Here is a 114,479-nt window from a genome sequence, read left to right on the forward strand (position 1 = left end):
CAAATATCAGCCTGTTCATTTCCAATGTTTTTCACAGCCTTGATATAATATGTGATCAATGTTTATTCTTCATTCTTTTCCTTTTTCTCTTCATTTCTTTCTTTCATGTTCTCTCTCTGAACCTCCCCCTCCCCATCCTACTTCCTTATTACCTTTGACCCCACAGCTGCCGTGACACTTGGGCTGCATGTTCTTGGGTTGTAATTAGGTTGGCCAATGGACCCAACGATGACCTAGGTCCCTCGATGGCCTGGCCCCAATAGGCTGTCATGGGTGCTTGGTGTTTTCTGGTGTTTGATTATCCCTGGTTCCTTCATTAATTGGCCTCCACAGAGGGAGGAAAATAGGGGTCAACGGAAAAGGCACCATGCATAAAGAGTGGTCTGTTTTATTTGTTAAAGGCATGCCTTGCCCCCCCCCCCCTTGTTTCCTTGTTCTTTGTGACTTATATGATCTAACATCCTCTATGAATCCTGTTTATAATAACATAGTCACACATAAATGTATTAAACTCTACTGAAATATACTGCCATCCATACTAAATGGTTCACAGCTTCTCAGTCATAATAACATGTGGTACTGTCTTCTGTGAGATACTTCGAATATATTGTTAGGTTAGCTGAGAGATATCCGGCACATATCCCCCAAAAAAAGCTGTTTCACTAGTTCTATGACAGAAAGAATCACTTCAGCTCAACCCACTGAAGACGATAGCTCCATCCCCCTTCTCTCTCATTCCTAACCCTAACCCTGAACCCCAGAGGGGGAGGATGTGGTCCTTTCTGCTGTATCTGTGGTGTCTTACACCTGATGCTGGAGATGATGATAGCTCTGTGATCTACAGGGGTGAGTTTCACCACAGAGAGGCAACAGTGGCTCTCTCTCTCTGTCTGTGCGCCTGGCTTTGAGAGGTTGGTCCAGGGGAGAGGGGGGCCGGGGTGATGGGGGTGGGGTGCGGTGGAGAGCATGGAGCAGGAGAGGTTGTTCATCATGAACTGAGAGGTCATCCTCCGAGTATTTATCTTGTAAGCAGCTAAGCCCTACTGGAAAACCAGGCTTGTCTTCAGTTTGTCTTCATTCGCACTCCAGTCATTCTTAATGACTGTCAACAGGACCCCACTACTTGTCGAAAATACCCGGAACATAGTCAAAGTAGAAAACAGTGGAATGAATAAGTATTTTCATATTTGATACAGTCCCAATTGTTAAGATAGGAATGATTTTCTTAAGGGTATATTCAGAGGGAAGCAGGTGTTTTTTTAATTCTCCACTAACTGAGTATGACCTGCACGTGATGCTAGGGACCACTTGCTGTCTCATGGAAAATATGTTGGAAATATCCACTATATCAACAAGAATAAAGGCCGATGCGTAAAGAAATATTTTAGTATTTATTCACCCAGTATTTTCCTATACTCTCTTACTCTACTTCAAATCTTCAGCAGTAACAATGACAAATTCCAAGCAGTATGTGAAATTAACAGATTTTCATTTCACATTCTATTTGGAATTTGTCATCAGTTACAGCTGAAGATTTTTTTCAGTGTTTTATTTTGCTGCCATATTTTCATATGACATTGCACACAGTGAAGTTAAAGGTCTGCAATCTTCAATTTTGAGCTTGGTTTTGTAATTTTGTCTCTTTTCCTCAGTTATCGATTGGAATGCTGGGCTTTTGACTTATGGAGTGGATGTGGATGTGTTGTTGGCATAATTCATATTTAATTTGGGTAACAGGCCAAAGCCAGATCATGATCACTGTCGTAGAACATGTACGATCATTGTTAACCACAGCCTATCCTCTGTCTCCTGCCGTTACGCCAAAGGCCGAAGAATGAACCGGAATCAGTGGGAAACCCATAGGTGTAATAATCTTTCTTTACTTGAAAGGTAGAAAGTTACTGCATCAATAATGTTTCATTATTTTATTTTGACATTACTTGAAAAATGTCATTGGTTTTGTATTTTATTGTAGTGGGCCATTTAAGGAGAAATGTGAAGTCTACCTCATAGAAACAAAAACACAACCATTGTGTGTACGTTCACAGTGCTTTTATGAATAAATGATTCCTCTTTTTAAAAGTAAAAACACCTTCGTCAGTTAACACTTTTTTGGCTTGAGGCAGAGTATATTCAATTGTATTTAAACCAGTAATATCAATTTCATTTTAACATTTTTCAATGCTTTGAGTTCTGTAGGTCCAGAGTTGCGACGGTACGTACTATAATTGGTGCTTAAGGTCTGAAGTGAACTCAAGTGTGCAGCTCCTCTACGACACTTCAAAAGACTCCACAGTTTTTCTTCTTCATTAGATGGCTGGAAAGAGTGTTAAATAATATTAATGGCCAGTATAGTCATTACTTACCTCCATTTGCCTGGGCACAAGTGATTTTATCGATCAGTGGAGGGGGGCTGGGATGCAGCTAGGAGCAGAAGATTATTCTGGGTCTGATATTATCGCCAGCTTAAATAAGTTGATTAGCACACACACTATCTTTAAATAGATCTAGATGATGATGTTGATTGGGTGGAGCAGTGAACCATCCATCTTTTTGATCTGCTAATAACTGAAATCCATCATTGCTTCCACCACTGCCTGTGCCTCTCTCCGACTCTCCCCTCTCTTGCTCTCTCTGCCTCTCTCTCTCTCTCTCTCTCTCTCTCTCTCTCTCTCTCTCTCTCCCTCTCTCTCTCTCTCTCTCTCTCTCTCTGGAGTCCACAGGTTTTAAGGGAGCATGCTGGTGAATGTAGGACAGCGCAGCAAGTTCTGTTATCTATCAGCAGCCTCTGGATCTGGATGAAGCGCTATGATTCTAAGGAACAGAAGCAACCAGTCTGGTTCATTTGATCCGTTTTCTAAAGCACAGTTTACATGATATTTATTTGTACCAGTGGAGTCTGGGGGTGACAATATCAGTGACATAATTTACTTTTTCACACCAAGAACCGTTGGATAATACATGGGTGAGATGTTGTCTGTGTTATTACTCCGGTGCTTTATATGACACTGCATGTCTGTCACCAAACAACTAGACATGCATCAAACAAGCCAGCGAACAACACCAGGCACCAAACAAGTATGCTGTTTTGACACTAGTAGTAATACACTTGCTTCCCTGTAATACACAGAAAAGCCTGCTGAGCAAGCAGCTACGTAACTCCCGTGGAAGTGTTAATACAGTATGACACATCGCTAGTGGCATTACTTCGGTTGGGTTTTGTGAACATCACCAGCACTTATAAAATAACATTACTCAAACCATCCAACCAGCATCAACACTATGCACCGTTGTATAACATTGGGAAAGTTTGTATCTCATTATTTAGTCACCATGTGCATGTCAACCTCATCTTGAGGAGTGAGGTCTACCTTCCCATACCCACCGTCATGTTTACATATCTGTGCAGGAACAATTAGTGTAATATGTTGTCTACTAGAAATTCTGCAGTAGCGTTTTGTGTTTATTCTAGTGCTGTCAAACGATTAAAATATTTAATCGCGATTAATCGCATTTATGTCATAGTTAACTCAAAATTAATCGCGATTAATCGCCAATTTTTATCTATTCTAAATGTCCCTTCGTTTATTTATTTTTTCCCATCATTTCATTTTTATTTTAATGCCCTTATCAACATGGAAAAGTGGATTGGCTTGCTTTATGCAAATGTTTTATTTTATTGAAAACCAACATTACCAAACAGGGCGGTACAAAATAAAATTATAAAGTGCACATTTCAGGTAAACAAGGCCTATAGTGCAGTCAAACCATGGCTTAATATTTTCTTTTTTCCAAGTTTGCTGGGAACATAGCAGTCAGGCCTCTTATTTCAGAAACAATGAACTGTAACAGTTAGGTTACCAATAAAAGGTAAGCCTACTACTTCTTTGCTTTCAGCCAGCTGCCTGTTGACATTTTCAGACAACAGTGAAGCTCGCTTCTTTTGCACAACACAACTTTTAAAAGTAAACTTTCCATTCAGAAGCTTTTTATCATCCATTTCGCCGTATCGCGCTCACCATTCACTCAAACCGTAACGTTAGCCTACTACACAGTTTGCGAGGCCAAAAAGAATGTGAATCTTAAAAAAAAAAAAAAACATTGCGTTAATCTCGCGATAAAGAAATGAACGGCGTTAAAATGGGTTTGCGTTAACGCCGTTAATAACGCGTTAAACTGACAGCACTAGTTTATTCGCATTACTCTAGTAAGACATGTCCTTACAGTCATGATACAGGTCTAAGACATGTCCTTACAGTCATCATACAGGTCTAAGACATGTCCTTACAGTCATCATACAGGTCTAAGACATGTCCTTACAGTCATCATACAGGTCTAAGACATGTCCTTACAGTCATCATACAGGTCTAAGACATGTCCTTACAGTCATCATACAGGTCTAAGACATGTCCTTACAGTCATCATACAGGTCTAAGACATGTCCTTACAGTCATCATACAGGTCTAAGACATGTCCTTACAGTCATGATACAGGTCTAAGACATGTCCTTACAGTCATGATACAGGTCTCCTCTAGTGACAAAGAAACGTACCTGCCAGAAATCTTTGGGACGGCTGTCCAAGTGGTTGCATCGGACTTTATTGATGTAATAGATTTGGTAATAGGTTGTAAGTGATTGTGTGTGTGTGTGTGTGTGTGTGTATGCATGTGCAAACATTTTTAGGGGCTGTTGCTCCAACCACAAATCAATTTGTAAATTGTTTTAAATTTCAAAGATGAAAGACACAAACAAACTGCACACTGTTAGTGTAAGTTAACACATTGCAACCACAATGGTCCTTCATTTGATTACTTGTTAGAGACAGCAGAAGCTATGTAAAGCATTCAAGCTTTGAGGAAATGTTTTTTAAACCAAAAACCGTAATATTTAAACTTCAAACATAACTCTTTGAACTCAGATGATTATGAGTTGTATATATCATGAGATGATGCATGTCTGGGAAGTTAAAACATAAAAGTAGATTTGAGTCTTTGGAAATTTCATACACGTCACGATATTATCCAAAACTAAGTATTTGACTGTACTTATATCTAATATCTCCATGAATGAATGCCAAAGCATGTCTGGATTACAATAATAAACATTTCTGTCTATGAAATATACAGAGACAATAATATAAATATCCAATTCCATTTTATTTCTAGTGCTTTAATAAAGACATTCAGATGTTGACAATTTAGAGAAAAAGAACTTAGGGTATCTGTTGAAGTTGGGGGTTATCAACACATTAGCCCCAACATAACAAGAATATAACAATAAGGCATATTCGTATATGACTTGTGAATGACAAATTATGAGGAGTTTTTGTGTGTGCTTCCCTACCATCTGCAAGTATTCCAGCCTGCAAACGCTATTTGTGCCGTACAAAAACCTACCCCCAACTCACACCACTATGACCCATTTCATATTTCAAATTACTGCGCATCGTCCTCAAAGTTCCACAACTGAAATCTGCCTTATAAAAACCTTTTGGTTCTTTTAGGCCTGTATTAACAACAGCATAACTTAGCATGTTGCAAGAATAACTATAATTGTAGATGATGGCAGCCAAGAAGTTATCTTTCAGGAACATATTGCTCTTTCAACAAAACATTATTTCTTTTAGAAAGAACCTGGCTGCCTATATGTTCGCTAGCTAAGAATGGTTCATGTGATGGCATAATATCAAACACTATTGCGCGACGTGATGCAAACGAGCATTGTTCGGAACCATATGTGGAGATTTTTATTCAAAGGGAATTCCATTGGTGATACTATTCGTCGTTAATCATTTCTACAACACAAAAAGGCTCACCTGGAGCCATCAAACTACGTCATGCCAAGTTTGGATGCCACAGTATGAAACGACCAAGTGCATAGCGCATCACTTTGCGTCAGGTTTTTTTTTTTACGGCTGTGAGTCACCCATCTCCACGGAGGTATGCCTATGAAAAAGTACTAAAACGTGTGGGTGACATGGCAATTTAATTTGAGCAGTTATAGACTACTCGTGTTTATGCAGCCACAACAGCAAAAATAAAACATTTTCCCCCATAGGGCCAGCTCAGCCACACAGGGCTGTTGTTCGGTCAACTTTAGCCCGGCCTTGTGCACGTCCTTGTGTGTGTGTGTGTGTGTGTGTGTGTGAGTGTTCTGGTTGGGTGGTATTGAGAGGAGGAGGTTACAAAGACTCTTCTAAGAGCAAGAGAAAAGGTGTTTTGCTGCTTACCCAGCTGTGAAAATTGCATCCCAGTCTAATTTGATTAAGCACCCTTGTAGGCAGGTAATTCTTTGTAATTAATGTATTTTCGCTCCTTTTGCTGTTTTACTCTGAATTGCTTGTGAATTAAGGTAATGTCCTGAATCTACTGGGCATGCATAATAAGTTCTATCTATTTACCTGTATTTATGCCTGTTTTTTTCTGCACCCTTGTCGTCCTCTTTTCTTTCTTTCTTTCTTTCTTTCTTTCTTTCCTTTTTTCTTTCTCATCTTTCCCCCACCTAGCTCTCTCTCTGTCCCTGGAGCAAGGAGCAATGGGCGACGGCTCCACGGGGGCTGGATGTGTGGAAGGTGTAGGAAGCGTGGAACCACCTCTCCCCGCGCTGAGCCTAATTACTCCGACGCTCGCCACATGTCCTGGACCTCAGTGACGGCCCAGCAGCCTCCGCCGCACACACAAACCAATAGGAAAAGATTAATTGTTTGCTGTGTTTTCACTCCCGCGGGAGCCTGGTCACTTAATAAAGAAAAATAATTCCTTCTTTCTCTTGATTCGGTTTATTTCCTGAGATGTGTCAGGACACGCGCAAAGGAGAGGGAGGGAGGCATTGAGGAAGGAAGAGAGAAAGTTTCATTCTCGTTAACAGTTCAGGGTCATTACCTTCACCCTAAGCGTGAATTCGGCACGTAGCCTACAAGCACTCGCCTATAAAAGGAAATTGATGAGGCCGAGGTGTATTGTTCGGCCGTGGGTTGCATCATCATTTGTGGCGCCCGACGCTTTTAAATCCTCATTACGCTGTCTAAATTAAAGCGCACATCCAATTGTTCTTCATTTGTGAAGCAAGCATAGGCCAGCGAGTTGAACGGGGAGGTGAGGGGTGGAGGGGTGGGCAGGGGGAGGGGGGGAGGGCTGCAATTAGCGAGCCCTTGTTAATTGAGCATCACAGCTAGTGCTGAGTGAACACATCACGGGCAGCAGCGCATTATAACGGCAGACAGTCAGCAGGCTGCAGGACGAGTGGGTCAATATCAGGCACGCCTAAATGCAAATGGCACGATAAGCTGTCACATCAGCGACCTTTGGAGGTGGAGATAGACCTCCAGCATATAGACCTTTGTCAAATACGCGACCTAGAATAACATAACAATAACAAGTAATGATTCATTAAATAATTAGTTTTGCCTTACTGCTATTAATACATTAAGACGTTACCATCTTTGAGACATATGGACACAATAAGGCAGGAAATGCAAGGTAGCCTCTCATTATTTCAGAGATCATGGTTCATTTCATTCTATTGTAAAGTAACTTACATCAATTAGGTAATAACCTACCTCGGTCTCTCAATCCAAACTATATAAAAAATGTAAATTTGTGCTTTCAAGAAAAATCCTGTCAGGTTGTTTGTACTGTAGACTTTGCGTTTCCTCAGCGTTTTGAGAAGATAGATCTGCGCGTGTGTGGTCACTGACAGCATCCTGTTCCACACCTTAGGTGTTTCAGTTTATCACCGGGAAGTTGTTATTTTTCTGTGGCTGTACAGGGACTTCATTGAACGGGCACTGATAAATGCTGTCTCACCCTGTTGATGTAATTCATTTGTCAAGCTCATGAAAAAGGTTAATCAGTGTAGGCTACTATGGTCCTGTTCTAGTGCTTCCTCTAACCCTCTCCATTTTCTCTTTCACATTCTCCTCGGCTTCTCTTTTTCTTATTCTCCCCATTTTCCACCTTCCCATTCTTCATCTCTCCTTCCCCCTCTTTCTCCATTTCCCCCTCTGTTTTAACTCCCTCTCTTTCTCTCTCTCTTTCTCTTTCTCTCTCTCTCGTGCCTTCTCTCTCTCTTTCTCCCTCCTCAGTAATTGTGAGTCCCATGGCTCTTTCATCAGAGGGGTGTTCAGCTGCTGGTTCAGGTCACAGTGGGCCCAACTACAGCTTTGCTACGATGAATGGCCTCTGACTGTGCCAAGATAATACATCTTTCTCCCCACTAAAGGAAAGAAAAACACAAAATCAAAAGGCGTAAAAAACAACGAAAAACAAAACAAAAGAGCAAAAACACAAATGATCAAAGCTTCTGTTCATAATTTATACAGAGCCTTTCATGTGTGGAGGTGAGTGACCATGAGAGAGGAAGAGAGAGAAAAAAAGAAATCAATGGAAATTCATATTTCATCAGCCCATAATTGCTTTTGAAAGTGTGTGCTAGTCATTTGTTTTAGGCCTGCTCTCAGTGGTGGGCCATTGACAGTGCCATACATTTGAAAGCGAGGTCTTATTTATTTTTCGAGGCCTCTCTATCTCTCCCTCTCTCTATCTCTCCTTCCCTCTCTCTCTCTCCCTCTCTCTCCTATTGCTGTATTTCTCGTCTTTCATCTTCCCTTTACTGCTACAGCTGTTGGAAATAAGGGGTTTGTTGTCAAGAAAATTGCGTTCCTTTTTTTTCTGACAACATTCTATCATCTGTGAAGTTATCGATTTGCCAGTGTTTTAACCATCAAACTGGATCTATTTGAGTGACTCTGGTTTTTAAACAATTTCTTTTGACAAGCGAGGTGTCACAGCAATTGCCTGCTTTTAAAGACAGTATTTCAATTTGTTAGACAGTGCTTCAAACCGTGGCTGAACCCCCACCCCCCCTCCTCTGTCTTTGAAGAGGGTTCGGATGGTCTGTGGACCCCCCCAGTGGAGAGAGTTGTCATCTCAGAGCGGGGGAAAGACAGAACAGCGTTGTTTTTATAGATTGCTGTTAGGTCAACAAAACTTTGGCAGCATTGATTAACTTGACAGTGAATGCACTAGTACATTTATCACTAATGGCTGTGCTGTAGGAGCATCTAATAAGAGGGAAGCAATCCCCGCCGGAGCTGTAACAGGTTCAGCATGACCAGCGGAGCGTGGGGCTGGAGATGGCACCGTCTCCCCTGATGACCGAGCCACGTGGGTCAAACAGCCGCCATCACTGCCGTGATGCCCCCCAAACGCAAGACATCATGGCATCGCACTCGTTTCTTTCATTCTCCCCCCCCCACCCCCCCTCTCCCATGCAGACCCTCTCTCTTTCAAGCCCTGCTACTTTCCTTTTCTTTCTTTTTCAGATTTTTCCTCTTTCTCTTAACTACTTTTGTCTCTCTCCTTCTCCTTTTCTTCCTCCGCCCCCTAGGCTGGTCTGGAGGGAATATGGAGCCTTTGATAGATGACAGAAAAGCTGATGCTGCGAGGTCACATCCTGCCGAGCGCCAACCACAAAAGTCATCCCCCCAAACAGTAGGCTCACTTAGTTTGGGCGTGTTTTGTTATTTTGTTCTTCCGCAGACCTGTCTTCTTCATTTACTTCCTAACCAGACAAATTAGAACTTTTAGTGAGCTGTGAGTGTGTGTGTGTGTGTGTGTGTGTGTGTCTGTCTGTGTGTATGAGAGAGGGAGAGAGAGAGAGAGAGAGAGAGAGAGAGATTTTTTCTTCACAGCAGAGTAGAGTGTAATTTGCATCAGGAGCCATAAAGCATGCAGCACATACGTCAGACTTAAGCGGCCAGGGGCCATCGATTAACCGCCACCTGGGCATCAGGTTCACTCTTAGGATTCAATTTTTTTTCGTTTTGCATATTGTATCGATCGGTTGGTGGTAAACGAGCAAAAAGCACGCGGCAGAGAGGATGAATTGTTTACTCGCATAAAAATAACCTTTCAATAGGGGAAGATGCATGGACCCGACTTCAGGTGGCGATCTGCTGGCCCAAGCAGATGGCATTCAGCTGCTATTGATCTGGCCCGGCAGGCCATCGCTGAGGCCAGGCATGGCCAAGCCTCTCCTTTTCTCCTCCTTGCCTCATCACTCGCTTCTCTCCTCCTCTCTCCATCTCCTCCTCTCTCCACACTGAGAACAAAGGAAACGAAGGTGATGGAGCAGAATTGATTTTTTTTTCAACCCATCCAATTTAACCAGCAGCCCCCTTAACTTCTCCAAAACAGAAAGCTTGAGAAACATGGAGGGGGGAAGGGTGTGTAGTCATTATGTCATGATATGAAAATAAAACTTGGAAAAGCAGGTGGGTTGAATCACAGCTGATTTGTAAAGCACCCAACCTCAACCCCCCCATAAACCACCCCTCCCTTACCTCAGCGTTCCCAAGTCTAGCCTCACACCAGACCACCAAACAGAATTGTATCTTCCATACGTTTATATCTTCTATACGTTCCATTCCATAACATGGACCACCTTTTCCAAACTGCTTATTTTTCTGAAAATTGGAAAAATCTCTCACGATACAGAAGATGATCACTCATGGCAGACAAATACAATATTTCCAAAAGATCCAGGTAAATGACGGTGTTCACACTGAAAGAAGAGAATGAAACTGGTGGCCACGAAGGGACCATGGTCTATGAAGCTCCAGGAGCGGCACATTGCTGGGGCTATTGTTTTAGGGTGAGTAATTGTCTATGAAAGAGACTAAACAAGAGGGATGGGATATAGAGAGAAACCGAAAGGATAGAATGAAAGAAGAAAAGCTAGAGTTTTCCTAAGAGGAGAAGGGGGACATAGAAATAGAAAAAAGGAAAGAGAGAGGAAGGAAAAGAAGAGAAAGACAGAAGGAGAGAACCCCCTCCTCCTCCTTGACCCTCCATGTCTCTGTGTCTCCACAGCAGACTTCAGTGCTAATTAGTTTCAGCGGGAATGCAGGGCCAGTGCCTAGTCCACTCCACACAGAGAAGCACACAGCAGAAACATTACTCAGACGTGTACAAGATAGGCCTTCTCCAGTCCGGCTGTAAAACTGCACCTCGGCGCAGAGAACCCCAAGCCAGAGAGTCTACGGAGGACACCAGCCAATTTGAGGAGCAAAGGTCTAGAAACAGCGTCCCCTGAGGAAAGCCATTTTTCTTTAATATTCCACAGCTTAAACATTCTCTTTCCAGTAGCTCTGAGAGGAGGTGAGATCTAGTTTGATGATGAGAGTGCTGTTGTACACTGTTAAATATTTCCTGTAAAAACTACAGTACGTTAATGGCAGCTATTGGACAGTAATTGAGTGTAGTTATTTTCTAATATTTTTTTGGCGTACTATACACAGTAACAAGAATCCTGCTGTGAAAGCAAAAAAAGGCTTTACATTATCTCCAGTAAATGACCATAAGAAAGTCAGCCGTAAGTTAATGTAATACTTTTTCCTGTACTATTTTAGGAAAAGATGTTAAATTCCTTGTGCTATTGGTTGGGGACTTCCCAGTTCTCTCACTGTTACTCCCACCCAGCAACCTAACCAAACCAATATAACAACTGCCAAACCATAGATCCTGAACAGCAGGATACAACAACAATACACAACTAACTGTTGAGACAACCATTGGATCGCTTTTTCAGCAGCCTCAGACAACTTCTTTAAACTCCTTTAAAAATGACCATCCTTGAAAACCAAAATCCAACGGAAGTGTTGTGGTTGATTTAGCTACAAAGCCTCTAACACCTATCTCCACTGGTCTGGCAGGTGCCTCTAAACACCTATCCACTGGTCTGGCATGTGCTTGCCAACCTCGTTGCCTTGCTTCCACTTACCAGTTCCACATACTTACGCTTCTTCCATTCTCAATCGCATCTTTGACTCAATACTCAATAAAGTAAACAATGCGCTTACACGCACACTGAATCTACACTAGGAATGTAAAAACAAACAGCAGTATCTTGCTGTTGGCCAGCAAATTATGGTAATGTTGTTTTAGAGTGATCTATTAAATAAATAAATAAAGTACTATATTAAAGTACCAATACGACAAATACAGAAAGGCTGAAATGGATGGACAGCTCACACATGATTTCACATTTTCTGGTAAACTTTAAAAATAACCACACCCATCAAACTTTAATTCTTCAATTAAATGCTTTGGTACATCATAGCACATCTCATGTTGTGGCCACAGCCATTCTGTCCAATGCTTTTGTGAATGGTATTGAAGCGCATCAGGTAACTTTTTACAGTAACACCGTCCTGTTAAGTAAAAAATATTTCCTGTCTCATCATTTGTCAAAATCGGTTTTATGATCTGTGATAGTACTGTAGTACTGTTATGCAGGGAAAATGTAATTTATTCAGAGGGAATGTTACGAATTGCACTAATGTGGAAATCAATGTGAAATGTTCCATTTGGAGAGTCAGGCCTTTTTTGTAGCTCATGAGTTATAATGATATTGTGGAAAATTACAAGTTGTGGAAAGGTGTACAAAGTAATACATCAGAAGTAATATGATGACACAAACCTCTAGCAGAAGCTTTATCCACCAACATATATTTTTATCAGCCATCATAATATATGCATCTAAGGTACTGAACCCATGGTCAGTTGTCCCCCTGTTCTACCAACTGAGCTACAGAAATTAACAAAGGTGCCATACAAATTATTATCTTAAAATGTATTCTATTACATCAGTTAAATAAAGTTTCACTTTGGAAATGTGGGATTCCCGAGACATGCATAATGATAATGCCTGTATGCTACTTGTGCTTTAAAGCCCCATTAAGCAACAATTGGTATTTGTATGTATTGAGATGAACACTCATATAACCAAAAGAATAACAAAAAAAAAGAATGTTTCGAAATTTTTGAAACCACTGATAAGGTTACAGCCTACGTCACATTCTTTCATAAATAACATTGGCAGGCATGTTAATGACGAAAAAAATACACAGCCAAAAATCAAGCAACACAAGACATAGCAAGACAGCTAATAAGTTGTTACTGATTAGTCCAACAGAAAGAAGGCCAGCTTGGCATCTGACTTGCATCCTTTTGCCTCTTTTAGCTCTCGACAACAAGTAAAAGCCAGTCCAAGACTGACTCTTGTTCAGTTTCTTGCTCTGTTTCTTTTTCTGTTCCGCGCTTCCTCCGACAACGTCTTCCTCGGTTTCTTGGTTGCCTCAGCCATACAGAGAACACGGCACTAGCTACTTCTTATAGCTAGCAGAAGGGTCAGAGAACACTGCACTAGCTACTTCTTATAGCTAGCAGAAGGGTCAGAGAACACTGCACTAGCTACTTCTTATAGCTAGCAGAAGGGTCAGAGAACACTGCACTAGCTACTTCTTATAGCTAGCAGAAGGGTCGAGTGGTTGGTGGTGTGAGGTGGTGCCATAAGGCATTACGTAGTTCTCGCGAGAGGTGTCAAACCCTGTCCACCAAAGTTACATCGTCCAATACCAAGCGTACCAGATGTGCTGTGGCAGTGGCACAGGCGCCATTCTCCGTATTACGTCAGTGTACCACCAAAAGCATTTTGAAGCTGTTATTTTTTTAAGGTAAAATTGTTACATAATGTTGCTTAAATTCTGTTAAATAAAATAGACTGTTAAGTTCATAAACCGAAAAGTAAGCACTGTAGCTTCTTTAGGATGGAAATTCTACATATTCTACACTTGTAGACACATCTGACACCTGACAGGTTTGTATCTTCATGTACCGTGCCTATATATATATATATAAGCTCATTTAAAGACATCTGTACTGCCTGATAATCAGACATACAGCTGCTATCCTACTAACATCTTTGTACATGGGTCATGGGCCAAAGCAGAGGAATGAAAAAGTTCTGATTTATGACCCGATTTATGAACTTATGAATAGCTTAATTTTCCTTTTTGCTCTTTATTTCCATTTCCATTGCAATTCAAATCAATTGCATTTGTTTATATACCACCATTAAGAAAAATGACATTGTCCCAAAGCGCTTTATCTTTGTCTAAACGCCTAGAGTAAAAGGTTGTTTTCTTCTACAATCCAATTGTGGGATACACAGTACTATGCAGGACATCAGTTGTACATTAAGATACTGTTCCATTTACGTACAATTTCCCACAATGCAATTGTAATGTAGAGTAATGCACTACAAAGCAGTTCTACAATACTATACTAGACAAATCACCAAAAAAAGTACAGATTTCACACAAATGACTAACAGTACAGTATAACCACAGTGTACTGTATGTATGTCCATAGAAGGTCGATTAAAGTATTCGTCTGATAGGATGATCATGGCCTGATGGGAGTTTACACTTGAGATGGGTGAACATTGGTCACTCTATAACCAAACTGATACCTTCAACCTTTGAACACATCAATGGCTCTCTGCTTTCATCTTGTAGGTTTGGATTGAGATGGCATAAGCACCAAAACCAAGTTGTGGATCAAAAGAAGCAATTGATTCAATAATCTGATCTAACACGTATACACACAAACACATTCAATATTTGCAATCAAGTGTGAGCATTTTTCATGAGCAGGTAAAAACTCATCCCATAGGCTGGGAGTGACTGTGTGACAACGATGTGGTCATAGTTCATGTCATTACTCAAGCTGAATGTGCACTCTACTATCTGATATATCAAACATATTACTCATACTACTAATTCTGTTCTCATCAAGCCCTGATTAATGTTCTGTTCTGGTCGAGCCCTGATCAATGTTCTGTTCTGGTCAAGCCCTGGTCAATGTCCTGTTCTGTATAAAACTGACCTTTACCTTAAACATTCCCCATTTATTCAATACATATTGAAGTATTCAATTTCTACTGAACGACATCTGTCTGTTAACATCAATAATACTGTGTTGAGAACTAGGCAGTCCTGCTGTGTGTTTCTCCAGCCATGCCATGATCCAGCTGATCTAACTACCCAGACTCTTCCTCATTAGTTCCAGCTCATGCTTGTGTTCATTAACATGGGCGGCCCCAAACACTGAGGGGTGTGGTGGACATTTACTTTCAGAACCGTGACTCTCTGCCTGTTTTACAAATGCACTTCTTTCCCTCGGAAAAACTTGCCTGTATCTATTTTGGATGGCAGTTGGTGAAAAAGTCCCTGCACTAGGCAAACTTTGATCGGTAGCTTCTGCAGAGAATCTGGAATTCGTTTATAAATAGCTCCGCTGGGTTCTGACGCCCCGAGGGCCGTGCAGTTTGGGCCGGTTCTGGCAGAGTACACACTCATCATCTCAGAAGGTTAGCCGGCTCTGTCCTCCAGCGTGCCGACCGGCCTGCCCGGCTACCGCGGTAATTGGCTGATGAGGAAGCCCGGGCCTAAAAAGAATGTCAGCGTTCGATTTCCCAAGCATCCTAAGTGAGGATATGTCACCATTTCTGCCGCTCTGTGTGACATGGCTCTGTGGCAGAGGCTCTGGGGAAATCATTAGACTGTTTATACCTCTCCCCTGTCTGCCGCCGCCTCTTCCCTTTGATATTTTCACAACGTTTTCCTCTGAGTGATGGTGACTCGCCAGGACCAGGATCAAGGGAGAACAAGAACAAGTCCCCCTTGTAAATTTGTGACCATATTTTAGCTGGCTGCTGCTGGAGGAAAAAATCCAGACAATTGGTGATGCACTGTGGGAGGCTGAACTGCAAAAGGGGGATAGAGAGAAACAGAGAAACAGAGAGAGGGAGACAGAGAGACAGAGAGACAGAAGGAAAGAAAGAAAGAAAGAAAGAAAGAGCACAATCAATGCTGTCCACCTAGTGTCTTGTTCTCAACGTAAGGGGATGGAACATTAAAGATTTTTGAAGTGGTTGTAGTGGTGAGACTTTAGTCATTAGACATTTTTAAGAAGTATTCAGTCGAAAGGTGAAAAAGTGGCAGATCCAATCACATAAAGACCAGAACAACTACAAAGCCCCCCGATGTTCAGCCGCAAGTTAAAAGAAAAAGACATTTAAATGTATTACCTGAAACTATTAACTATTTGGGCCTGCCAAATCCATACGTTTCCCCACATAGGTGTCTATAAATGTAACACTTGTCCAGTAGCCCAAGGCACGTACAGCAGACGAGGGAGGAGGCAGTTTTCCAGAGTAGTGTCCAGCCTTCATAACCATAAGAGCTCTCACTGTCTGATCAGCGCTCTGTCCATTGGGTGGCAGAAATGTCAATATGATAATACCCAGCCTAATTGTGTGAACCTGAAGGCCTGCGGGTGGCGCTGATAATTGTCAAAGTATAACAGGGTTAGACACTTAGACACTGTCATTACAAGGAAGTCAATAGAGCAGAAACTGAGAGGAGATCTGTGAAAGATTCTGCTGACAGCAAGAGAGTGTGTGTGTGTGTGTGTGTGTGTGTGTGTGTGACAGAGAATGAGAACTAGAGAGAAAGAGAAAGCAGTGAAAGAGAGAGACAGACAGTAGTAATCAACACACGAAAGAGATCACTCTACAGAGAGCATTCGTATACTGTATGTATCGTTAACTCACACGCAACAGTACTGTGAGAGCCGGTTCAGAAATAAACATTCCTGTTTAGTTGAAGGAGCATGGCATTTTTGGTTTGTTTCTCCAATGTTGTTTAGAAAAACAAAAATGTCCTTAACACCTGACGTATCACATTGGTGTGAGGAGCATATCCATCTCTCGGGAAAGCATTTCATATCAAAATGAAACAAGCGAGACAAATTTTACACAAATATAAATGTACATTTACGAGAGAGAGAGAAAGAGAGAGGGAGAGAGATTGACCATATACACAGATACAGAACACATGCACACACAGTGAAAGAGAGAGAGAGAGAGGACTAGAAAGAGAGGGAGGAGAGAAACAGAGAGAACGGCTAAACAAAGAGTGCATACTGTTCACACACACACTCCACACGAGACACACAAACAGATAGACACACACTGTAGCTAAAGTGTAGCCGGCAGGAGTGCATACTGCTCACACACACACACTCCACACGAGACACACAAACAGATAGACACACACTGTAGCTAAAGTGTAGCCGGCAGGAGTGCATTGACACGCGCTTCTATCAGTGGCAGTTTAAGAGCGTTTCCGCCAGGCTGATTTGTCTGCTCTTGACCTTTTCCAGCGCGGCGTCCCATCAGCCAGCAGCAGGCAGCAGCAGGCAGGCCCACAGGGAGCCTCCTCACAGGGCCAGAGGCGCTCTAATGAAGCCTGTCATCTCCCACACATCCACCAGCAGCTCCAGCATCACCGCCTGGGCCTCCCCATTGATCCTCTCTCAGCTTGACTGTGTGTGTGTGTGTGTGTGTGTGTGTGTGTGTGTGTGTGTGTGTGTGTGTGTGTGTGTGTGTGTGTGTGTGTGTGTGTGTGTGTGTGTGTGTCTCTCTGTGTGTGTGTGTGTGTGTGTGTGTGTGTCTCTCTGTGTGTGTGTGTGTGTGTGTGTGTGTGTGTGTGTGTGTGTGTGTGTGTGTGTGTGTGTGTGCGCGCTTGCACGTGTGTGTTAGTATGTGTGCTTCTCTCCAGGTGAATGTGTGTGTTTGAATGTGTGTGTATGTCAGCAGGGGCTTCTGTAGTTGAGTGCAAAACTTTACATTTTTGCCACAGTTGCTGGGTCTAATACCATAAACACTTCAGAGAGAGACACATCCACACACACACACACACACACACACACACACACACACACACGCATACAAACACACGCATACACACACACACACACACACACACACACACATACACACACACACACACACACACACACACACACACACACACACACACACGCATACACACACACACACACACACACACACACACACACACACACGCATACACACACACACACACACACACACACACACACACACACACGCATACACACGCATACACACACAAACACACACACACACACACACAGACATACACATAGAGGAGGGAAAGAGACATAGAGAGGGAGAAAGAACCATTCTGCTTTACAAATGCACATCGCCTGGCACAGGTCAGCGACATCAATAAAATCAAACATAATTACAGACTTGAACACTTTCTAATGAATAATGGTCACGGTTGAAATAGCAAAGTGACTGAATTTGAGAAATAATCATTTTCACTCACATTTACATTTACGCTTCTACAGTATATGGCTGTAATGGTATACAGTATAATACGTGACTACAGTTACCATAATGCTTTGCAAACTGTTTCATGCTAGTGCTGTCCTTTCCGCCTGAGAGAGAATCCCAACAGCCATATTCCTCATACTATATAAATTCACCAAGCTATGGAGGAAGCCTGTGCTCTTGGGGTCACTGAGCTGAAAATTCATTTTCAGATGTGAAGAAACAGGGAGGTATGAAACCAAAATACACAGCCTTGTGTATTTACTTCAATAAAAATATGCCAGGCCTTTATTATTTTCACCTTTCAACCAAACTCTTGAATTAACCAGAATCTCATTTCTCAAAAACTATTTGGAACAAAGTCTCCTTTTTTCTCAAGAACTGTGCCCCATTCATTATACAGTAAGACTTAACGTCAACCTCGCTGATACAAGCTAATGTCATACCCTGCGATATGAAAACGATCTACCGGTATGTTATTAACAACGTTCGACCATTATAGCTTCAGTACATCGACTAAATCAGAGCTATAAAAGCACAACAGAGACACAGTGATCTTGTGATGAAATTAAAATTCTTTAATAGAAAATATACATGCATAGCATTTGTCCACTGTGAATGTGCCATTGAAGATTAGAAGGTTCATTCTTGGTGACATGAAAAAATAAACAGGACACAGTGGAAATGGCAGTTCATACAATACATTGACCAAACACTTATTATTGCTTAAATGCCAAACATAAACAAACAATAATCATTTATAACCAGAATTGATTGATTGTTTTAAGTGTATGTGTCTGCACGCATTTCTGCATATCAACACATCTGACATATTGCTGGTCTACGCTGGTGATGTGATTATAATAAACTCCTCCTGGACATGCTTTCAGTTCTAAACCTAAAATATAGATGGAACACAGGGTGAGCAATACACTCAATACACTCAGTGTAACTCAAACTAAATGTGGGAAACAAGTGACCCTAATCTAATCTGACCCATGCTCATCCAGATGACTAAAGACTGTGTGGTTTGTAGACATATATGCGCCCAGCCCAGGAGACAAAAACACAAAACGAACCAATATCCTCTGATAGTAAGTTTTAAAGAGAATGGCAGCTAGGTAAACAACATCTAAGGATGGACATGGACATCAGAAAGCATACAGTACATGAATTTCAAGTAAAAATGATACTTAATAACTACAATGTAAAGTGACGTACAAAATGTCAAGCACACATATACAAATTGGAATGAATTGCATGAGTCTTACCCTCACATGCTTATTAGACAGCACTGTGTTTGGGTGCCAAGATCAAGTCCAATATGTGTTTGACCAGCCAAGACCTCAACCTTTGCATAGGCAGTAATCGTGCACACTAATGCATTATACGCTAACATTGGTGCCCCCCCCCCCTTCCTAAGCAACTGTCTATGTTAAGAATCTATACATACTCTATACCTATACCCATATATATACATACACAAAAACTGCAACAGTGCATAGGTTTTTAGTTGCTGTCTGATATAATGAAATCATCAGTGCTGTGGACATACTTTAAATCTATATCATTTTAAGCTATAATGTAGGGCATAAAAACCCAGCGGAAATCTAAGAACAACTCTTATGGCATTACGTTTAATATCTCACTGAAAGCCATCAGTTAGCAGCAGCTGTGCTGTTGTAGGTGTTTGCGAGGCAAGGCTCTAGGCTGTTAGCTGGTTAGCTCTCAAGATGATAAATAACATTTAGCGTAACATAGAGTCCAACTGAGATAGCATCTGAGATAACTGAGATCACATAAAGGATCCAGCTACAGTCATGGGACTGGCTCAGGACTTGCTACACGCTACCCATAGTCTTGGAGGTCATGCTACATTTTGCTACATTTTGCTTCATTGAGCTACTCTGTCCCTCTCCAGGACTTTGCGATCTTGTGATTTCACAAATTCAAGGATTTCCTGCAACTGTGGGTACCGTTCTGCAATAATTCTGCAGCAAAACGCAGTCATAGAATGTTTGCATTATTCGCGATTGATTTCATTTAAATCAAATTCACCAAAATTTTAACTGCAATTTAGGAGAATCTTGGCAGCAAATTCAGTCACTTTTTGTCGCAATAATCCCCAAAATAACCTCGAAAGATTCTGGAGCGACTGGCAACTGGTAGCCTGTGTGCAAAAGTTGATCATATCTAGAGAATAATAAAGTGCTGAAGAACTGGTGCAGCTGCACAATCGCATTTGGCACTGATTTACGTTTGGCACTGATTTACATTTGGCACTGACTGAAGAGGAAAACCACGTATGCCCATTACTGGACCATCATGTGGTTGCTACATGTTCAGATACTAATGTTTTTAAAACCATGTCACAAAACATATTTGTGTCAGACTTTCTCACATGTTCTCTGTTTTCATAGGCTCCTGTTTCACCATTGAATTGAAAGGGGTCCATACGGTAAAAGTGTCTATATATCAAAGGCCTAAATATACCTGAAGAGAATTTATATGATATGAATTGACATTAACTGGGGTTTTCAGCATTGCTAATAGTATTGCGTTGTTGCTAATAGTATTACTAATAATGTGTTTCTGCTTCTACAGTATATGGTTGTTATAGTAAAACATTAAGTACAACAAAAACAAAGACACCAATAGCAATAGTAGACTATTGCTTGCATCTCACAACATGATTTAGTAAATTAGACTGAAGTTAGACCAGTCCATTTCATAGCTGATATTTGTAAATGAAAAATAAACAATAAAGGATGTGTTCATCAGGGAAGCTCAGTTACCAGCCTTCCACCTCAACCACAAAAGGCTCTTTGACTTCAATTTTCCCACTGTTGACAATCACGCACTCAGTGTAGGGAAGGTTCCGGTCGTTTGTGTCCTGGAGTTCAATGGTGCGTACCACAGGCTAAAAACAGACGAGAAAGATTTTTATCACTCATGTATAGTATGGCATTGAAATAATGTTTGAATGATTAATTATCATGAATTTATTTAGTATATTAGTATATGAGTGCATCATATAGAACAATGTTATTTTATCATGCCAAAATAAGGCTATAATTAATGCTAATAATTTTTTTGGTATCAAAATAATGTGCACTTAAGCATATTTTACCCATAGTTTAGTGTGTGCCCCCAATTGGGATCCCATGACAGTTGCCTTTCTCATAGCATGCTCCGAATTCTGGTAAATGTGGTACTCACCATGCCCTCCAGCACCTTCCCAAAGACCACGTGCTTCCCGTCCAGCCACGGGGCGCGGGCCGAGGTGATGAAGAACTGGGAGCCATTGGTGTCGGGCCCGGCGTTGGCCATGCTGACCCAGCCAGAACCCAGGTGCTTCAGGGTGAAGTTCTCATCAGAAAATGAGCTGCCATAGATGCTCCTGCCTGCAGGTACGGTTGAGTAGATGATGTCATATAGGACAAACAAGTGGATGAGAACACAACAAACACACAACCAAATGATGAAAAAATGACTTGGCAAAGACAACACTTAAAGAGCAGTATTCAATCCTGGTGAAAGATTGTTCATTTTTGCTAATCAAATACACCCCTCCCTTTTTTTAAAAAGTTTTAATTCTCGGCCTGAGCCACTTTGTTTGTTTCCCATGTACAGAGCCAGGACTGTGTACGATCACTGGACAGCACACAGAGCAGACGGCTGGAGGACCAGGGGGAGCAATCAGCTGAATTTGCCAAAAACTGTATTTGGATAATAATCGAGGACTGCTCCTTTAAAGCAAACAACTTCAGAATCAGAATCGTGTTTATTGGCCAAGTAAGTTTACACGGACAAGGAATTTGACTCAATTTAACAAGAAAGGAACTTGCAGCTGCTGTTGCAGTCAATGTTCAGGGATTCAATTAACATGCCAATAATCTGAACCTGATCCTCTCTATTGGATGCATGGAGGGGTTCAGTGTGGAGAGCATGGGTATAGCCACACACACTGTGCAGAGGGCCCAAGGTTTGAAGGTACGTGGTGACCATAGGCCTGTTAAGGCCCCAAATCACTGGCCATACTCCCCTTGGCTATATTCATAAGAATCTGTTGGCTACCCTCCAGAGGATGTGTTAGCATTGTCGAACTGCCTAGCACTACCAGAGCAGGGGCGTCCCTCTCTACCTTCAAGAAGCTCTTGAAGACCCAACTCTTCAGAGAGCACCTCCTTTCCTAACTTGCACTTCGACTAGTACTTAACTTGCACTTACAGCAGTTACACTCCTGCACTTCTTTTTTCTATTTCTTTTTTCTATTTCTTATGTAAAGTAGTATTTATTGTTACACTTGGTCTCTATTGCTCGTAGCTTGACTGTTCTCTCCCTTGTAAGTCGCTTTGGACAAAAGCGTCTGCTAAATGTAAATGTAATTGTATTGAGTACAAGTCCACTCATACAATGCTAACATAGATCTAATCAGATACTAGTTATGAGAAGTAGTTCAAGATTAGAAGAAAGTAGTTCAAATGTGACCTGTGCATTTACAGCAGATTTGGCGATATGTATAGAATCTCCAGATTGCTACCTGCTTATCAGCTGAGCTACTGTTACACGCAAATAAAGATGGGTTTGTGACGATCTAGAATACAAATGAGTTCAAATGTGAGTTGCAGTCTCGTAACTCATTCAAAGTAGACCCAGTGGCTATGATGTTGACTCTTCATACTTACCGCCTGTTCCATCTCCATTAGTGAAGTCACCTCCTTGAATCAGGAAGTCTTTTATGACTCTGTGAAACCTGCTCCCCTTGTAGCCATAGCCTTTCTACAGAGTGAAAAAGAGCTGTAAGTATCACAAAATATGGAGATCAACACAAGGACACTTTCTGAAGAATTCTAAGAATTTTGTGTGTGAGTGTGTGTTTGTATGAATGCGTGAGAGAGACAGTGTGTATGTAGGGTACATGTGCATCGCTGGGATGTGTTGACGTGTACGTGGGTATCCATGCTTGTAGGCCGGGGGCGGAAGACTTGCATCGTCATACCTCTCCTGTGGCTAGAGCCACGAAATTATCCACAGTCTGTGGCACCACCTTGCCAAATAAACCGATCACAATCCTGCCCACCTCATGTCCTCCTACTGTGATATCAAAAAAGACCTATGACAGTGAACAACACCAGTAGTGTTAGAATGATACTAGCCTACTTTAGAATGTATATGTTATGTTATGTACACTGGCATACATAATCTTAGTAAAGTAAGTGCATTATGAGAAATATTCCATCTTGGGTATTCCATCTTGGGATATAAAAATGTGTCAATGCATGTCATTCCCAAAAAGACAAACTGTTTCCCACATAGACTGAATCAAAACCGGAAGTAACTCTTATTTTGTTTACTTTGAACATCCATGTATAGCCCCCCTCCCCCACGCACGTCCCTGCATTAAATTATCACGAATAACGGCAGAACAAGCATCGCTGCCACACGTGTCTGGCCGGCTCATAGCGTCCAGAGGCCCTGAGGATGGTACTGTGTTGTGCATCCACGTACTAGACCATGAAGTCTATACGCACTGTGCATGCATGCGTGTTTGATTGTGTGTGTGCTCGCGCGTGTGTAGAGCGAGCGAGAGAGAGAGAGACATGGATGGATAGCAACCTTCCTTCTTAGATCGGCGCTTAAGTCTACCTTTAAGATCGTTTCAGACGATGAAATGCATACCTTGTCCGTTACTTTCGGTCCAGCCCTCACTTTCGAACCAATGCCATGTCCCACCAATGCCGTTATGAATAAAATCATAAATGGTAATATCCGGCGGTCCATTTCACACATTGCGTCTGCAGCGGATCTTCTTCAGCGGCTGCGCAGTAAGTGAAATCTGAAAATGATTTGACCGGTCTTCCTCTGTCGCAGACCCCTCCTCCAAGACTAACAGTGCTTTCACTGAGAAAACACTTAGCTTGGAGATTTCCAGCGTCATATGCGCATCATCTATTACAGAAATCGTTGTTTCATAAACAACAACACATGTCTCCTGGCCATATCTTTATCGAATATAGCGTGGATAGAAAATCTTTAATTTCAGTCTTTACAGTTAATGAAACAGCTCAACATAGGCTACACATACACAGCTGAATGTTCTATTTGAATGACGTGGACAGCAGTCGAAAATGCTCTGGTCCGCTGTCTGAAAACAAATAGTGTTATTACTATCAACAACCAGCCTCGTCTTATTTCAGAACAAAGGTCAGCTCCCTCTCCCGTTTACGGAGCTGTCCAATGTTCTGAAACACACGAACCCCTCGAGGAGTAGCTAGAGCAAGCTGAAATATCACTGAGATTTGAACTTTAAACCACTGGCAAAGAATTATTATTTTTTAATATCAGGAATTCCTATTTCTACGATACTAAGTAAGTATTTGGCACCCCTGAAGCCTATAAGGGCATATCAAGCGTATTTAAGTACCTAGAAAAGTGCTATATAAAATTCAAGTATTATTATTATTATTATTATTATATCCTGTTAGAGTAGAGTCAAATAATCAATGTGTCAATTTAGACGTGATTTTGTATTGCAGATCGGCCTCTGACTGAAATAAATATATGAAATTATACGTATATATGTATGTACATATCTATGTATGCATCTAACTATCTAACTATCACGGTAAAAGTATCATAGATGCATTTGACTTGGACAGTATCATATTATCTGGACTTGGACCTTATTCATAGTATGTATTAATTAAATTGTGTTCTCAAAACTGAAATTCATAGCTTTCAGAAATACTTTGACATGACTTCCAAATTACATACTTTAACTTACAGGACTCGTCCATGGTGTACTGAGCTATATCTTCCTCTGGGAAGCTCTCTCTCTCTTCCCCTGTTGCTGAAGACCTCACTACAATATCAGACATCATGTTGTGTAATAAAGACTTGCCCTGCTGCAGCAGACTAAAAGTATGATAAAACATTAATAACTACTGAGATTACTGAGCCAATTATTCCGCATGGCAAAAACAGAGCCATTGGGACCTACGCTTTTAACTTACATTCATACTTGATGGTAACTTTCATATCATGAGTGTAAAAATCATACACATTATCTTGTCTATTAATAACACATATTTGTTAAAAACTATTTTCAACAATGTCTCAGTTCTATAGGCCTACATGTTAAACAATGTGGCATATTGCTTTCCCTAGCGACCCAATATAATGATATAATAGAATAGTTAATATAATGATAGAATCTATCATTATATTAACTATTCTATTATATCATTATACCTTATTTCCATTGAAGATCCAGTTTCAGATACCTCGCCATGATGCAATGTTAGTTCTAAAATGCCCTGTTTGTTGGGGATTATGAAAACTAATTTGTAGTTGATGCTGAATGTAACTGTCAAATGTATTAGCAAGCTGACTCTCCTACTGAGCTCAGGGGTCAAGGTTCACTTGACAGGCTTTTAATCTTTTTGGTCTTGGCTGGACATTATATTGACCCTTCATACCTGGGTAGTGGAATTTTTGAAAAACTCACTATCTCGGGGTCAAAGGTCATAGAAGAGAAGGCAAGCAAACTGTGTGTACCGGTGTACATGGGGTTGAGTATCTTTTCCCTGTCTAAGGCTACAAAGTACAATAAAGCAAATCTCACAGATTTCAGTGTAGTTTTTAGAAACACACTACAGGGGGGAGAGGACAGAGAACAGCCTAGTGACTGAGTCGCCACCAGAGCAGCCTGTATGCTCTCTGACTCTCAGATCATATGATTGCACCTTTATCAATCACAGGGGCTTTATACCTGAAGCAATGTTCACCCTTCCGAAATTGTATGACTGTGTGGAATATTATTCCCAGTAATAATATAGCAATTACTGATTCAACTAGAGGCAATCAGTTATTTTGTGATTATAACTAATCTCAAATTGAATTACATTTCTGATATCTGAGTTAGCTTGCTTATCCCAGTAACATCTGTTTTAATTAAACTCACTCAGGTCAGCTAAGCTGTCTCCTAAACTGACTTGAAAACTATGGTTGACAATATACAGTATAACATGAAGCTATGTCTTTGCTGTTTATCCTCTTGGTCTTTCACTCAAAATATTCACAAAAATCTTACCTTTTCATTAAAGTAAAATGATTGAAAGAAAGAAAAAACTGTTGACATTAAATAAATATTTCCCCCAAAACCTGTGTGCCACAATTATTGGCACCCCTAGAAAAATCTTATAATTAAAATCTAACTGAAGTATTTTTCCAGTCATGTTTTACATTTTTAAGTTCACCTGTTTGATAAGGAACTCTTAAGAGGTCAACCATGACTTCCTGTTCCACTGGCGTACAAATATGAGGTGACACAGGCCAAATTCCATTGGTCATTCATCACTAAAGGAAAGACCCAAGAACACAGTGACGATGTGTGACGAAAAGTTGTTGAGCTGCACAAATCAAGAAATGGACACAAGAAAATCTCTAAACAGTTGAAAATACCCATTTCCACTATCATGGCAATAATTAAGAAGTTTAAAGCGACAGGAGATGTTAAGAATCAGCCTGAAAGAGGACCTATCTGTAAATTGACCCCACGCACCGTGAGGAGGATGGCTTGACTGGCAAAAGAATCTCCAAGGATCACATCTGGAGAATTGCAGAGGTTAGTTGAGTCTTGGGGTCAGAAAGTCTCCAAAACTACCATCAGACACCACCTACATCACCACAAGTTGTTTTGGAGGGTTGCCAGAAAAAAGCCTCTGCTGTCAATCAACAACAAACTAAAGCGCCTACAGTTCGCCAAATGTAAGTCAGACTTTCAATGGGACCGAGTTATATGGTCAGATGAGACCAAAATAAAGCTTTTTGGCAACAAACATCAAAGGTGGGTTTGGCGTAGACAGAAAGATAGCTATACAGAAAAGCACCTCATACCCAATGTGAAGTATGGTGGCGGATCTTTGATGTTGTGGGGCTGTTTTTCTTCCAAAGGCCCTGGACATCTTGTTAGGATACATGGTATCATGGACTCCATCAAATACCAGCAGATATTAAATGAAAACCTAACAGCCCCCCCCAGTAAGCTTGAAATGGGCCGTGGTTGGACCTTCCAGCAGGACAATGATCCGAAGCACACCTCAAAATCAACACAAAAATGGTTCACCGACCGCAGAATAAAGGTTTTGCCATGGCCATCACAGTCCCCCGACCTAAACCCCATAGAAAATCTGTGAGATGAGCTGAAGCCGAGTCTACAAACGTTGACCTCAGAATCTGAAGGATCTGGAGAGATACTGCATGTAGGAATGGTCTCAGATGCCGTGCCATGTGTTCACCAACCTCATCACGCATTATAGGAGAAGACTCAGAGCTGTTATCTTGGCAAAGGGAGGCTGCACAAAACATTAAATTAAGGGGTAACAATAATTGTGGCACACATGTTTTGGGGAAAAATATTTATTTAATGTCAACTGTTTTTTTTTCCAATAATTTTACTTCAATGAAAAGGTAAGATTTTTGTGAATATTCTGAGTGAAAGACCAAGAGGATAAACAGCAAAGACATATTTTTTCATAGCCTGTTTTGCTCACATTCACTAGGGGTGCCAATAATTGTGGAGGGCACTGTATAAGAGTCTGCGGTTATGGTCTAGAGGCTCTCAGTTGAGAAGTATTTGATCTGCCTGATTTCTGCTTGACCAATCAGCACACTATGAAACCACTCCAGGCCCTTTGTCCATGGGGGCAACATTATGTTCAAAGCCTAACTCATTTAAACTTAAACAAGAGACAACATTATGTTCAAAGCCTAACTCATTTAAACAAGAGACAACATTAGGGTCAAAGCCTAACTCATTTAAACTTAAACAAGAGACAACATTATGTTCAAAGCCTAACTCATTTAAACAAGAGACAACATTAGGGTCAAAGCCTAACTCATTTAAACTTAAACAAGAGACAACATTATGTTCAAAGCCTAACTCATTTAAACAAGAGACAACATTATGGCCAAAGCCTAACTAATTTAAACAAGAGACAACATTATGGTCAAAGCCTAACTCATTTAAACAAGAGACAACATTATGGCCAAAGCCTAACTCATTTAAACAAGAGACAACAGGTATGTGTAATGAAACAATTTGTAATAGATTTTCAGGCCCATCAGTGTCGCTCGAAAGATATTCAGTTTGTCATCATAGCTAAGTATACAGTAGAGTCCTACAGCAGGAACACTCCTCACTCACTTTGCCAAAGTCTATGCAAAGAGTAAGCAGCAATCATATTTGTATTGTAAAAGGAGTATGATAAAAGAATATGCAGATCTGTAGATTATTATAACCTTTATTTAACCAGGAGAGACCCATTGAGATTAAGAATTTCTTTTTCAAGGGAGATCTGGCCAAGACAGGCAGCAGCATAAATACAAACATAGTTACAGACAGAAACACAAAAGGAGACAACATTTTGCAGAACTATAGGAGTTATTGTCGTAGCCAGGTAAATTAAAAACATTTACATCTTAAGGAATCTGTCTCTAGTTCTTTCATTTTGGATTTAAAAGCATTTAGCGAAATGAATTCATTGAGTTTCAAGTCATTTTGCAACATATTCCATGCTGAGGGTGCAGAATACACAAAAGCCCTTTTTCCAGTTTCCGTACGGGCATTTGGGACAGATAGCATAAAGAAGTCCTGAGAACGCAAAGAGTATTTCCCGGCACTTTTCTGCTTGATAAGGACACAAAGGTAGTATGGGAGCAGTTCAAGAATTGCCTTATACATAAAGGCGTACCAAATGACAGAGCCTACGGGTGGCCAGAGCAGGCCATCCTACCCGAGAGTATAACTCATAGTGGTGAGTCAGAGCTTTACAATTTGTAATGAACCTCAAGGAAGCATGGTATGCTGTGTCAACCTTATGAAGACACTGTGCAGAGGTGTGCATATCCAATAGTTCACCATAGTCCAGCACAGATAAAAAAGGGCGGCAACAAGTTGCTTTTTTACATTAAACACATAAACACACACACACTCTCTCTCTTTCTACTCTCTCTCTCTCTCTCTGCGCGCGCGTGTGTGTAAACAATGCCCTATGATTTTGGGGCAGAAAATGGCAGGTGAAAAATGACTACCCATTCTGGCTCCACGAAGCGGATCTTGCAGTCAGCAGGCAAAAAAGCAAATGTCATCCACATGAGCAGGTGTTACTCTGGAACAAACAACCAAATACAAAAAAACATCATGTGTTGTTCCAGTGGAAGTACCATCTGGCAGGCTCCAGAGAAAGGCTGGAGGAAAGCCTGCTGTGGATGACCAGCGGATGACCAGTGGATGACCAGTGGGCCTGGTGGTGAATGGTGCTGGTAACTGCACATTTGTCTTAGCCATGTCCAGGCGTGCATTCTTGAAGCGGAAAACAAAAATGCAGTTGTGTAATGCATGTAAGTCACTATATAACCAAAACGGTGAGTTTAGAATCAAACACCTTATTACCATACTCTTGTCCATCACTGGCTTGGAAGAGAGAATTCTAATGAGGCGCAACACAAAAACTTTTTAGTTTTCACAATTAGCACATTTTTCTGACAGTCAAGTGAACAGAACGACTCATTTTGAGGGTTTAAGATTTATATTATGCTTTTGTATAGCTTAATAGAAATGATCTCCATGGTTGTCTATGATGAATTATCTATATATTTGCTCTTTAGTGTGTGTATTTTATACTCTGAATTATACTTATGTGTGGACAATTAGCAGTTCAAATAAATTCACTCTTCTTGCTTTGTCTTTTTTCTCCACAATGTGCAGTGTGCCTACTTGTTCTTTTTAACCCTGGGTGCCTCGAAACAGCCACTATGATATGCCTGGGGCCATTCCAAGAAATCAAATATCATCTCTTGCTATTGAGGTTGTGTTACAGAATTTGAGCATAAGGTATATCATTTTGTTTTGATATAATTGCATATAATCAGTACTCATCATCTATTAGATATCAATGCTCTACTAATCCATCTTGTTTCATGGCAGGTATGAATAGGCTATGGGCACTCGGCTTTGTCTTGCCAGGTGTAAATATTACCTGAGACATCATCTCAGCCTTCCTCTCATGGGATTACAAGGCATATGGAATTACTGACATACATGAGAGGAAAACATTCCTGCTCATGCGCTCTCTCTCTCTCTCTCTCTCTCTCTCTCTCGCTCTCTCTCTCTCTCACACACACACACACATACACACACACACACACACACACACACACACACACGCATACATACACACCAGAATCAAGAACCCCTTAACTGAGGGGTTTGAGAGAAACGGACTCTTTTCAAATACAGGGATCAAATTTAAATGTATTGATAGACCGACAGTCTATTCACAACAAACGTTGCTGACAGAACATGACTGGTGAGTTTGTCGCTGCGTTTCATTAAGGTCAACCTCCATCACCGACCCTCATCAGCGACACAGGCTCTCTGCCAGACGTTGGGTTTGCTGCGCCCTCTTCGGTTGTCAAGGAGCGGTGATCTTAATTACGTCGGCTAGACGCGTTCCCACACACAAACTCCCCGCAGTCTGCACGAGCATATCAAAGTTGCCTAACAGTTGAAGGAAAGCAAAATCCCGCGATTTCGAGGTGGGTGTTAAAACAGCAATCTAACAGAAATTGTATTTGCCTGTCCTTTGATCGAAATCAGTAGATGATTAAAGGCAATGGGTCTATGGTGAATAGGGTACATATTTGGGATATTCTACCTTATAAGAGCTATTGAGAATTAGGCCACTATTTTACACCAGGGAAGCATACCGAAATTATGGATGAGAAAAATTCAGATCCAATACAATTAATTTATTAATTCGATATGAGGACTGGGGCTATTTTGATGATGGCTCCTCTTAAACTTATAAAAGTGTAAATAATTCTACCTCCCATGCTTCGATTGGCACAGGGAGGAAAAATATATTGGCAGGTTCAGGTGTGAGTGTGGCGGTCATTAACGGCAACAAATCATTAGAGCAGCTCATTCAACTGTGACAAATATACTTTTTAAAGACGAATATCTGTCGGAAGTAAACGTTAATGCAAAATAATGTTACATTAGGCAACTGTGTTGTTCTGGATATTAATAAACCATTAAGCACTCTTTTCCCTAAGTTGTCTGTAAAAATGTGTTACGACAAGAGGGGGATCAGCCGAGTTAGCCAAGTCCCATCTGAATAAACGTCTATATTAATGAATTATACACCCACCAACCCGTGACCTTAAAACCATAATAGGACACACTTGGGGGAGAGGTTGTTGAATTCTTTATCGGACTTCTGTCAGAGGGGGCATTCATTCGTCTTTCGGACATCAGTCGAATTAATTAACAAGAAATGTAAACGTTTTAATTGAATGTCAAGCGGGGTGCATTATGTAAATGAAAGTGACTAAATCTAGAAGCTTCGAAACCGGTAGAATACGCATTTCTTAATATTTTTTATTCAAAGTCAATAATGAGCCCTTTTTATGGCCATAGAAAATGATAAATTTCAGCAGTTAATTTATTGATCGAGAGTCCACCTCCTATGTGCTTTACTTGACCAGTCATTTATCAATGGATAAAAAACACCAATACACCCCGTGATTACGGCGTTGTGATTCAGTCAGGTTATTGTAAATATAAACCACAGAGGCTGATCTGAAAATGTGTACCTTGCCACATCTCCACGTGCATTGATTTTGATCTCAAAATAAGGATTAAATTCAGCCTAAGTACAATGTGCAATTTTCCTAGGCCTACAGCGCACTTTATCTGACCTCTATAAAACAGGATTTTGCGCACAGACTACACCACAGTAATGGTTATTCAGAATTGTCTGAAAATCCTTTCCCCATTTACACAGCGATAGTAGCCTACAATATTTTCTTGTGTCTCAGTGTCGTGAATTTACATTGAGTAGCCTATATCTGAAATATCCTTTCTCACCGCTTTCGAGGGCATACGCTTTAGGCTTCGTTTTTAAAAAGAGAAACAGAAGAGTAACTAGACTAAAGTTGGTCAAGTGCACATGAGCCTGTCCAAACACGCTTTTCAGCTTTAAAGAGGCCTGATATTCCCTGAAGAAAAATCACATTAAAACATATCAGAAGCGTCTAGTATGCTCTGTTATTATTCACATTCCTTCGCAGTGAAATGTAGTTGCAGACACGAATTCATTTTCAGACCATTATGTTTGTGTTTTGGTTCGTTATCAATCTGCAGAGAGCTCGAGATGACAAATGGCCTTGTCAAAAGAACGCCAGTCAAAACACTTGGCCACCCCTCTGGACAGATCCGTGTAAAATGCCCTACATTGAGATATACAGACACTATCCAAACAGCAGTAACTTACTCAAGCGTCTGAGTACGGGGGTGGGAAACGCAGGATAACAAGTTGCAGCAACAATAGTAAGAGAAGGGTTATCTAAAAAGAGACCCAATTTAGAGCAGAAATCCCCAGGAGACGAGACGAGAACAAACACTACGTAATAATGAAGTACTTTCGCTTTTTCTAAGGGCTCTAACACCGTTAGTGTTTAAAATCGGTTTTAAATAAAAGAGGATAAGGAACAGCATAAACTGAATCCAAACTTGCCAGTCACAGACCACGAGTCAAGCGTAACACCAGGTTGCCACGAAACATTTATTGTATCCTTGAAATGTAAATAGTCTGCATCAGGCACCTCAATAAAGATGGACTTCATAACAAAGTCTTAATAAAAAAAATGGGTAAACGAGTAGTAAGTCAAGTCGGTATTTCTTTCAAGAGGCCTATTTTACATTACAGTAAAACTTCCTCTGCATTATATTGACCGAATTCAACTGCTCTTCATGGTCCAGTTAGTAAAATTCAGGCTACCTTTAAAGTTATATTGTGTACCCACGAGTTTAGGGATACTGCTGGCAAAGACAGATGGTCAAATACATTTTTGGGGCGAAATGAACTCCTCTGTCCCTTGTGCTTTAGACCGGCGTAAAACCCACGTGCCCCCCCCCCCTTCCCGCCTTCCGAGCGCGCAGAGGAGGAGAGGGGCAGGAGAGAGGACGTGACCGAGAGCTCTAGCCACAGCGTTTGAAGTAACGGGCGCAGAGTGCACGCGGTCAACTCGGCTATGGTGTAGCGTACATGGAAGAGTAGCTGTGTGAAGTCACCGTCTTGGACAAAACCACGTTTTGGATTAACTGGGTAAGTTTCTTCTTTGAGCTTGATTTAGAGTCAAGCACTATTCAAACTGAACTCTCCCCATGAACTCACTGTCCACTACCCTTCCCCAAACGATGTAGTCTACTCGTGACTCATCAGCGAAACCAATAGTTTGAAAGTAAGAGGGTGCCTGAAAACAGTTAGCTGCACGCAGGGTTATGTTTGCCGTTTTTTTCGCTGTTTCGGCGAATTAGTCTTGTTTAGCCTAGTTACTGATGTCTTTCATTAGTTCAGAATAATCAATTCTAGGAAACGTAGTGGACACCCCGCAGCGTGGTTAGGCTATATGCTGTACATTTCTACCAACTCTCCAGTTGTGTGGGGAGTACTTTTGATATCTGTTTAAATCAGTCATATGGTATTGTCAGTTGGCGTTTGTCGGTTGAAAGTACCTCTCTCAGAAGGCTTCTTGCTGTGTTGTTTTGTGTAGTTGCTCTTGGAAATGCTGAAGCCCGGAGACCCGAGCGGCTCTGCCTTTTTGAAAGTGGACCCAACCTATATTCAGCACTGGCAGCAGCTCTTTCCTCAAGCACAGCTGAAGAACGGCGCCCTCGCGCAGCTCCAGCCACCGGAGCGACTCACGATCCCGTTGGAGAGCTTGCGACAGCGACCGAATCTCATCTCTGCATCGTCCTCCTCGGGTCTCACTCCGTCCTCCGCATCAACACCCTCCTCCTGTATGACCTCAGCGGTGTCTTCGTTGACAGGTTTAACGCAACTCTCTGTACCACAAATTGCACTTTTTGGACAAACTTTGTGTACTGACCTGGTAACGCCAGACAGCAACTCACAATCCAAGGAACTCTGCTTGTCGTCGAACTTCAAGAATGACAAAGGCTCCAAGTTCAAACTGACTTCTGAGGAGTTAGACTACTACCTCTACGGACAACAGAGAATGGAAATAATTCCATTGAACAATCACACCAGCGACCAGACTAACCGTATGTATAACTTCATTTAGGTCCATGGCTATCACGCGTAGTTGGGGGAAAGAACACTATTTTCATTGACAAACCTGACCACTGCACATAACAGACACAAAAAGCAGGCTATGTAATCCTGCTGTTGAAGTGAAGTTGACGTGAACAACTGTCATAAATATAGGCAAATGCAACCAGTATTTCAATTGAGACTTATATTTTATTCCTCCTTTTTTATTCTTATTTTTTCAAGATGACTCGCAGCAGCCAGACAAACTTAATTCAGTGTTCAAAGGGTCTGCACACATTTGAAGCGATCAAACCAAAACATTGTCGTGGACCTTGGTCATTCTTATCTGCCCGTCAGCCGGTGTGTGCGCATCAATTGCCGCACTTTAAAGATTAACGGTTCTGCCCGACTAGACTATTGACGGGGTTATTCTGTTAACCTTAATTAAAGAGGGTATTTCCTTTTACATGGGTGATAAATTGGCCAAACGAATACAATTATACTTAATTGCTGTAAATATTTTTGGTTCTAACAAACTAAATTGTGAAAGTGTCATTTATAATTACAAAATGAATATAAATAATTTGTTATGCAAATTATATCTGCTTGTGGTTTTGGTCTTCATCTTCGTTTCACGCCTGGGAATTTTCACTCAAATCCCCATTTACAACACGATGCAGAAATTAATCGAATCCTAAATGGAGGTATGTTAATTATAAATAATTAACACAAAGAATTTTCCTAATTTGTCATAGTTACTCATACCTAAAGCTATGCTATGGCATAGGCCTGGCTTTACCACCGTTTATGCGAAGGAACACACAGATTTATTATCGCCCTGTCTATTTGGTAAAATAGTCTACTTTGGATATTTTTAATGGAAGCAATTTTGTTCAGACGGGTTGGCCTATTAGAAATAAACTACCCTTCTTTATTATGAAGGCTCAGTAGGCCAAGAGTGGCTGTAGTTGTTCTTGTGTTTACAGCTTCTTAGTTTTACATTTAGTCGTTGAGGAAACATTTACATACATTTCTAACAAGCGCGAGCCAGAACACAATATATTAAAGCGAAGTTTGAGAAGGTGGTGAGTGTTTATTTAAGGTGATAAAACGGCCCATCAGCAGTAATCTCCGTCGATACATGTCACAAGCAGATGAGGGATGGGGGGACAAGCCAGAATTAATTGCTGTATAGTTTTGTAGAAGAGAGTGGAGTGAGTGTGGATCAGAGATCGATCTCTCCCATCGGCCACTATTCATCATCCCTACATGGTATATGGAAGTCTCCGGGGGACAGTAAGACTGCTTTATCTACATTCGGCATTCTCTCCCCCATATTTCAAACCGGTGGCGCTCATTTATAAAGCGGCCTGTAAGTGCGAATACAACACGGGGAAACATCTCATTCCTGCGGCTTCCTCATTTGGGACATCAGGCATTTTTATTTTAAAACACATAGACTCAAAGCACCATCTTGGGATAAAGTTGAATTAGTTGTGAGATAAAGTAGCTATTTTATTCTCTCTCAAAATGCCTTTTTAAAATTCCAGAAGGCATAGAAAATGAATCATGAACAGCATTCTTTTCCGTTTGAAATACGAGCGAGTCAAACACCCAAATGTTTCGCAAAGGCGTAATAGGAACTCCATATTCCGATTTTTTTTTACATTAAAATCAATGTAGCGCTTAATATAATACTCAAATCAGGAAAAGTCACAATATCTTATAATATGTTCTAATGCGGACGAAATCCACTAGCGCACAGGGACGGGGAAAGGCGTGTTGTCTGTCTACAGTAAATAAGAAGTCATCATAAATGTGTCAAATAATAATGCAACAACACACTGTACGTTTCCTTGAAGGTATTACAACGTTGCTGATTTTCTTTATGTCACAGAACTTAAATAACTTAGAATTTTGCATAAAGGAGAGGGTAGTCTAAAAAAAGTGCCTCTGTAATGTGTGTGTGTGTGGGCGTGTGTGTGAGTGTGTGTGTGTGTGTGTGTGTGTGTGTGTTTGTGTGTATGCATCTGTGTGTCTGTATTTTTTCCATTCACAACTTTGTTATGACAGTCAGGACATAAAGCCCTCATCAACCACCCTATCATTCTTTATCTACGAACGAAGGAAAATACAGTTAAGAAAATACAGTTTGTCAGCAGAACACTTTTCAGAGAAAAAGGATGTCAAACTCTATTTAAATTTGAAAACCTGAAATATCATTGAAAATCTTGAAACTATAGTTTGTTAGATTATTTGCATGTGTTGAGTTGACAGGCCTTGCCTTACTTTCCTATAGTGAGCACTGTTTTAAGCCCTTTGCACGGTGTGTGTGTGTGTGTGTGTGTGTGTGTGTGTGTGTGTGTGTGTGTGTCCATATGTATTGTCTTTAGTTCATGTGTTTTTGTACGTGTTCATATATCCGTGTGTCCGTATGAGTCTGTATTTTCTTATATGATGTGTTTCTGTGCATATACGGTGATTAGGTCATTGTGTGTGTCATGTTTGTGTCACTCTATACATGTTCCTTCTATGTTTGTTGTGTGTGTCTGTTCTTACCTATGGTCTGTATGTGTGTGTGTCCATACAGTGTCTGTGTGTGTCCCCTCCGTAGGCTGTGATATGTGTGCGGATAACCGTAACGGCGAGTGCCCCATGCACGGCCCCCTGCACTCCCTGCGGCGTCTGGTGGGCACCAGCAGCGCCACCTCCGCGGCGCCCCCTCCAGACGTGCCCGAGTGGCTGCGGGACCTACCGCGGGAAGTCTGCCTCTGCACCAGCACGGTGCCCGGCCTCGGCTACGGCATCTGTGCGGCCCAGCGCATCCCGCAAGGCACCTGGATCGGACCCTTTCAAGGGGTACCCCTCCTGCTGGAGAAGGTGCAGTCGGGCGCAGTGAGGAACACACGGCATCTGTGGGAGGTGAGAGAGAAGCAGGTTGTTAAAGTGAATCAGTTCAGTTGATTTAGTTATTTAGTTTATATTAGTATTGTTTGTCATATGAATATGAGACAGTGTTGTTTCCGAAGCATTTCACATCTCTGAGCTGCATTGTAAATATGACGTAAATATGTCTGGGACTGCTGGGACTTGAATAACAATGGTTTGCACGTTAATGTATAGAATGAGGAAGACTTATCCTGCTGGATCCTGTAAATGCTGTAATATTTCATACACTGTTTCATGCTTAGCCAGCGTTACGACTGCTCCGTGGTCTTCTCATCATGGTCTTCTCATCATGGCTCGGCCTCACTGTTCATTTAGTTAGGCTTTTAAATGGCTCATGTTTGATATGTGGTATTGTGTTTGACATTTAATGGCTTTAAGTAGTGATTCTGGCATGATCATTCATGAACCAAGTGGTCATTTAGGGATGCCGGCTCCCTTGGTTTGCATCAAATAGTTGTTTGGAGTTGCGAGAGCATGTGTGTGGATTGTGTTTGGTGTGTGTGTGAGCGTATGAGCCGGGGGAAGTATGTTTGGTGTGTGTGTGTGAGCGTATGAGCCGGGGGATTGTGTTGGGTGTGTGTGAGGAGTGTGTTTGGTGTGTGTGAGCGTATGAGTGTTTGGTGTGTGTGAGCATATGAGCGTTTGGTGTGTGTGAGTGTATGAGCGAGTGTGAGTTTTACAGACTCCAAGCTGAAAATGCAGCGCTGGATGTGACCACTGCTGTAGGGGCAGAGAGGGCTGTGTGAGGGGCAGAGAGGGCTGTGTGAGGAGCAGAGAGGGCTGTGTGAGGGGATCACTGCTGTAGGAGCAGAGAGGGCTGTGTGAGGAGCAGAGAGGGCTGTGTGAGGAGCAGAGAGGGCTGTGTGAGGTGCAGAGAGGGCTGTGTGAGGATCACTGCTGTAGGGGCAGAGAGGGCTGTGTGAGGATCACTGCTGTGTGAGGTGCAGAGAGGGCTGTGTGAGGAGCAGAGAGGGCTGTGTGAGGTGCAGAGAGGGCTGTGTGAGGATCACTGCTGTAGGGGCAGAGAGGGCTGTGTGAGGATCACTGCTGTGTGAGGTGCAGAGAGGGCTGTGTGAGGAGCAGAGAGGGCTGTGTGAGGAGCAGAGAGGGCTGTGTGAGGAGCAGAGAGGGCTGTGTGAGGATCACTGCTGTAGGGGCAGAGAGGGCTGTGTGAGGGGATCACTGCTGTAGGGGCAGAGAGGGCTGTGTGAGGGGATCTTTGAGCAATGATTTATCCCCTTCCTTATTGGCCACCTCTCTCTCGTCACAAAACATCAGTGGTCGTGGCAGGAAGCTGTTCGTACTCAGTGACCATTAACCCTTAAATGAAGGGTCCATACCCAACAATATTTAATTACAATTTAAGTTAATATTAGTAAAACATTATCTACAATAGTCAAATACATATATGTTTATATTGTTAATAGCGATGAAATATTAAAGTTAAAAAGGTCCTAGATGTAAAGTGTAATTTATTAGTCAATACAAACTTCTGGATTTGACATTGATTATTTATTAATACAAAGGTCTATCATTAAATTACTTAATTAGCTGCTGTAAGTTAACTATTAATTATGAAGGATTAGAGAAATAATTTAATCATATTTTTTTATAAACCAACCTAACAAACATGACACAATGTGCAGGGCATGAAAGACCATAGTGACACACAAACACTGTGCACCTATTCTTATGTGGGCACACACACACACACACACACACACACACACACACACACACACACACACACACACACACACACACACACACACACACACACACACGTCGCGTCTGCCATATTTGTATAGACACACTTTCATAGTTATATAGCAGTATATATCAGTGGCCTCACATTTTTTTCACAGGTCAAATGCAGTACACAGTTTTTGCACAGGGGATTTACTGGCCGTGTATGAAAGGATGGGTCTTCCGCCCGCCGCTAGCCTGAGCGTGCATGGAGGCGTGTGTGTGTGTGTGTGTGTGTGTGTGTGTGTGTGTGTGTGAGGAGGACACTGAAGGGAATCCAATAGTCTGATCCCATCCCCACTCCCAGGAGGATCTTTAACCTCCCCTCACTCACTCCGGGTTAAACTAACCCATCAGCAGTCATATGCTAAAGGGGAAAAATACTCACAAACGTGTTGACCACAGACAGTGTGAAGAGTACAGCCTTAAGTCTGCTGGCTAGGATCCGTCTGGGCACTCATCGCGCAGGCCAAAAGGGGATTGTGTGTAATTGTCCAAATATTTTCTGGACAGCATCAGGAATCACTTTTTAAAATAAGACGATTAATCACGATCTAAACTTGGCGAGGATAGTTCTAGAGGATTTGGTCATACCCTTTAGCAACACTGTATCAACAACAGTGGCGTCTTACGCTGTGGTAGGATTCTTTTGTGTCTCACTTTCACAAGAATGCAGGTACACGACATGTGAGTGTATTTGTGTTGTTGATTTCAGAAACGAAAGATTAGATGCATGGCTTTAACAATTACAGCTGAATAAACAAAAATGTGTTTGTGTTTATTCAACCAAATGGATATCTTTTTGAGCTGCCAGGAAATCCCATAAGCCTTTGCTTTGTTTGGTTTGAGCTCAGCACTATATCAGGCTTTGCACTTTTCTTCTCTTGTATACTGCTGAACCTAATGATATAATGACAAATGACATGTGCACTTTACTTGCCAAATAGTTTACTGTCTAAGAAGAACCCTTTCCCCAGAACTGGAGCTGATAACTTGTTAAGTGAGTGAAGAGTATACTCTCATGTGAGTAGACTCATCCGTCATCGCTATGGCAGTGTGGTCATAGAGCATGTGATATTTTCATCTACAGGCCATCTGCTTGTGGGGTTTTGTATTAAGCAGTTAAATGTTGCTTTATTATCCATGTTTGCTTTAAAGCCTGTTAATTAGACTTTAGTTACACAACCAGTGTGTCATACAGTACCAGTGAATGGAGAATCAGTTGTTTGTTTTTGGTCTAGTAGTGTATGTTTACAGAAAACATTGCTTGTGTTTTATGTTGACTTTGGCACAGTCGTGGTGCTATGGTAACTTTCCTGTGTAATTCTGCTGTAATTTATCTACGATGTAAAACTGATATTTTCCCACTTAGAGGTTAAATGGTCAATAGATTAAAAGCTCTACGACTAAACAGTGCTGAACTTGAAGTTCTCCCTAAGGCCTTATTTGACTACTTGACCTCATATCCAATGTAGGTTCTGATGCTATTCAGCTGGGGGGCTTTCCCAGTTATGGTGTTTAGTGCTCTTAGTGTTTTACAAAGACTCAAAAGGCATAACTAAGTTGTTTGTTTATTATTCTACAAGTGTTTCCCAAAACATCTAATAACAGTTCCCTTAAGAGAAACCTTCCTACATATTCCATACAAGGCTAAATCCATATTTCTGGAGTCGAATAGTGTCAGTGATGTTGTTTTTCAGAACGGTATGATGAGTATGTTGATTTGGTGTGTATGATGAGCAGGACTCAGATTGGAGTGCAGGTGATCTTTATTAGAAATCAACAAGAAATGCCATGAAAGTTCCCAAAGTTATAGTCCAGACATTACTCGTAGATTTGTATTCACAAGTGAATCAAAATGAACGGCTAATTCATTTTATACAGATTTCTTATTTTTTATCTAATAAGAGACTCAATTTCTTATATCTTGCAATGCATATCTTGGTCTTACATTGCAGTTAATGCATACATCTAGACACTGGCACAATATTTGTAGGCTCTAAAATGTAAGAGAGAAGGTATACCTTAGCTAAGGACAGTCTGTGAAACACCTCAAAAAGTGAAGGTACATCTTAAGGTATATCTTAGGAATGACATAAGAAGGCTCTTGGAAAGGACCTGGGAAATGCTCTCCTGGTCTAGAATATACAAACACAGACATTTTGTATGAATATACATAGACTTATTAATCATTATTCCAACAGTGTTTAGATAGCAAAGTCAGCATTGGTCAGGTAGCCATGCTGTTTCTGTTACACCATCAGTCACATATTTTGTCACATTAGTTCCTGTTTGTTCCTGTGTTTAATACTGTGTCTTAAACACAACCTTAAGATCAGGGATGATCTGTCTGTGGAGTTGAAGGAACAGGGCCAGGTACAATAATCGTGGTTTTCACAGATTATAAGAAATGTTTTTCTGTTATTTTACTGCTTTAGTGAAATGTCTACATGCTACATTTTGGCAGGAATAGAAAGACATAGACTTGAGACTGTGGCTTGTATTTGTTATGGTGATCGTATTCCTGGTAACATCTTTCATAAGAAGAATCTGGATTGGGAAATGAAAGCGATACTGCAAAGTAATGATTGGGATACTGTAAAGAAATCAGTTCAGGTTTTTTGACATATTATATCGCTACACATCCAACCACCGTGGCATAAAAATCAGTGCTGGAAGTAGATAGGCTTTACAAAAATAGTTATAAATCATCTTTTTGTGTTATGTTTCCAAACATAAGTTTTTACGCTTTGGATTTTGGAGTCTCTCTTTTAACACTCCAGGTCTGTGAGAAAGCTAGGCTCCGAAAGATGTAGCTGATCTTTCCCATATCCTGTGTCTAGTATTCTCTGTCTTTTTCTGTCTTCTCCCTCCCTCCTCACTCTCTAGCCGTGCCCCTGTACTCTGGCCGAGAGGGTGTCCAGCCTCACAGTGGAATGTTGGGTTGGAATGTTCTAGAATGTCCCATTTTGCTCCACCCTGGCCTTTGCTTTGATAACCTCCTCTCAATGTGTCAGGGACGTCTATAGAAGTCTGATAGATGTTTGTACGTTCACCACCCCATGCATCAGGTCAAGTTTCAATCTTGTTGGATAGTAGTAGGACTTACATCAAACTTTGATATTCCTTTTGCTCAGTTGAGAAATGGTTCAGGAGGAGTCGATCAAGAAAAAAAACAACAGTATCCCAGAGACAAAATGCTGTCTGAAGGCAATTGGGCTGTTTAGTGGTATTGCAAGGCTTAGGGGGGAGCGGGAGTAATCTATTTCAGGGGCTCATTGATTTTCTTACCTAAGAACACTTACTCCACTAAAGAGCTCTTGAATTGAAAGGAATGTGGGCAGGACTGCCTCCTGGACCCTCCAGTTGGTGTTCTTATCAGACACACGGGACTGAAAAACTACAAACCACACTGGGCTCAGAAATCAGTCACGATATGCTTCAAAAATAAGCAGCCAATCAAATAGAGGACCTCATTTTGAGGGACGATTGTGAGAAGCTGAACTCTACAAATATTTAAATGAAGATGATTTAATCAGGTGCTGAAAATACAACAACAATTTATCGAAATAATATTTTTTGGGGAGCGCCCAGAGGTTCACTGAAACCGTCTTTGTACTCAGCGTGTCTCTGAGCCAAAATGGTGGCCTCCTACGAAGGCTTTCCTTAGGGCAGCAGTGGTGGGTGTTCCCAAGAAATAATAAAGAGCTTAGGCAGGGTGCCAGGGTAATTATTTGTATTTTCTATGCTCCAGTATAGAGGTGACTCTTTTAACAGCGGTTCACTGACACAGAAAGCTGCATAATTTGTCATTTAGGTTATTTTATGGTCTGTTTCCTGCCTGATCTAAGGCTATGTTGTGTGAGAAAGCATTGCTCTAATGCAGAACAATTTTATTTGAAAGGTATCAGGGGCTCAATAATGTAAACACTGGCCTATAATAGGGGGGGCTTTCTTCTGTGAACATTTAGTTTCATAACGTGAGGACCAGAGCGCTGAAAATAGTCGAGGGGTTGAAAATAAGGCATTTCTCTTCTGGCCTGCATGTGGAGCGTGGAGTGTGGAGGCTCTTGGTTTGTGCCGCTTTGACCTCCATGTGTTAAACGATCAAGAGGGAATAACAAGTAGTTAAGATTACAACGGCTGATAATGGGAAAATTACTGAACTTGAATTGACCTGCTGTAGAGTTACCTGTTACTGATTGTGTCCCCCATCACTATTCAGTTGGGGAAATACCAGTACATATACAAATGCAAGTACATCGCAAGGGGAAATGCAATGGGAAGTGCAAGCTAATATTATAGGTAATAAATCAAGTTATTTAGTTTATTCAGGTAATTTGATTTCACATGTGCTTGTGTGTGTGTGTGTGTGTATGTGTGTGTGTGTGTGTGTGGATGGTGCAGTTTAGCAGGTGCATGCCCACTGGATTTCCCCCACATAACAATACACTTATTGCAATTATTAAATGCCATAAATGAGTAGTGAAGTAGCATTTGCAAAAACAGAGAAGACGTCCTCCACACTTCCATTCGTTCTGCTTTGTGAACTGTGGCCCATGGAAAATAATGGTGATTCGTGAAGCCGGTGACCAGTTTTACATCCTGTAGGCCGTGGTGTTTTACACATCCCTTTAAGGCCAGATTAAAGTTTTACATCCTGTAGGCCGTGGTGTTTTTACACATCTCTTTAAGGCCAGATTAAAGTTTTACATCCTGTAGGCCGTGGTGTTTTACACATTGTGGTATCATGAGAGGTTTTACCACTGAGCGAGGTGTAGGGCAGTGCGTAAACAACACGACAGAGCAGGCAAAAGTGCTTTCAAACGAGGATCAGGTTTATTCACCAAACACAAAGTCTTTCAGGAAGCAAACATAAAAGTTCTTCAAAGGCAAAAACATAGGCTTCATAAAGTTGCTCCTCACTTACATCCTGCCCACTGTAGTTGCAGCTTAAAGTTCCTCAGTCCAGGTCCTTCCCGGCTTGGGGCTAGCCTTCCCCCTTCCGGATGCGGCTTAGCAAGCGCTTCAGCAAGCGTTTCCACAACGGCTTCACCCGCACGTCAAGTGCTCTCTGTTCTCCCTTCTGGCTCTTCCTACTCTCATGGCTCGCCCCTTCACAACAGGCACCACCTGTCTTAAATGCCCCTTCCATCAGGTGCCTTAAGCACCTACACCTGGTTGGGTGCTGCTGCATTCTGGGAGATGTAGTGCCACTGGCAGCCATCTTGTGGTGTGGCAGCCAGACCTCCACACGAAACACCACACCCCTCTGCCAGCCGGCCCATCGTGATGCCACAACATCCCTTTAAGGCCAGATTAAAGTTTTACATCCTGTAGGCCGTGGTGTTTTTACACATCTCTTTAAGGCCAGATTAAAGTAAAGCTTTCAAATTCCCACGGACCTCAGTGACACTTGATTGAGCGATTCAACAAAAATTTGTGAAATTCCAGTCTCTTAGCCATCATTGTGGGTTCCAGTAGTCGTCCCAAAGCTTTATTTGGTTGTGGACGCGAGGTGACAGCTGTCATAACTGTTTAGGGAAGGTCAGTGTCAGTTTGTGACAGGACTTCACTTCATTCTGTCGCAGCTCAGCAGCTGTTTTGGATGGGTGCCTGAGAAGTGGGCCATTCCTCAGTAAGCTTGCTTTGATAGCGGTAATGACTAGGGATTTGCCCATTAAGCAGTGAATCTGACAGCGCTCCGAGCTGCCTCTCCTGAAGAGCATTGTTAAATCTGGCACTTCCAGGGGAGGCTGGGAGCAGTAGGTGGGAGTCTTGTAGGTATTCTAAAAATTGACACACATTTTTGCAGAGGTGTAAACTAGTTTTCACCTTTATTCCTTTCTGATCTTTAAGTTGCATTCTGTTTTAGGCCTGTATTCATTTAAGGGGGGGGGGGGGGGCAGAAATGTCAGCAGGGGCTGAGGCTTCTGGCCCTGAAGGGCCCATTCATTATATTAAGGGTCCCATACTAGTCATACTGACTGTGACTATCCCATACTAGTCATCATTCCAGCCCCCCCCCCCCCCCCCCCCCCAACCCCCATCATCCACATATCCTCACATACTCATACCTTTACACTCCTCACTCAACCTCTTGTGTCTCACACACACACATGGACACACACACACATACAGACACACACACACACACACACACACACACACACACACACACACACACACACACACACACAGACAGACACACACACACACACAAACACACACACACACACACATACAGACACACACACACACACACACACACACACACACACACACACACGTGCACACACACAAACATTAGCAGCTCAAATAATCAAAGAACCATGCAGAAAGCTCCCTAAAACATGCGTTCATGGCACTCTGGTTTGAATCCTCCTGAGGAGATAACACACTGCATTATTATCTGGTGAGATGTATGCATTTACACCACCCTCCCACCCCAACACCGCCAATCAATGCATCCCATTTACATGCCATTGGACTGGGGAGATGGTGGCTAAGTGTTTCCCAAGATAAGGAGCCCAAATTCCATTATCCAAAGTGTTCCATGTGTGTGCCTCTGCTTGACCTCTGTCTGTGCCTGTGCTGGCTCCGGCGGGGATGGAGGCATTGTGAGGGCTGTTTGAGAGCCCACTGCCCACTCTAATGGCCTCAGAGGCCTGATTTACTTGCTATAATAAGGTCACGAGGTCAAGCGACTCACAGATCAGGCTCTCTGTGGCTGTTTCTGCCCCCCCCCCGCCCCCCCGCCCCACACACACACACACACGTTTCTCTATATCACTCTACCTTCTCTCTTTCCCTTCCCCTTGACTTTCTCTCACACTCCCCTATCGTTCTGTTTCTTTCTCAATCTCCCTCTTTCACTCCGCTGCCTCCCTGCTTTCTTCTCTGCCTCTGTTTTTCCATCCTGTGGCATTGATACTCAGCTGTTGGGGGAGGATTTACAGGCGTCGGGGTGACAGGACCCAATCAGTGAGCCGTAACCGTGGGGATGGAGAGATGGAGAGATGGAGCAGTAAGTGAAGCACTGGTGGAGACACTGCTGGCCAGCGTCTGATCAATGACTCAAGAGCAGGGAAGCAGAGAATTGCAATCGCTCTCTGATCACTCTCCATTGTTTTGTCTTTCTCCATTTTGCCCCCATCCCCCTTTCCTTTTTTCTTGAAAACTCTGAAGAGGAAAGAGAGATTGTTTAGTTGTTTTGTCTTCCCCAGTGTGTATTCTTTTTTAATCTGGTAATATGCTTTCCCCTCGTCTGACTTACTGGGCATCACTGAAGTTTGCAACAATGTGTTCATAATATTTTGGAATTAAAGCACCATTGACTCCCAGCCATGGATGTGGAGACTGTTTGATCCTGGATGTGGAGACTGTTTGATCCTGGATGTGGAGACCGTCTGATCAGGAGTAGGGAGTCATTGATCAGGACAGTTGAGGTGTTAATCCTCTGGCACCAGTGACATCACATTTGGAGGTCCTCTTTGCTTAAATAGACAACAGAGAGACAGTCTGAGTATAAGTCATCTCTCCATATGGCATCATGTCTAAACAACAGATCCACAGGGATTTCAGTGTCTTCAGCACTAACTGTACTGTACAGAGGTCATTAAAATGCTGCACCCACAGATTTATAAATTAGGCAATTTCCTTGATTATTGCAATCATTTACAAAAATTGATTGGCGGAGTGAGCTATAGACAGATTTCAGCAATGCTATTGACAGGGTTGGCCTCACTAATAAACAGGGCCTCCTCGTCCATAAAGTGAGATGTCACTATTTGTCTGTGTGTGGGGGATTGTTTAGCATGGTGAGCTGGCTCAAGGTCACGTATGCCTGGACATGAATAAGCAGGAGTGGCTCTGCTGAATCAGAGGGCGGGAAAGGGCACATCCATCATGTCAGTCATCTAGCGCGATGGATTTACACTCATGGGCAAAAACAATACTGTCCAGAGCTGTTGAGGATTCCTTAATGGAAAGTGAAGATTATAATATGGACATACCCATGTATGTGTCTGGTTGAAGTTACTTGTGAGCGTTGTGCTAGTTCCTGGATCCTTTCCTTGGTCTAGTAGTCTAACCACTTTCATTGGTCAGAATCCCTGATGGGTTGTTTGTCCAGTCATACCAAGGTGACTTTGATTAGATTGTCCCTTTTCAGTTGGAGCCAAACCATAGCAGTACATAACCGCCTCCACTCCTGCACCGCACCCACTGTCAATACCACCATAATGGCTCTGCTTAGAGTCATCGAGATATTTTTTAACGAATCGCTCATCAATTGTCACTGTTAGTCAAATAAAACCTCCAGCTGTGGCCCTTTGTTTAACCAATAAGCGACCCTTCACTGAGCTTTTCTTGTTTTCACCTATGTCACAGATAGTCACAAAGCCAATTCAATTTACTCTATCTTCAGTCAGATGAGAGATGAGAGAAAAATCTGTCACTATTTGATATCCATGCGACTGCAATGCACATTTTGAACTTAAGAGGATAAAAGTAATTGATGTATAGAAGACTCTTTTTGTGTGGTTAGAAGCCCCCCCCAACCTCGCTCCAGCACATCCTTGAGCTGGACAGCTGTCGGGGGCCGGGGGGGGAGGCCCATGCGGACGTACGTAAATCACTTTTAGTGGGTGTTTACTGTAATTCTTTCTTAGGGCTGCAACTAACCTGCCCTACTCAGTGCATTAAGCCATAACGATAGCCATCAATCAAAGGGTGTTTTCCACTGGGGTATACTGTATATTACCTCTCCTGTGCCTACTCTCTCTAAACATTTGTTTTTCCATATGCTTGTCAATTTTCGATTAAAATGTCCAATCATAGTTGGTTGTAGTTCCTTTTCTTGTTGACCTGTATGTATTTATTTATTTTAAAGCCTAAACTTAACAACAAATACTCCAACAGTTGTTAGAGAATACAACAGGTTTGATTCTGATATGCTTTAAGAGTCTATGGTTAAAGATAGTAACCCCTCTCAAAGCAGTGCATTCCCATGCAGAGAGGTCCTGGGGCTGTGCTGGGCTGGTAGTGTCTGCCCTAAAGCAGCAGCCTGGCACCAGCCCCAGTATGATGTTGATGCAAATGAAACCCAGATGAATGTGATTTATTCACAAGTGAATTATGTTGCCTCTCAGAGAAATATTTGAATGGAATAGAGCAGTGTGCAGACAGGGGGATGAGAATATATACGGATGTAAACAGTGAGGTCATTTTAGCATAGGGTTGTTTTCAACAGCAAAGAACACACACAGACTTCCATAGTCTATTGGTCACACTCTGGGCTAATGTAGGGTCACATGAAGACCTATGTCATGTCTTTGGCTCAGTGAGAAGAGCACCGCGAACGAGCTCTGTCTCTTGAGTCTGTCTCTGCCACAGCAGAAGATGGATATGGGTGCAACTGGATCCCTGATTGAGGGCTGGAAGGAGGATACACTGGGAGACCTGGGCATGGTTTTGGCGTGAGGGAAGGTGAGAGATTGATGGAGCTGTCTTTGGCATATAGGGAGAGGAGGTTTAGTGGATTTGCTCCTGGGCAAGAGGGAGGGGGGAGGGGGTCTTACTGGGGTGTTTTGTTAAATGAGAGGCTGGGAGCTGGTGGAAACTGGAGGAGAAGAAAGCAAAGATTCGTCCCTGGTCTGATGAGTGAGGGTAGGGCAGCTGCTGGACCGGGGGAGAAAATAAGAGAATCGATGATGCATCTGTCCCTGATGTTGGAAGATAAGGCTGGAGGTCTGAGGATCTGAGGATCTGTCTGTGGACGTGGGGAAGAGGAGATGCCAGAGGCCTTTGACAGGATAGGCATGAGTGGGATGAGGTGGGGGTGGGGGCTGGGGGATGAATGGTCTGTCAGGAGTTTTTCTAGTGCGGCCATTTCTCCCTCTGGGAGAGTCAGGAGGTGGAAGGTTCAGTGGCTCTGCCTCTGATCACAATAGATCACAATAGATCACAGCAGAGCAGAGCAGAGCAGAGGAGAGCAGAGGAGAGCAGAGGAGAGCAGAGTAGAACAGAGAAGAGAAGAGAAGAGTAGAGTAGAACAGAGCAAAGCAGATCACAATAGATCACAGCAGAGCAGAGCAGATCACAATAGATCACAGCAGAGCAGGGCAGAGCAGAGCAGAGAAGAGAAGAGAAGAGAAAAGAAGAGCAGAGAAGAAAAGAGCAGAGAAGAAAAGAGAAGAGCAGAGCAGAACAGAGCAGAGAAGAGCAGAGCAGAGAAGAGAAGAGAAGAGAAGAGCAGAGCAGAACAGAACACAGCAGATCACAGCAGAGCGGAGCAGAGCAGCGAAGAGCAGAGCAGAGCCGCATACATGTCCACTATAACCTTCTACATGTGAGCTTGTGTGGGCAATCTTAGTTTGGGCCACGACATAGCTACGATATGTCAGTACTCAAGTGGGGTTCCTCAGTTATAACATAATATAAATAAATAGTGGTATAATTATATAACTGAAGAAGGGGACATATCACAGAATAACACAATGACTTTAGTTTGAAACAATTGAAAAGAATACAGATTACACAGATTGTACACATATTTATTTTTGTTCTGTGCAGACTTTGCCCTGCACTGCTCATAGCTACTCTGATCAGCCAGCTGCTGAAAGTAGTATGTTGTGTGTGTGTGTGTGTGTGTGTGTGTGTGTGTGTGTGTGTGTGTGTGTGTGTGCTCGCATACAAGTGTGATGTATGTGTTTGTGATTGTGTGTGTGTGTGTGTGTGTGTGTGTGTGTGTGTGTGTGTGTGTACGAGCTCATGTATGGTGTGTATCTGTACATCTGTATTTGTCTGCTCTTGTGTGTCCCAGTGTGTGTGTGTGTGTCTGTGTGAGCTGGTGCGCTTGTGTGTGTACTGAGCATCTGAGTGCTCTATCATGCTGTCAGAGCTGGTGGAGGTTGAGTGTGGAGCGGGGAGGATCCAGGAGGGGACTCAGTGCAGACAAACTGGATGTCAGAGATTCTGTGGGGTCACCGGGGTCACTCGAGGTCCTGGAACGCCATCCATTGTACCCGGGCTTCCACTGACAGCTCTCGTGATTCATACACACAGACTACAAACAGAGCCATCTGTACTACTGATAAATACACACACACATGAACACATAAACACACACATGCGCTTATCCACACACTTACACAGACACAACAGATGTACAGAAGCACACAACTTACAGTACCGCTCTACTACGGTCAGAATCACCCATATGTGCACAAAATGTATACAAGCAGAACACATAACCATCAGCTCACGGAAATGGACGTACACATAGTACCTCACTCTCTCTCTGCTAGACAATAAGCAAAACTGAATTGAAACCTTGAAAGCTTAATTGAAAAACGGAATCAGAAAAGAGACAGAATCGAATGTACTGTGGCTCAGATTCTGCTGGATCAGCATAAGTAGCACTGTCGGTAGCATCTGTTAGCGAAGCCTTACACAGCTCGCTGCCAAACATGAACAGGATGGAAATCCTCACAGACGGAAATAAACTAGAACAAGAGGTGAAATTAAATGAAGTGTTCAAGCTGCCAGTACAAAGAGGAACCGGTGACTTGCTCACTCTCCCAGTTACAGGACAGTGTGTGTGTTGTACACATTCACATAAGGGGTCAATCATTTATTGTGCATCAGATCAAAGGTTCATATACGTACACTCAAATTCAAAAGTTTGGGGCCACTAAGAGACATTTCCTTGTTTTTCATGAAAACATACATGGAGTATGTTTGAATAGGAAATATAGCAAAATGAATAGCAAATTCATTGTCTTGTCAGTCATTGACAAGGTTGGAAATAATGATTTTAATTGAAATAATAATTGTGACCTTAATACTTCGCTTTTGTCAAAGAATACGATTTTTATGTTTACAAAGAAATACATGGACATTTCTAAATGAGCCCAAACTTCAGCGTGTCATATAGAGAAGGAAACAACAAACCTTCTCATGCCCTCTTGGAGGAGGGTCGACTGAATGTGCCAAGGCCACATTAGATATTTTCTGTTGGCTGGCAGTCAGCTCCACATGGGTTTTCAACACGGTGTGGTATTTACCCTTTTTCATGTGTTTGTGTGTGTTTGTGTGTGTGTGTGTTTGTGTGTGTGTGTGTGTGTGTGTGTGTGTGTGTGTGTTTACATAGATATATGACCAGGAGGGGACACTTCAGCACTTTATTGATGGCAATGAGCCAAGCAAGTCCAGTTGGATGCGATATATCCGCTGTGCCAGACACTGTGGCGAGCAGAACATGATGGTGGTTCAGTACAGGTAATGTGTGCACATGTCTCTCTCCTGTGCATCTAAATATATATATGTATCTATATAAACACAGAACATGATGGTGGTTCAGTACAGGTAATGTGTGCACATGTCTCTCTCCTGTGCATCTAAATATATATATGTATCTATATAAACACAGAACATGATGGTGGTTCAGTACAGGTAATGTGTGCACACGTCTCTCTCCTGTGCATCTAAATATATATGTATATATGTATCTATATAAATACAGAACATGATGGTTGTTCAGTACAGGTAATGTGTGCACACGTCTCTCTCCTGTGCATCTGAGAGGATTCTAATTGAATGGTAGTGTGATATACATTATTCTCATGGAGACACATATGTCCCTTACCAGTCACACACATTTACATGGACGTACTCTCTCTCTCTCTCTCTCTCTCTCTCTCTCTCTCTCTCTCTCTCTCTCTCTCTCTCTCACGCCCACAGGCATGCATTTATCATTGTCTAAAATCACCCAAACCTATACCAACTGCATTAGACACCTGCACAGAGAGAAACACTCAACACCTGGTTAAATACATTTTCATATTAAAATGATTTGTAAAGTTGATGTTAGTATATATTTTTGTTTCCTGAATGTGTGCATGTTTGAAGTCACCCAATGCAGCTATGTAACGATGTTCCCCACCAAATTAAACAAACTAAACAAGCACATCGACAAATCCAGGAGTCCCATCTATAGGGTGATAAGGTTCTTTTCTCTCGCTCTTTCTCTCTGTATTCCCTCTGTCCTCTCCTTCTTTCTCTCTTTTCTTCCTCTCTGTCTGTCTGTTTTTCCCTCCCACTCAGCTGTTTTGAGTTCCATATGTTATTATTTGAAATATCTCGAGTGGAGTTCTTCTTCAAAGCAGCCCCCGTGATTGATGGACCCTCGCGTAGCTGTTTTGTTTTGCTCCGACTGTACGAAGCACTGGCATGTGCTGTGCTCTGTGCTCTCTGGGACGCCCCGCCGTTTGGCTTTATGACTCATCCAACCACAATACTAAATACATGTCAACATGGGAAATCGTATCCAACAAGCAGAGGACTAGGAGGAAGAAGAAGAAAAAAGGGGAAGAGAAAAAAAAAAAGATCTGCCCTGGCCACGGCTTTGAAGTGCCTGGCCTGAGAGGAGATTTGTGCGAGTTTTGAAAGTGACGGCAGGCTTGTAAGGCGGCGTGTACATTTACAGTCTCTCACCCCTCTGACGAAAGTGTGTGGGACCACCCATCGCTCAGAAAACAGCCCTTCTTTCAGCAGCCAACGGAGTCATTTAGTGCAAGTCCATTTATTTGTGTGCTGCAGTGTTTATGTTAAGTGAGGCCAAACTGAGAGACATGCGCTTGCAGGGGGACGAAGCCCAGCTCGGCTCGTGTTTTTCTCAGGTTATGAGATGGCTGTGATTTATGGGCTCGTCCTTGTTTTATTTTTGTGTCGTGGTGGAAAGAATTAATAAAATTCACAGACCTCAGCAGCTCTGTTGACTCAGAAGGAGCCCTTTTCTGAAACGTTTATGGACATTTTTTCCTTTTAACTTGTAATGCAGACATGCTCCTAAATACATGACTATGTATATTTATGCCACAAATCTGGCAACCACAGGATGACAAGAAAAGAAAAGAAGGTCCAGCGAAGAATTTACTTATCGTCACCACAGAGTAAAATATTGAGATTCCACAGACTCCTATTGATTTCTGCGTTATCACTGCCAGAGGTCACTTTGTGGTGACAAAACAACCCTCCCACCGTGGCAGAGACATGGGAGAAGTCATTTATTCTGTGAGTGCTTCAGTAAATAAGTGTTGCATCAATGTGACATGTTTTACCCTCGGCGAGCGTCTCGTCATCGCTCATGGCTTTTTAGCAGCATGCCTCCACTAAAAGGAAAAACATCACCCTTCTTCCAAATGAATCAGTGGCTAGAGGCATTTTGAACAAGTGACATAATCTTAGTGATGTGTAGCATTCTTCTTCTTATTAATGTTGAAAAGAAGTATTGACTGTTAACAAGCCTTTGGATTGTATGTCAGGCATGGCATAGAGAGGCTATTTCTCATTGCATGTCCTGTCAGGTCATGGAAACATGGAAGAAAAGAAATTAAATCTTTCTTCCCCTTCTCGCAGGTCATGTATTTTCTATCAAGCCTGCATGGACATCCCTCGAGGGACAGAGCTGCTGGTCTGGTACAACGACAGCTATACCTCCTTCTTTGGCATCCCTCTCCAGTGCATCGCACAGGACGAAAACCGTAAGCCGCTCTCGCTCTCGCTCTTCCTGTCCTCTTCCCCCTCTTTTCTTTTTGACTTTTTTCTTTCTTTCATCTTTCTTTTTCTTCTTTCTTCTGTTGTCTCTGCTTTTTCATTCGGTCATCTTCTCTTCTCTGGCTTCCTCTGGCGTTAACCTCTGCCTGATGATCTTCCTTAGTGATGATGATGATGATGATGATGGAAACTTTCTTGTAGATCAGTGCTGGATTGTGTGATTTTTGGCTGAGAAATATATTTAAAATAATGCATTATAGTGTCAGTGTATCTAAAAAGGTTTAGGTTCACTTAAAGTCTAAATGTGGGACACTAAACATCAGAAATGAAATGCTCTCCATCTAACCGACAGGTGCCATGAAAGAAGCAAGGCCAACAGATTTAGTAAAACGGTTGGTTTAGTACTCAGTCATCATGCCAAGAATGCCCTAGTTGGCCACAAATCTTGAGAAGGGGTTATCAGTGAGTTATCAGTCATCCTGAAAACTTGGATCTTTCTCTTTGGCAAGGGTCTTTAATATCAGTTTTTGAAGACATCTTCTGTTATCTGATCTAACATCTGTGGAGATATGCTGCCAGATAATGCTAATATCCTCTTAACCTTTCATCTCTTGGTCACTGCTTACGTTATCCACCTGCCACAGTTGTTTATCTGTGTTCTACTCCAGCCAGCAGTTGAGTTGGGTGGCACTGAGCAGGTAGACATCCAACCAAAGTTCACTCTATTGAACTGAAATAGATTTAAGTTACATTTCAAATGATGCCGACTTTTAAAAGATGATCATTATTTATCATCTATTTAAACTAATCCAGAGCAGTTACAAACAGTCTTGTTGAGTCTTGAGTCTTGTTCTTTGGATGGACTTCATAACAACATCAGCCATTATTCAGTGGCATATGGTTTAAAGTGTCATTGCTCCCTCTGAAAATCATACAGCTTTTAAATAAGCAGAATGGTATACGCTGGATAAAAATGAGAACAAATTTTCTCAAAGGACATGCGGTTCAGGGGCATAAATCTACTGTTGTTATTTAAACCGGAACACAGAAGATCACAGAGATGCTTCACCGCTGATCCCTGCATTCTTTGTAGAATAAATACTGTCACGCTTTCTTAATGTGGGACCCTAACACACAACAAATACACAATATTAAACTGTCAGAAGAGTCTTTACTTACAAGTACAATTTAGGCAAGGATCAGCGAAACAGTGTGTTACACAAACAATTTTAGTATGAAGGGAGTAGTGAGTAGTCGATAAATAGCATGATTATGACAATATTTTGGTCATAATTTATGTAGTTCACTATAGACTATTTACAGATGCTCAGATTATAAACAAACTATCTGTTGAAACTCTGTTAACTACAATTGATGGTTGAGGTTAAGGTTGGGTTTGGTTATGGTGAACTTTCAATAAACTATCTGTAGTCTCTGTAGACGAACGATTCAAAAAGTGTTACCGATATCTCTACTTACTGTCAACTCCAGCAAAATATAAGACTGAAAATTAAATAAAAATCATATTTTATATTTTAACGTTTTAGTATACTTTTAATCATTATTGAAAGTGAATTTCATGAATGATGAAATTACACCAAAAAGCAAATTAAAATGTTGTCATTTGGAATCCATTGTAGGGCATTGGCACTTCACTGTTTTTGTATGGATTCGTCAGGTTTTATCATTGTGTCATTAAATGACTTATTCTTCATTAAATGACTTATTTGGTTAGCATAGACCTAGCAAAAAATAGACCAAATAACCCACATCTAAGCTAATGATGAGATGGTGTTTTGAAATGGACCTAACAATCCAAATCACCATGGATACTAAAAGAAAGTAAAGGTAGGAATCATGGGTAAATCATAGTAATTGTTTAAAAAATATAATAGCATGCTTGATATACACAGTGATCTAATGTAAACAAAGCACTGCTGTGGGTGCTTAACACAGACCACTTTTGGGCATTCAACATACAGTATTTCCCATATAGCACTGAACTATTGGTAAAACATAGACTGACTAGTCTCCCTGTTTTGGAGACATTTGATCAGCTTGCATGACTAATAATAATAATAATAATAATAATTTATTTTATTTGTAATGCACTCTTCATTCAAAATAATCTCAGAGTGCCAACATATTAAAAACTAACTATAATAATACAATAAAATAAAAATGAATTAACATAAGCATAATAGAAAACTTTTGAACTAATTGACTAGTTCATGTCCTGGCCTGAAGTCATTCTTCCTGTCTTCTCATGGCTCTCCCACTGGGTTACTTGGTTCGTCCGCACCGCGAGGAGGTCCTGGACAACTGACAGAGCTTGACAACTCTCTGTTTACATGTTGGACATTTTATGACTTTAGTCTGGTTGCAGTTTTGTTTAGACGACTGGCGCTCCATGTAAACTGTTTTTCCTGTGCGTACAGTATCATCCTGGGGACATAATGCCGTGGATGAAACATGTGGCAAACAATGAAGACAGAAGAAGAAATCCATAAAACCTAAGCTAGAGTGTATGGCGACAGCGCTTCTAAACATAATCACAAACACAAATGGCTTCATTTCAGGAGAGCACCAGCTAGAAAATACAGAGTAAACAGGCTCTTTTACCTGAACTGGGCCCTACCTAAGCAACATTTAAACATGGTATGGCACTCTTAACTAGAACTCACTGTAACAAATGCTATTATGGTACATTGAGCTCAACGAAGCCTGATTTGAAAGTGCAAGGCGTGTGGCGCATGGTGCTTGGCTCAGCTGATGCACAACAGCAGTGATCTGCAAAGGGAAGGATTGAGCAGAATTGCTATTTGCATTTATGCACTTATAGGATGGTAGCTAGCACCGAGTGTTTTGGAGAATTGCAAAAAGCTATATTTGAAGGTGTGTTGTTTAACTCGTGTCTTCTAAACCAATCATACCAATTGAAATTCTGACTGCGCTGACAAGTATACTTGAGATATGTTTTGGTTTGGTTTGGGTGTGATTGACACAGATAGAATTATTAAATTGTAAAATTCTTTTTATTAAAATAACATAAATACATGACATAACTTGACATAAATACATGAAGTTCCCTATGGCCTGTTTCTATAATGATATCAACTTTCCATGGTAACTATTCCCTGCTGGCCTGCTTGGCCCCCTCATCGCTGCCTGCAACAACAACCCAGCAGTTCCAACCGTCACAACGGCAAAAACTAGACCAAAAAAAGAGCAAATGCTGCCATGGCAACAGAATAGCAATGTTAAAGAACGTGGACAAACTCTGTTCTGTGTGTCCACTTGTTAGTGTCCACTACAATCATTTATATATTTAATGTGTTGTCAAAATTAAATGTGTATTTGTCAGCACTGATCCTAGTTGCAGACAGATGAATTACCACTTCATTATCTGCAATATTACCATTACATACAGTAATGTTTTTGAAAACAAGAAAATGGTGAAACGACGCATTCAGAAGGTCCAAACTGAGTGTGAGCTATGCAGTGAAATATAATCACTATTGATTTGATGTGGGAACGGTGACCGTATGTGGGAACGCTGATTTGATGTGGGAAAATTTGACTTAGTTGTTCTTAACTGCAATGGCAAGCCTAAACGTAGCCCTTTAGTAAAATATTCTGTTGAGTGAAATAAGCTATCAATTCAATAATTGAGTGGTCATTATTATGCTGCCATGATTTTTTTTACTTTAATTCATATTTGTGACTGCCTATTTCCAGGTTGCAGTAACATCTAAATTCATTAATTCAATCGTATTCAAGACTTGCCGAAATTAGACACGGCTGTACACTAAAAATATGCAAAATGATCTGCCAACAGAACAGGAACATTTTACTTACCAAGAAAAAAAAAAAAAGAACCCAAATATATCTTAAAACTAGTGTGGCCAGACTAAAAACAAGAACATTTGTCTTGATTCTGACTTTGACAAAGCAGTTTTGTACTTGTCAGTGGTGATCAAACTAGTTTCAAGCATCAACTTACTCAGAACCAGTAATACAATCTCAGTAACAAGTTATAATACCTTATTAAGATAATTAAGGACTGACACACTTGAAGCAATGAAATGCTCTAACATAATATATGCCTGGTAAGAAGAAATATCTTGTCAGACAAAAAACAAGCATATATGGCCTTGATTTAAGATATTTCATCTTACTAAGATTTCAATTTTTGCAGTGTATGAGCTTTGAAACAAAAATGACATATCTAAACAAGTTGTCAGTCCATGACAACCATTGTGCATGGTATGAAAGTGCCAAAATGTCTTTGCTTAGTAATGAAATTAGTGCTTGGCCCTTGGCCCTAAGTTTTATTTTATATAAGCCATCCTACTTACTTTATGAAACATTAGATAAACAGTGTAACCATCTGAAACATTTTTACAAATAGAGAATATTATTTGAGTTTTTAACAGATCATAGGTCATCGGTGGGTTTAAAAGTATCTTAACTCTGATGGCTCTATAGGTAGCTTTATAATAGTGGGACATTTGAGCTTGTCTTATAGCAGAGCAACACATGATGAAGAACCACTGGATGTTTACTCTGCATTCATCTATGCTCTATGTGTAAGGTGTACATGGTGCTGTGACATTAGTGTGGATAGTATTAAGTTTACAACAACAGGAGACCTGAGGGCAGAAGTAGTTCATATTCAGCTGATTGTTGAAAAAGTCATTTCCATCCAAGTTCTGTTTAGCCAAACAACTCAGTGGTGGGAGCCTTTTGTTTTTACCAGAAGATGGTTCAGACTTTTTTAAACTATCAACATACATTCGAAGTGACATTAAATAAATCTTCATATGTTGGGACCGTTTGAATGGGAGCCGAAAACACCCCGCTCCCATGAAAAGTTCCAAGTCCTGTCTGTGCGCATTTTCAAAAGTTAGCTTTAATCACACATATCCCAGTTGAAATTTACCAGTGATCAAAGATCTTACATAGAAAACTAAGTCCTGAAAAAGCCTGATTTCAGTTTTATTGCATTAGATGAACAGGCTTTATTGAATAAGGATGCCCCAGTCTTCGTCCCACATGTATCACATTACAGTGGTGCGGTGCTGTTTGTGTACACAGCATGTTGCGCTAGCTGGAATGTGCAGTGTGGTTTTCTTAAGGATGACTTGTCATGGCGGGGACTTCATTCCACGTTGAGTTTTCATTAGAAACTACTGGTAACGACGCACATGTTTTTGCTCATGGCAGCTTAAGAGACGTGTCTTGTGCGCCGGTTTGCAAAGCAGTGATGATTGCGTTTACCGTCAGTGATGTCACTGCAAAAGACATTTGGCTCAGACGTGCTCACAAGAAAGGGGAATCAGAGAAGATAGATATGAAGCTGTTGAGGTGACGGGAGGCTACAGAAACAGAAACAGAAACAGAAACAGAAACGGCTCAAGTTAGGAGGAAAGGTCTCAGAGGGAAATGATTCCAATGCTATGGCAACAAATAATTATCTGTCTATGAAATGCAATGGACAAATCAAAAACAAAAGTTAATATCTGTATCTGTCTTGATTGTTTCACCCTCTATCTGCATATCTTCCAGTTCGCCTGTCTGTGGTATATAACTCCCTTATGGTCTGGCTGTGGTATATACTGTAACTCCCTTATGGTCTGTCTGTGGGATATAACTCCCTTATAGTCTGGCTGTGGTATATAACTCCCTTATAGTCTGGCTGTGGTATATACAGTAACTCTCTTATGGTCTGTCTGTGGTATATAACTCCCTTATGGTCTGTCTGTGGTATATAACTCATATATCTCCCTAATGGCCTGTATGTTCCTCTTGTCCTTGACTACAGTGAACGTCCCCGCCACTGTCATCGAGGCGATGTCCCGGCAGGAGAGCCTCCAGTCCTTCAGTAAGGGTGGGAAGGGGGGATCCTCCGGAGTGCTGCTGCGTTCCATGGTCTTCCCCCACGCTCCCTGCCCGCGGGGCTTCTCTCTGCTGGAGAAGGGTGGCCCAGCTGACTCCCCCTACAATCAGATGAGCTCCAAGAACCAGCGTGTGCTGGCCAGCCCCACCTCCACCAGCCAGCTGAGCTCAGAGTTCAGCGACTGGCACCTATGGAAGTGTGGCCAGTGCTTCAAGACCTTCACCCAGCGCATCCTGCTCCAGATGCACGTGTGCCCACAGAACCCAGACAGGTGAGGCCCTGGCATCAGCATGCCCACACCTGCATGTGCAAGAACATATACTGTACCACGAGCGCCCACAAATACATTGGGACTGACTTCATTTGCAAAAGAGGTTTCATTTGCAAAGAAAACCTGCTAAATAATTCACTGCATAAACGCAGCTATATTGACAAATGTGTCTGTAGTTATTGCCGCTCTCAACAACTCTGCCCCTTAGTGTGAGTGCTGAGAATCAAGGTGTGTGACTACACACCTGTGTAGTCTCAAGGTGTGTAGTCTCAAGGTGTGTAGTCTCAAGGTGTCTGGCAGGAAGGTGTGGCCACTGGCAAAGGTAATGGAACTTTCCTGCCAGGCTTCCGCCGGCTCCACAGGCCGTGCTTGAGGAGATCAAAAGCAATAACAGTGCTAAAGAAGGTTCCTAATGAGTTTGTTTCCACGCAGAGGGGCACTAAAGTATACGCCTCGGGGAACTCTCTTGGCAAATTGTTGAAATATATATTTGGTTTTACACTGTGCCCTTGAGAAAAGTAAGTCCTGCTACTATAGTACTATAAAGTATACTATACGCCATACTGCAGTAAATCTTTATGTTATGAGATCACAGAAAAACAGGTGTGTCTCTACCACAACAATGGAATAAAACCAACCAAAATAAATTAATTATTTCCCTAAAGCATTAATAAACACGGTCATTTCTTTTTGATTCTGTACCAGCTGTACAGTTCTATAAATATGAATCCTGTTTTTTTTTTTTCTTCATTCAGACCAGGGACATGTCATTGTATTTGGCTGGAGTGTTTGAGACCTGTGGCACATTTAGTGGATTTAAGTATTTATGCCTTTAGTCTGATTAACAAGATGTCAACAGTTTATAGAGGTATAAACACCGGGCTATTTTCTGAAACATGAAGCTCGTTATGTCACAAGTGCTGACACTTTCAACTGAACAAAAAAATCTTTTTTACATTTCAGAACAGTGGAGGTTGTGTTAGTGTTTGGTGTAGTGGTTTGAGTGAGTCATTTTAAGGAGGACAAGTCCACATACAGTGCAGTGCATTCACAAAGGATTCATGCAGCTTTATGCTCAAATGATTTTTCCCCTCATAAACTAGAAACTTGTGCAAAGTTATCATAAAATGGATCAGTCTTGTATTAGTGTACTCGTATTAGTTACACGCAGTGTCATTCTTTAGGTAAGCCTATGTGAGCACAGTACTCTCAGAGGTGTACACCATTTTACTTTGGAGTTGTTGGAGCTCTGATTTGATAGATTAAAGCCTTTTAAAGCATCAACCTAGCAACAAACAAAGTTGTTACATGCTTAATCACATAGTTATCACCATCATCTTTGTTGTGTACTATGTAATTATGAGAGACAACCAGTAGTAAACACACAAAGAACATAAAATTATTACCATTTGTAAAAATCGATCTGTTTATGCAGACCTTTTTAACAATTTTCAAATGCATCCTTCCCACCACAACGCATTGCCCCTTTATAATAATAATAATAATAATAATAATAATAGTGGAATATCCTTTTATTTTTGACACAAGGAAATAAAAAATGACGTAAAGAAAACACTGGTGAGGATAATATGATTCATTTATTAATTATAAGAGTAATGATGTTTTCTAAACACAGTTTGGGAGGAGCCCATAGGGATGATTGACAGTTGTCACTCATCCCCACTCCCTCGTTCTAGGAGATGTAAACCTGCCTTACCTGTGCACCACGTCACGTCACGTCCTCCAGTAGAGCACAGCATCCCACCTCCTCCCCATTCTCCTCCTCCACTCCCCTTTGAGTTCTAAGCTCACATTAGCCCTCACACACAGGGGCTGTCAGCGGACATCGCAGACACAATCTCTGCTGTAGGCATCCCAGGACCACAGCCAGCTACCAAGCCAGACATGCTCATTATTAGCGTTCTAAATCAAGCATTCCAATGGGGCAAACTAGTGAGAGGACTGTACGGAACCGTCGCTGGCTCATGTTTGTTAAAGTTATTTCCTGACGGGCAGGATTTGACAACTTGGCTGAGCCCCAGTGTTGAGCCCTCACTAGACGTTCTTGCAAGCGAGTGGAATTCCTGCATTCCATCCCCAGCATTGTGTGGGATTCTGTCAAGAGACTTGATATCTAAATCCCCTAGAAGAGCGGACAGGCCAGCGCTCTGCACAGCGGCCCTGCACATCCTGCTGACATCGCTGCACCACTGGGATGTCAGGGTTGTAGGCCATCTAATAAAAACCCTTGGTGCAATTCGGACACAGGCCTTGAGCAGCGGTTTGTATTTCATAAAAGGGTTCTTCTTTGAACTTTTTTCCTTACCAACCAGATATGCTGTCGGGGCCTGTTGCAACATTCTCTAGACATTGAAAGGTTAGTTGATATATATATATATATTTATAACGGAGATGTCGTCACTTAGGTTGCCCAAGACTTCCACAACCTCAAATCTGTGTCCTGTGTTTATTCTTTTTACAATGACTCTGAACAAGTGCATTCCATGGCCTCTTTCAGGTACAGCATTTGTGAGCAGGGGAGTTAGAGTAATCACGTATGATATGAGGTCCCCAGTGAGTGGTGCTGTGGCTGACCCAGATGGCGTCGCAGTCACTTCCAAACACCAGGCCAGCCATTCTTCTCCCTCCCCAGGGCTTCCAACACAAGCCTCTCTGCCTCTCTGCCTCTCTGCCTCTCTGCCTCCCGGTCAGCAGGCTGCATGGCTGGTCGCCATGGAGATAATGTGAACTAAGCATGTGCATCAGGCACGCTGAGCTGTGTGTGGTTTTTACACGAAGACAACACTTCAAACTCATTCTGCTGTATTAAGGAAATCTGCTTGACCAGTTGCCACCATTTTAGGGCTCAACCACAGTGTGTAACATATCTAAACCTAATTAAATATGGTGTGGGATGTATTGGAAATTTTCTGCTTAGCTCTATTTTTCTTGGGAGCATATAGACCTATAAATCAGCAGGCGCTGTCACGGAGAAATACCTTCTCTAACTGTGATGCAGAGGAAAACAGATGCCACTTATTCAATAAACTAATATTCATACTGAAGAAAAATGTGCCACAGATAGCCTAGAGTTGGAGTCAATTTGAGTGTTTGTCAATAGTTCACTTTATGACCCTGGGGTGGAGATCAAATTCAGCTGAACAAGGGAATCTGGATGTGTTTGGATTTGGAGGCTGAGCCCGTGCTCACAGCCAATGACCCGGCGCATCACTTCAAAATGGCCTCTTTCGTGCTTTATGGGCTTTGGCTTATACATATTTATTGATGTTTAGTTTATATGTACATTTGGGCGAAGATAAATGACGCTGGTATATCATCACAAGGGGAAAATCGTTTTGCTTATCTGTTTTGCTGACCTCTTATTTTTCTGGGCAAGAGGGTTTTTCTTCCATTTTAACTCAGGCCTATCAATCAATGTAGAATATATACTCACATCTGACTAAAGGACATAAACCCAAGTAGATATACTCACATCTGACTAAAGGAGAAGCAGGATAGGAGAGAATAGAACATCTGTGCGCAAGAGATGCCTGGAACCACTTCATGTTTTCACATCAAAAGTCATATCTCTAAAATAGTCATGCAGTACTTACATCTACAGTGTAATAGGAAAGTCATGTTTCATGATACCGACACAGGCGCCTTACCCACTTAACAGATTTGGGAGCACACATCTCTGAGATTACGTTTCTGTCATAAAATATGCAAAAGAGAGAGAGAGTGTCAGTCCTATACTACAACGTTACTCTCCAGTCAGTATGATTTCAAGGGGCCATGATTATGACAGCCATTCATACAAAGTATAGTGTAAGTATATCTTCATCAACCATAAGTGTATTTTATTAAGACATTAAACACATTATCACACACAATCGAACACATTCTTGCCTACTACAGTAACAAAGCTGCACTGTGAATGTAAATATTCTACAAAGACAAGAGAATGTCTGTGGGCTAATGATCGCAGTTCATACTCATCTTTCATTGGTGCGATTAATTATCAGGAAGAGCAACACAATTTTCCATTGACTGACTTTTATTTGGTCTTTTGTCTATCTCCAATCACTTAATTACCTCCGTTTGAATATCAAGTGCATTATCAGCCCACTGAGCTTTAATAGTTTCATCGATGCTGAGGAGCTCTTCAGTGGATCTGGATTAAACGTTTTCTCAGGAGTCATTTTGTTGATCATTGATTCAGTATTGACGCAAAGTGTGGGGTGATTTATGAGGGTTCAACTGAAACAGCTTTATTTGAACGCAAAAGGACAAGCTGGACTTACTTCAATGTGTGAATTACTGTAGATAATGAGTTTGGAATAGATCAGCTGGTCACAGTGTAGTGCACTCAGCTTCGGGCTAAACGTCAGAACGTTTGCTCATCTAGATCTAAGTCAGTTGTAGGCCGAAACTGAACTCAGCACAAAATTGCCTAACTTTCCCATCCAACGACATCTTTCTTCACACTTAGGGAGCTAATTCCCAACAGTGAGTTCTTTGCTTTCATTGGTCAGTACAGATAATCATATAACATTTTTATCTCCATGGCAAATGACGTGAATGAAGTTTATAGAGCTTCAGCACCCCAGTCGTGGAAGATGTTTGGACTGTTTGGGGGATGGCTAAAGAGTGCATGAGAGCAGGGACTGGTTGTGTACGTGTATATGGGGGGACGCTGGGTTCAATATTAAACTGCGGCGTGTTTCTGAGTGTTTGCCACTGGAGGTTTAGCACAGTGTGTGGATTGAGTATCAGAGGCACAGTAGTGTGGCTGAAGCCGTTCCCAGAGATGATAGGCTATTTGGGCACAGGAAGTATTTATCTGTTGTATTGCGTTCCTGTAAACCCAGAGCTGCAATAAACAATACACACACATTAATCATAAGTGCCGCCATAGTAAATACTTTGCACACATTAATCACGTTAAAATATTCACAATCGATGCATCTTCTCCCAGAAAAACCCTCCAGTAAATCGTGCTCTATGTCACCCACCAAGCCCCCGCGATGCAGGCGGCACCTACTGCAGACTGAACAGAGGGAGAACAGGATTTAGGTCATGACACGAGTGGGATCCAAACACCTAGTTTTCAGGTCATTGTTTTTATTGCATTCTAACAGATTCCGCGTTCTTCACCCATGCAAAGATACAATGAAAGCAGATTTGAAAATGCAAAAAAAAAATGTCTGGTGATTCATGAACAGCATTGCATGATCTTTTATTTGGTTCATTTGACCAGAAAAGATTTCTTCAGATACTTTCTTTCAGATACACGAGACCGCATCAGGTTGCTTCTCAGTCCTCCGTATATTTGCCTGTATTTCTCCGGCAGATGTGAGTAAATAAGTAGAGAGCGCTGTCCTCTTGTGCAGAGGGAGAACCAACCCAAACCCCTCTCCTCTCCTCTCACTGCCTCAGCCCTGTGCTGGTGAACTGTGCTCACAGTGATGGATGGTTCAACGCAACACCACATCTCATTGTTGATGAAGGGTCATGGTGCTATGGTAACAGCCATGGGGGTTAACCCCCTTTTTCTCTCTCTCTCTCTCTGTGTGTGTGTGTGTGTGTGTGTGTGTGTGTGTGTGTGTGTGTGTGTGTGTGTCTGTAGACCATACCAATGTGGCCATTGCTCGCAGTCCTTCTCCCAACCGTCGGAGCTGCGGAACCACGTGGTCACACACTCAAGCGACCGGCCCTTCAAGTGCGGCTACTGCGGCCGAGCCTTTGCTGGAGCCACTACACTCAACAACCACATCCGCACACACACTGGGGAGAAGCCATTCAAGTAAGTACCAGTGAGTACTCGTTATCCCTCTCACCCCCCACCACATGTGACCAATACACACACACACACACACACACACCATATGCAACATTCTCTTTTGTGTTCGCTGTTTTCCTAAATAATACATTTTCCAAACATCACAGGCCAAGACAGAGCATGAAGCAGTTTCTCAAAGCACAGGTGGGCAAAGGGACAGACTATGCTCACACAGTGACTGAACACACCCCCACATACACACCAGCTAGCGCTAGAGAGTCTGTCCATCAGTTTTTAATTGACTGACTCGGTTGAAAGGTTGGAATGAAAAATAGATTTCTTTTAATGTGACAGATGTTACTTACATTTGATCTGGTTGACTTCCCTCTTCTATATCTCCCTATCTTTTCAATATCAACCCAGGTGTATTTGCAGTTGGAGCCATCAAAAAAGATTTAGACATTTAGATGAAGTGATTCTTTTTTGTTACAGTAATTATAGCTAATAGGGTTATTTAAGTGCAGATGGGTTAAGTGTGATTTGTAATGACCTAATCAATGAATTACTAGTGAGGTGTAACTATTGTATTATGACAGCACATAGGAGGACTACAGCAGAGTGCTCGAGCCGGAGTCTCTTTGTCTCTCTCTTCTGTGTTTAGTTGTGCTGGATAAGCAAAGACCACCTGAAGACGTGCAGTTGGCTTCTTAAACTCTAGTTATTTTGGATGTTTTGAAACAAAAGAAGAAGACATAAATCTTGGGATGTATTTTGAAGGATGAGATGTGCTTGACACAGGAATCTACTTAGAGGAGTAAGCACAGGGTTATCAGACTCCATCTTCTTACATGTATTTTGAACCATTCTGTCAGTAAATTATAAATATGCCAGATTTCCCTCTTTGATGTATGCCATTGCATACTGGGGTATTAGGTCTGTGCATACCTGTAGCAAGACTCAATAAATAATTCACTCTAAATTCCCTTTGCCCGATTTCAAAATGGTCAACTGGTAAATATTAAGTACATCTTTGCCACGTTTCTGTGTTAAAACAAATAACATTTTAGGGAGTACATCTGTTAATGTAGACGTAGAACTTGGTGTTTCAAGTTATGAGATTTGAGTGAGTCGTGACTATTTTGAACATGTGACTGCCTCGCAGGAAGTCCTGTTGTGTGTGTGCTGTCTGCCTCTGGGTGTTTTTGTTAAGAGAGGAGAGCTGTCTGCTATTGTGTGGATCTGTTCCTATGTTTATGCTCACTGTGCAGACCAGTTACAAATCAGCTTTCTAATGAGCAATCAGTGACACACAAATGTGTCATCAGCACTTCAGGCTCTCCGGAGGGGATGAGGGCCACAAAGACATTAATGAATACACTGCACCAATCTTTAGCCAATCAATAGGGCTGACTTATTTCCATCGAGCTGATATGCTTGATAGAATAAAGATGGCATTTTCTGTTTGTCAGGGAGACTAGACGCCTTCTCTGCTGTAACCCTGGCCCTGCAAAGCATCACTGAAACTATTCTGCACAGCTCAACAGAACTTGGCAGTTTGGTCTTTCTACTGGATGAAGTTAGATCGCTTTGGCTTAGTCTTCTTATGTCTCGTTTGCTTATTTTCTTTCAAAAGATACGTTGCCATTTATTTAGCGATAGTCCTGCGTTTCACAGTGTTGTGTCATCTAATGAACACACATTGATATTTGATCGTTGTCATTAGTACATTCAAAGTTCTTACACACTATTGCAAATTTCATCCACCTTAATCTGTTAACTTTACTAGTGTATACCAAAGGTTTTCTTTCCCTGTGCTATTGAACACCGCCTTACATGAAGGAGATTCTCTCCTTTGATAGTAACCCCCCTCCCAAACTGAAATCTCTTTTTGTTCTTTATCTATTGTAAGTGACAATGATGCGTGGCCCTTATCTGGACAGGCCCTCTCCTGAGGGACCCTTCCTCTCCCATTTATTGACAGGACCCCTGTGTCACGCATCACTGGGACCCTCTCCCGTCATCGCCCCCCCCCCCTGGTCCCCTTCAGACAGGGCTCCTGCAATTATACCCTTCTGGCCTACAGGATCCTAGCCACTTTCAAGTGTCAGCTGTCATTAGCAGCAAGGTGGAGATGAGGCACTGAGCAGTCTGTCTGTCTGTCTGTGTGTGTGTGTGTGTGTGTGTGTATGTGTGTGTGTGTGTGTGTGTGTGTGTGTGTGTGTACAGGTGCGAGCGCTGCGACCGGAGCTTCACACAGGCCACGCAGCTGAGCAGACACCAGCGGATGCCAAACGAGTGCAAGCCCATCAGTGAGAGCAGCGAATCAATCGAGGTGGATTAGCTGATTGACTGGCCGGAATTAAACTGCAAGGAAAATCATGATTAAATGTCACGGACACTTAAGCAAAACCAAAGATTTCCTCTGAGAAACTCTCAATCAACCCCACGGAAAACCAAAAGCAGTAATAAAATAAGTAAGATGTTAAGAGATATTGATCCTGGCAGAAGATAAGGAGACTGGACATGGATGGGGAGGGAGGGAGGGGGTGGGGGGGTGGAGGGGAACAGGAGGGGGGTTGGGAGGGGATACTGGCAGACAAAAATGAAGAAGAACAGAATATTTATTTATGACGGAGCTCTGTGAAGAAGAAGCTGGACAGTCGAAATGCAGAAAAGAAGAGAAACAAAGCAAGAGGAGGTTTCTTTTGCTCTTGATCTTGGTGTCTTACACAGTGTGACAAAACCAAAGAGACTATGGGACACTGGATGCTTAAAAGCCCTACACTGACAATACACAACCTTTGCCCAACTGCACCAAGTAAGGAGCATGAAATAAAAGGACACAGTTTAGTTCCACCAATACATGAAGGAGAAATACATACAGTAAATAAGAGAAGAAACAAGACACAGATCACCTTAAATGTATATTCTGAATTATAGTAGATTTCTCCCATATCATGCTTTTGGCACTTTTAAAACTGTTATTTATGTTTTCTGATCCGGCCTACTCTTAAATGTAAAGCTGAAGACTATTTATGCATAAGCAGACATGGTTGCTTAAATAGACGATTCTGCTAGTCCTTGCTACAAAATAAAACGAGAAGGGCTGGTTTCTCTTTCAAGGTACAGCATGTCAAATTTGTTGTTGAAAAAGAAGGGTTTCTAGACTTAAAACAGCACAGGCCTTATTCAAGGGCATGTAAAAAGACAGTGTCGATCAACATTCTATTCTGTGATTCCATCAATATACTGCATTTGTGGCCAAAAGAGTAAAAAACGAAACAAATGGTATGTACCCAGAAGAAAGGTGGACAATGCATGGGATATTGATAAACACTAACCATATGTTGTGGTTGATAAATTATTGTTGTTTGTAGGTATGGAAGCATTCTTTTTCTACAACAAAACTACATCATGCATTCGACCTCTTCAGGGTAAATATCAGACTCCGATTGGACCTCAGCATCACCATATCATAGTTCATTCTCTGAAGCGGTGAGGATGGTTCATCTGCAGACGGCTCAGTATTGCAGTGCTGGTGAACAGCTTGCCCCCTTTCTAATTTGGGGACAAACCAAACACACTTTTTCCAATGCTGTTGTGATTGTTTGTAATGTCACATGGTCAGATGTAACATTTTTTTATTGACACAACTGTACAAAGTATCATTGTGAAATGTCAGAAGCCAACATAAAAGCACAACCCAAAGTAGTGATGACTGATGCCAAAGATTATTTTTTAAATATGTTTTGGCCAACTGTAAAACATGTTGATAAATACACAATAATCAGGTTCACCTGTGAACCTGTATTCTGATCGTTGATTGTGCTACCTTTGTAGTGTCCAGCACAAGGGGACTTTATTTTCCAAGGACTAAAACTTAGTAAACATAAGCAAAGCTTGGACCCAGATGCATTTAATACAGTACCATATGTATGATAATCATGTGTTATGCTGTATTGGGGGGAAAGCTTCTGGAAAATGTTGAACTTGGATTCCCAGCCTCTTGTTTGCATGATTTCAAAATGTATCTTTTTTCAATAAAACTGCTAAAATCAGCTGAAAACACAAAGACCAGAGTAAGCCAATTGCCTCAACAATGCTGTGAGGACTCTTGAGTCAAAGATCTCGAAGCACAGGTTTTGTTTGATCTTGTATCCACGGATTCCCCCTTTTGAAGGCACCGAGTGCACTCAACACCGAACTGTGTCTTCTTTGAGTGCGTGGGAGGCGGTGAGGCGCGTGGGGTTGCAGGAAGCTGGAGCCGTCTCTCTAGAGGCCGGGGAAGCGGCAGCAGTGCGCTTCTGTCCGTTGTGTTGAGTGAGGGAGAGCGAGCGGGAGGTCAGTTCCCCCGGGTCAGCTGTCGCGGGGTTATGGATCTGACCCGACGAACGTGAAGCGACCACGCTGCGGCTGCTGGCCAGCTGATTTATTGGTCTGCCCGCGTAGCGTAGCCTACCTCCAGCTTTGCACCCCACCTCGAAAACCAAGAAATCACCAAAAGCTGCACCTTTATCTCTGATGGAGTGGATCCACACCCCTCCGTTACAAGAACAGTGACCGGATCCCACCCTTTTGAATAAAATACTTATTTGTGTCTTCTTCCACTCTCAATAAGACAATGTAGATGATCGTGAAACGATAAAAAAAAACTGCCATAAGGATAACCTTGCCTCTAGTATTGTTTGGCCTAGCGTGCGGCATCAGCCTATGTAACAACATATTTTGTTGTTTTTATTTTTAAGTTTTGCATGCAAGAGCTGCATTTGTCTTAAATGTGAGAACGGTAAGAAAGAACAACGGGTAAGCGTTCAGTTCTCGAGCCTCTCCCAAAAGCGGCAACAGATTAAGTTAACTCATGTTAACTTTAACTTAATGCATGTTCATTATTAATCAGTCATACGTCTGACATTTGGTCTGCAGCCTGAAGTCTGTTGTTACAGACGTTGTTGTAAGCCACACATACTATTAATGTAGTTACAATACACAACTAACTTAAGATGTTATTTCACCCTTGATTTAAGAACTTCCCTTGAGATATTAATTTAACTTTAAAAGCATATACCGATTTTGAGTGCTTGGGTGTGTGTTGTTTTTTGTTTTTTTTACGGTGAAATCATTTATCATCAATTCTTGACATTAGGCCTGCCTTTTGTCAGCAGTGTAGCTGATTAAAATGTATATTATAATCCATCCACATCTAAAGTCTCAACGTGGACAGCAGGCACCTGTCATCTGTTAGGCTACCTGAGTATTCTCTTACCATCAGAGAGAACAGTTAGGCCTTCCTCTTTCTGAAGGATTTAACACCACTCTCTGGGGAGTATTACAAATTTGTTAAACAAATAGTTAACATTTCAGGAATCAATCAAGATATTTTTGCCATGGGAACAAGGAACTGTGAAATGCTGCTTGGCCCAGAGGCTAAACAAACGATCACATGAAAACTGTTATTTTGAAAACATAGGCTACATGTGAGAATGGCCCCTGGGTTTTTTAAGACTGACGGCTTTGGTTTTTGTGGAATTTCCTGCTCATGAAAACACTAACCAGACAAAGGTCACACTTTCACAAGCAATTACAGATAAATCTGCAATTTTTCTAACTTCTCCAGGAAAAAGAGGCTAATTGAAAACACACTACCCTACACAACATTATATGAGGAGAGAGAAAAAGTCCGTGAGAAATACACATTTCATTCTGAGCGTATTCCATTACACTCAGTTTATCCACTTGAGAAATGCGTCCCACGGCCCTTACGGTAAGTGGATATTTCACATTTTCCTTTGCAAACTCTTGATGAGAAATGACTAGCGTTTTACAGCAAGCTCACATTTTATACATTCTGGAATCAAACTACAAAAACAGTCTGAACGAGGTGGAGAGGCTGCGATTGAGACGGACAAGCATGGGAACCACAGGCCCTACTATATTCATGACGCTAGTTATTATGGGTTTGATTGCTTGATTACTTTGACCATATAATGCAAGGTCAAAGTTCAAGAGTTCAGATTTCCATAACATGAGGGCATCTTTGGCAGAGGCCCGTCAGCAGCTCGTTAGGCTTCTTTTGATCCATCTGCTGCTGCCTAGTTTAGGCTTCATAGGCTGGCAGGCTGCTTCCAACAGCAAGAATATATTTCAGACAATCAAAGGATGTTCAACACCAAATTAGGCTACTTCAAATGAACAGGAGATAGCCATAAGCCTTCGTCGCCAGGCCTGTTATCACAGTGATAGCCTTTTGTGTGGCCAATTTACCACAAATAGATCAAACGGTTCTGAATGGACACTTAAGTGAAGATTGAGGGGAGCCCCTTTGGGTCCTGCTGTAAAGGTGTTACGATGATCTCCATCAGTCCACATGCCTTTTTATCTTCCTAGGCAGCCACTCAGCCTCAAGGGGCCCCACGGCCCTGTCACACTGGCTGCCTCTCAGCTTTATCGTCGCCCGGTGAGACCTGACATGCGTAACGCTAAAAGGTAGCGTATAAAGCTAAAGGAGAGCGGAGAAAGAAAAAAAAAAGAAACTGCCTGTTGGCCTGTAGCTGTCTAGACAGACACAGATCACATGGCCATTTTCTGGGGTAAGTGCGTGTGTAAACAGGTCTGATGGAGGGTCTTTGTATCCGTCGTGTAAGCTGTTACTGACAGCCTGTCCTCGTGAGTGCCGGAGGCTGGCTGGTGAAAAGAGGCCCCCGTGGTCAAAACAAGCTGTATCCTAATCTGAGTAACAGGCCCATACAGGAGGTGCGCCCACACCCACATCTCAGGGCATATAGACAGGCAGGCCTACGGAGTTTAGGCGAAGGTTGAAGGTTGCTGAAGAATGAGCTGTGAGACAAAAGACCTGCATCAGCTGCTTGAGACGCGGGGAACAGGCTATCTCTTCACCAATGAACCTATTATATGTGTGCGTGAGCGGTACACGTTGACTATTATATGTGCGTGTGAGCGGTACTCGTTCACTATTATATGTGTGTGTGTGAGCGGTACTCGTTGACTATTATATGTGTGTGTGTGTGCGTGAGCGGTACACGTTGACTATTATATATGCGTGTGAGCGGTACTCGTTCACTATTATATGTGTGTGTGTGAGCGGTACTCGTTGACTATTATATGTGTGTGTGTGAGCGGTACTCGTTGACTATTGTATGTGCGTGCGTTAGCGGTACTCGTTGACTATTATATGTGTGTGTGTGTGAGCGGTACTCGTTGACTATTATATGTGTGTGTGTGTGTGAGCGGTACTTGTTGACTATTATATGTGAGTGTGTGAGCGGTACTCGTTGACTATTATATGTGAGTGTGTGAGCGGTACTCGTTGACTATTATATGTGAGTGTGTGAGCGGTACTCCTTGACTATTATTAGTGAGTCTGTGAGTGGTACTCGTTCACTATTATATGTGTGTGTGAGCGGTACTCGTTGACTATTATATGTGTGTGTGTGTGAGCGGTACTCGTTGACTATTATATGTGAGTGTGTGAGCGGTACTCGTTGACTATTATATGTGAGTGTGTGAGCGGTACTCGTTCACTATTATATGTGTGTGTGTGAGCGGTACACGTTGACTATTATATGTGTGTGTGTGAGCGGTACTCGTTGACTATTATATGTGTGTGTGTGAGCGGTACTCGTTGACTATTATATGTGTGTGTGAGCGGTACTCGTTGACTATTATATGTGTGTGTGTGAGTGGTACTCGTTGACTATTATATGTGTGTGTGAGCGGTACTCGTTGACTATTATATGTGTGTGTGTGTGAGTGGTACTCGTTGACTATTATATGTGTGTGTGTGAGCGGTACTCGTTGACTATTATATGTGTGTGTGAGTGGTACTCGTTGACTATTATATGTGTGTGTGTGAGCGGTACTCGTTGACTATTATATGTGTGTGTGAGCGGTACTCGTTGACTATTATATGTGTGTGTGTGTGTGAGAGTGGTACTCGTTGACTATTATATGTGTGTGTGTGTGAGCGGTACTCGTTGACTATTATATGTGTGTGTGTGTGAGCGGTACTCGTTGACTATTATATGTGTGTGTGTGAGCGGTACTCATTGACTATTATATGTGTGTGAGCGGTACTCGTTGACTATTATATGTGCGAGTGTGAGCGGTACTCGTTGACTGCCGGACTTATCCACTTGGGCTCACACAGACAACAGACATCTGTTTCTGGGCACCTCATTGAGACATCCACTGAAAGGGGCTGTAGGGGACCCCGCCCCAAAACAAAAGAGACTAAGTATAAGAGGTTGATCTCCACCAAAGCCAGAAGAATGAAGTGTGGAGAGACAAGTAGACAGAGACATGGCTGTGAGAGAGAGAGACAGGTAGACAGAGAGATGGCTGTGAGAGAGAGATGGCTGTGAGAGAGAGACAGCGTGGATGGATGGGGTGTGTTCCCAAACGATGCAGTCATGTGGACCCAAAAGTAAGCCTAACCAGAGAAGAGTCGCCTCTGATAAAGACGAGTCAGCTCATGTACTCAAAATGTCAGAGCAGGCGACATTATTCTGTTCCCCAAAATAAGGGACAGCACAATTACTGAGGCACAGCAGGTTATGTATATCATAGCCTTACAAGGACGAGGGGGAGACATCTTACAAATTACAGATGTTACAAGGATGGACTACATTTCTGCTGTAAATTAAATGCAATGCTGTGAGTGATTGATTGATGACCACATGATTAGAAGTTGCCTTTAGAATAACGACGAACCTCTTAAATTGACATATGCTGTTAAAATTCTTATCATGAAAACATCACAGCTCTGCAAGAGACAGATTATTTTGAGCAGCAACAGTGAAATACGGCCTAGAATTATAGTCCTGTCCGTTTGTGTTCCTATGGCGCACTCAGTATAACAGAATATATAAAACAAAATTGGATTAAATCACCTTTCTAAAACAGGAATCTACCTGTGTAGAAATGGCTGTAAATAATTTCTTAAAAGCTGCTATGTAAATAAATATTGCTCTGGCGTAATAGTCCATCACACATGACCCTTTCCTGAGATGCTACCCCCCCCTGGTGGTGCTAAACAACACCACAGTCTGAACAAACCTGCTCCTGACCTGACCATACAGATGATGCCTGGCTGATGGAAGAAAGTCAAGAGAATGCAGCACACTTTCCTGTTTTAAATAAATCTGGAATTTTTATGATCCATTCCATAAGTAAAAGCTGGTCTAAAACTGATAAAAGACACAAACACACACACACACACACACACACACACACACACACACACACACACACACACACAAATATACAAACGACAAAACATTTCTATGCACATACACACCTCTCTCACGGACAATGATTCTTGTGTCCTGAGAATCACAGATATCAATTCAATCAAAGTGTCCCATGTGAGATGCCGTAGCCTGGCTCTCCGGTGGAGTGGCGGTCGCTAGCAGTCAGTTGGCTAGCAGTCAGTTGGTTCATGGTGGCCTCTACCCGGCCCTCGCATGTGAGGGAGGTGTCCAACTGGTCACCATCAAGGGCTCTCATTAGAGAGTGTAGGTACTGAGGGGGGTGGGGGGGGAGGGGGGTGTTCTATCTGGCCATCAGTGCGTGCCTCTGTGAGTTCGGTCTGTGGATGGAGGCCTTTGGGTCATGGCCTCCTGGATCTGCCGGTTGAGCTCGCTGATGATGCGGTCCTCGTGCGTGTAGACGCCGGTGCGCAGCAGCGTGTCTCTCTCCTCCAGCAGCCGACTCAGGTGATCGTCCACGCTCTCGCCCCCGCCCGACACACACGCAGGCTCACGCCACGGCTGCTGCTTCAGCTCCTGTTGTTTCAGCCTGCTCGGGAATACACACACATTAGCAAACACACACTCCCATGGCACCAATTAGATGACACAAAGGGGGGGGGGGGGGGGTGTAATTACATGTATTTGATAGGCACATGTGATCCCTTGGGATATATTTCATGACCCTTGGTGTTTGGTGTATGATTGATGTCTTATTATTACACTCCCAGTGTCCTTGGCAATACAGCAGCCATCAAGATACCTGATGATGATGATGATGATGATGATGATGATGGTATCGTTGCTGTATGATCCATTTCACTCAGCAGTAAATATGTAGATAAAAACTGCTATATAACCAAGTTGTATAGCATGGTGATCTGTATAGCATGGTGATCTGTATAGCATGTATAGCATGGTGATCTGTATAGCATGTATAGCATGGTGAGCTGTATAGCATGGTGATCTGTATAGCATGGTGATCTGTATAGCATGGTGATCTGTATAGCATGGTGAGCTGTATAGCATGTATAGCATGTATAGCTGTATAGCATGGTGATCTGTATAGGATGGTGATCTGTATAGCATGGTGATCTGTATAGCATGGTGAGCTGTATAGCTGTATAGCATGGGGATCTGTATAGCATGGGGAGCTGTATAGCATGTTGGAAGACAACTGGATTACTGGAAAGCTTGATTTTGATTTACTTTATTTTGGAATTGTAATAAACCCTGTTTGGTTGGTCCTGATTTAATTTGTTACATTACCAAGAAATGTTGAGTTGAAATAGCACAAGGAAATACCACTACAGTTGCATTAAATGGACTGCCACACAATATGCTGTCGGTGTTTCCCTTGTGTCAGAGCACACCTATAAAATGAACACTATTAGTGCACCTATATGAAGCACACACCAACACACACCAACACACACCGACACACACCAACACACACCAACACACACACCAACACACACCTCATACAGCAGCGTGAGCACCAACACATACCAACACACACCGACACACACCGACACACACCTCATACACAGCAACACACACCAACACACACCGACACACACCTCATACACAGCAACACACACCAACACACACCAACACACACAGCAACACACACCAACACACACCGACACACAGCGACACACACCAACACACACCAACACACACCTCATACACCAACACACACCAACACACACCTCACACACCAACACACACCAACACACACCTCACACACCAACACACACCCCTCATACACCCCTCATACACCAACACACACCAACACACACACCTCATACACCAACACACACCAACACACACCTCATACAGCAACACACACCAACACACACCTGATACAGCAACACACACCAACACACACCTCACACACACCAACACACACCTCATACACACCAACACACACCTCATACAGCAACACACACCTCATACACCAACACACACCAACACACACCTCATACAGCAACACACACCTCATACACCAACACACACCAACACACACCTCATACAGCAACACACACCAACACACACCTCATACAGCAACACACACCAACACACACCTCACACAGCAGCATGATCGTTAGTGAGTACCAACACACCAACACACACCTCATACACCAACACACACCAACACACACCTCATACAGCAGCGTGAGCGTCAGTGAGCACCAACACAAACCAACACACACCAACACACACCTCATACAGCAGCGTGAGCGTCAGTGAGCACCAACACACACCAACACACACCTCATACAGCAGCGTGATCATCAGTGAGCACCAACACACACCAACACACACCATACAGCAGCGTGAGTGAGCACCAACAGCCCAACAAAGAGAGACATCCCGTGCTATAAACGCAGGAAACCACCAGTGATATACTCCCAAACACTTCCAAACGGAAAGAACGCACACACACACAAAAAAAGCTCAGTTTTACTGCCTAATGACAAATGACTCCACAGATCTGTCTGTGTTCCGAGGGTCAGCTAGAATGTGCACAGCTGTTTCTGTTGTAAGCCTTCAGGCAACCCAATGAATCATGGAAATCTCCTGAGATGCTGAGAGCCCGTCAAACATGCACGGAGGAGAGGAACTCATTCCTCTCGATACAACACCATGCTCAGGACATGCGTTTGAGCCTCACAGATGCACGATCACACAGACATGATACTATCAGCTGGCATGTACCACAGCCCTCATGAAATCATAACTAATACCCAATTCTCACAACTCAATGGGGAGCTAGATATTGGTGTCAGTTGTAATGAGGTTAAAACACTGAAACTGTTTGGGAGAAGTCAATTAGGTATTTGTAGTGTGTCTTCACATTTCACATTCCCTAAGTTAGTTGGCTGTGTACTTGAGGTCAATACGTGTACTTGAAGTCATTACCTGCCTCAGTCATTTCAAAGGGTAGTAAAGGGTGTACTCGGAGTCAATAAAGTAAGTACTACTGGTGTGTGAAAGTGTGAATGTAAGTATCCAGGAGCTGATTACCTGTTGAGCTCGTTCTTCTGTTGTGAAAGTGTGAATGTAAGTAGCCAGGAGCTGATTACCTGTTGAGCTCGTTCTACTGTTGTGTGAAAGTGTGAATGTATCCAGGAGCTGATTACCTGTTGAGCTCGTTCCTGATGTCCTCCAGCTCGTTCTTCTCGGTCTTGACCACCTCCTTCTCCTCTGCTGCCAGGTAGCGCAGACGCATGTGCTCCAGCTCCTGCTGCTGCTTCTTCAGCCGACACATGGCATTCTCCTGCTCCCGCTACACACACACACACACACACACACACACAGGACACACACAGGACACACACAGGACACACACAGGACGCACACACACAGAGGTTATGTTGAGTTTTAAGGTGGGTTCACTGTTGTTTGTTGTGATGAATAGGATGGCAGTACAGTCCAGCCCCTGTGTCTGCTGATTCGGTAACCACGGTTTCACTTCCCCCCAGTTTACAGAGGCCCGAGCACAGGAAGAGGAAGACTTCAAGGGTAAACGGTAAAGTAAAGGAAACGCTAAATATGTTATGTGCAACTTACTTTCATTGCTCCATTGTCAAAAAGTCAGAATCCCATTCATTCAAGAGAGAGACCACATTCACACGACTTTTATAACAGTATATTGTTATAATTGTTTTATTTTATTGTTAGTTATTGTTGTTGATGTCGATTGTGTGTAATGTATAAATGAACTATGGTCATAGGTATGTACAGTATGTACATGAAAAACAGGTTCCATGGTGTTGCTACTATCCTCAGTGTGGGCTCTCCATGGTAGGTGTTCGGCGTATATATTAAACTTTATTACAGGCTCAAGGCCCACATGGAAGATGCACAATACATATAATCAATAAATTACATATAAATACATAAATGCATACAATCATAAATACATATAAATATACAAGGAAAGAAGGGCTAAAAAAGGCACTCATGGCAGTGTTCCCAGATCTTAGATGTGTACTTGACAGAGCTGCGGCCAGGGTCTGTCATCAGATCAATTATAAAATTTGTAGAGCAGTCCAGCCGACTCATAAACTAAAAAGTAAGGTTCCTCAGCAAGGCCATGAAGGTGGTTAGACCCATATTACAGAACAGCTGACTGGCTCTAGTACTCCTGGGTTTCTTCAGGAGTATCCTAAGACAGTCATTATAGCTCTCCTTCTTGTAATTCACCCAGAGTGATACGGGGACACTGGTGTTAGGCTTCAGACCTGTTGATCACGAGGACAGTTTGCAGGAGATGGAAGTACTTGAACCATTTAAGTCCCTAAAAAGCAACTCTTAGGCCGATGAGGAACAGCTACAGGCCAAAAACAAAATCTCCTCTGTACTAGATCTATACTAAAGGCAGAGAGAGCGAGATCTGGATGACGGCGTGAGAGTCCTTGACTGGAGGAGAACTGTGGCAGTGAGCATGTGTGAGAACTACATGGCCCTCCCTGCAGCCCGGCAGCTGAGAGTTGACTGAACACAGCCAGAGAGGGTTGGGAGGGTGGAGAGGTTGCTGTGTAATTGAGTGTAATTGTGTTTTTGGTGAACATGAGAGGCCAATAAGGGCTTTTCACTACAACCTAATTGCAAGAAAAACAGGCTTTCCCTCAAAACATTTCTCTAGTGCACAAAGCCAAATATACGCCAGAGCAAAAAACCCAGCGTCCTAATCAGCAGGGCCTCCTGGGTGAAAGAGGGGGGGGGGGGGGGGGGGGTTCCCCCGCGCTACCTGTGGTCGACGGCTTCAGCGCTAAGCGCTTCCAGAGACACAACCCAGAGTCTCAACCCCAGGCAAGGTGTGTGGTAACTCCACCGCAAACTCCTCGGCTATTTCAGTAATGGCAGCCAGTCAGTCAGCATATGTTTTTGTGTGTGTGTGTGTGTGTGTGTGTGTGTGTGTGTGTGTGTGTGTGTGTGTGGTTTGTGTGTGTGTGTGTGTTTTGAAGGGGGGATTCAGCTGAGATGCAGTGCCCAGTGGCTGACCTCTGTTCTCAAGGCCCGCGCCCAGGGAGGGGTCAGGAGGAGAGGGGAGGAGAGGGGAGGAGAGAAGGGGCTGCCAGGCACAGCTCAAGTGCAGTTTTCTGGAGAGGAAAGGAGAGGAGCTGACAGCCAGGACAGGCACCTGGGGGACGTCAGCACTCTTACATTCTCAGGCCGCAAAGGCTGGCACACAAGGACAACACATCAAGTGTGTGTGTGTGTGTGTGTGTGTGTGTGTGTGTGTGTGTGTGTGTGTGTGTGTGTGTGTGTGTGTGTGTGTGTGTGTGTGTGTGTGTGTGAGAGAGAGTTGAGGGGCAGATATAATAAAATCATCATTTATCAAATCCTTTAACTTTTTAAAAAGAAAAAAAAAAAGGTCACAGATGGCCAAAAATACCCAGTGATAAGGTTCAGTAAGGATTCAAGTGTGTGTGTGTGTGTGTGTGTGTGTGTGTGTGTGTGTGAATCTGTGCATGTGATTGCTTCATAAAAAGAGTGAAACAGTGCTTCGCAAGTAAATGTAAGAAATAAAAAAAATTAAAGAATTTGTCTTGTAAACGGTGCTTAGCAGTGGTCATACAAACAACATTTAAAAATGTGATTAAAGTGTTGGGAACAGTGTCCTTGATGCTTTTGCTACATTTGGAAGTTAGCTGATCTGACAACCATGATCTCCTTTCCTTTAATAGTTGAAAATCCTTTGCATCCTTTGCAAGCCATTGCATGGTTGTGGATCATGGATATGGTCCTTTGACGTGATCGCCCAGCCCCGAGGTCAAGTTTACTGGAGGGCCACATCAGCAATGGAGTGTGATCACGAGAACCCCAGCAGAGAGTTTTCACAGTTATTTCAGCCTAACCCACTCACTGGTTCAAACGTCCAGGCGGGTAGGAATTATGGAGGCGAGTATGTGAACAATATTGCTTGTGTTGCAGCAGAGATTGCAAACAGACATGAAGCAAAAATGAAGTATATTCATTCTGGGCCTTCAGTCTGCTTGCCAAATCACTGATCCCCCCACCCCCCTCCCCCCACCTCATCTCCACCCCAGTGAAGGAAAGCGAGATGGAGATGGTTAAAGCCTGGCTAATGCTTACTATAATACAAACATGATTTATGATCCCATTTCATATTACACCGTGAAGCCCCTTAGTGCAACATAAATCAACTTGTGTTTTCTTAACACATATCTGGCACTTAAGAAAGAAAGGGAAGAAGAAGAGGGAGGAGGAGTGAAAAGGGGGAAAAAAGAGAGAGGGGCTCAGATTTTCCAGCTGGTTCTTGTCTGTAACAGTTATTAGTGAGGCCTGATAAGCTGTTAGTGTGAGCTGTGTTTACACTGCTGGGAGCTCCCCGCTGAGTTCACTGGGGCAGCAGCACAGTGCAGCGCCTCACCGCGCATACCAGCCAACCTGGGGCTCACCGTACCATACCAGTCAACCTGGAGCTCACCGCGCATACCAGCCAACCTGGAGCTCACCGTACATACCAGCCAACCTGGGGCACACCGTACTATACCATACCAGTCAACCTGGAGCTCACCGTACATACCAGCCAACCTGGGGCACACCGTACTATACCATACCAGTCAACCTGGAGCTCACCGTACATACCAGCCAACCTGGAGCTCACCGTACCATACCAGCCAACCTGGGGCTCACCGTACCATACCAGCCAACCTGGAGCTCACCGTACATACCAGCCAACCTGGGGCACACCGTACATACCAGCCAACCTGGAGCTCACCGCGCATACCAGCCAACCTGGGGCTCACCGTACATACCAGTCAACCTGGAGCTCACCGTACATACCAGCCAAACTGGAGCTCACCGCGCATACCAGCCAACCTGGAGCTCACCGTACATACCAGCCAACCTGGGGCTCACCGTACCATACCAGTCAACCTGGGGCTCACCGTACTATACCATACCAGTCAACCTGGAGCTCACCGTACATACCAGCCAACCTGGGGCTCACCGTACTATACCATACCAGTCAACCTGGAGCTCACCGTACATACCAGCCAACCTGGGGCTCACCGTACCATACCAGTCAACCTGGAGCTCACCGCGCATACCAGCCAACCTGGGGCTCACCGTACATACCAGCCAACCTGGGGCACACCGTACTATACCATACCAGTCAACCTGGAGCTCACCGTACATACCAGCCAACCTGGAGCTCACCGTACCATACCAGCCAACCTGGGGCTCACCGTACCATACCAGCCAACCTGGAGCTCACCGTACATACCAGCCAACCTGGGGCTCACCGTACATACCAGCCAACCTGGAGCTCACCGTACATACCAGTCAACCTGGAGCTCACCGTACCATACCAGCCAACCTGGGGCTCACCGTACCATACCAGCCAACCTGGAGCTCACCGCGCATACCAGCCAACCTGGGGCTCACCGTACATACCAGTCAACCTGGAGCTCACCGTACATACCAGCCAAACTGGAGCTCACCGCGCATACCAGCCAACCTGGAGCTCACCGCGCATACCAGCCAACCTGGAGCTCACCGTACATACCAGCCAACCTGGGGCTCACCGTACATACCAGCCAACCTGGAGCTCACCGTACATACCAGCCAAACTGGAGCTCACCGTACATACCAGTCAACCTGGAGCTCACCGTACATACCAGCGTGACCCTCACCGTACATACCAGCCAACCTGGAGCTCACCGTACATACCAGCCAACCTGGAGCTCACCGTACATACCAGTCAACCTGGAGCTCACCGTACATACCAGCGTGACCCTCACCGTACATACCAGCCAACCTGGGGCTCACCGTACATACCAGCCAACCTGGAGCTGAGTGACCCTCACCGCGATACCATACCAGCCAACCTGGAGCTCATCGTACCATACCAGCGTGACCCTCACCGTACATACCAGCCAACCTGGAGCTGAGTGATCCTCACCGTACATACCAGCCAACCTGGGGCTCACCGTACATACCAGCCAACCTGGAGCTCATCGTACCATACCAGCGTGACCCTCACCGTACATACCAGCCAACCTGGAGCTGAGTGACCCTCACCATACATACCAGCCAACCTGGGGCTCACCGTACTATACCAGCCAACCTGGGGCTGAGTGACCCTCACCGCGATACCATACCAGCCAACCTGGAGCTCATCGTACCGTACCAGCCAACCTGGGGCTGAGTGACCCTCACCGTACATACCAGCCAACCAACCTGGGGCTGAGTGACCCTCTACCTCCACCTAGCACAGACGCCAACAGATGCACGGCTGGCACAAGATGCAACAGCGTAGCCCCTGTCTGCTACAGATCAGTTTTTTGTGTGTTGGTTTAGAATACTGTGTCACACACACACACACTGAATAGAATAACAAGAAGTCAGGAGGGCTCACACACACACACACACACACACACACACACGCTGCTTTTGATCTGTAACTGATACAGAGCGGTGTGTTTGGCTCTGTTTATATCTCAGTCGTCCATCCCTGTCTCCGTATGAGAGGACTACAGGGGGAGGGAGGCACTGAACCTCTTCAAGGGAACGAGGGGAGGCGATGGCTAGACGCTAGCCCTTTTTGAGTACACAATCCTTAAAGGAAGGATGCGGTCTAAAGCTGAAGTTGGTCTACTGTAATCTGGCAGATATTGGGCCAACTTGAATGGGTCTCTCACATCTTCCACTCGTCTGTCCAGTGTCTTATCTTACATCACTTACAGGTGAGGAAGCCAGGTGAAGAAACGAGTGTCAGTAGCCACGCAATGGGCAGGCCTGGGGTCAGGTGAGGAGCTTATCCTACCTGCTTAAACCTGGCCAGCTCCTTCAGGGCGCGGCCCCACTGCTGCTTGTAGTGCAGTTTGGACTTAGTAGTGGTCTCCAGCTTCCGCTCCAGTTCACCCTACAAGGGACAGAACACACATGAGCACATAGGCTAGATACTGCACACCGTTTTAATGCGGCTTTTTCAGCTCCCAAAATGTTATTAAAAATAAATAAATAAATAAATACATAAATAAAGCATGCACCTCTGCATAGCCATTCGCAAAGTGATTTGTTTAACTTGAAGGTATGACATTTTTATATAGATCATTCAATGTTGAAAGTCTTTATTAATTTCCTTGAAAATCAAATGTGTGGGTAATGATGCTAAAATATGAAATCAAATATCTGAAAAGTCCTGTATCTTTAGCCCCCTATTATTTAATCACACCAATCTTCTTACATTTAACATCACAGAAACCTGCAAGAACAGACAATACATGAATGCGGTGACATTTGAATTTTGTAAAGACCCATCCCATCCTCCATTAGAACCTATATGAGTGCAGACTAGCGGTCGTGTAAAGAACCATGAACCATCCCATCCTCCATTAGAACATATATGAGTGCAGACTAGCGGCCGTGTAAAGAACCATCCCATCCTCCATTAGAACATATATGAGTGCAGACTAGCGGTCGTGTAAAGAACCTATATGAGTGCAGACTAGCGGTCGTGTAAAGAACCATCCCATCCCCCATTAAATCGGGCCGATATCTGGCATTTTGAGTTAATGGGCATCTGCATGTGCAGCCACATTCTCACCTTCTCCAACCTCAGCAGGTTCACCTCCGACGTGAGGCGGACCTCGGGCCGAGTGTTCTGCTGCTCCCGGAACAGCTGGAATTCTTTCTCCAGGAGTTTGTGTTTGCTGTCGGCGTCCAGAAGCTGAAAGGCATCAGGAGGGAGAGCAGTGAGACGTGGGAGAACCGCTTCTCTTCACAGCCAACATCTCCCACCTGTCAGACTGGCAAGCTACACAACAGCCCTTCTGTCTGTACAGAACAGACAACACAAGAATAAAACACATCCTAAAATGCTTACGACTATTACCAAATTCGGCACCACTTTAGCTACGGAGGTGTTATTTCAAAAGCATTGTTAATCGATAAGAACGAGATTATGCAGAAAAAAATAAATGTACCGGGTCAATCCACATACACACACACACACACACGCACACACAGACACACACAGAGTGAAGTTTCAGACTCTGTGGTAATTGTGTAAGGAATGGAGGAGAAAAAAAAAAAACAACATTCACCTTCTGTTTCTCCTGTCTTTTTCTCTTGACAGGAAACAGACTCCATAGAAAAACCTTCACACACAAAATGCCTGCTATTCTGCAAGAGGAGCCAGCGAAGGGGAGTGTGTGTGTAAGTGTGTGTGTGTGTGTGTGTGTGTGTGTATGTTAGTGTCAGGCGGGGGGAGGATTTCTGGCTTGATAAACTGGTTCTGGTGTTTGCCGCCACTGAACAAATGTGTGTTTACACTTTCCTGACATGGGTGAGAAGAGATACAGAAGCCTGTGTAGCCGAATTTGTGTTATGTGAGCTTGTGTGTCTGCGTGTGTGTGTGTGTGTGTGTGTGTGTGTGGTGTATTAGGAGTTGTGGCTCAGCTTGCATTTAGTGGTGGTCAGAAACTGACTTTGCTTGATTTGTTAGTAGCAGCTCAAGCACAGAACCAGATGCATGCTGGGAGAATGAGATGGCAAACAGAAGTATTTCAGCACGCGGGCAATCTGGACAGGAGACACATGCTGCCTGAACCCAGACACAACGCGTACATTTCTACTCTCACCCCCTCCCTCTCCCAACAGAAAAAAAAAAAAAACACTCTTTGAAAAGAAACAGATGAAAAGAAGACACAGAAACAGACAGAGAGGGAGAGAAAACTATAAACTATTAGAATGAAGGGAGCAGTACAACATTTACAGAGAGTGTGGCCAAACAAACGCTACAGAAGTGTGTGTTTCTGGGACTGCTTTATGGGCTTACATTTTCAACAAAATCGTGTGTTTAGTCTCACATATGAAATCTGGAACAATGTCAGATTAAATACAATCTATTATCGATAACAAATGTGCTTTTCCCACATAACCACGGAATACTGAGCGTGAACCTCCACGAGATTAGAGATAGTCAGCACTGCCAGCAAAGACTTCCAGCATAGTGACTAAACTAGCGCAAACATTGATGGCACAGTCATAGTTAGGGTCTCATGCTAGTTAGCCTAGCTTTCCTAACCATCAAACCACAGTCATAGTTAGGGTCTCATGCTAGTTAGCCTAGCTATCATAACCATCAAACCACAGTCATAGTTAGGGTATCATGCTAGTTAGCATAGCCATCCTAACCATTAAACCACAGTCATAGTTAGGGTCTCATGCTAGTTAGCCTAGCTATCATAACCATCAAACCCAAGCTTAGGGATTCATTAAGTAGTTGCTAGGGTGTGGTATTATGAACTAATTAGTTAAACTTCTGTATTTGGGGTGTTTTTGGGCTGAATGTTTTCCTATGATAATTCTAAAAGTTACATTGAGTAGACTGTAACATCTGCTAGATAACTAGATATCTTTTCATGCAAATGGTGCTCTGACATTTCAACAATTTAAGGTTATTTAAAAGTTTCCATAGCTAGCTAGCTAGTTATCTAGCATCTCAACTAGGCAACCAGGCTGCATAGGTTGATACAAAGTTTAATTTCTCAAAATCAGTACACCAATAAAGGACAGTCTTTGGTTAACTGTAATCACAACTACTTGCGGAAGATATTACATGACTTCACATAGAAAGGAAACAACCCCCCCCCCCCCCCCACCCACCCCTCCCCTCCTTGCCCTTCTCCAAACCAGGAATCTCACATTCCCATTTGAGCCATGGCTTTGTTGTTAATTGGTTGCCCGGAGATAGATTAACGGTCTGACTTTGCCGTATCAATGACATTGGCTCCCATTCCCACAACGCCAAAACGATTCATGAGAATCAAATAAATAGCTTTTAATTTGAGTGGGAATTGGGTTTTTCCATACATATCTGGTGTGTGGTGTATGTGGTGTGTGGTGTATGGGGTGTGTGTGGTGTATCTGGTGGGCTGCCTTTCATGCTGTGTTTGTGTTAAAGAGTTAGAGGCACTTAGGAGCAGACTTCACAGAGGTCACAGAGGTCACAGCACGAGGGATGTCAGGGACTCAGAGAAGGAGCACAGCCAGATGGGAGGCCTCCACTATGGCCCCGTATCACACCCCACCTCCTCCTCCTCCTCCTCCTCCTCCTCCTCCTGCACAGACGCTCCCAGCTGGACAGCCATCCAGGCCTACAAGTGTTAGAACTAGGAGAACACCTCGCTAGTGTGCAGAGGTACAAAACTGAACATTTGTGAAGTGAACTCTTCTGAAATTCTGAATTCTGAAATTCCTCATTCTGACTGCATTTACACAGTGGAGTCAGGGGGGAGGTTGTGCCTGCCGTGACCTGCTGTGACCTGCTGTGACCTGCTGTGACCTGCTGTGACCTGCTGTGACCTGGGCTCCTTGTGAGGTGAGGGAGGGGGCAGAGGTGCTGCTGTGCCTACCTGCTGTTGCAGCCGGGCGTTCTCCTCCTCCAGCTGTCTAACCTTTGCCCTCTCTAGCTCCACCTGGTGGGTGCAGTCCTCGCGCAGCCGTCGCCCACTGTCCTGCAGCTCACGCAAGGAGAACTCATGCTCTGCCCGCAACTCGCGCTGAAGCCGCTGTGTCTGCACAAAACACACACACACACACACACACACACACACACACACACACACACACACACACACACACACACACACACACACACACACACACACACACACACACACACACACACACACACACACACACACACACACACACACACACACACACACAAAAACTACCATTTGTAGCAGATGTACTATTTGTACATGTGTATCACTTACATAAACTCATCAAAAACATGCTTGTGAACGCATGTTATAATCACATGCTCACAGAAACACAAAGGCACAAACTCCCTCAGTAACTTGCTCTCACACTCTCACACACACACACACACACACACACACACACACACACTGTATATTTTCTCTGCCACCCATGATGCAGTCTGTGTGGCTGCCTTACAATGACATACAGACATAAAGAGGCAAAAACACAACCCAACTAAAACAGAGGCCACACCACGCTCTCTATACAGCTACTGCCTGCATGAGGCTACATTCTAGAGTGTCTCACCACAGAGGGTCCCAGTGTCTGTGTGTGTCTGTCTGTGTCTGTCTGTGTCTGTCTGTGTGTGTCTGTGTGTGTCTGTGTGTGTCTGTGTGTGTCTGTGTGTGTCTGTGTGTGTCTGTGTGTGTCTGTGTGTGTCTGTATCTCTGTCTCACCACAGAGGGCCCCTGTGTCTGTGTGTGTCTCTGTGTGTGTCTGTCTGTGTGTGTCTGTGTGTGTCTGTGTGTGTCTGTATCTCTGTCTCACCACAGAGGGCCCCTGTGTCTGTGTGTGTCTGTGTGTGTCTGTGTGTGTCTGTGTGTGTCTGTGTGTGTCTGTATCTCTGTCTCACCACAGAGGGTCCCAGTGTCTGTGTGTGTCTGTGTGTGTGTGTGTGTGTCTGTGTGTGTGTCTGTGTGTGTGTCTGTATCTCTGTCTCACCACAGAGGGTGTGTCTGTGTCTGTGTCTGTGTCTGTGTCTGTGTCTGTGTCTGTGTCTGTGTCTGTGTCTGTGTCTGTGTCTGTGTCTGTGTCTGTGTCTGTGTCTGTGTCTGTGTCTGTCTCACCTCCAGCTCAGCATGTGCCAAGTTCTTTTCTCGCTTCTCCAACTCGGCCAGAGTCTTTTGTAGCTGCTCCTCGAGAAGGTTGTACTCTAGCTCCTACAAAAAAACACACACAAACACACGTCACAGTGGAGACTATATTAAACTATATACGTGTGCTCCCAGTCACAGTGGAGACTATATTAAACTATATATGGGTGCTCAGTCACATGAGACTATATTAAACTATATATGGGTGCTCAGTCAGAGTGGAGACGATTTGAAAGAGGAGGCTCACAGACTGACCTTCTTCTTGACCAGCGCCTCCCTCTCGCGGTCTCTCTTCCTCCACTCCCCAGCCAGCGCCTGCATGTGGCTCAGCTCCTTCTTCTTCAGCTGAGGGGGCAGAAACAGATGAGCTCACCCCCCTCCATCCAATTCCACATCTCTAGAAACAGATGAGCTCTCCCCCCTCCATCCTATTCCACATCTCTAGAAACCTGCTACATGCTCAGATTAGCACACGAGGAGGAGGAGGAGGAGGAGGAGGTGAAGATGACTCCTCCGCACCTGATCATCAAAGAGGTCCTCCTGCGCCTCCTTCCACATCTCCAGCTCCAGGGCGGCTCGGTACTCCAGAGTCTCGCGGGGCTCGGCGCCGCCACCAGGGGGCGCCAGCGCAGCACTCGGCTGCACAGGGTTGCCACTCTGTCAGAACATGAAAGAGGAGCAGAAATTAAACAAATGGTACTAGTAGTTTGATAGTCATTTGAATGTGCTTTACCGTCCCCGTATGTATTATCCATTGTAAGTCAGATATGTATACCCGGCATAATAGACAAGAGATTCACACATTTGAAACATTAGTGGGAAGCCAACACCGTTGACCAAATCATTTGGTAAAAGTCGGTCAGTGTCCTACAGTATCTGCTAAATTCACTCATCACAGAAGTTGGGCCCAAACCTGTGGTCTTCACCAAGTAATGTGCACGTGTGCACACAGTCTACAGTGACCGATCAGGGCTCACAGAGTGTTTCTGCACTGAAATTCAAGCATACATTTTCCATTCAAAAGCCCATTTTTAATACCTAGGGTGTTGTTATGTGGGTGGAGACATTGGTGGCACGGTTCCTGTCACCAACTGAAGAACTTGCGCCAGTGTCTAACGTCAGTCTGAGTTATACCATTATACGAGTACACCAAAATATCCGACCGTCAGCCAACAGAAACCGACTTGGCAAAAATCAAACTTTGTGGGTTTTCCAGTGACACTCCCATAAATTATGATTACCTTTACGAACAGTAAATACAGACCAAGTGAGACATATGTACATTTGTCACACACAAAATCCACCATTATATGAGCTTGCAAACCACAGCTGCAAATGAACCCCCACCTGAGAAGACTCCGACATGACGATATCTTGAGCTCTGACGAGCCCCAGGTCTTCCAAGGTCGAGACGAAGCTCAGCTCCGCCACCTTCTCACTGGATCTGCATGAGGAGGAGGAGGAGGAGGAGGAGGCAGTGACACCACAATCCCTTTTCCATGGACAGACAGACAGACAGACAGGACAGACAGGACAGACAGGACAGACACGACAGACAACAAGGAACACTAACATCTGGCATGACTGTGTTTATTAGCACATCCACTGGGAATACTCACACTAGGAAGTGGCACAAAGAGCTAAGAGATGTAATATTGTGCATTAAGTGCCACCTAGTGGCTGATAGCTGCAACTGATGCTTTGGTAACTGGCCGTATGTAGGGAAAAAGGAGTACTGCAGATTGACCCAACTCACAGGACCCTAGTTTGAGGAGTACTGCAGATTGACCAGCTCACAGGGCCCTAGTTTGATGAGTCCTGCAGATTGACCAGCTCACAGGACCCTAGTTTGAGGAGTACTGCAGATTGACCCAACTCACAGGGCCCTAGTTTGATGAGTCCTACAGATTGACCCAACTCAGAGGGGCCTAGTTTGAGGGCAGAAACAGCAGTAAGGTTGTGGCCAAAGGCACTAAATGGGCAGAGCCAAGATGAAGGTAATTAGTGAAAGGTTTGGTTAAAGCCGACCAACAGCATTGCCGAGAAATCTTTTGAAACTGAATGCTTGAAATGAGATTACAATGTACAATGTCCCAAGATGGCAATATTGTGGGTTCTGGACAGTAATCGCCAGAAGCACAGTTTTAAGAGGAATACACTGGAGCGCTTCTGTTGTTTTAAAACAATTACATTTGTCTGTCAGACCTGTTTTAAAAATGCCCTAGCCACATCATTGAACACTGACTGTTAAACTGTTAAATATAACAATATATATATTGTTGATTATTGAATACTGATTATGAATGTTGATAAATGATATTGGTATGTGGTTTTTGTGCCTGTAAAAACGGGTTTTGCTCACTTTGCACATTATTTTTGTCAAGATCAATACAGCCCATCTCACGTCCATTCTCTTATTTAGGCCTTGAATGTCACATGTCCAAACGTGTGTAACGTGATACATATTCAATTTAATCATCAAAGTGTGTCTTTTGGAACACATTTCCAACTTTGGAGCTAGGTACTAAAACGAAACACGTATAGCTTGCCTCTTTGCTGAAATGTTAAATGTTTCAGCAGACATTCTGGCAGGTGCTGCGGTGTGACTTGTGGGAGAAGGAGAGGTCAGCTTTCTTTTCTACTGAAATCAAAGCTTTGGGGTGCAAAACCCAGCTTTTCTTAGTAGGCCAACCTTCCCTCCTATCCCCAATAGCATAGCCTCAGGACAGCGTATTTGAACACCTGGACGAATCTGAGTGCAATCTCTTCCTGCACTCGGTTGCAGTAAAGAAGAGATATTGTGTGGCACAACGTTTCTTCTTCTGCCCTAGTCTAATTAGACTACAATATGTGAATAAAAATAACAAGAAATGTCATTATTGTGTGTTTACATCATGGGTGAAATGTTCACTGCATTTCAATCAGACTACCTCTTCCCAGAGGGGTTTAATCTTTTAAAACAAACATTTCATTCTTTTTTTAAAGCCTGCCAGGACGTAACTTTGTGTGTTAATTTCGAGGATATGCTAGATAGATGAACTGCATAAGACAGGTTTGTTCCTGCTTCCTTGCTAGTACAGAAATATATTATGGAGTTGATCTTCCCTCCATGGCAGAGTAAGAATTAAGAGGTCTGTGTCTGTGTCTGTGTCTGTGTCTGTGTCTGTGTCTGTGTCTGTGTCTGTGTCTGTGTCTGTGTCTGTGTCTGTGTCTGTGTCTGTGTCTGTGTCTGTGTCTGTGTCTGTGTCTGTGTCTGTGTCTGTGTCTGTGTCTGTGTCGTGAATGTAAGGGTATGTGTGTCTGTGTGTGTGTGTGTGTGTGTGTGTTTACCCGTGTGCCTTGAGGATAGGTAGCCTCTCTGTATAGCTCTGTCTCCAGTGCTGTTGGCCAGAGGGGCCCAGGAAGCGGCTCTTCTCCGCAGTGAGCAGGTGGGAGAGCTGAACGCTGGCGGTGCCTAGCAGCACGTCCCTGGTGCTGGGGTCCCTGTGCCACATCTCCACCACCAGGGGCACCCTAGAGCAAGCAATACAACTCAAGCAACCCTGAACTCAACCAAGAACAGACGCCAGATGTTCACTACAGGACTCCAAGATGCCTGACGTCTAACTAAACGCTGCGTTTTATATAGAAAATAGAGTTAATATAGCATATCTAACTCATGACAGCATTGTGATCTGAGTACACTGTACGTTATTTAAAACACTTTATCTATCAATCCATACAATAAAAATTATATGAAAAAAAAAACGCAAAGCATATTCTTAGTCACTCTCCCACATTTGATTATAGAAATTACATCAAACTGTGAGACCACTGCATTACGTCGTACATCATCATTGTTGTCAAACATTTGAGTTTCTTCAGTGACCTCCGCGAGCGAACACATAAGGACTGCGGTGTTTACCTGAGGAAGGTGTCCTGGAGCTGATGGGGCAGGGCAGCGAAGTCGAAGGCGCAGTAGGACTGGGGCAGGAAGACCTCCGTGCCCCTCTTCACCTCCACCGGAGGGCTGGTCATGATGGGAGCCGCACTGCCAAAGAACTGGTACGCGTACCTGAGCATGACGGGAGGGAAAACATACAGTCCAATCCATTCACAAACACACAACACAACACTAGCAGACAACACAACACTGTGAACACATGAGAGAGACTAGAGCAATGTAAGGCAGCAACATACACACGTAAAGTACGCAAAGCACACAAAGACTGGGTACAATGTACATTCGATTTTTTTTTTACATACGTAACCAAGTAAGCTAACAACACAACTTTCACAAGTTTCTGTCTGTAACTATGTTTGTATGTATGCTGCTGCCTGTCTTGGCCAGGTCTCCCTTGAAAAAGAGATTCTTAATCTCAATGGGTTTTCTCCTGGTTAAATAAAGGTTAAATAAAAAATAAAAAAATGAATAAATTAGGATATCACACACCTCAGGGTGCAGTTGACAGGGAAGCCCGTGTCCAGGTCTCGGACACTGCGCAGGTCCATGGAGAAGCAGTAGTGGTGAGCAGACGCTGGGATGGCCACTTTTGGAGCAGAAACTGACACCGAGGAGACCAGCTCTGCTTCTGGATTCTTCTGTGTAGGAGCAGCTGCTGGACGGGACGGCATTGGCTCTGACAAAAACAACCCCAGGATTCACAGGAAATGATAACTACCGTAAATACTCAAATAAAGACCGGGATTCAATTAGAGGCCGGGCTTCAGATAGTAGCCGGGGGCGTGGTCGATACGGACAAAAAAAGGCCGGGTCCCGTATAGAGGCCGGGGGTAAAATAAGGTATCGGTAGCATATTTTAGGCTACTGTAGCCTACCAGCATCAGTCCATCAGCACAAAGCAGACATCACAATTGAATTGAATGCATTTCATAAATACATGTTCTCCTCATGCTTAATGTTGTTGGCTAATTTCATGGGCTGTTTGCAATAAAAAAAGAAATGTTTCAGCCTACTAGGCAAATTTGTTATTATACAGTTACTTGCCAAAACGAAAGAAGACATTCCTCCAAAATACCTCTTTTTAATGATTTTGTTGCCGTTTCGTGATTTCCGCTAAGAAAAAATTGTTCTTCAGGCTAATAGAACTTTAAAGTTCCAGGTGTTGCGTAGCAACCCATTACTTGCTGACTTCAAGTTACAATGACTTTCCGCTATGTTAAACGACCGGACTACTTGCGGAATGATATGAAAGGTGTGAATTAGAAGCACAAAACCCGTTGCCAATGACAGCGGTCATTAACTTTTCGCAGTGGTGAATATCAAGAAATTACAGACCTGCGGACGTTTGGGTGCCCCATTCAATTCAACAGAACTTTTTGGAACATTCTGAAGAGCCGTATAATAAGTAGGAAATAAAGGCCTGCCTCTAATACAAGCCTGCCCCAAATACAGGCCGGTGCGCTGTGCAGCCTAAATAATTAAAAGACCCCGGCCACAATTTGAGGATTTACGGTATACACTAATTAAGTTACACAGTTTAAACAAATCTTTTGATAACTGCATGATTCTACTGTAGACCACTACAGAACTGAAAAAAAAAACACATGTCTTAAAAAATATACCCTACAGTGCACAAAAAAACAACCCTACCTGGTAGTGCTGCCCATGCTGGTTGCTTCTCCTCTTCCTCCTCCTCCTCCTCCTCCTCTTGCAGGCTTTCAGCATCACTCTCTGTGTGGGCGGCTTCTTTGGTCCCTGATCTGCGACCGGCAACAGGTGTGCTCCGGCCAGGTGAGGGTGATCGTGACCTCTGCTGATGGGTGGGTGGTGCAAGAGCTGGAGCTGGGGCTGGGGCTGGGGCTGGGGCAGGGGCAGCAGCGGGAGCAGGTGACGGAGGTCTGTCACGAGACACAGCACCTTTGCCAGTCGGAAGGCCATCCCCACCCTCCTGTCCAGCTGCCTATCAAATCAAAGCCAGGAACAGTCTAAGTCTTTTGCAAAGCTATGAGACGCTAGCGCTACATGCCAGACAAGCAGGAACATCAGGGCACTGAGCAGAAACATCGGGGCACTGAGCAGGAGTGAGTGGCGCGGAGAGGCCCGGCCCACGACTGCCCCATAGGTACCTGAGGGGGAGAGGCCTCCTTCCTAAGCGTGATGGACACCCCCACCGTGGGGTGCAGGTCTGGGGGGACACTGGGCAGACTGGGCTTGGCCTGGCCGGGGGGAAGCAGGACGAACGCTCCCTCCACCGTGGCCTGCTGCGTGCTCAGGGAGACGCTGGTCAGGGTGAGGCTGGAGAGAGACACCTCAGCGCAGCCCAGAGACTGGCTCCCACAACACAGGTGGATCTGAGAGGGAATGGGGAACACACACACACACACTCATAAACATACACGTATGAACACACCAGCAAATACCAATAATTACAGATGTCTTACACACCTACACAAAACATAAAACAATTTCTCTTGTAATTCATTTTTACCCCCCAGATGAAGACAAGATGTTTGTATTTTTTCCTAAGTAATAAGCCCCCTCTAATGGCCGCGCCCCCGGACCTTCTCTGTCCCAAAAAAGGCAATTTTGAGAATTTCGAGACGCATAATGAGGCCCATAATGCCCCACGGTCATTAAGTTGCGACCCACATTTCGTCGACCTCAGTTTTTTTCCTGCACTATTCTTTACCAAATTAGCTAGTTACAAAAACATATATGCTGACTTCTTTCCAACACACAAAACTGCATATAATAGCTAATCTCAGTCACATGCTAACTGGAAAATACAAGAAAATACGTTACCCAGCAACATAACCACTGTAATTTGCTAACATTTTACTTTTTTAACAGAATTATTTATTGTATTAGATTCAATAGGCCACCAGTGGCATCCCTATAGACAGCTAGTAAGTCAACGCTCTCCCCACTCACGGTACAGCACTACCCCAGCCAACACTTAGGACTGTCACAGGTAATGCATCTGCCTCTCACGCAGAACTCTCTGTCTCTCTCCGAAGAGCTCCCGTATCTCTTTGTGATAGAGGCATCAGAACTTTCCATTTCAAAATAAAAGCTACTGTTCATATTTTTTCATTAAAATTCTTTAAAGTTCTGAACAACACAGTGCAACCCATTCAGAATGATTCTGTGACGCACCAGATGACAAACACTGCTGTAGCTGATGCTCCTACCTTTCCCAGCACCTTATCTTCTGAATAGGACCAACAAAGAGGGAGAACATGGCCCCTCAACATAGAGCATATTGTAAAGTTAAAGGAAAGACATTCAAATACTCATTTTGTTGGCCTCTCCATACATCACAGCAAGCTCCAAAGACAAGTAAAAATGGACACAACTAAAATAATAAGTACACTACATTCAATACCATTTGTCTCAAATAGACCTTTTTCCCAAACATAGTTTACAGCTGGCAAAATGATTATCCTCAAATAGTTCAACTTTGTCTTTGTCTTTGTCTACGGTAGCTGATCAGAAAGACAGATACAACCTACACCACACCATCCTTGGTTCCACTGCCATTTTGCCAAGCTGGTCATTAGCCTAGTATTCTGAAAGTTCAACACCAGCCACTAAAGTGACGCAGAATTGTACATCAGGAGGAATGTGTACAATAACAAAGGGACAAAGAGCATTGGGGAAAAGGAAAGTGTACCACTGTACTTAATCCATTCCCCCACCCTTCTTATCCCATCCATCTCTAACTCTCCATCCACACTGTTACCTCCAGACTGGGCTGTAGGCTGAGGTAGGCGCGCAGGACCTTCTCACTGCTGCGGATGCGCAGGGAGGCTCTCTCCGGCTCAAAGCTGGGAGTCACCACATTCTGGAACGGCTCGCTGGTGATGTCATTCCCCAGGAGGGCGTAGTAGAAGAAGAAGTCCATCCCTTCCGTGGAGAGCTTTGTTGTTCTGCCTATAAGCTGAAGCACACAGCCAGAGGACCAGAATGATCAGGTCAACACAGCAGCATGCTCCTCCTTAACGGGCAATGCACGGAACAGCTCATCTAAGCATCACATCTTTTAAAAGTTCTGTGTTGATGAAGCAGGAGGGATTGCTTGTGTCTTTCCCTACATTTACTTCAGGGTATTTGTAGTCTCTATTAAAAACTAGAAATAGATATTCAGAAATTAGCTAGTTAATCTTGCACCAAAATAACAAGCTATGCTTCAAAGAAACGTAAACATCTGAAGGAAATTGCACAATGCCTAATTTACACATAGTTAGGAACATGGGCAGATTTGGTTCTACATTTGAAAACATTCCAGAAAAAAAAAAAAACATTTTGTCATGAATGGGGTCAATGATCCTTGAACAGCAGTGATGGCAAGCGGTAACGGCCTGACATGCCTAACATGGTAATGGCTATGGGGCACAGACACAGGCTGGGAAGCGGCTAAACGAGGAGTGTACCTGCTCCAGTTTCGACACGCAGGCCACCGTGACGGAGAGGATGAAGAGCTCTGTGCAGCTGTCTGTAGGGCCGAGCTGGTGATAGCCCTCCTCTTCGTTAAGGACCAGCTGCAGTCTACCCATCACCACTGGGGAGCCTCCAGAAAGAGAGAACGGCTTTTCACTACAATCAATCATTGACACAGCAAACATGGCTGCAGGAACAAAGAACCAACTAGAACTGAATCTGTGGCTGAATGTGTGGCCCTAAAAAGTCAAATCCAAATCCGGGCTGGATGCACTTGGCAAGATGAATTACTTTCAGGAAATACAAATAATAACCTCTTGAAATCAAATAAGTTGGACCTACCTTGTCTTGGCGGTGCTTTCCTGGCCTTAAATGGCTCGGGGTTTTGCTTCACGTCATTCTCCAACAGCATGGACAGCAACACGGCTGGCTTTAGCTTGGTGTACTTGCTGCTTAGCAAGGGAAACCACCTTGGAGGCTGAGCGATGACATGAGAGGTCTTCAAGTCAAAGAAATCTCTTCATGCATTTCGATTCACACTCTTATCCAAATGTCACGAAATCACAACATAAAGTTCCTGTGGTAGCATCAACGCCACTGCTTAGCACACAATAGGCCAACATTGAATTGAGGACAGTGTCAATTCAGCTTAGCAGTCAAAGGGTCTTTAACAAAGGCATACCTGTTTGACTTCCTGGATGGATCTGAGGTCGAGAATGATGTACCCTACGCACTCTTTCTGGCTAGTGGTTGTGTCCACAGCAAAACACTGCAATTTGATGGGCGTACGCTGGAGTCTACAGGAAAGGTGTACCAGTGAAACACTGACCAACAAAAGACCTACACAGGGCTTGTTCCAGACAAATGTTTTATACAGAACAACCCACATTCCCTCAGACTACTAATGTATGCATGTTACTAACCTGTGTTGGTGCAGAGTCCTGCGATCAAGCTCCCATGCCAACTCTGTGCAGAACTGTGGTTGTTCCTTATGATCCACGGGGTCTGTGAAGAGCTGTTCACCGTCAAACTTGGCCTGAACTGTCAGAGCGTGGCGCTGGATCTTGGGGAAGTTACGACCTACATGAAGAGAGAGGAAAGCAAATCAAATAATGGCAACTTTAGGGCACGTCAAATTACGCTCAGATAAAGATTTCAATGTATGCAAGAGCTTCAGACCTGGAATGTATCATATAACATGCACAAAATGACTACTGGTCAACAAGCTAGCTAACATTACATCACTTCAGTGCGAACGTACTCACTAACTCGTACGTTGTATTGAAATTTGTAAGAATATGAGTCTCGAGTTGGCAACGAGTTCGAATACAGTAACACATGGGGTCAGGTAAGAATAACTGTTACTGGGAAATGGTCCACCTAGGTTGCTATCTTGCTAACCTAAACATCGCTTACTGACTCGCATCTCTACTGGGAAACTATTGACAACAGACGCCAAACATATCACGGTGAGCGTTCACTGCTATCATTAACGTCATTTATCTGAGGTCAGCCAAGTTGGAGTACTTATCCATGGCTACCTGACCTAAACAACAGTAACAACAGTTGCTGCTAGTCAGGACTTAAACAACCACAATTGACATTAAAGGTGAACAATCAACCAACACAGAGTCTGTGAATTCACTTCCATACATAACTAGCTAACTAGGAAAGGTGCTTTTACCTTCGAGAATGGAAACAACGATGAGAAGATGATCGGATTTAGAAGCCATAGCTAAGTAGCTAGCATACGTTGGCCAACTTGGTTTACTTTATTTCACGTTGCTACTTCTGAGATAACTTGAACCTTTTGAAAAGATTATTTGAAAGAAAAAGTCAAAACTAAGACAACTGTTGGCTATTATTTCACGACGGGGTTGGACTAACGTTACATCGTACAACCCTGTTGCACTCAACCAATAGGTGTTACCGCCTCTGAAGCGTTCAAAACAATTAAACTTCCGGTTTCCAGAGCGCAGTTACACTAGCCTAAATAAGACATCCGTTTTCAAACTGTTGAAAACATGTCAAAGTAAAAGTCCAGTGGCTACCGCTCGTTATGAATGGTATGAAAATAAATAAATAAATACAAAATTGAAAGGTCGATCATGATTTTGATGTCTGACTGTCGGGATTGTAGATTCTAATTGAAGCCAGTGAAATAGGCCTATGTATTTCACTGTTATTTTGGTTAACATGTGCTTTGCTGTTTCTACAAGTAGATCCTGTCAGTTGGGCTCCACCTGATCTACTTGTAGAAACCCTCGGGGTACACCTACCCGCCCCCACACCACACTGTCATACACCCCATACCCTGTGCTAGCATTTACCTACAATGTAAATAATTGCTACTTATCCTTTTAAAAGTAACCTTACAATCGCACTGTATACCCACTTAATACTTGAATGCTCTCTTATCCACCAATTTTGTATGTATCATGTATATACCATGTTATGTTTGTATTGTATTGTGGACATTTACCACATGCATGCTAGAATACTCATCCTGATACATGTATGATTTCATCTGCCATGTTCCTGATTGTCCCCCCCCCCCCCCCCTTCTCCTCCCTCCCCTTCTGCCACAACTCCCCCCCTTCTTTTTCCATCTCTACCAGGCCAGCTTGAAAGCAGATGCAGGTGAACAAATATGCTGAAATGCTTTTCACTTCACAGAGTTTGGGCACAAATAGGCCTTTATAGCAATGCAAGTCGCAGAAACATGAATAGATCTTCTCAATGGGTAAGAAGCCTTCTTAAAGTTGACACATTCAAATTCAATGGAGTGTTAAGTACGGAGCCTCCTAGGAGTGTTTTTCTCAGAGCTACTTTTGCCCTTCCTCACAGAGGGTTTGCATTCCCTTGCAGTTTTGCTTTCCCTCGCAATAGCTTTGCATTCCTTTGCAAAATGTTTGCTTTGAAAGTGCAATAATATCTCTGAAAAAAATCACCACCATGACCCTTAGGGGGCCCCATAGTTCAGTGCTGTAAGAAAGGATGTATTTTGTTTTCTGGTGAGATATTTATCTGATTATGATAAGCCTACTAAAGCAGAGAAATAAAGCTTAGGCTAACAACAGCATTGGTGCAATTGGGCGATGCTTTAGGCCTATACAGTATATATGTTATGTATGAACATTTGCATTTCACACCTTGGGCCACCAGGTATTCTTCTATTGGTCAACTGTCTTACCTGGGTTTGGTAGCACAATATCTTGCCCCTCCCCATTGGTCCTGCATGCAACCTCAGGCATGATTAGTTGTTTATTATTATTATTATTATTATTATTATTATTATTATTATTGCTGTTGATGTCATGTTCTTTGGTATGGTATGTTATATTGATGGTTTGACAAAACATAACAAACAATTAATTACACAATTCTAATTACAATTACATAATTGCTTTTATATATATATATATATATATAGAGAGAGAAAAAAATAAAATACAGCTAAATATAATTTATAAGAGATATAGAGTAGCCATATAAATCAATGTACAAATACACTCGACATAAGATATAATGTAATACAATATAATACCAAAGACTTTTAGTGAGGAAACACATAAAGGAAACACTGATCTCTTGTGAGTATTCTCAAGAAGGAGCCCCTGACTGCAAATCTATCCACATGAACACATACATGGTGATTCACAAGGTGCCTCTGGTCTGCATCCAGTATGTTCTGTAGCTCCCCACACAGTGTAGATGATTCTGTACCTGAAGATCTGGGCTGACCTTATGGGCCCTCAGCAGCCCCTCAGAGGGAGACAGTAAGCCCTCAGCCTACTGATCCAGTTCTTCAGGCCCCTTCCTCCCCTCCAGCCTCATCAACATGGTCTACCGCTAGTGCCCCACCTGCCCCTCCTCTTGTGGGTGGAGCAGATAGCCATCCGACTCCACAACAGACATGTCAGCCATCCTCTCCTCCTGAACGGACCATCAAAACATCACGCGCCCCTAAGTGCTGCTGCAGTGCCGCTCCCCTCCTTCTCTGCTCCGGAGCAGGATGACCCCTCCCTGGAAGAAGCAGCTGCTTCACAGGGAGGAGAGGAAGGGAAAGGTCCTGTCGGTAGACGATGGGTGCTAAGCAGACAATCGGTGGTAACAGGAAGTTATTCTGGTCAGGTGACTGGTTTTAACCAATCAGAGACCAGTTACCACTGATTGTCTGCTTACCACCCATCGTCTACCGACAGGCCCTTGACCCACAGAGGAAGCAAATTCAAACATAACCTTTTAATGACTCAAAACTGGGAACGTCAGACTTATCCCTAGAAGGCAGTGTATCGACCTGACCAGTCCAGATGTGCAACTCTCTCCAGATACACTGACGCCGGTGACTGAGGTTCCTGGAACAGCCGGATATTGTCTCAGGTTTGAGAAACTGTCCAGAGTTAAATGTGCAGAGCACACTAACAACTTTGAATTAATGTTAATGTTCGAGGTCCTGTTCAAGATAGTAATATAGACAGTTCACTCCTTTGGAAAGGGTATGAAAAGTGCCAACACCCCCTTCACAGCCTGGAACAGTACATGTCTGCACATGGTCTGCCATTTTTTATGTTGTTGCTCAATGGTCTTCTTCACAATACCTGCAGAACTGTCGAAACTGGGCTAGACGGTGGGCGGGAGTATGTTTTCCGATTGGAGGCATAAGAATTGAAGTTAGACAAATGCAATAGACAGAAGAGGGATTTAAGAAACAAAGGAAAACATTCAAACTTATTTTAAAATGTGGACATTCCAGTGAGCTCCTCTAAAAAAAATTCTCCACCCACTGAACAAACATTGGTGATCCATCCTGAACAGACATTGTGTTATGAGCCTTTAAGGAGTCTACCCCACCCCCTCAGCATAAAGGGATCCATCAACACACACATCTGTCACTGCACACACAGGACACAGAATCCCCTGTGTTGCCACAATGTTTATCAGAGACACCAGGAAGACCAGCAACCCACCAAACAGCCCTGTCACCGGTGGCATTATCCAGACTGGACTGGGAGCTGCCAGCCTCACCAATACTGTCCCCATAAAATGACAGGTGGTTGTCATGGTCATCAATGCTATCAAGCGGCAAAACATTTCTTGACATGATTCTGCTATAATTGTCACCAAAATGTTCATATTTTCACTCACCCTTGCAAATGCATCTTGCACACATACACATTTACAAGACAGGTTAAATTCGACTGACATGGTAAATAAGGTTAAACAAGGCATTACCCAAAAGTGAAATTGTAGTCGTTTAATCAGATAAATGAAGTAAAAGATGAATTAACTGGCATGACAAAAACTCAGACGACTATACACAAACATCTTGAATACATTGCATGCAATTTTAGGAGTAACAGGTGTATTGGGCATAAATCACAATGCAGAGAAAATACACAGATTATACAACATCATCAAAAGTTTTTTTTAAAGAAGTACTGAACACTTATGACAGTAGACTGCTTTGTTTTATGTGATCGGACCATACAAATAAAGGGATAGTAATGTTATAAGTAACGAATACAAATCAGCACAACACTGGTTGCTCATGTAAATAACAAAATGAAATGAAAAGAAAAATAACCTACAACTTTGATGTATGGATGATATAATGTAAATTGTTAATATAATAATCTGTATTATAATCTGTAAATCTAAGAAATGCACAAGGAGAGAGAGACAAAGAGAGAGAGAGAGGGAGAGAGGGAGAGAGAGATTGAGAGAGGGAGAGAGGGAGAGATCTTTACAGAGACCACAATGTAGTTCCCAAAACTCAACAGTCTCCATGAGGAGTCATCAGTGTGGTGTTGTGCAGTCAAACGTTTGGACTCAAGAGTTGTGCTTGGAGGAGAGCTGCAAGGCTAGATTGTGTTCTTGCTCCCTGTGGTCATTCCTGGACGTCCTCCCTGCTGTCATTTGTCAAACCATGTATTCATAGAAATACACTTAATGTATTATCTATGTATGTAGCTTTATTGTATACATTTAGTTTTTTACTCATTTGGGGAATATTCGTTTTTAACATAATAATACATTTCATTTTGTTTGTCTTCTTTTTTAAAGAGGACAACATAGAACAATATATGTCACACTAGTATTGTATTCAAGAATGCAGTACAAGCATTGATTTTATTATGTTAACTACTGCAGCCTATGCTTGTCTCTCCCATTGAATGAATTATTATTAAAGACCAAACTGCCATTCATTGAGGTTGTTGACTACACTGAAGCTATTGTCTGTACCTATGTGCTCACATGCCTCACAAAGAGGTTGTAAGAATTCTTGTTCTCTTTTCGTAAGGTGAGGTGTGGCCTTGAAATATTTCCGCCATCTAAAGTATTGCTTGTACATGTCATCATTCAGAACCAACTGAAGCAGGTATTCAGCCAATGCCTTTGGATCAGAGAAGTCATCAACATGGATGAAGGAGTCTGCAGGAAAAAACTGTTCATAGTTCTCCCTTGGAGGACCCATGACTACAGGTACAGTCCCAGCGACCAGAGGTCCATTGACCTTTTCTGTGATGTAGTCTTGGTATAGGGAGTTCTCAAAGGCCAGATAAAATTTACAACTGGCAATAGTGGGGTAGTACTCGTCGGGGCTTAACGGGCGCTTTGAAGCTCCGCCATACATTTCCACATTTATGTATTTGGTCAGGTTTTGGACATATGCTGTCCGTGTTGCTGTTCCGGTGCGATGGCTCATGTTACTCACGATCCAACAAACCATTTTGTCTTTCCTGGGAACGACAAACTCTTCAGCCGTCCTCGCGATGCTTACTTCATTGCGCACGGTTATGTCGGCATCACGCCGATAGGTAAGGGTCAAATTGAATAGGCCACCAAAACCCGCTCTCCTGACAGTGTTTCTTGGAGACTCTACATGGTACCAGATCCACTTCTGGAAGTCTGGCCGAGGAGCATGAGGCATGTTTGCGAGATTCCATTGAATACTCTTGTGGGAGAATATGATAGCATCGGATACATTGTACAAGGACCTATCACCTGTCAGAACACAGTTATTGATGTTAAAGTAGGTCTCACAGTCTGCAGGATCAATTTGGATACCAAAAGGCCAGAACCACACTAAAAGAATGGGCTTATCCAGGTCTTTCATTGCCACAGGCCCAGGCGATTGGTCCTCCACATCAGAGACTGGGTGGCCGGAAAACAGCATGAAGTATGCCAAGCACAGGCCAGAGAACGCAAGGAAGGTCAAGATAATTATCTTGTGAGAGTATGTGGACATCATGGCTTCCTAAAGAAATATTTACAATGAGTTGTTAATATGTTTACAAAATTGTAATCTAGGATTCACATAATGTATTCTGCAATGTTAATGTATTTATGTTACATATGCAAACCTAAGTATACAAATGTGTTCAACTCATCTTCTCAATGGCTTTCTTGATATGTAATAAACAAAATAGATAGTGTTTGATTTGTATGTCTTGTATCTTTGCACATATTGGGGAACAGGGGGGGTGTAGACCCTATCTTAGTTATTTGCAAACCCCCCTCCAGACCCACACAGACTGCACTCAATCAAAACAAAGCTTTTTACGGCGTTGTCAATTGTATCTATTCAACTTCCAATCAATTTGACCCGTGAGAAGTTTGAGGAAATGAATGAAATAGTTAGATTAGACCTTATCAGCTGGCTCAATACTGCCCTGAGACAAGTGTGCCTTTGGCAGAGAAAAGATAAAGAATCACTGACGTACTATATACAGGTACATTGCACACTTACCACCAGACAAACAAGTATGCCTTTTAACACAATCAGTGTTGTACTGCTATACGAGAGACTGACCCCACATGATCCATTGAGGTATTCTATACGTTTTTGAAGCACCCCCAAAAAGTTCAACCTCAAATCAGAAAAAGTTGGGACGGTATAGAAAATGCAAATAAAAAACGAAAGCAGTGATTTATAAATGTACCTTGACTTGTATTTCAACACTTGACAGTATGAACACAAGATATTTCATGTTTTGTCTGGTCAACTATTTACATTTAATTTGTAAATATACATCCATTCCTGCCATTCAGGCCTGCAACACATTCCAAAAGAAGTTGGGACGGGGGCAATTTAGAGGTAGTAATGAGGTAGAATCATTAAATAATGATGTGATTTGAAACTAGTGATGTCAACAGGTCATTGTAATCATGATTTGGTACAAAAGCAGCTCCCAGGAAAGGCCTAGTCCTTTTGGAGCAAAGATGGGCCGAGGATCGCCAGTTTGCCAGCAGATGCATGAGCAAATTATTGAAATGTTTAAAAACAAGGTTTCTCAAAGAAAGATGGGAGGGGATTTGGATATTTTACCCTCCACGGTGCACAACATAACTAAAAGATTTAAAGAATCTGGAGGAATTTCAGCTCCTTCGACTTCTCTGGGCTCGGAGGGATCTGGGATGTACCATCACACAGTGGAAACGTGTATGTTGGTCAGATGAATCAGTATTTAAGGTCTTTTTTGGAAGAAATGGATGCCGTGTGCTTCGGACCACAGAAGAAAAAGACCATCCAGACTGTTACCAGCAAGAAGTCCAAAAGCTAGGGACTCTCATGTTATTGGGTTGTGTCAGTGCCCTTGGCAAAGGTAACTTACACTTCTGTGATTTCAACAGGAAAATGCAAAACCACATTCTGCACACATTTTCAAAGGCATGGCTGGGGAAGGAGAGGGTAATGGACTGGCCTGCCTGCATTTCTGGGTAAATGCCACGACACACCTTCGCCCAGGGGCAGCGCCAGGGGGGCGCTAGGGTGTGCTATAGCTCCCCCTGGGTTAGCCATAGCACCCCCAAGAAAATAATGGTTTATTGTTTCCTATGGTACGGCGCGCCTTGCGTGTGCGCCTTTTCTCCGCCACGCGTTGCGTCTTTCTAGCGTTTTTTAGATGCGCTTAAAAGTTGAACTATTCTCAACTTTCCAGCGCAAGGCGCGGAGGCGCACCGCTCATCAATGTCACACTCGGCCCAGGCAGGTTGCGCACGCAGCTCGGCTTCCTAGGCGCCGGGCAAAACAGCCTGGTGCCTCTGCGGCTGTTTTCCCCGCCGCACTTTGCCAAGATGTTTTTGAAGCGTCTACGTTTTTAGAAACGCGTTTGGTGTGTTTCAGCCCTAATGATAATAATACAATCGATTTGTATATCGCTTTTCATGGACCCCAAAGACGCGTTTGAGAGCAAATATGTAAAGAGATGACAGACGATATGGTGGGGAGGTGTTGTAGTAGAGAACCAAGTGGTACATTTTACTGTCCCAACTTTTTTTTTAAATATGTTGAATAAGAATCGAAATTGAATTAAGTGTAGATTTTTATAAAACAATACGATTCATGAGGTAAAACATAAAATAATGTGCTGTTGTATTGTTTTCAATGTAATACAAGTCAAAGATAATTACCAAATCACTGTTTTCAGTTTTAATTTTAATTTAACATACCGTCCCAACTTTTTCTGATTTGGGGTTGTACAAACACATACATCTACCCCAGCCAGAACCAACAGCAGCCACCATGACCATAGGGTTATTCACAACAGCCACCATGCCCATAGGGTTATTCACAACAGCCGCCATGCCCATAGGGTTATTCACAACAGCCGCCATGCCCATAGGGTTATTCACAACAGCCACCATGCCCATAGAGTTATTCACAACAGCCGCCATGCCCATAGAGTTATTCACAACAGCCACCATGACCTTAGGGTTATTCACAACAGACGCCATGCATAGGGTTATTCACAACGTATGATCTTGACTGCTCTGTTGTTTCATATGTGAAGAAAAACGGAAACATTCTATACATTCAGCAATGTTTTCCCCATCACACGCCATCAAAGACAAAGTTTTGCAAATCACAAATAAATCGAGTCTGAGGTATTCAAGATAATTCAAGGACAACGCCACGTACCTACAGGAGTTGATGCCAGCTTGAAATGGAGCTCTTTGGAAAACAGCAACAGCAATATTTTGCACGTAGCATGAACGCGCGTGCACTGCTTTTAAGTAGAAGGGGAGAGTTGTGACGAAAGTAACTCTTTAATTTAATGTAACTTACAAAAAGATCGTAAGAAACAGAAAGCCAATATTTAGTGACTTACAAACTACAGCTGTCCGCTGTCAAAAACAGCTGCATTTATAGACCTGGAGAAAATCGTTCACATATAATTTGAGAAACACTGGAACAATGTTACTTTGTCCCTCCTCGTCCTTATGAAACCTCCCACAACGACATTACAACATCATGGAATTTGATTGTAATTTGAAGGGGGAGAAAACATACGAACCAGAACGCACGCACATATGTAGCATGTTAGAGTTAAAATAAAAAAATAAAAATTTTTAAAGTATTTTTTTTTTTACAGTTTTTCTCGATTGCTTAATCACAATTTTGACTGCTTGGTTTTGTTCTTCAATACACCTCACACAATTAGCACAACCACACACCCAATGAGCAAAACACCTCAGATCCATTGCAAAATTAAACACTCTTGTTTTGTTACCATATGAAACACACACGTTGCATATGACTGAATTCTGTTTGTACCACTTACACACTGCTGTTATAAACCTAAAACACTTTTAGCAATTCTACTCAGTGATTAGAGTAGTGTAAGTGAAGTACACAGAGAAAGTGCCAATATACAATACATTCAACAAACACTACACAAGACCAATACTGCAGACTGATGAAAATATTATTTAATTCTCTCCATATACCCAAATCAGTCAACATGTCAACATGGAGAATCACATCACAAAAGCAGCTCCCAGGAAAGGCCTAGTCCTTAGATGGGCCGAGGATCGCCAGTTTGCCAGCAGATGCATGAGCAAATTATTGAAATGTTTAAAAACAAGGTTTCTCAAAGAAAGATGGGAAGGGATTTGGATATTTTACCCTCCACGGTGCACAACATAATTAAAAGATTCAAGGAATCAGGAGGAATTTCAGCTCCTTCGACTTCTCTGGGCTCGGAGGGATCTGGGATGTACCATCACACAGTGGAAACGTGTATGTTGGTCAGATGAATCAGTATTTAAGGTCTTTTTTGGAAGAAATGGATGCCGTGTGCTCCGGACCACAGAAGAAAAGGACCATCCAGACTGTTACCAGCAAGAAGTCCAAAAGCTAGGGACTCTCATGTTATTGGGTTGTGTCAGTGCCCTTGGCAAAGGTAACTTACACTTCTGTGATTGCACCATTAATCCCGAAAAGTAGAGATTTTGGAGCAACATATGCTGCCTTCAAGAGGACATCCTTTCCAGGGACACCCATGCATATTTCAACAAGAAAATGCAAAACCACATTCTGCACACATTTCAAAGGCATGGCTGGGGAAGAAGAGGGTAATGGACTGGCCTGCCTGCATTTCTGGGTAAATGCCACGACACACCTTCGCCCAGGGGCAGCGCCAGGGGGGCGCTAGGGTGTGCTATAGCTCCCCCTGGATTAGCCATAGCACCCCCAAGAAAATAATGGTTTATTTATTATTGTTATTTAACTTAATTTTGCGATATCTAAACACACTTGTATTAGACACAGGGGTATATCAAGATGTCACTTCCTTGCAATTCCAAAGCACTGACTGTCAAATTACCACACCGCTGAGCCTGTCAAATAAACACAGCAATTAAGTGCTTGATGATTGCTTAATTGTAGACACACCAAACAGGTTAAAGCAGTATAGAAATGCAGCAGATGAGTTACAGTTATTCTCGATTGCTTAAGCACGATTTTGATCGTTTTTTGTTTTTTTCAAAACACCTCACACAATTAGTACAACACCTCAGATCCATTGCTAATTACTATACTAATTGCTACACTAATTTAACAAAACCATACTTTGTTACCATATGAAACACACATGTTGCATATGACTGAATTATGTTTGTACCAGTTACACACTGCTGTTATAAACCTAAAACACTTTTAGCAATTCTACTTCTCAGTGATTAGAGTAGTGTAAGTGAAGTACACAGAGAAAGTGCAAATATACAATAAATTCAACAAACACTACACAAGACCAATGCTGCAGACTGAAAATATTATTTACAGTTTTTCTCAATTGCTTAAACACATTTTTTGAAAGCATGCCTCATTTTCTCAAAACTCTAAACACAAATCCCAAAACCACTCACACAAAATGCAAAACCCTTTATATCTCCTGCAAAAGGCAACTTTGCTTTCAAAACAGTGTTATGTCACCTCAAAAGGGTATTTTGTTTTCAAATGACAAACACAGCCCATTATATGAGTAGACATTCTAAGCATCGATTGAACACTGATGTGCTCAATGGAAACGACTACTATGAAATGGGAAAACACCAGTATGAAGGCCTAATCAGGAGCATTATGTTACTGTACGCTTACTCCTGTAGTAAAATATAACTGTATAATGTTTTTACTCAAATATAAAACAACACACAAATATACAGTACCAACTAAAATATTTCTTTATTTTTTCCAAAAGTGCTGTAGCCTATACATCACAGCAAACACAACTGAATGTGTAAATGATTTGCACAGAACAAACAATAGGATATAGGCCAGTACAGTCAACAAAAAAAGAAAGAAAAATGTAAAATAAAAAAGGACAAAAAACTTGCTCAAGACAATATTGACAATGTTGTATCAGAAATAGACCTACACAGTGTTGTGAATGTTGTTGCATTTTGTGTGAGTGGTTTAGGTATTTGTGTTTAGAGTTTTGAGAAAACGAGGCATGCTTCATGTGTGTAAGCAATCGAGAAAAACTGTAACATTGGATTGGATTACAATACAGTACAGTAATGTGTCAGTGCTGATAGGACGCAATCAGTTGTGAAAATGTATATGACTTACTTGCACATAGTCATAGCATAACTGTTTGACTGTCGGAGTTTCTGACAAAAGGCACCCTGTACACCTGCTTTACAGTTTTTCTCAATTGCTAACACACATTTTTTTAAAGCATGCCTCGTTTCCTCAAAACTCTAAACACAAATCCCAAAACCACTCACACAAAATGCAAAACCCTTTATACATCCTGCAAAAGGCAACTTTGCTTTCAAAACAGTGTTATGTCACCTCAAAAGGGTACTTTGTTTTCTAATGACAAACACAGCCCATTATATGAGTAGACATTCTAAGCATCGATTGAACACTGATGTGCTCAATGGAAAACACTACTATGAAATGGGAAAACACCAGTATGAAGGCCTTATCAGGAACATTATGTTACTATACGCTTACTCCTGTAGTAAAATATACCTGTATAATGTTTTTACGCAAAACAACACACAAATATACAGTAACAACTAAAATATTTCTTTATTTTTTCCAAAAGTGCTGTAGCCTATACATCACAGCAAACACAAATGAATGTGTAAATGATTTGCACAGAACAAACAATAGGATATAGGCCAGTACAGTCAATCAAAAAGGACAAAAAACTACTGCATCCTGTTCTAGCTCAAGACAATATTGACAATGTGCTATCAGAAATAGACCTACACAGTGTTGTGAATGTTGTTGCATTTTGTGTGAGTGGTTTAGGGATTTGTGTTTAGAGTTTTGAGAAAACGAGGCATGCTTCATGTGTGTAAGCAATCGAGAAAAACTGTAACATTGGATTGGATTGCAATACAGTACAGTAATGTGTCAGTGCTGATAGGACGCAATCAGTTGTGGAAATGTATATGACTTGCACATAGTCATAGCATAACTGTTTGACTGTCGGAGTTTCTGACAAAAGGCACCCTGTACACCTGCTTTATTCTCAAGGTGTTCCGCCTAAGAACACAGTCCACTGTGGCTAGGCTCACTGTATTGATGTTTAGGAATTAGTCTTGGTCATCAATGGTTGCACTTTGTATTTGTTTACGTAATTTTACAGATACAGTACAATGGAAAATACAAGAATACTATGCTCCTGATAAGGCATTCAAACTAGTGTTTTCCTGTCATAGTAGTGTTTCTTACCTATTCCCTCTTCTGAATGTCCAGAGAATGGACGCAACTGAGAAGCGGCTTATATTTGGTTGAACCCTCTGGCCAGCCTCCTGCATGGTAAAACCATGGTTGACCATATGGTTGACCACAGTGGCTGTTAAATTAAACTTTTATCTACGTGTTCGTTGCAGAGAATCAAAGTAAGGACCGCCACACAGAGCAATAAGTTTGAGTTGAGTTTACTGAGTTTTAAAAGAGTACAAGATCAGTCTTAGGTGAGTTCACACAAGAGCTCCGTCACCCACAACTGGAGAATGCATTCTGATATCATGGTACACAGATCCTCCTTTTAACCCTTAGTTGCCACAATGTTGCTTAGTGGTGGATCTCCTGGGGAGCTGTAACTAACTAAGTTCTTTGACAATAGGGCCTCAGAGAAAGACCTTGGCTCTCACCCCTCCTGCTACAACTATCAGGGCTGTGTCCCGTGGTGACCTTTCTGACCTAAAAGATAGTAAGTTAGGCTGGCCAGAGCGGGCCCTGTCAAGTTACACAGCTCCATTACCAGGCCTCCAGGCCTCATTTCTTGGAACTTAGAATTAGTATGTTATACTAAGAACTGTTTGTTGATGAACTCCCACTAAACTTGATTTTCTCTTACAATCCCTCCTTTGACCTCATTTATGAGGTCAACAACACACACACGCAAGCACTAAAAAGCAGGGTTACATCTTGGGGTGGTTTCTTAATTACTTTACACAATAATATCAAAACACCCTCCTTTCGCATTCTAGCACAGCAAAAGCATAATACACCTCCAGGCGCTACTCTGTCGCGGGGATACCTGCCCCCGTCAGGTATCGATTTACCATAGCTTTGGTAGAACCGCTCGCGCTTTTCACTTGAGGTCTGCCCTCAGAGCGCAACCTTTTAGTGTCTAAACAACTATTCTTATGAAAAATAAAAAATTCAATTGGGTATATTGTACACACGGTACCATGCAATACTACAGTATATATTTGACCCTATAAGGCCCATGCTACATCAATCGAAAGTTTAAGTTATGCACTTCCTTTAATCATTGTCTATATAGTAAGTAAGACCTCTTATAATACAGGTATTTACTTAAAAAATTAACTATGTAATACATTTAACTATGCATTCCTTTATGTATGATTAAAAAATACGATTATATGTTGGAAAAATGAGAGACAGAAAGATAAGGGACAAAAGATCATAGGTACAATTGACCTAACCAATGCGATTTATGTGAGGAAAAAACGAGAGACAGAAAGATAAGGGACAACAAAGATCATAGGCACATTATGCACTCCTGCACTAAAATCCTAGCACATGAGCCAAATAGCCAGCACAGTTAAGCCAACGCCTTCATTCATACACACTTTCATTCCCTGTCGGCTAATGCTGCCTTTTACGTTTTTTACGCTTATGCTTCTCCCTACTCTCCCATGCTTCCATCTCTCTCATCTGTGGTTCACGCCAGTAGAAATGTTCCATGATTGCGAACCAGTCGGACTGTGCACTCTGCACAGCCGCATTCAGTTCCTCCTTTCTCCCCTCCGCCTCATCCTGAAAGAAATTGACATCCACCTCCTTCCCTCCAAGGTTAAACATTTCATTCAATGTTGTTTCATGCTGACTTAACATTTCAGTCAGCACTTCAGGATCCGGTGTGGGGTCTCTGCCTACAGGAAGCAGCAGTCTAACAAAATCCTCCGGCTCACCCACAATTTGAGCCCAATCATCATTCACCATTCGTGCTTCTTCATACAATCTTCTCATTTCATTCTGGTATATTTCTAACCACTTCCAGCACATCCATCCTGCTCCATCTCCATAGCCATGCTTACAGTAGTAGTTGCTTATTGGACAATCAGGATTATAAGGGCCTTCCGGCTCAGTCCATTCTACCTTGCTCCACTCTATGGTGTTACCACAATCTCTGGGCTCCTCTGCATCTCCCTCCTTTTCCTCACTGTCTGTGAGAGAGATACATAGCCCCTCCTTTTCTACTCTATCTCCTATTCCCTCTAGTACACTTCCTATTCCCTTTAGTGTCTCGACCGGGAGGGTTTCTATTTGTTTTGCCTGCCACTCAGGTGGTGCACCTGGGCTCTCATCTTTTCCATTGACTGCTCTCTCTATTGTGCGAGGAGCTATCAGCATGGCACCTCCCACTGCTACTCCTAGAAACACTCGTCTCAACCATGTTCCCCACTTCCAGAACTTATCATTTAGCCAATCTATCAGGGGGTTGTTTATTCCTGACTGTTTTACTATGAGTAGGTTAGTCAGACTCATGTTTCTTAGTTTTAGCCAGTGCACAGTGTGAGAAATTATACCAGTTGATACCTGATCTCCTATGATCACTGGAAGTATTTTCAAACAGCCTTGCTTGGTCTTCTGTCTCCACACCAGTCCGTACCTGCTGGGATATCAAGTTAATCATCCGGCCAAATCATTTCTTACTACAGGGGTCAAAGTAGACAGAGGTTTGCCTCTGCCCACTAATTTTCTGGGTGCTAAATAATGGTGTGTAAAGTGTGTGTAATCTAAAGTGTGTGCGAAGGTATGTGTCAGGGTGGGCATGTGGCCCCCCTCCTTTCTCCTTCTTCAGCGCAGGGAGTATAGCGTGTGAACCATGTGTGTGTGTCTCTCTCAGAACATCCTATCAATTGGGAAAAAGCAACATTCTATATTTAAAATTATCTAACTCGAGAACGCTAGTTCGCCATTTCATATGATTGTTTCACTTCTGTTTCACGTCTCAGTTCACTCCCTCTTTTTTTTTTTTTTAGTTCAGTCCACTTCAGTCTATTGTCTACTTTTCCCAATTATGCAGTATCAGTACCCGTACTGGCCCCCATTCGCGTATGACTTAATACAATATGACTATCTCTTTTAACCACGTGGTTGGTTCTGATTCAAAGGCATCTTTTACTCCACATCTCACAACACTATGTATTAACGGGTACTACGTATCAACTACAGTTTTATGTATCAAGAATTTTCTTTTCATTAGTCTCAATACAGGCGTGTGCGCAAAGACGTACTCAAAAGTAATGAGTGAATTAGATTTCTTAAAAGCTTCTGGGCTTTTTCCTTTTCTTCACCCCTCCTTCTCCTCCATGTACGTTCTCTCTTTCTTTCCTTGTGTGTGTCAGAGCATAAATGAGCAAGAAAGGTCACCACGGGACACAGCCCTGATAGTTGTAGCAGGAGGGAGATTTTTTTGCACTACAATTAGATGAACCCACCGATGTGTCAAACGACGCTCAGCTTTTAGCTTTTTGGTGATTTGTCGACCAAAATGAGATGCAGGAGGAATTTATATTCTGTAAGCAGCTGCCTGGAGGTAAAAAAAAGTTCAGAGATTTTCAAAGTGATCGACAATTTTTTCCGTGAACATGATATACCCTGGCCAAAATCTGTCGCGATGTGCACAGACGGCGCAAGAGCCATGTATGACGCACTGCATGCTTCGTAGGGAGAATGTTGTTGCCAAAGACATGAATGAAGAATTCTCAAACGTCAGATCTCTCACTAGGTATGAGATATTTCATCCATACTTAAGCTTCTCAAGCTACTCAATTCTTTGTCCCTCCCTAATTGAATACAGAGTGATGGCTAACTGTAAGGGAGAAAAAATGTCAATAATAAACCAAATAAATTGAAACGAGTTGTGTGTCACAGATGATTTGTAATTCTGTTCAAACATGTGTAGGGGAGTGTGTGTGTGTGACTGACACTTAGTTCCAAATAAATTATATGAATATCAGGCCCAAATTTGGGGCGGCGGGGGTGGGGGTCCCTGCTCAGTGTCTCTCTCAGCCAAGGGGTCC

The 114,479-nt window shown here is 42.8% G+C and overlaps 4 protein-coding genes across 5 annotated transcripts; 1 reads left to right on the forward strand and 3 right to left on the reverse strand.

The window, feature by feature from the left end:
* Nucleotides 1-19,114: 19,114 nt before the first annotated feature.
* On the reverse strand, nt 19,115-24,053 carry LOC105907552 (peptidyl-prolyl cis-trans isomerase C). Its single transcript, XM_031570105.1, has 5 exons — nt 23,750-24,053; nt 23,070-23,183; nt 22,756-22,849; nt 21,287-21,471; nt 19,115-20,987 (listed from the first exon to the last, which is right to left on the reverse strand). The coding sequence occupies exons 1-5, from the start codon at nt 23,858-23,860 to the stop codon at nt 20,859-20,861; spliced, it is 633 nt and encodes a 210-aa protein (XP_031425965.1). The 5' UTR covers nt 23,861-24,053; the 3' UTR covers nt 19,115-20,858.
* Nucleotides 24,054-33,474: 9,421 nt separating this feature from the next.
* prdm6 (PR domain containing 6) lies at nt 33,475-67,926 on the forward strand. The gene is made up of 7 exons (XM_031570106.2): nt 33,475-34,202; nt 36,806-37,113; nt 51,041-51,168; nt 53,308-53,432; nt 59,270-59,615; nt 65,245-65,421; nt 67,624-67,926. The coding sequence occupies exons 1-7, from the start codon at nt 33,704-33,706 to the stop codon at nt 67,736-67,738; spliced, it is 1,698 nt and encodes a 565-aa protein (XP_031425966.1). The 5' UTR covers nt 33,475-33,703; the 3' UTR covers nt 67,739-67,926.
* Nucleotides 67,927-73,472: 5,546 nt separating this feature from the next.
* On the reverse strand, nt 73,473-98,635 carry LOC105907554 (centrosomal protein of 120 kDa). Of its 2 annotated transcripts, none has more exons than XM_031570109.2 (20): nt 98,356-98,635; nt 97,595-97,751; nt 97,354-97,468; nt 97,014-97,149; nt 96,665-96,801; nt 95,974-96,171; nt 94,358-94,582; nt 93,882-94,191; nt 92,721-92,883; nt 92,193-92,342; nt 91,619-91,801; nt 89,636-89,732; nt 88,808-88,945; nt 88,544-88,633; nt 88,262-88,354; nt 87,062-87,223; nt 84,250-84,372; nt 83,467-83,565; nt 77,807-77,952; nt 73,473-75,210 (listed from the first exon to the last, which is right to left on the reverse strand). In XM_031570109.2, exons 1-20 carry the CDS (start codon nt 98,402-98,404, stop codon nt 74,976-74,978), a joined length of 3,006 nt encoding a protein of 1,001 aa, XP_031425969.1. In that variant the 5' UTR covers nt 98,405-98,635; the 3' UTR covers nt 73,473-74,975. The 2 variants fall into 2 exon arrangements, with proteins under 2 accessions (XP_031425969.1, XP_031425967.1); XM_031570107.2 differs by having other exon boundaries at nt 92,721-92,907.
* A 4,218-nt stretch (nt 98,636-102,853) lies between these two features.
* LOC105907556 (4-galactosyl-N-acetylglucosaminide 3-alpha-L-fucosyltransferase 9-like) lies at nt 102,854-103,964 on the reverse strand. Its single transcript, XM_031569926.2, has one exon. It carries the CDS (start codon nt 103,924-103,926, stop codon nt 102,859-102,861), a length of 1,068 nt encoding a protein of 355 aa, XP_031425786.1. The 5' UTR covers nt 103,927-103,964; the 3' UTR covers nt 102,854-102,858.
* Nucleotides 103,965-114,479: the final 10,515 nt, after the last annotated feature.

This window comes from Clupea harengus, chromosome 7 (genome assembly GCF_900700415.2).
Source record: "Clupea harengus chromosome 7, Ch_v2.0.2, whole genome shotgun sequence".
In the NCBI taxonomy this organism is placed as follows: domain Eukaryota; kingdom Metazoa; phylum Chordata; class Actinopteri; order Clupeiformes; family Clupeidae; genus Clupea; species Clupea harengus.

Excerpts from the sequence above, each read along its gene's own strand:
- LOC105907552 (XM_031570105.1), bottom strand. The coding sequence starts at position 23,860 with ATGTGTGAAATGGACCGCCGGATATTACCATTTATGATTTTATTCATA. Across the intron at positions 21,472-22,755 it reads TAATGGAGATGGAACAGGCG|GCAGGAGCATCTATGGCAGC; the intron begins GTAAGTATGAAG and ends CCGTACCTGCAG. Across the intron at positions 20,988-21,286 it reads GGAAGGTGCTGGAGGGCATG|CCTGTGGTACGCACCATTGA; the intron begins GTGAGTACCACA and ends GTCTGTTTTTAG.
- prdm6 (XM_031570106.2), top strand. The coding sequence starts at position 33,704 with ATGCTGAAGCCCGGAGACCCGAGCGGCTCTGCCTTTTTGAAAGTGGAC. Across the intron at positions 51,169-53,307 it reads ATGATGGTGGTTCAGTACAG|GTCATGTATTTTCTATCAAG; the intron begins GTAATGTGTGCA and ends CCCTTCTCGCAG. Across the intron at positions 65,422-67,623 it reads ACTGGGGAGAAGCCATTCAA|GTGCGAGCGCTGCGACCGGA; the intron begins GTAAGTACCAGT and ends GTGTGTGTACAG.
- LOC105907554 (XM_031570107.2), bottom strand. The coding sequence starts at position 98,404 with ATGGCTTCTAAATCCGATCATCTTCTCATCGTTGTTTCCATTCTCGAA. Across the intron at positions 96,172-96,664 it reads GCGTGTCGAAACTGGAGCAG|CTTATAGGCAGAACAACAAA; the intron begins GTACACTCCTCG and ends TGTGTGCTTCAG. Across the intron at positions 92,343-92,720 it reads CCTGTCAACTGCACCCTGAG|GTACGCGTACCAGTTCTTTG; the intron begins GTGTGTGATATC and ends CGTCATGCTCAG.
- LOC105907556 (XM_031569926.2), bottom strand. The coding sequence starts at position 103,926 with ATGATGTCCACATACTCTCACAAGATAATTATCTTGACCTTCCTTGCG.